The sequence below is a fragment of the Chelon labrosus genome (assembly GCF_963514085.1).
Source record: "Chelon labrosus genome assembly, chromosome: 18".
In the NCBI taxonomy this organism is placed as follows: Eukaryota; Metazoa; Chordata; class Actinopteri; order Mugiliformes; family Mugilidae; genus Chelon; species Chelon labrosus.
The window spans coordinates 9,207,100-9,351,278 of record NC_140351.1 but is presented as its reverse complement, the minus strand read 5'-3'; the positions used below and the strand labels follow the sequence as shown (position 1 = coordinate 9,351,278).

Below are 144,179 nucleotides of genomic sequence, written 5' to 3'. Positions count from 1 at the left end.
CGAGCTGGGGAGCACACACAGTCACAGACACAGACACAGCATAAAACACACTCAACGCATGTTCACACACACATGCACACTGACACATGTAAAAAGGCGACTGTAAAGGGTGATTATGAGTTCTGCTTGTTTTCTGTAAGACTGCAGGTGTAACTCTAAATATGAAACAAGTCACTTATTTATTTTGGGATATTCTTATAGATAACACTCACACACATGACTTACAGAGAGCATATACTAATCGAATCACAACATTAAAACCACTGACAGGAGAAGTAAATAGCATTGACCATCTTGTGACAATACAATGTCCAGCAGGGAAACTTTTGGACCTGGCATTAGGTCACCAAGACCAGACCTGGGCACCCCCACCCCATAGCAATGACACTCCTTGATGGCAGCAGTCATCCCCAGCAGGATGCAGCCTGACACAGGCACAACCGTTTTGGAGGCACAAGGGAGACCTGCACAATATTAGGAAGGTTATCATAATGTTATGCCTGATCGGTGTATGTAGGAAATTATGCGTATAATGTCTTTCTTATGATAAAATCATAACGCTGCATTTTGCTTCTTACTACTAACTCTACAATACACATGTAGTTTGTCCCATTTGCTAGTCCCCATTAAGATTAAGCTGTTGGACATATTGCCCTCATTTGCCCTTTAGCCAAACTGCTAACAGCCTTTTTGGGTTTTTTTTGTGAAATGTGACACTGAATGTGATGTTTGCATGGCACATTCTAATAATCAGTTGGTAGTGTGCTTAAGTAACACACGCCCCCCGACGAATTTACATAAACAAGATTGTATTTTTCAAGTTGCCGGTTTGGAAGCGTCCTGCTCGCTCTCACTTTTGTGGGTAGCAGGAGGTAGTTCAGCGGCCGTCTGGCTGATTGACAAGTCTTCTCGGGACTACCGGAGAGAATGTGATGTGTTCTGTTCCAGCACAGTTGAGCGGCTGTTCCTATTGAGGCGGGAGCGTGTGTGTGTGTGTGTGTGTGTGTGTGTGTGTGTGTGCCTCTGTATTGACGCAGGGCCTGGGAAAATCTGCATCTGTTACTTGAGCGGGATTGAACGAAGATCTGAGCTGTCAAAGTGACAGGCTAGTGTCTCGCTTTTCTGTGTGTGGTGCCATCTATCTATCTATCTATCTATCTATCTATCTATCTATCTATCTATCTATCTGTCTGTCTGTCTGTCTGTCTGTCTGTCTATCTATCTATCTATCTATCTATCTAGCTAATCTTAGTGTGTAGCCAGAATAATTAGATAGGCAAAAAGTTGTGATGCAGACAGATACATAAACATGACTTCATAAATGACATTTGTTTGTTCTAAAGGACTTGGCCTAAAGCCGCTACTTTCATCACTGGTGACAGAAGAGTTACTCACACAAGAAAGTTACCAGGAGGCACAAATCCCCCAACTTCAGAGGCATTTTGTTTTAGTCATCATATATCAGCGCGTGCAGCGTCCTCCATAACTCAACCTCGGGGATTAAACAATGTCAGAGCAACTTTAACAGAAAATCTCTACGCCTTCTGACGCGCCGTGATTATTGCTGTCATGAATATTGATTACGACATAAACCGATGCGTTAGACAAACACTTAATTTGCAGGCGCAGGAATAAGAGCATGAAATTAATGCATACGTGGCACTGAGAGTATTAAACATACCGGATTAATAATCAGTCCTAATTACTTAATGAGATGCCCTATTTTTTTATTTTTTTATTTTTTATTGGGGAATCAATGAGGAGGACATAACATTTAGTTTGTGAAATTCACAACTGTATTATGCAGAGCAGTGTGAAGAAATCTCCTTTGCCTTAATAGTATAACTTTGACAGTGTGAGTTATTTAATTTAAATGCATTTGTATGCTAACAGAAGAAGAAATGAGCTTTTTTTGTTTTTTCATTAACACTATTGTAATGTAATGCTTGGGGCCAAACACTTGATCATTAGCTTTAGGGTGGCAATACCCTTTGATTTTAATGAGCAATGCCGGCCTTAGCAACAACATCGGGCTGACAAAGAACCTTTTTTCCCCTTTAATTTGTGTACGCTTAGATGAAAAATGTAATGGCAAGACAAATGGATTCAAGTCTAGTGGATACAGCGCGCGCAAATGATCGGATGTCTCGTGTGTTGAAAATGATCACAACTGTGCAGTCCCACCAGTAGAGATGGCACGCTACAAAGCAACATGTCGGATACCACTGCTCCTTCATCGACATATGTAAATGGACAAATGTTCTGAAATAGAAGATTAAAGTGTAAAATAAAGCGTTCAACTTGCAGAAAGGGATTCCTGAGACTCAACTCAAGCTCAAGCAGACACATTGAGAAAAAATAATCTATTCAACCTAGTCACTAAGCCATATTCTTGTGGGTGGATGGACGCCCATATCCCCAGACCATTTCCACCTTCACTCCCAGCTTTCTCAAGTTCATGTTTATTCGACTGTCATGGCCACCAAACATGACCCTCAACAGCTGAGTTGCGCCTTTCTGCCCCCTCTTACAGTACATCTTGTAGTTAAAATAAGTCTATCCGCTCTGTGTGCTGCTCTATCCACCCACACACACAGCCTAAGGTCTTGACCAGCTGCTTTGTCTTCCGGAGATGCTAGAGCACTGCACTGGGACACCTGTCACTCTCCCACGACTGAGAGAGGAAAAGAGAAAGTCTTTGTGTCTTGTGGTTTCCGGTGGCGACAAAAATGGTTGTATTTCCAGCCGATATAGATCTAAACAGTTACTGCAAAGTGTACATTCATGCACATGTGCAGTTAAAATATACACATATTATTTATAGAGATGTTTCTTTTGGGCTGTGCGATAGACTGGCGACCTGTGCAGGGTGTACTCCGCCTCTCGCCCGATGACAGCTGGGATAGCCTCCAGCCCCCCCGCGACACTTCACAGGAACAAGCGGTTACGGAAGATGAATGAATGAATGAATGAATGTTTTGGTTGTGCTCATAAAGAAACACAATGAAGAATGCTCCTCAAATGTAAATCTCCTGTTGCACAGATAACCAAAGCAAGCCAAGAGAACCAGACCATTTTCCTTAAAGTATTTGCCTTGGTGTGCTCAGCTAAACGCATGACAACAAATAACAACACATAAATAAGTACTACACCATATACCATTACATGCATCTGTCAATAACTGATCTAAGATTTAAATTTCTGGTGGTTTAAAACCACTTTTATGCAAGATGTTACAGAATGGGGGAGATATTGAGCAATGAGAAGCGAGCAACACTATCAATTCAGTTCAATTCAATTTTATTTATCAGTTAGTAACGATACAAATTGTCAAGATGCTTTACAACATCCGGTGAGAAACCCGGCCTCAAACCCCCAGAGCAAGCATGAGGGCGACGGTGGCAAGGAAAAGCTCCCCTTTAACAAGTAGAAACCTTGAGCAGAACCCAGCTCATATGGAGGGACCCATCTGCCTAAGGCCAATGCCTTAGGCAAAAATGAAGCTTAATTTTAAAAACAAAAGCCAACATGATTACAAAAGTCACATTATGAAATGTAGAATTTATAAGAAGCTGTGTCTGCTTCCATTCTCTATAACAAAAGTGTGTAGTTTTTTGCAGGAACCTCAAAGCTTCTTTAACGGGTATAATAGATCTGCAATTTAGTTATTCTACTATGTTAAGTTAGGCCGTTTCCATGATGTATTGGACATCATTTTCAACAGTGTATCAGACCTTTTAGTAAGATAAACAAGCAAAACAGGACTATTTGCAGCATCAAAGTGTCTATGCTGCAGCTACTATGACAAGCAGGCTGCCCACACGTCTCTTGGAACAAATACGTCTTTTGTTTTCTGTTTCATCAAATGCAACAGTGCGATGTAGACACTCTCTAGAAAACTCTGTCTATCCTGTCATAATCATCAAATATCTGTGCATCATTTGGTTTACTCATAGAAATACAGAAGCATCGAGAAACGGCCGCCCTAAGTTTGCCCCAGAAACTTTTAACTGCTCCTAAAGATCAATTGCAGTGCTGATGATATACATTCTCAGTCCGTACCGGTCTGTATTGATCTGACTGTAACGCTTTTGGCTCTCAGGATGGGAGACAGAGCCAGTAGAACTTCAGGAAAAAAAAAAGAAAGGAAAAGAACAAAAGATTAATGTCGTAGGTCTGCTCATCTGTAGTTTTGATAAAGAATTCCTTCAAACAAACATACATGGCTGCAGAAAATATGAGCTTCAAATGTGTCTGACGCTTTCTACCGAAGGAAACGATCGTTTGTTTGTGAGCTCAGTACATTTATTACATTAGCTGTTTGATTTGTGGAGAGCCTTTATTGTTTCAGATTTGCAAACCCATTACAAAACATTGCCGTCAAAACTTTACTACAACACCTACGAAACAGTTTGTCATGTGTTTTAGCTGCAAGTGTCTGCAGGTACAGCATATATTCACACCTACGGTCAATTTAGAATCACCAATTACCCCAGCGATCGTGTCTTTGGACGGTGGGAGTACCCGTAAAGATGCAGACACACGGAGACCATGAAAAAAAAGAAAGGCCCCAGTGTTTTGATTAGCATGCACTTAGACTATGGGTTCCTCTTGCGATGGGGAAGTAACGCTAAACTTACAGGACCTAAAAAAATTTATAACTCACTGCATTCATGCAGATTTAAAGTTTGGGTAAAAATAGACTGCAATAGACTGCTTTTGGTATTTTCAGATACTGTGCTCAGAGGCATCAAAATGTGTGCAGGGGTCATTGTATCCCTGGTGGTGTGTAGATGTGTACGGCCCATCAATTTGACAGTCACAAATTCTTCTCTGTCCTTCTCCACCACCTGGACTTTTCCTAGCATGTCTTTCCTCCAGCCAGTCTCCACTCGACGCTCAGGCAGACAAAGGGTTAGGAGTGATAATGCAAGACAGAGGACAGGGCGTTATAGCTAGAAGGAGTTTTGGCCCCGTCATATCTCAAAAGGCCAAACACACAGGGAACAGAAAACAGAACTGGACCATTATCCCCTAGTCCCTTTACAAATTAGCACTCTATTAAACATTCTGCAGTTGAGCCACAAAGCCCCAGTGCAAACACACTTACACACATACAAGAACTGTAACAGTTCTTCTCGGCCCCCACCCCATGTGTCAATATTGGTACACTTGCACTTTTGAATTAGCTGGAAAAAGGGACCTATCACCTCTTAAAATGGTGCACTATAGCAATGTCTAATTATGACTCCTTGGCAGAACACGGGGGCTTTTATCTGCAATCTGATAAGTAAATTGGCGGCAATTACCCAACCGTTTACACACAATGTAGGTGCAGAAACTGTAGAAGAGGGCTTGCACCTGGATACACTCAAGACTGAAGGATGTCAGGGTCCCATCATGCTCACGCACACACCTGAAAACACACCTGAACATTCTACGCTGAGGTAATCATCACCGTCACTAACCCCCGTCTCCACTTCTCTTGTCTTGTGTTCGACTTCTAAAACTCATCCCGTCATTATCGAGCATCTGATATTCACTCTCTTTTATTCGATGTAACAGGTTGAGTTTCCCATAATTGGGGCTGGATAATACCAATGCGATTTATGAGTGCTTTTTTTTTCTCCTACGTCGTCGTACCTGCAGCACAGATTCTGGTTTCATCCCGCCAGTGGTTTTTTGAAGGTATCATTTCTCTTGACTGGAAAAGGCCCCTGTTGAGTTGTCAGGCTCATTGCTCAAGGTGCGCGCTGGGTTTCAGGAGGGCCCGTGCTGACACATTCATAAATATGACACCTTGTTTTGTCCTTCTGGCGTCTTTTTGGTTGGCGATGGCCTTTGAATTGGAAACAGGTAAGCTAATAGGGCTGGGTCTGATGCATGGGAACCGTGGGCTTTGGGAGAAGGCAGGGTGGCCCTCGGGCGACACATGACAGGCAGATAATGACTGTATAGCTGTCAAGTCAAGGATACCTGTCTGCCGGTAAATACAGATTTGCCTTTTTGACATCATTTTTCCACCTCCTGGAAGATCAACTGAATGCAGTTTTCAGACTAGCTATCAGACACTTTTACACGCACACACACACACAGACTCAAATGTACATGCATGATCTTGCACATACACACCAGCATATGCACATATATATATATATATTTATATATATATGCCGGGCAAATGCATGCACTCGCACAGAACAGGAACAAAGGCACTATAAATGTATGCGCTTATAATTGTGATTTTCTGCACCGTCCAACGTTCTCACATAAAGCTGTATGTTTGGGAATGCATGGAGCGAGTTAATATGATTCTATTGTAGTCAGGCATGAAAGATAGAGAGAATGTGTGTGTGTGTGTGTGTGTTTTCTACGTATATAGGTTTGTGTGTCCATGCATGGGTGCGTGCGAGTGTGTGTGCGACTAGCAGGCCGGCTGAGGCCTGTGTTTTGCGCGTCGCCCCAGGGAATGCAGGTGAAAGCAATCTTGGTCCATGAAAGCCGACGAGATGCGCCTTTCTGCACCCAGAGAGCCGGTGAGCTGATTTCTTTTTGATAGACTCAAGCCTTGACACCAGCCCCCCCACCTCCACCCCCACCTCCAACCCAACCTAGCCATCGCCGCCAAGCGAGGCCGCAGCGCCGGCTCACATCTCAGCCATCTATTTGTCAATTACATTTATAGTCTAGGTGCAAACTATTATACACGCATCCATGTATATAATCGCCAGCTTCACATTTTTCTCATAATACACTAGTTTTCCTTGACACTTTGCTGTACGCTATTCACACAGATAATCTCCTTCTCCCCTGCTGTCTCTCCACACGGCTGCCCAGAATCCAAAACAGCCAACCCGTTCGTTGCATGGCTGATATGACGAAACACAGCCTAAATATGCCTCAATTATTTACCATGCATGCAGAATGATTAGCGACGTATCATGTTGGGTTCCAATCGAGAGATATATATATAGATTGATGTGTGCGCTGGGATGAAGCCTGCATTACATCTAATCTCATAATAGAGCAATTGTATTAATTCTGCCTGGGGATTCCAGCACTGGCTGCAACACAAAACAAGGGTCACTCATGTACGTCCATGAGGCTAGGTTTGTTCTGGAGGGATTCATAATTGTAAGTCAATGCAAATCTGTTGAACATGGGGGCCCTTTAAGTGCAGCTTTGGGTAAATTGTTATTGTTGTAATCAAGCAAATCTGAATGCAGAGTCTGTGGACATTTAAATCCAGACATAATCTGCACTTAATTCAGGCTGACATTTTTTATATTGAGAATCCAGTCCAGTCTCTATATAGCCTGTATCGGTGACATTGTGCTGTTAATTAAATAAAGCTCAGCTATAACTACCAAGTCACTCCCTAGCACACAAAGACAGGCATGCGTGCATACGGGATCCCACACAGACGGAAAGGCCTCAGAATAGACAGGAAGGCACACTTATGCACGCACACACACACATCCCTAGGGGTGAAACATTGACACTTATGACAGTTTATTATACATTGACATGGCCAGTGAGCGAGGCTAAACAGATTACAATCGGTCTCAGTGCTGCCAGTATTCACATGGCCGCTAACGGACCCCTCTGCGATCCAAAAGTGAATAAAGAATTTGTCCGCCACCGAAAACTCGATGGAAGCTTCTTAATTCAATAGCTTTTTTTAAATTATTCGTACAATACTCAAGCTATATCATGTAGTAAACAGTGTTCAACAGTGTGGAAATGCTGAAGCCTTAAATAAGTTTTTAAATGTTCTGGCCTAAGAGTAATGTTTGAAAAATCTGATGTTTAAATCTCACTGAATTAGAGTTTACTTGTGTCACTCAATAATATAATTTGCAAGGAAAATTTGATTGTAAACCAAGTACAAGTGCTATAGTATATATTCTAAAACTTCTAATAGATGCTTGAGTACGGTTTATAAAGACACACATCCCTGCACTCGTCTAGCCGTGGCAGTCAGTCACTCATGCAGCCGTCCAGCCAGTCATACGATATCAGCCTTTCTTGCTGGCCCGCTAGCTAAAATGGAAATGTGTGTTAGTGCCAGCAGTTGGAGACTGTTGGGGGACTTAGCCTTCACACTGTTGAGATAAAGTAGCAGGTCTAAGCCTCGCCTGGTGAAATGACACATCCCCCCACCTTCCTTTTGCTGTACAATCGCCATAATATTGTGTTTCTATGCTGGGCCTGTAACCTTTGATTAAATTAGTCCAGCATTGCCTGGGTCCTTTTCTAAACTGTAGGCACTGGAGAGCTACTTAACGGACCCTGTCCCTTGGAGGGAAGAAACAGCTTGAGCTTACAAGTGTACGGCCACAGAAATATCAAACCCCTCTCACTCAGTTCTCTCTTTCCATCCCTCCCTCTCTCCTTCTCCTTTCTTCCTCTTTCCCTCCCCCTTTTACACCATTTTGCCCTCTCTCCTTGTCTCTCTCCCTGAAGTTGTTCTCCGCCTGTGTGCGCACGTATGTATGTGTGCACGCCTGTAAGTCGTCCATCACAGTCTGTCACTCTCCAGGTGAGGCACGTATTATAGGATCTCGGAGAAGTAAAGCAGTAAAATGACATTTCATCGGTGTTATATTTCAAATCTATGAACTATTGGTGTTGCACGCTGAATGACAGCGTAAATGAACAGATCAGAATGGCATTTTGTTCAAGGAAGGGGGATTAATGTGGGGACAAGGCGAAAGAACCATGGCATTGGTCAAACGTCAGTCAGATCGAGGCCTTGGTTAAATGAAAGGGCACTCCTCGTCCACACTCAGCATGTTATTTACTATACAGCAGTGGCATGCTTTTCTCCAGGGCGTCTATATTTTCTTTCCTGACGTGTCTGAGTTAATGCATTCTTAAGCCTTTCATAAGCCATCCCATTATTTAATAACTTGAAAACTTTTTCCCTTATTATAAATTGAACAATGCTGCAGCATCTTAAAAATCTAATGTTGAGGGTTATGAGGCGTTCACATTACAGTTTCTCTATAGAGCAACAAGCTGCAATTCATTTTGAAGCATCAAACTGATGCCTAACACTTGTCAATACATGATAAGCATGGCGAGCTACCTATCAGAGCTGAGCTAGCATCCGCTTTTTTCAAGGCTTCACTAATGCGGTGATGCGTAAACCAATCAAATGTGTTTTTGTTTTTTTTCACAACAGTTAACTTTTAAACAGAAGACCTAACCTTAACCTAAGACAACAAGCAGAAGTGGCTCAACCTAGCTAGTAAAACTCACCTTACAGGCTTGAATTACAGGCTACCTTACAAATACAATTAGTGTTTTCAGTATAGTCTTAAGGACCTGTCCAGGGTGTACCCCGCCTCTCCCCCGATGACAGCTGGGATAGGCTCCAGCTCCCCCGTGACCCCTCCAGAGGACTAGCGGGTACAGAAAATGAATTAATTAATGAATACAGTCTTACCTGTTTGATTACTTAATGTAACTACAGGTATGTTAGCCACATTTCTGCCCAAAGTCCATGTACTAAAGTACTTTAGGTCCCAATAACCCTGGGACATTGGTTCCACTGTGTGTCTAAAGACCCTTGGAGATCTAGTTTATTTGGGTGTTACGTGGAAAAGCGATGGCTGTTATAACATATCGTTTTCGTGTGCAACAATAAACCAGCCAGCTCCACTCCAGTTGGAGTGATTGTGATGCAGAAGAATACACTAAAGAATGAAAATATAAGCAGGGGTACACCTGTAAAAATAAATGAGACTAGCAGAGAGCCTCAACATGGCTACTATGTGCTATATTTTACAATGACAACCCTACAGTGCATCAACAGTAGGGCTACAGATCTCTAGTTTGAATCTGGGTGATAGGACATGTACGTCTTTGCCAAGGGCGCCCCAGATCGCCCATGAGTATAAAATTGCAATTACAGTAAGCATGGATTACATTCAAGTTTTGATGCTTCTGATTTGAAAATAGACCCACTGACCTAATGCTGGAAAAGAGTTGTGCAGCATTAGCAAATCAGAGTAGAGCATGCAGTTCTGAGGTCATGGGACTGCTCACTGCTGAGAGTTTTAACAGTTTGTTCATTTGCCCCATGAAAGGAAAACAACTTACCATTCAGACCCACTTTTTTTTTTGTATAATTGTAAATCTTTCTTTAATTACTAACTGTACATAGCCAGCGTGGCTATGTGGGTCCGTTTAAAAAGGTAGGACAAGTCTTGTAACAAAGTTTATTGGCTTTCCGGGGCTATGATGGGCTGCAGTCAGTGGCACACCACATAAACAGCGTGTCTCCCAGCAACACTGGCACTCGGATGTCAGTCAACCGCTGCTGTGGGAAACGTGTCAAACCTCCGTTTTCACAAATACGGCGAGAGAAAATATGCATATGGCGGTACCGTTGTAGTGTTTCTTTACTTGCGCAGCTTCATTAACTGGGAAGGAAACATTCGCATTCCAGCAGATTCCCAAAATTCACAAGTGGCCCGCTTTCATGCGCTCTCTGAAATGCTGTTGTGGTTTTGTGATACTCAGTGTAGAGTTTCTGTCAAAATGTTCCTCATGTGGATGTTTCACCGAGTTGTCAGTCTGAGAAACGCCCCATTCATAAAATGAAAGCCAAGACTAGCAGAAAATCAAATATCCCGAATGAGCCTGCATTATAGCTTGAGGTTATCCTCTCCTGAATGAATGCCTTTTCTGACCGGCAATTAAAGCTTCCTCATATCTGTCATTGTGGTTACCTTGCCAGGGTTATCTTGCTGATTATCCCTATCCGGAGGCCAGTTGATACAGGAAGCAATCACTTGTCAAAACCTTCAGAATGACAGTCTGTGGAAAGGGTGTGCGTATCAAAAAAATATATTTGTGCATCTCTAATTAAGATGGTGTGTGAAATCTAAAACTCAAACAGGACGTGCGAATGAACGGCCCGCAGTCAGCGGTGTTGTCTCCGAGTGAAATGAATCATCCTGTCAAACTGCGGAGGCACATGGCTAATAATGACACACGGCTCTGAGTGCTGGGAGGATTCACTCATTTAAAGCGTGAGAAAAAGGGAACGACGCACAGAGGTGAATTACAAGTCAATCAGATAAGAAGCTGCAACGCACCCCAGTGTCTTGGGGAGCGGTACGTTGCACGGTAAAAATCTTCACCGTCTGAAAAGCGTGACATCCACTCTTGCAAAGTGATTGATAGCACAAACGTCTTTGGGTGACATTTTGAAATATAATAATTTTAAGCCAGTACATCTTAGATTTACTGTGAAATTATATACTTCAAGAAACAGTCGGTTGCAACCAACTGAAAACCTCACCAACCGAAAGTTTTAAGATGATTCCCATGAAACACAGACCCTCCACTGTCATCCTGACACAACTCCAGCTACTGCTAGTGCCACGCAGGTGTGTGCATGTGCGTGCACAGACACTAGGGACCTGGAATGGTGAGATAGAGCACCACCCGCCTACAGATCCCTAATGGGGAGGTCTGTGCACCTGGGTCCGCACATACACACACGAGCTCCTCTCGCGTCATATTTCATGTCAGTGGGCATCTGACTGCAGACATGGGATACCACAACATGACAGGGTGGAGCAGGCTTCTCCTACAAGGTGACATCACGCCACATGAGGAGCTCTGACGTGCTTGCGCTCGCGAGCGTGTCTCTCCGTCCCTGTGCATCTGTGTCTGTTTCCGTGCCCACACTTTTCACACATGTCAACACACAAAAGCCACATGGGAGGCCATTGAGAGCTGCAGCAGCTGTGGAATATGTTATTCAAATGGTGTGTGACTGTTTGTGTGTGTGTGTGTGTGTGTGTGTGTGTGTGTGTGTGTGTGTGTGCGTCACGGCATTAATATGTGTGTGTGCCCGTGTTATCATCGCTGCTTGTAAGAATAAACGGCACTGATGTGTCTCTGCGGGGAGCTTATAGAGAATCACTTACCTCTCTGCATTTACTGTAGCATAGCAATGAATGACTCAGTTTCTTTTATGTACATACAAGACAGGACAGGAAACATTAAAGGGATTCACGGAGCTCTTTATAATTACAATAATGACGGTCGGACAGTAAACACAATAAAGATATGTGGAAAGAGGCCAGGGCCTGTTCTCAGATATACTTCTGCTGGCACACCCTTTGACTCTGAATATACAGTATAGCACTCTGAACCTTCCCTCCTGTTCCTTCCACCTGATAATAGTGGAAACCTGATTTTATGCACGCATGCCAATATAATCTGATGAAATGCAATCTTGAATCAGAGTATACACAAGTTTTTGTAGCATCGAGCTCTTGAATAATATCTTAGTTTAGCGTTTTAGCATGTGTATTGCAAACATTAGCGTGCACCAGCCTTGCTTGCTTCTGTCTGCAGTGGGTAAGTGTGTATGCATGGTCCCACCTCACAGTGTATGTGTGTGTGTGGATGCTTGGCTCCCTAGCCTGTGTCTAGCCTTTGCAGCACGGTCCAGGGCTCTGCGGCTGCCCCGGGGCCACCATTGTCCCCGGTCTCCACAGCCCAGTGGCCACAGATGTTCCCCGTTTGATACCGTGCTCCTCACACATACACCCCACTCCCCTAGATGTGTGGGTGGCCAAGCGGGGCGCCCTGTTGCGTGCCGCACTCGCATGCCATTGGCCGCCCGGTGCCTGCACGTGACACTGGCAGGGGGAAGCCACCGCGTCTACAGTTTTAATCCCGGCACCATGCATAATGGAACAGAAGTAGCCCCAAGTGGAGAAGAAAGCTTTGCATGAGGAGGTGTTCATAAAAGGATCATGGAAGAACGGCGTGCGAGAGGATGGGAGGGGAGCACACTGAGATGTTGTTCACAGCACCTCGAGGAAAAGGAAGACTTTGGAAGAGAACTGACATCTCTTCACAGTTATGATTCCGTGTTGTATCTGTGTACACATGTGCACATTGCATGTAATGCATGAGGAGCGGCTCATACTGCTACAAACAGGATGTTCAAATTAACTAGATATGCAGCGATGAACGTCAGGAGAGGCTGACATCACAGCTGTACACAAAGTTTCCATAAGGGTTCAAGGGGAAGCATTCTGACTCTTTCTTTCTAAACACAAATACAATTGTGCAGGGTGCACGCAGAGGCTGTGCAAAAATCCAAGTAAGATTTTCCAACAGGGTTGTTGTAACAAAACTGAAATCAAAATATGAACCTGTCACATAAATGCTGTCATAACCAGCATTTATGTGGCATATTGCTTGGGTTTTCACCATCTTTCTAAACAAAGGACAGACATGACATCCATTCTCAATTCACCAGTTCCTCCCATTGCCCACATGTTGTTTTACCTTATCTCTAAAGTAATGTTTCACAAAGCCGCGTGCTTGGAAACTGTGCAAACAAAAGTGTTTGACTTATCTTCCCGTTTTCGGTTTTCCAGTTAAACAACTGACATGCTCTGCATTGCTGCTTTATCACAGGGTCTTAAAAACATCGCAGCCTCTTTGAAGTCACAAACTTCACAGCAGGCCCTTGAAAACACTGCAGAGTGACAGGTGACTGTAGTTCTGCAGTCCTGGCACGCAATAAACCCATGACTGGACACTTCTTTGTATGAATGTGACAGACATGAATCATGCAACACCAGTTCAGTTACATCATGGCATCAATTAACCTGTCACTTCAAAACGCATACCATAAAAGAAGGAGGGAAAAAAATAAGCCAGTTTATTGGATGCACAGTGCATACATCTGACAAGATAAACAGTTGTTCCTTACAGTATATATTTTATGTAGTCAGTGTGATGTATTTTCACAGCACTGGAAGGACAGTGAGTGGAGAAGACCGAGAGAAATGGCAGCTCGACATGTTCATGAACAGAAATGAGCGCAGACAGAAAAGCAGAATGTAGAAGCTAAATAGAGAGGATGGAGCCGCCATTTTCTTCTGCTCAAAGACACAGCCCAGTCTTAATCAAAATCCCACACAGGAAGAACACTTGAGTAGCTTAATCAAAGATCAGCCTGCTCGGTATTAATAATAGAGCAGAGTACTGAAATGGAGTTTTACTTATTCAAGACTGCACTTATTCGCCTCATATACCTTTAGAGTATATTAGGCTCTGGGTGTGGCAGGAGAGGGAAGTGAAGCTAATAAACCCGGTCGAGCCTCGTCCTTGTGTATACAGCATGTACAGTAGGTTGCTCTATGCATGGTGTACATGTAACACGGAACAAAAAGTTGATGTTTTTCTGCTACTGATGAGATTCTGGGATTATGTCACATTAAATGGAAATCAGAAATGGCAAATTTGTTTTGCAAGGAATTTTAAAAATAATGCAAATCCTGTATGTCCTGAGTCTGAGCCTTAAGCTTCACATGTCCACCGTCCGTCCCCACCCCCAGTACTGTACAACTTGTGGTGTGTGTGTGGTACAAAAAGGCCAAATCCTACTCGAGTTTCCTCATACTTTAGAAACGAGTAAACAAATTAGTACTGTATAAACATAATTTCTACGAGACAGAACTGGATTGGGGGGAAGGTCATACGGAAGACAAGCCCAAATAAACATTTCACATCAATCCTCCAGCTGTATAGATATATAAAAAATCCAAATCTGACATGCTTACTCTATAAGCGACAACAACGGCTCAAAAATATTTAAATGAATATAAATGATAACTATCCATATCATTCCCACGGCATGATATCATCCTCTATGAATCCTCTGTATTTTATTTAAAATGTTAAGTAAAGTCGAGTCTAAACCCCTTAATCATATATCTCCATATGGATATGTAGAATCTGTGGGCAATGGCCAGGCGTTTGCTGCCAAATGGTTTTTGGTCTGCATTTGCAGTCTGACCGGTATTAACCAATCATATTTGGGCAGGCTGTGGTTACAGGCAGGCAAACAGTCCGATTGTACAGCAAAACAGGTGGAATACTCTTGTCATACCTTGTTGGCAAGCAAGCTAACATGTCGCATTTGTCAAGCAAATACGTTCAACTAATCCCCTGTAGGAAAGCTTTGTGTCAACTATCTTGACATGTATGTTGTCAGAGTCCATTCTGACGTCTCAAGTTTCTAATTAAACTGTAAATGATGTCTTTTTACACCACGGAAAAGGGAGTCTTGGCCCAGATATCCATCACCGGCTATCCGTTCTCTGAAAAACTCTCGTCATTGCCAATGGAAGTGAAATCATAAGAATGGGATAGCTGTGGGTCAGTGGGTTGTGATACCTGATACATGGGCGACATGCCGAGGTCTTCTCAAGCATCTGTAATTGTGACTGCAAAGAGCTTTAAGGCAGAAAACATATAAATGCAAGACCATTTACTATAAGTTGATAGCTGAAGGTTCCCAGATTGCTGCTTGGCTAATGTCACCGGAAAAAGGGCTAGGGCTCCTGAGCAACACCATTCAAAGCAGCCTCAACGCTACTCGTAGGCCCCTGTTTTCCATAGCAAAAAGAATTCCTCCCAATAAAATTACAGGTTGCAATTAGCCGTCACAGTGATTGACAGGGTTTGTCTGCCACCTGTTTTTGGTACTGCGGCTGGCTAAAAGCAGCTGCTTTCACACACTCTCAAATGCATAACTCAAGTTGTCGGATTATCTGTGTATCTCACCCCAACACGCCCTTATTCCATCTCAAAATCCCTTCACCCCAGACTCAACTGCTCCCAGAGAGAACAGAGGACACCTCGCACATCACACCTGCCTTCCCCAAGGGCAATACAGCTTGGGAAAATAACTGAGGGAGGCTTCACTTTCCCAGTCTCAACTATATCTCCGTGCAGCTTGCCACACTGGAGGTAGTATGTGTTTTTGGAATGTGACTCGGGAGGTCAACCCCGTGTTGGAAAGTACTGTGTTTTAAGAATCTCAAGACTAACTTTCCCAGCCAACAGTCTGACACAAAGTACTGGATGTTCAAAATAACAGACTTGCCCTTCAAATTGTTACTATTTTTAATGCGCTGACCTACATCTTGTCTGGGTCAAATAGAAACACTGTGTATATTCTGTACGGCTCCGTTTCAAATCAAACAAGGGGTTTCGAGTATGTTTTTTAAGATAATCTCTCCGACGTGGCTTTAAGATATGCGGCAGGCTTATTTAAATCGTAAATCTGCATTTTCTTGAAGGTTATTTTCAATAACTCGAGTTGTGAACACGAGGCCTCGTCTCTTAAGGCCTATAATTCCTTTGAGACAAAAGGCAAAACGGAGGAATTTAGATGAAATAAAATATCGCCTGCAAAGCCATGTCTGGTCATGTCACTTCAGGACTCGGATCCAGCAACCTAAAGACAAAACATGCAGGCGTTACATAGGATTATTGAAGAGAACCTGTGCAAACAATGGCGTGTGCCAATACAGTGAGACAGAGATTCGTGCAGTGACAGCAACAATGGACATGTGTGGTGTGGAGATAGGCAGGCGTCGGCTAATTAGCTCAGTGGGAACACCCTATTGTTTGGGGTTCGGGACAACTACACTTCAATGGCACCTCACTTGTAGATCGGTGCGCTGCAGACCGGTTTCGATGTGGCTGGGCCATTGTTGAGCTAAATGCTATTAACTTTTAAGCCGAGCGACACATAAAAGTGAAGCTGGTGTAAATTACAATTCCCCTGCACATAATCCACTTGCTGATGGAAGACATTACAGCGGCCTTGTGTCTTGACAACAGATTACGGCGGCGGCTTTACCCTACCCCGCTCCCAAACAGGAGAAACCACGGGATTTCTGTTTTTTATCCGCCCCATCCCTTCTTCATCTTCTGTCTCTCCCTCCCTCCCTAACTCCCTCCTTTTCTGTCCTCCCGTTCTCCCATTGATCTCACAGTGGTATTCAGTATGTGCCAATGGTTCATGCCTGCAGGGGGGCCACCAAATCCATTATCAGGTAGGACAACAGTTTCCACACTGTTTCACTCACACTGTATACTATATGGAGGGGAGAAAGGGAAGGGAGAAAGGGAAGGGAGGAGAGATGGGGGGGTGAGGCATGCAATAGCTTTTCAAATCAGATTATGAGCCAATGGAAACATAAATTAAACACTGCAAACGACAGTTAAAACAGATGAGAGTATTTTACACCATATACAGTAAATATAGAGATAGAGATGCACTGTATATATAATATAGTGTGATCCTGCATAAAGGGAACACAGAGTACATGAGGGATTTACATACCTCCCATACACCTGAATGTATTTTCAGGTTGAATTTAACCACTAGTGTGGTAGCTGATACAGCGACATGTTATCAAGACATGTCTGTACAAAAGGTTTAATAAGCTCAAACTTCTTCAAGGGTGTGTAATTCTTTCTGACACCTGTGCAACTCAACATGTTACCTGCATGACTGCAGAGATAAAATTAAACGAAGCACAAGGCGTGTTAAGTGAGCGGCCTCTTCTGCATTCCAGATACTAGATGATATAGCAAACGTTTTGAGGGGCCCTGACAACTCACCGTACGAGAACGAAACACGTTGAGTCACACAAACATTTCAGTTCGGGTCCAGGTGTACGCGTGTGTCAGGGAGATGTTTGCTAATCTCAGTAAACATCTACACCCAGAGCGGCGCATCATAACCCGATGCTGTGGTTTTGGTGCCGCAGCGGGCTTTGCCTGTTGAGACTGGCCAGATACTGGGAGATGCTGAAACACCACTGGCAAACTGGCAGCATTTACTTGTTCTCACACACGCACACACACAAAGAGTCACAGACACACTGTGGGCTAACCGAAGGCCCGTGTAGCAGTAGTGATGGCCAGTGTGCCAGTCTGAGCGTGAGTGTGTCTAATTCCCGACTAATGCTGTCTACCCTCCAGGTCCACTGTCCTTGGCTGCCTGCCACTCTCTCAGTACTCACCATGCTCCTTTAAAAGCCTTTCAAGGAAAAGGGCAGGGGCATAAAGAGAGATAAAATAAAACAGACAGAAAGACATAAGGCAGTCTTTATTTTTAACATAGATAAGAGACAGGTATATTATCGGAGCACTGTTTGAGGGAATGAGCAGTGTTGCTGTTGAAAGCGAGTCAAGAAAAACTATTTACATTTAGTTCACTTGTTGTAACATTAGCTATTTAATTGAAAATACGTAGTTGATGTTCAGATTAGAAACCAGTATGCTGTCAGCTGATGCTCATTAAATTTTACAGATTCACTGCAGGTATTGGAAGCAGTCTAAGCAGGTAAATCAAGTGCTCAAAATCTTCCTTACAATGCAAGACAGGTTTTTGTCTTGGGAACAGTATGAACTGTTGTATCTGCCAAGCAAGAGGTTTAACCTGAATTTTGCCTCCTCTGACCCCTAACCTCTGACCTCTTCACCCACTCCTACTCCTCCAGCTGCTCGCCTTGCCTCAAACCTCAACACCCCACATCAAATCATTAAAGAAGAGCCAAGAATTCTGTCCCCCTTGTTTTGCACCTATCTATCCCTCGCTTCGAGATACACGTAGGTTTTTAGCTTGCGAGCGCCCGTATTCACACATTAAAATTAAATGTGTGTTGTAGATGTGTACACCGCTCAACGGCCTCAGGGCCTGTGGCTTAGTGACATTGTGCTGGAGGCTCTCCCTTATGAAACCTGACGCCTGGAGCCAGGCTTACAGATAATCGGGTTGGGTCGGCCGGGGGCGTATTGTAAGTTACGGCGGAGTAAACCAACCAGTCAGGCCTGTGCGGCTTGCTGTTATGTTGAGTTTTTTTTTTTTTTTTTTTCCCTGTGTGAGAGTGACTCCTAATTCTCACTCTCATATGCCCACCTCCCCGTCCTGCACGAACGTGGCCGCACAGGCTACACCTGCAGACGTATACAGAGACGGCACGCAAACACATAATGCAGGTGATATATTATTTTGCTCGCATCTGGCCCGGTGTTAACAAGGTGTGTCCAGGAGCACACCTACCGTATCGAAGTGTGTCATCTACGGCACCTAAGGCCCTTTCGAATTCTCCGCTCTCCTCCCTTTTCTCTGGTTTTGCTCTCTCGAGGAACCCAAAATAAATATGCCCTCCGCACTGTTTGAAACATATTGTCATCACATTCACCCCCCAGATATGCATTTCAAGCAAAGAACCAGTGGCATTTTTTTTAAGGAGATGCCAAAACATAAATGCTGCGCTTCAGGTAATGGAATAAGGCGGATATATTTAGAGCAGAGAGATCCTCGGTGGAATTTCATCTCTTGACTCATTCATTTTTATTTATTTATTTATTTTTTTCATCTTATTTGAATGTGTGTTATGTAGTTCTAGGTTGTTGCCTGAAAACACAGGACTTCGACAAAGACGACAGAAGTGTTTTGAGTGTCACATTTTAACCACGATAAACACTGTTGGGGGGGAAAGTGGAGCAAAGAAAGTGTATTCATCTTTAAAGTGACATTTAGATGTTCTAATGATCCCATATTACCAGGGTACACGCTGTAATTGGTCGTTGTTAAATGACTTAGCAGGGAAACATTTCCCACTTTCTTTAATTAAATAATTCCTGTCATAGCAAGAAGATAGCAGTTCTGACAGGGAGGGGTGACAGACCAACAAATGATCCAGCTGCACGTAATGACGCATGCCGTCCGTGACAGAGAAGAAATCGGGATGAATCTTGAAAAAGAATTATATCAAAATTCATTCACAATTATTAAACTTACATCCCTGGGCATAAGTCATGTCTCGAAGATAAAATACAGGAGCGGTATATTTAAAGGTTAATGGCCGTGGGTGTCCGTGTGCACGCGAATGCGCATGCACCCGTGTGTGTTTTCACATGAACTTATGTGAATATGCGCAAATGTCTGCTCACATGTGCCCACATCAGGGAAGACAGATGAGGATGACAGATGCGAGTGTATTCGTGCATGGGAGTGTGTTGGGGGGGGCCGAGAAGGAGGGGGGAGGGGAGGGTGCTCTCGCGTGTGCATGATGGAAAAATGTCGAATAGACATGGGAGCACAATGACGGCTCTTTGAGTTTCATCCGTCTCCCCATCACTGCCTTCACCCCCCTCCCCCCCCCAACCCCCACGCCACCCACTTTCCTAAAGGCACAAACTCTGCCAGTTGTCACCTTAGAGTATTGCAGGCCTGCTGAAGCACTCCACTCCTCGGGAGGAGAATGTCAGCCCAGGCTCGGGGCAGTTTTGACAAACAGAGTATATATTGATACATGATAAAGTATGCTAGAAATCACCCGACTGCTGAGGGCTACTATAGTTTTAATATCATCATTTGAATTAACAAGCATTCTGTGGAGAAATAATGAGCTTTCATTATTCAGAACATCATCCTTACCCCGGCGGAGACTCGCAGGGCTATTAGTGCTTGAGAACTTAATGAAAAGAAGATAAAGAAGGTTTGAGATAAAAGTTTGAATGGCCACACTCGGTAACCAGAGTTAAAATTTAATGCGGCCCCAGTGGATGACGGATGAGCTTCTTATCTGGGGCCTGGGGAACGGGTAGACAGGGGATCCGCTTTGGAACTTGCCATTCTGGGTGAGGTGAAGAATGTGCACCCCTCCCGCTTCGTCTGACAGGCTCAGTGTGGTGTGCCAACCCGGGTGGACCCCCCACCCCACTTGCTCGGTGATTCATGGCAACCCATAGATAGCTGCATGTGTCACGGCGAGAGCGCGTTCAGATGCCGAACGGAAAAACATTGTTGCTTTGCCAAAATGATATCCCGTTAAATTAACTCGGATTTGATTGCAAAATATGTCTGACTATCACTGCGCCCCAAAGTTAAGTCTGCCTCCCTTTCCTTCTATAAGCTATGGCCACAGTGTATTACATAATTAATGATTAGTTATCAACAAGAAGAGATAATTGATGCCCACAGGAGCTGGTAGTTTAAGTGAAGACAGATCAGCAAAGGCTAGAAAAAGTAAAATATATAAAAGAAAGTAAAAAAAAATAAAAAATCTCCTCATCTGTTCTATTCCATCAATTTTTCACAACTATAATCACATTCATACATGCAAGACTGCCTCAGGATAGATTCTCTTCATTTAGCCAACCCTGTGGTGATGCCTTTTCCCAGAAACTGGTAGTGTGCGCCACTCCTTCAATGTGCTTTAGATGCAGGGTATTACGTAACTGACGTGCACCGAGTTGTCAAGAGATGGGAAACAAATGAACCAAAAACTATTTTCTATTTTCCCAAAGCTGATTAGATTCCCAAAGTGCGTTAATGCCAATCTGACGTCCATGCGGAGGACCATCTGTTGATAGGAATAAAAACTACAGGTACGACGGCACAGGAACACACTAGTAAAAAAATACAAAAAAAAAACACACACATACTCAGAAATACACACAAAAGAGGGGTAAGTAGAAAAAAAGGCAGCAACAACCACTCATGGAGTCCCTCTGCTTGATGCTGTGTTTGTCCCAAGGGCCTTAAGGGAAGTATGTTTGCTTGCTGAACCATTGTGAAGTCTCCAACAGACATGTCTAGTTTGCTGCTGCGCTAGGCTGTGCCGTTCTCTGCTGGAGGAGATCTCTGTGAATGGGAGGGGAATGCATTGATTTGATGAATGAGTGCATATTTGTGGGAGTACTGGTGGCCAATGTGCAGTCTGGTGTGAGAAGTTATTTTTGTGGCTCGAACTTGACAACAAAGCCCTCAGCTCTGAGGCTGCACAGATCGCAGCTCGGGCGAAACGCGATCGCAGATGTTATTTTGTCACGTCACTTTTATCTCGGGGATAAGAGTTCCGCCGTTATGTGTGTTTTCACGCGTTTTTTTTTTTTTCATAAATATATTAACACGACTGTTCGTTTTATGGGGGAACTGTCATAATCAGATTTAAATAAATGACAGATGGGATTATGTGACTGAAATTGATATTTTATTTAAATTTCTTCTGCATTTTTTTTTTTTTTACTTTTGCATGATTTTTTAAATTTATTTTTTTATTTTTCCTTTTGCATTTCCACTTGTGTTTATTTCTGTTTTTTTTTCAAATTTTATTCAATTTTATTTGTGTCATTTGTCATTTTTTTTCTAATGGATTCAGGATTAGAAAAGTAGTGTTATTATCTCTGGATTAGTCACATTCATTTGATCAATTACACAATGCCAGCTCTGTAATCGTGGAGCTCACAGCTGACACGGGCCTCCGAAAAGAATAAAGCCACCGACTGATCCAGACAAAGAGTTTTACGGCGTCTTCCCTCAAGCTCAGGTGACTAAACCTAAAGTATTCCAGGCTGTGTTTCCATTTAGCGGTGTGCTGCACCTTGTCCCATTCCCATACATCAAGACGCGTACACATGCGGCCAATGTGCTCTTTAGTTTATAAAACTCCTAAGTTGACCAATATAATCTTTGTAAAATAACCAATTAATACTTCTACTAGGACAATAAAGTTTGACATCAAACCCAGGTGTTTTATGGCAAAAAGTAAATATCATTTGAATGCATTTTACTCCGCGGCTTTTACTGTTCGGAGCCGAAATGTGGTTCACACTTCAAAGAAACGTCTTAATTTTTTAAGCTCCCATAAAGGTTCTTTATCTATAATGGCAACTCCATTTATAGTGGCCATATAACTTTAATTAAACACACCCATGTGTTGGCTGGTACAACAGCTTGACACGGAACAGCAACAATACGACCTGGTAAAAGACACGTGAGGAGGGGTGGAGTGGGAGGCTTGTACCTCGCTAGGGTTTCACGGGTTGCCTGGAATTCTGGGTTTCCCAAAAAAAACTGAAGCTGTGAAGATGTTAATGCCGGTCAAATTTCAAATCCAATGGGTGTTTTTTTGGGTTGGGTTTGCAGTTTCCCTAAACCCCAGAGCGAGACAAGATGTAAAACCTTGTTATTTCAACTTGCAACTAGTATTAGTGACAAAAACAAACGGTTTTCCACTAACTATGGCAAAACATGTAGTTCAGCCAATGTTCAGTTATACTTGGCTGAGCATGTGTTTCACATCTCAAATTGCACAATCATTTGCAACCTTTGTGATTCACAGTGGATTTTCTCGTAACTGCTGGGATTTACTTCCAAACAAAATCACAATCATAAAATAAAAATGTCTTCATTTTATCAATAACTTTGCTCAGTCTTGGTTTTCATTAGCTCTGCAGTCCATTTCAGTGTCGGAGGATGATACAACCTCTTGCTAGGAAAACACCCACAGAGGGGTTAAATGTGACACGAAACAGCAGATCTATATTAAACCTTTCTTCTTTTTTTTTTTGCAATTTAAAGGAATTTATAGGGGCCACAATGCTGCTACATTTGCAGATTATCTCAGCCCTTTTTAATTCAGTTCTATTGCATCATTTTTATGGGACGAGGCAGGGATAGCCGCAGGGTAAGGCTGGGGGATGGAGAGGAGTGCGGTCTACTAAGTCCCGTACAAGTATTCACAAGCCCAGAAAGCAGGCAAGCATCATAAAAAATGGCTCACTAATCATTTCAATGCAGCACCAAGGCAGGCAGGAGAAACATGGCTTCGTGTGCACAAGCGCACACACGCACGGCAACAGGTGATAGTCACGAAACCGTGAAGGGACGGTGCTGTGGCGTACGGTGAGATAAAAAGCAGGGGAGGCAAAAGAGGAAGGTAGCAAAAGCAAGAATAAGCCGGGCGGTTTGTGTTGTGATTCACCGGAGAGAAGAGACAAAGCAGAGTCTGGGAGATGAAGTGATGTAATGGCGTCACACATCAGCGGCTACGGAGAGCGGCTCGGTGTGTTTTTGCAAGGTGAGCGCGTCTGAGATGTGGAGACACCTCATTTAGATAACTGGAGTAGTGAGCCACCGTCATCTCAAGGGGAATCTTGCTCTTAATTTCCCCTGGAATCACAAACAGCTGTTGTTTAAACTAGATCACATCACTGTCACATGGCTGCGGGGGCTCAGAGTAGTAGCTGCGCCGCTACTCCTGACTGTCACCGCCCGATAGCCATTTTTAACGCTGATCCCTTTCAGGTACTTTAATGTTCCTGCCGTCTCGTGAGACAGTTGGGTTTGGAGAAAAAAAAAAAATACTGCAAAGAGAAATCTGAGAATAAGAAAAATGTATTTCTTTAATAAGTGATGACTTAAGCCCAAAAGAACACATAAGCCCGCCATCCACATCCGGCTAATAAAGAGACGATCTGTTATGTCGTCTCGGTCCCTTTTTTCTTCCTTTTCCTTTGCAGCCCAGGATGCATGAGCCCTGTCCCTCTCCTTTCTTTCCCAGGATCCCATGCTCATGCCATGTGTTGTTGCTGATCACAAACATATGGTTTAAATACTGCAGACAATGAGCAGACATAACAACAACTGCAGACAGTGAGATTACTCTCCGTAAACCATTTCCTTTAAACTTATTTCAGAACATGTAACGCATCCAATATACAGTACTGCGAGCAGATTTGAACACATGCTTATGAAATACATTCTCCACAAACTACCATATTAATTCCCCGATTCTTGCGCGCTTACGCGGCATCTCACCTAAGAACTACAATAAAAAGTCTGACTTCAAGTCATGACTCAAGGTTTTCGGCATTCTTACTCCCCACAAAGGAATTTTATATGAATGACATTACACTCACGATAGACGCTGCCTGAGCTGAGTCCATGAGGTTGTGTAATTACAGTCAACACCTATAACCCCACAGTCAACCCTGGTCCCTGCTCAGATGTTCACTCACAAGCAACAAGCTTTGAAAGTGTCATATTTAGTTCAGAGCACAAGTGCCAAATTTGTTATTGGCAATACTTGACCGTACAGATAAAGTTACCTTGAGTTGATATTACTGCCCGCTGAAATACACTCTTTTTTACCTCATATATGTTTTCAAATTAGGTGTTTTTCTTGAAAATCTAAAGATAATTTAATAGCATTTTGTTACATATATTGATTTAATTAATTCTAACTTTATTGAGTTCATTCATTCTATATTAAAAAGCTAATTTTAGCTTTGAATGTGGTTTAAATGTGTCCTTACACTGTAAGTTTTTCTGAGATTAGTCCCTGTGGAGATCGGTCTACCTTACCTCAGCCAAGAAAACAGCAGGCCCAACCATTCAAACAACTGCATCCTCTAAATCATATTTCACATAATTAGGGTGTACTCTAGCTCGCCTAGAGGCTTTACTGGAAGCTTGTATTTACACATCATACAGTGTAAAAAAAAAATAAAAAATAGTAGTAGTGATAGCGAGAGAGGGAGAAAGATGGCAGCACGCTGGAGCGATCCTCGACAGACCACGCTCCGGGAGACAGACGTGAGTGTAAAGAAGCAGAAATGTAAATGAGTGCGTCCATCCATCCAAGGCCGCCGCGCTCAAAGCCTTTACACATGTGAACTTTAAATACCACCCACCCAGCTCTTTCCCACTGCCTGTCTGTCAGTGTCTGTCTTAAGAAAGGGCAACGGACTGAACTTTTGAGTCATTGATTATGTGATTACATTGCCTTAGTGTGTATCTAAGGCCACGCTGCGGCGTGTCTCAAGAGATGTCCTTTTTTAATACTGCGAGGGCTAAGTGTGAGTGGGTGTGTTGCCTCACATGTTCGTATGTTAGATTAGCCACCGTTCATTTCACAATTGCAGTAACTCATCAATGTCCCGCGACAGGATCGTTGACTTTTATCCACTGCTGTATGCCATGTTGAGTTTTCTGGCAACACGCGGGCGAAAAATCTCAGTCCCCGAACTGATAAACACTGCCGTTGTTGTGTGTTGCTCATCGCCCTTCCATTGTGTGGGATCTGTACCCGCTGTGCTGATCACAAAGTAAGAGACAAATCATCAGGTGAGTCAGAGGGAGCAGCATTCTTTCATCAACAGTTCCACTGTGAGCCTGAGAGTTGCCACACAGTTAGACCCACACACACACGAACACACACACACATGCACACACACTCTGCAGGTGTGCCATAAATTAAGTGCATGAGTAACTGTCTGGAAGAAGGAAAGAAAAAGAAAGAAAAAAAGCTCCTAAGAGACATAAAATGCCAGCACACTCTCATAAACAGATGCATGCAGGTCTCCCTCACACAGGCACACACAAGAACAGAAGTCCATAGCTATGCAGCAGTGTTTTGTTTACGTATACTGTATATCGCTGCGTGTGCGCCTCTTCGATTACTTTTTAACATGACATGACACAATTTAGGGTTAAAATCTTGCAACAAAAAAAAAGATTTGGGTACGTGCAGCGAGTCCAGATGCCTTTGGTTTAGCCTTGTTTTCGACACCGCAACATTTACGTCACCCGTTCTTTTGTCTCGTCTGTTGCTCGTCATTTGCATATAAAGATGCATGTGCATGTTTCTGACTTTCAGAGAGTTGGTGCACGCTCCAGACCGCAACTTTGTTCTGAGAGGGCCTGCCTATGCCGGTGACACAGATATAATTTTCCAAAAAAATGGCTTCCCGGTTGCAGTCGCCGCGGAATGTGTCAGAAGGCTGTGGCAACTTGACAATCCGGTTCTGCGCCGGCGTGTGACGAGCCAGAGCAAAAGGTCAGAGACTTCAAAGCCTCGAAGCCGCTTCAAAACAGAGCTCTGCACCTCTGACAGCTACATAATATTTGTGGACGCATACACCTGAGTGTGTGTGTGTGAGTGTGTCTCTGGGAGTTATGAACAGGGGGAATTTTGAAATTGTTTGTTTTAATGAAAGCCTGCCAAGAGAAGCTGTTACTTTATGTTGATGGGTCAACAGTAAAAACACTTTGATAGTAATGTATTACAGGTAGGGGGTGGTAGAAGTAGAAGAAAACGGGGTCAGGATATTATGGTATGACTAATATTCAGCTGTTTTCCCGTATCTCAGCAGTCACTTTGTCAAAGCTGGTGGCCCAGTTTTTGCATGCACACATAAAATTTTGGAAGGAAATTAAGAACAGGGAACAGTAAGAGTTGCCGTGCACTTGACATCCCCTGACCTGTTGCCGGTTTGGCATGCACTTGCTCTTGAGAAACTCAATTGAAAGACTCAAAGGAATGTGATTGTGCGCGGGTTTTGGTGCGTAAAATACTCAAGTAAGCACTGCACTCCAAAGTAATCAATACACAGACATCAGCACTGACTGGCTTTGTCTCCAAACTCTGCAAAGTCACATCAAACTTGGGCCTCGCACTTTATTTTTTGGAGGACTCTGAAAAATTAATTTGTAAGCCTGACACAAATAAACAGCTCATGCATAAATATGCCCGTAACTTAAAGACAAAAGGAGAACAGCTCTATCTTCGTTGCAAGGAAGGGATTTCTCTCCTTATCAAAGCAACACAGGGCAAGATTAAAGAGTCAAAATCCTCCCCACGTGTGTGTAGTGCGCGTGCTCGCGTGTGTGTGTGTGTGTGTGTGTATTTGCTCCTGCGTGCCTGCCCCCGGATGTTCTCGCTCCTTCTCCTCCCTCCCTCTCGTCACTCTCCCTGTAGCATTAGGCGCTAGCTGCCAGGCTCTCCTCTTTAGCATCCATCCATCCCTCCATCCTTACCCCTGGAGGAGTCTGCATTAATCAGTCCCTTTCGAAGGAGGTCCTGCTATACTGTAGCTGCTGTGTTTTCTCTCATTTTTTTAATTTTTTTTTTACCATGCAGATGTGGCCTACAGTGAAGTTACACCAATCCTCGCACCACGGAATTACACGGCCGATCAATAACATTCAATAACAACAGACCATTTGCCCATTGGTGCGTCGACTCTTTCATCCCACCCACTGACAGCGGCCTGTAGTTTGTGTGCATGCACTACATTATGTGGATTGCATGGAGGAATAAACAAGAAAACACAACCGTTAGGAGAAAGTGTGAGCTCAAGCAAGTTGTTAATAAAATAAAAAAGCCTTTTGAAGACGACAAAGTCATGGTTAGAGTTGTGACGTTCGCGGACGAACCGAATCTATCGACCAGCTCTTTAAAAAAACGTCAGGAACTGAGTTGCAGTTGCGAGGCGTTCTTTTTTTCTTTTCTTTTCTTCGATTTGATATCCGGTGAGCACAAAGGTGTTTACCAAATTTCTCACACATTAAATAATGCATCCGTCTATCTAGAATATACACAGACATACACATACACATCTAATACACATCTACACATACAGATCTAATCTAACCCTATCAGAGTGCTTATGTCGAAGACAAAATAAGTTACCCCCAGACTGGCTCCTTAAAAATAAATAAATATCAAAACAAGCCAGTCGTTTTAATGGCTCTTTGAAAGGAACGGATCCACAAGATACAGCTCCCCTCAAAGAGCCATGAAATCCCATCTCTAGTTAAGGTAGTATGGGATTGTAACAGATGTAACATTTTGGGTCATTATCTTAATTCTCTGCTATTTTATGTTGCTTCCATTAGTGGCAGATACAAGCCAGATACAAGCACACCCGCCTACTACTATTTTTTCATGTATGGGCCCATGAAACACAGAAGAACAGAAAAACAGAAAGGGAAGCTAAGTTGGAAAATAAAAAAAGGAGATATTTTATTTGTTTCATGATCACGATTCAACTCGCTAGCTGTAAGTGGCATTTGTTTGACACGTCTTTGTCGTAAAATTAGCTCTTATTTTATATTTAGGTTAAATTAGGCAAGTTGAAACTCAAAAATAAAGACGTAAATAATATAAATTAAACATAAAAATCCTCTTAATATTGCCCTGATTTGTAAAGTTAGACTCTCAAATGCTAGTCTCTGCCACACTGGGTCCAAATCAAGCTGTCAGCGAGCGTGCCAACATGTCCAGAGGGCGTCACCACACATACTGTACTGCGCTACAAACAGACACCACTTCATGCAGTGGGTTTACAGCGGCTGCCAAAGGCCAGAGAGGAACGGAGCAGGGAGGGTAACGGCGAGAGAAAATGTGGGACAAAAAAAAAAAAAAAAAAAAGATGCAAAGAGAAGGTGAGGGAAAATGAATGAGGGAAAGTGGGAGCGGGGATGGATGTGGAGAAGAGAGGGAGGAAGAGAGAGAGGATGAGAGAGGAGGTGGAAGATGGCAGGAGGGCAGCGTGCAGATTGCCCAGGACCTGACTGGCATATTCTTGGATGGCTAACAGACGGAGAGACAGAGAGAGGAGGGAGGGGTTGTGGAGCTGGGGAAAGTTTGGACCCTCAGGATGTTCTGTCCCAATGCCAGCCCCAGAAGTGTGGCTAGAAGATAGCAGGCCCACGTGCAGCGGTGCACCATGCACACAAACACACACACATGCACTGACAGTGAAAATAAAGAGATGGAGCGATGTATGGATCAAACCGGTTAAGAGACTGTTTATCTATACCTCTTGCGTGTTCCCAAACACTGCAAAAGGAAATAAAAGAGAAAGAAAGATAAATAATATTTGACTCTTGGGAGAGTTTTTAATGTCAGATTGACTCTGAATAAACATCATTCGAGTAAAGAGAGCCGCTTCATTTCGGGCTATTACTCAGAATTTGGAAACTCAAATTCAAAACCTTTTCACAGAGACCAGCGTGCAGCGCATCTTCAGTCAGGTCAGCTCCCTTTTTCTGCTTTACTTTCTCCATCTGTATCCTCCACTCTCTCATTGGCAATGTAGAGTGGATGAGCTTGAGGCCATGTGTGCAGGTTTGGGCCAATTATAGGGATTCTCATCAGTGCTGGGCTGCCTTTTGCTGCAGGCGCAGAGCACACAGACCAGCCGAGGGTCCACACGGGTCAACCCCGTACCCCTCACATCTCTACACAATGAGCGTACCTGGGAGATGCAGTATGCACTTTTAGTTTGGTAGACTTGATATATAAAAGAAAAAAATATATATAGAGGAAAAACATGCTCTTTCGGCTTAGACGTAAATAAAATTGCAACATAACAAATAAGACTGACAGAGACCGTGCAAACAAATGAAGAATATCCTCGGCTGAGGCTGCTACAGCTTATTCACTTCAGAGGCTCTGAGAAAACATATTTTGATGTTAAACAAAACATCTGAATATAATATGAATAATACAGCTTGCAGGGATTTCTCAATATGATGAATTTAAAATCAAAAACACAACATGCGACTGTTGAAACCCAAGGAAAATTCCAGAGAAAGCAACATAGACAAGGAGCAGTCATTTTAGAATTGTGATTCTGAAGGTGATGCCTAAGTTGACACATACCAGCAAAACAGATAAAGCTATGATGTAACCACACAGTATAATATTTAATATTAATATTTTAACATTTGTGCAGACATAGCACTAATAGCTAATGCAGCCACACTGACAGAGAAGCATTTCAAATTTGCAACTTACTGCATTACAATGCTGCAGAAAAGTTGCACGAACTTGAATACAGTGCATGATATGGTGGAAGGATTTCTGGAAATTAAGCTTGCAAAAGTAAATAATGGGCACCAGGTGAGTGAGGCATAACATCTGACAAAATGGTTAAACACAAACTCCGTTAAGGTGGTCCTTACTGCACTAATTTAAGGAATTTCTACTGTCCCACATCTACAGGTCAGATGCATCCAAGCAAATCAAATTATAACTTGGAGTAATCTGCATTCTGCTCACATTACTTTGAGTAATAGAACTGCCCTCGTCCACATTTACTGTGAATTACTTTGCTCAGGTTAGTTGCTCACATCCCCAATTTACCTCCAGGTTAACAAGCGGATACTACACGACAGCAGCAACAGCAATACTCCAAGTATACACTTTATTCAGCCGTAATTGCCAGCTTGGAGGGAAATTTGACTGAGAAACTGGATTAAGCATGACCGAATCTTCTTAAACGTGTAGAAAATCAAGGCGCACTGAATGTTTGCCCCATGCACATTGGCTTCGGGATGAAAGGCTTGGCCGGGGTTCGCGAACTAGCACCGACACCGGGAAGGTTGTGTTTTTTTTTGTCAAATTATCTGCTTTTATCCGACTAGAACTTTGAACAGTGCTGGTCTGTGTGCGTTTGCTGCTGAAACCGAATCTCAAACATGGCCTGGAACTGTACGTCTTGGAGAAGGAACCAAACTTGTGGCCTGTTTGGCGCGGCTGCAGCAGCGCAGCCCTTAAAGTGGATTGTGCTGGTGCGCAGGATTAGCAGAGAGCAGAAGCGGTGTGTGTTTGTGCGCATGAAGAAGGAAAAAAAAAAAAAGTATGTGTGCATGTCTGTGTGTTGGCGCTGGAGGCTAGCGTGTGGTGAGGAGGAAAAGATTCGCACCTCCATGCATGCTGCTGAAAACCTGCTAACCGTTGCATTTACAACTCTCAGTATGGTGAGGTAAACACATTTTTTAGTGAAACAGCCCCCCCTCCTCTAGAAGGTTTTTAAAGGAAAAGCAGCAAAGCATATCCAAAATAGCAACGCTACAGAGGAGGGATTCTCTTTGCCCCCAAAACAAACATTTTGGATTGCCAAATGATGCTTGTCATCCAAATGCAAACATTCCCCAATACCATCATAGGGACTTAAGCCTGTTGACAAAATGGAAAGCAAATTATGTGAGGTCACCATCCTTTTACAGAAACTAGCACTGACATAGCCAAAACAAAAAATTTAACCACTGAGATCATGCTAATCCTTTAAAGACTAATTTAAGTGTTCTTGATTTCATTAATACCGTAATATAAATAATCATGGGTATTTTTTCTTTCCTAAGAGAATAAAAATGAATGTCAGACCCAGATTTCTATCCCACAATGCATTTGGGGTTGTAACTTGAAGAAGAAGGAAAGGCAAGGCAGAGCGAGCTTTAAATCTTCGTCAAAAAAGAAAGACATTAGGCCTCGGCGAGATGTTCATTTAGGAAACCTGGTGTGAAGGTAGGTACGTCGGCGGCCCATTAATTACAATAATCACATCGTAGGTGTTAGAATAATTCATTAACTCAGATTTAGTTAAGGCTTCATTTAATAAGTCCTTGTTGGTCAGGAGAATAGGAGACAGGAGAGAGGGAGGCGGGAGGGAGACAGAGACAGAAGGAAAGAAAGGGAGGGGAAGCTTGAGTGAGAGATACAGGGTGCCTATTAAACCACAAGGCCCGGATTGTCAATTTGTGTTTGAGCGTTCCACTGGGGGAACTGTTCCATCCTTTTTAAGAGATATATCATTTTATAAAAGACCAAAGGGAGGGAAATGGAGACAAAACTGGGGGGATGGAAGGGTGGCGGCGCTACAAGGGAGGGATGGAAGGAGGGAGTTACGGAGGAGGTGCGGTTGGTTAGGGAATCAGTTTTGCCTACTATATTTAACTGACCCATAAATCTGTTTTTAAATTCCCCTCCATTTAAAAACGCCCAGGCGAATGGGAGAGAGGAGAAGGCAAGGGAAGGGAAGAAGGGAGGGTTTTGCTGTTTCGCGCCGGCTGTTAAGTACCACAATCCATGCATAGCCAGCGCTACATTTATCCTAACAATGTAATTGGTCCAGCTCCCTTGGCTGGTGGCTCAGTTACTGGCCCTCCCTCAGGCCCCCCAATGAGTCTGTGTGCAAGTGTGTGTGTGTGTGTGTGTGTGTCTGTATGCATGCACAACCGAGGCCCTCCCTTCAGCCCTCAAATGAAGAGAAATCCCTGCCTTCTATTGAGACAGAGACTCACTTGGGGGCACTGTGGCTAGGCTAACTCGGCTAATGCTAACATTAGCTATAGACACCTGCTAACAACATCACTGTAGGGCTATGGGTGTCCGCGTATGTGTGTATTTGAGTGTGTGGGTACGAGGGGGACGGTTGGGAGTACGATTCTGAATTGCACCGTAGGCAACAGATGAAAAGCGGAGGAGGCGGACTCACACATGTGCACACACACGCATAGTCAAACAAACCGGCACCACACCAGCCAACCATGTCCTTTTTTTTGTTAATTCTTTCTCACACCTGCGTGCACAGTACAAACACATTTATGGGACAGCCTTGCAAAATTACCAAGAAGAGGACAAAAACAACATAAGGGTTGGCTCACTGTTTCACCTGGAGCTAAATATCTGAAGCAGGGGGGTGGGAGACGGATGTATCGGGGGGAGGAGGAAGGGATAGTGGCGAAAGAGGTGAGAGCAGGTGATTAACTGAGTTTTGTGATCAATGTCTCGTGACCATTTTTGTTTATTTTTTTTTTAGATCTGAATTAGAACTTGGACGGGTGATTACAGATGAAATGATGGGTGCTGGATGAAGACGAACAGTGAGGAAACGGGGATTCAGGGGCAGCAAGGAGAGTAACGATTGACGCTGGGCAGGGGTGAGAAAAATACAGAGAGGTGAGAATGTGAGAGAAGAAGGGAGAGTCGGGGCTGAGGGAAGAGGAGGAGACAGGAGCCGAATAATGAAATGCTGGGCTAATTTGGAGAACTCCAGCTGGCTGAAGCCAGAGGGCCTGAGCTTCCAGAACATCTGAAGCACCTTAATGCTGCGCACAAACACACACATGCACGCGACCACACACAAGCACAAGTGTGCTATCAGTGCAAACACACACATTTTATACTCTGAACATATCACACGCTCGTTTTGACCCAAACTCAGCCGCAAATACACACTCACCAAGCATAAACTACAAACGGCAAAAACATCAATACCTTTGTGCTGTGTGTCTATCTGTGCGTGTACGCCCGTGGTGGTGTTTGACTTGGGAATTAGCAAAGGTTCAAGAGTTGGACGAGGGTCTGTGCGTGTTAACGTATGTGTGTGCATGCGTACGATGGGATTGTTATCGTTATTATTTACATACAGTATCTGCCGCTGCCCAGTTCGGAATGCGTGTGTTCCGTGCAGCCTGTATATCATGCAGATTTAGAAAACAGAAGCATATAACACAATGCTAAATTTCCCATTCAAAACAGCACTTCTGCATGTCACTGTCAGATGAATAGCAAGGGCTTTGTCTAAATGCAGTGGCCCAGATGTTATGAAATCATTTGCACAGAAAGACTGAGAGGATATTCAAATTTGCTGTGATCCATCTTTCCACACAAACAGATTTAAGAGATAGTATTGTACTAAATTAACCTTTTGTTTTACAATGCGTGCATGGATCACGGCGCCGCGTGCTAAAGTATGGCCGGTGATGCCAAAATGACTTAATGTCATCTATTCTTCTTAAAAAAGTAGTCACATCTGTTTAGTTATGGTTTACTTAGAGATATTAAAACTGATTTAATCAATGTGGAATGAAAAAAATGGTCATTGTTAACCACATGGCTGCTATGAATATAACTAGTACGACTGTTGTCATTGCGTTGCTGTCTTTCTGCTGCTGTTACCATATAATAATAAGCAATCCTGCTATTAGGTTACTTATTCTGCTTTTGTGGTATTGCGATCACCACCTTCTGATCCTGAACTTGACGTAAGTGTTAGAGTTGAGGCACGGGAAGGTCAAATGATTATGCTGTGTAAACATTACAACTCCAGGATCGTTGTGTGTGAAATGAAAAAAACGAGTTTCCTTTGGCAAGAGGTTACGTCTTTGAACGGTCCGTTTTCCAGTCGGTTGGCAGGTCCGTTTGAGCATATTCTCACGGGGGCGCTCCACAGATATGCCAGATAAGATCTGACTGTCACGCTCATCCTCGCTGTTTCCTGATGCGTTCCCAACTGCTATTGTCTTCCACATAATATCATGTATGAAGCACTGAGCAGAGCACGACTGGCTGAAATGTAAGAGTGAAATTCCTTTCCTCTTAGGCTACATCGTGGTAATGGCTTGAAAAACAGCTGGATTAGAGCCTCTCTGGTTTACAACCAATAAGGCTCCCCATCTGCAAACAATGCCCGACTATATTTTGTTGCCCTCCTCCATTTGGTTAACCTCAAGCCTTTATGGTTACCTAGGGGTGGCTTGAGGTGATGGCATTTGACTTAAGACTAAAGCCAAAGCGAAATGCTGACTAATCTGTAACATCTGGCAACTTTTATGAGAGAGAGAATGAGAAATTGATGCCAGGCTGGCAGGTGGAGGAATGAGGAGCAGTTAACATTAAATTTATATAACCACACACACACACACACATGCATGCACAACAAGTGACGAGACTTCCCACTGCCGGGGTGGGACGGCTACTGATGCCAAGCAGCTTGTCTCCCATTAATGCCCTTTTCTGCATTACTACATGCAAACAAACCAACAAACACATTCGTCATACTGGGCAAAGTATGCGTCCCATCTGCATTCACACACACATGTACCCATATACACAAATTTGTGAGGCGTCTTATAGTGGGAGCACGGCCCAGCCCATTTTTCAATCATCACCCAGCCCTTCACCTCCAAGGGCCCATGAGCCCCAGACCTGGGAGCTGTCAGCAACTCAAATACTCCAATAAATAATGTTTAGGCTTTAGGTGTAAGTGTGTGCGTGCACCTCAGAGGAGGCCTACAGCACACGTCTGTTTGGTTGAAACTCAGACAAAGTACAAAGCAACAGGCCCAGATGAATACAGAAGAGTAATTACCAGTAAAATCAACGCACAATGAATAATTTAATTCAGTTCAAAACCTTTATTTGAGTCCTATTATAAAGGCATTGAGGCTTGCAATGATATTGAAACACAAATAAATACATAAAAAAATAGGTCAGTTCTCAGTGTAAACAATTGCTCTCTGATGTGAAATGGTTAGAGAACTTTCCCTCGCAGATTATTTTGTGTGCACAAAAACTAAAGACGTTTTTTTTTTTTTGTTTGTTTTTTCCCAAGTTAAAACCACAGGAGTTAAAAGATGCCACAGTTAGCAGGGCAAGTGTGGTCCTGATCCTGACACTGAGACGTCATCATCGGTTAGCATCTGTCAGCGAATGTTAAAGGTTTGACACACAAGTTGCATGTTACCAACAGCCAGCAAAACAATAAAGAATTATGCCAGCCTCATAAAAAGTTAGTTAGTCATTAACAAAACCTGTTACTAGTAAACTTGATACACTGAACATGTAAACTGTCAAACAGTTGAATCAAACCCAATATTCCCCAGAGGAATATTATACAATGATTACACAGGCTCACAGTTGAGAAGTGACATGTGTATCTCAGTATGATTTGGAGATGCTCAAGGTGTTCACACACTTCGCTGGACTTTCCCTTCTGACTATATTGGTATTTAATTAGCATTCTGCTAGCCAAATATTTATTAACTGTCAGTTTGTCTCAGGCAATAAATTACTACAAACAACCTTTATTTGTACTACTGCTATTACCTCGGAAATCTGATAACGGTCTGTGTGTACATGTGAATATGTTTAAGCACATACAAAATACGCACATATTTCTTCAGCAGAGATCCTCCCCCTTTCCTCTCGCACACGCTGATTTACTTTAATCGCCAGAAATATTAAACCGCTATGACACACACCTCAACATAATAGTGAAAAAAACCAAAAACAAACACACACACACGAGCACAGAGTTTACTCCACGTTCTAAGCTGTGCCGCGCAGCAATCACACGTGCGGTGCGCACCAAGGCGAGAGGAACAGCGATAAATTGGATTTCCCAAGGATGATGGTGTGATGAAAGATTGTGTGTTTTTCTCATCTACCGCCAGTGCTGTTAGAGCAAGGCATGATTAAATAAAACCTTGCCCAAGTTTCAATAAATGCATTATAACAATTGCATTTCCTTGACAAAGATTTAGGGACTGGTGTGATGCGATTGGATTACTGGGGAACATTGAGCTTTTTTAATGCTGTTTTTGCCCAGCCCTAAGTTGAACGTGCACCTCCACTTGAGCAAGTTTAAAGGATTTTTCTCTTCTCAACATGTGGTTAGGGACTTTGATGAAGATGACGGAGGCGGCTTTTGCTCGTTCCCCTCTTTTTTTCCCAGCCCCTTTGCATCGTGGAGAATAAATGGCCGAGCTTCTGCCTTTTGCCGCAGTTTGAGACGTCTCCGTTCTCTGACAGTGATGAACGCCGCATGATTTTCTCACACAACAGCAGCGGAGAGTATCTGAAGCGAATAATCTCTCATTTGAACACTTTCATCTTGATTATTTGTTCCATTAGTTTGCGTCGTATTGTGTTGAGCAAGTACCAAATGTGTCTGCACCATTGTGTTTTGCAGGATGTTTCTAGATCCGTTTAACCAATACTGAACTACATTGAATTTTAGCTTAGCTTAGTATATTTCATAATTTGAGAACTTTTATTTCAGATGACATACAATCATATCTAGACTAAAGATAAGTAATGGTGGCTCTAGATTATTTTAGAATACACATACTGAACCACTGCAACAAATGTGACTACACGGCCAACTTCATGTGTCAAACTTGAATCATTTATCTGGATAGCAAAGACAAGTATGAATAATAGTGCACCCAATAACACAAGAGGAAGTCTGATGACTAATAGGTAAAGGTGACGGCATAAATACTCTGGAAATAGAGTGTGTGTGTGTATGCTCATGCGTGTTATCTACCACTGTGGGAGATGCAGTTAGACCTGCGGTCAACTGTCGCTCTTTTTATTGATTTAACCCCACATATTGGAAGGCACGCATATACAGATGTAGGTATGACCCAGCTACCCATCTGTGATTCTCGCAGGTGGCCACATGCTGGTAAATAACACCACACCTTCCTACTTTCCTTCTTTATCTCACACGGCACATCTGTACACAAACAGAAACGACACAGAGGGTTCCTTGGAACAGCGTATAAAATCCAGTGCTCACCGTTATTCACATCAGTTATTGAATCCCACATTCATTACTGCAGTGTTTGTATAGATCTATCATGTTTTATTTCAACTAACCATGGATGGATGGTTGGGTATCGGTTTTAACTGGTGACTCTTTTAGACGACAGCTCAGACCAGCTTAGCAAAACTAAATGAAAAGCCAATCCAGAGATCTAACTTAACTGGGGTTCATCTGGGCTACTGTGGTTTGCAAATTAAATCTAAAAATAACTTGTTGATGCAAGATGTTTGGATGGGACTGATCAGTGTTTCTACTCTGGCACTGACCTGTGCACAAATGGATGTAGAGCAATTAGACAGATCAGGCATAACATTATGACCACCTTCCTAATAATGTGCAGGTCTCTCTTGTGCCTCCAAAACAGTTGTGACTCATCAGAGAATGGACATGGCCTTCTGAGGGTGTCCTGTGGTGTCTGGGGACCTTTGGGTCCAATGGGTTGGGGATGGGGCCTCTGTGGATCATCCCAGATACTTGATCAGTTTGAGATCTAGTGAATTTGGAGGCCAGGTCAACACCTTGTGCTGTTTTTCGGGGTTCCTGGTCTGATCTAAGTGGGTGGAACATGTCTAAGTAATATCCACATGAATGGCAGGTCCAAAAGTTTCCCAGTTTCTCCTGTCAGTGGTTTTAATGTTGTGGCTGATTAGTGTAAATACTGTATATAGGCATATCCAGGCATAGCTATCCAAGCAAATACTGACAAATGTAAACCAAATATAAGATTAAAATTTTGAAAGAAGTGCTTTGCTGTTACCTATCCCCAAGGAGGTTTTTCACTATCAGTGTAGGAGATATACACGGCACAGTTAATAATCTGGGGGTAAAAATACAAATCTGTGTAGTCTTAAGTCTGGAAGTGACAATATGCAAGTGTTATTATGATTATTTCAACAGGCAAATATGTGACATTATGGAATGTCATAAAAAAGTGACATTGAGTAATGACAAAAACACGCAACAATGTGCCACCGTGGCAAAGGCTGCTTCGTCAAATCATTCCCAACTTAAGTGACATGCAGGTTCCTCAATGCAAAATAAAAATAGAAAGCTGAACAGTATTATAATGAGAAGAAATTGTTTTATTAATGTTTTCCCCCTCTTTTCCTTTTCTCTCCGTTGGAGGCATCTTGCATTCAGCTCAGCATAGCTCACAGTTCCTCCCCGGTTGCTCTCTCTCCTTGGAGGGAAAGTCAAAAGGTTTTTCATTTATCTCAGACCGAAGACGAAGCACAAAACATGACTCCCCCGAGAGACCCACGAGGAAACTGCGAACACCTTGCCCCAAATATCTGATCTTGGAGGAGCAGAAAATAGCATGCACACATTTGTTTGCCGGGACGAAGACTTCCCTCATTCCCCAGACGCTGTGTTGTCATTGAACATTTTGCCGCTGTGTGTTAGGCATATAAAAATACATTTCGATTTTTATTGGGGGGGAAAGAAAACACATCCCGAGAACAAAAGGTAATTGTATTGATTTGCCGAGCATGTGGAGCAGTTCAAAAAGTGTCTGTTGGTAATGTTTTCAGCTCTGAGATTTTGAATGTGTATTATGCGTGCATGCATTTGTTGCTTGTGTATTTGGATTGCATCAGTTTGCGTATGTTGTATTGACCAGATTTTAAAAAATGCCTGCTTTCAGATATAAAATAGATCTCCGCACTGTTAGACTTGAGTTTGAGAAGAGGCTTTAAGCTATAAAAACTAAGATGAAAGGTAAAGAGATGCCAGGGAAAAGTTTTAAACTCCTTCAGTAGGTGTATCTGTACATCCGTACTAGCAAAGTGTAACTGCGTAAAATTGCACATATTGATCAGCGTGACAGTAAGCACCAATTTAAAGCATAACAATAATGGTTTAATGTCTGCCATGCTCACAGGACAGCATCCATGTTGCGCGCTACATTTAAAGTCAATTAGCCTTGTTAATGCAGCGGCATCGTTCTGCTTTTTTTCATGCAACCCGGTGAACAAGTGCAGAGCGGGAACGCGCACTGTGGTTGCATTTGGTCTCTTAATGTGATGTAAAATGGCATTTCATGGTTGCTTTCACTGCAGCATTCCATGGCTGCATTTGAACAAAGTCACCGGCAACAGTTAATCAGAGTCACTGAGAGGAACCGGTAATGTCAGTTATGGCTGATGGGTCAAAGACATATTTCCTCATTTAGAGGCAAGTTACTCCCTCACTCCTCACACACACCCTCTTTTGCTGCGAGCTACGCTAGATCTGATTTGCATATGGATAACAACTGAAGTGGAACTGTCTGAATGTCTGCAGAAGAAAACATAGAAAAAATGATCATGATCTTTACTTTTAACATATGTTCTGTCAATTCTCTCATACACACCTGCACAAATTTATTGTGCTTGTTTCTTTTTTCTTTCATATAAAATGTGAAATAAACAAAGAAAACTGCCCTCCGCTGCAGCCGAAATGGCAGTCTTCTGTTGTAGTGCTTGTGTAAAGTCAACACAATGTATCTGGACGGCTGAGTGCAGTGCAACAAGTGATATATTTTCAATATGCAGTATACACCAAACAGCCACGACATTAAAACTACTCACAGGAGAAGTGAGTAGCATTGATCATCTTGTGACAATTCAGTTTTCTGCTGGGAAACTTTTGGACCTGGCATTTGTGTAGATGTTATTTAGACAAGTAGCACACACATAGACCAGACCAGGCTCCCCCACCCCATAGCAATGACACTCCTTGATGGTAGCAGCCATCCCCACGGTTCAGGAACTCAAAAAAATAAAACAACATGTAGAACAGCACAAGGTGTTGACCTCCAAATTCACTAGATCCCAAACTGATCAAGTATCTGTGGGATGATCCATAGAGGCCCCTCGCCTCAACCTGTAGGACCCAAAGGTGCCCACTAACAACTTTCTGTTGCCAGACACCACAGGTCACCCTCAGAAGGCCCATGTCCATTCCCTGATGAGTCACAACTGTTTTGGAGGGAGACCTGCACAATATTAGGAAGGTGGTCTTAATGTTATGCCTGATCTGTGTATATAAGCATCATTTCCCTATAGGTAGTGATGCTACGATACTTCAATGGCAGGAGAACAAAATCTTTAAATGGTTTTGGTGGGGACCTCCGGGGAGGCCAGACTTTGGGGCCAGACATGCCACCTCTACAAGGAGTGTGACCTGTAGAGGGCAAGGGAAGCAGTAAGACCTTCAAAGACAAACTAGTGGGAGGGAATCAGGACCAACTCACACCTATAGTACCTTAATGCCACACACACATGATTAGAAAAACAAGTAGCTTTGGAGGAGGCATATATTTAGTACAGATTCGCGTATGGAAAACACACAAATCAGAGGTAAGAAAACAACTCATCATGCTGGGAGAAAGTGTCACACCTATATTCACATTCTGATTCAGATAGCATACAAAAAGAAACCCTCCTCGCTTTCTCTTTCACCTCCAGACACACACGCAGAAACACAGAAAGTTTCAATCTGGTTATCAGCCTTGGTCTCTTGGCTACAGGGCTTGTGGGATACCCCTGCTTCTTGGCAGTCATTTCTAACACAAGCTGTAACAACAGGCTTTCGGTTCGTGTGTGCGCGTGCGCCTGTCTATGCCTCTGAGTCACTCTGTGTTTTGTTTTTATACGAGTGAGTATATTTTAGCGAGCACCTCTGTATCTGTATCTCAGGCATGTGCATGCGGGTTTTTTTGTGTCAGTGCGATAACTTGTGTCTGCACGCCTGCACGTGCATGCACATTTGCATATGTAGGGGGCAAAAATAGATCTATAATTAGAGACACTGGAAAAAAACATGAACGGCGATATGTATGTAAGGAAGCAGCAATCAGCTCGAGGAAAAGCAAAGACAGAAAAGACGGAAAACAACTTGATATTCATGGTCTCTCAAAAGAGAATCAACCCTCCCTTGACTTTTTGTGCATGCAACAAAAGGATTTCAAAATGTTCTCATGCAGGACTTTTTTTTTTCCGCCGCCGCTCCATTTTTAATCAAAGTGAAAAATACATTTTAGATTTATATGTGAAAGTATAAAGTGACAGAATGGGAAAATCTAAATTTTAAAAGTGTTCATTCCTTTCATTTTATTTGGATGAAACCGCCTTGGGGGCCAGAGAGGGAAAAAAATGTTTTAACATTTCACGTCGCGTTACTCAGACACCGTCTTAGGACTGAACTGCAAGTTTCCGTGATTTAATTATTTAAATTTTATCTTTCAATATTAGTAGCTTCTAGGTCTATATCAAAACACGATAGAAGAGCATGACTGAATTTATGTCATCAGTAATGTGACTTAAATTATCAGGGCGATGATATCATTTTTGAGTCAAGGTTTACAATGCACATTAAAGAAAGATATCCATTTACATCTCACTTGCATGTTTTCCTAAGAACTCACACATGCACTTCTAACTGCTGTTTTTACTGCCTCCTGTCTGGGCTTTCAGGTCACCCTTTACCTTTAATTACATCCATCCGTCTGTCCCTGCCACACTTCCCTCCATTTATCCGTTCTTCCTATTTTACCATTCGGGCCTTAAGTTGGAACGTCTCGACCAAGGCAAGAAATACAAGAGGTTTCTTATCGATTGATCCAGTCACCTAAAGGTTCACTGAAGTGTCTACATTTGATCTTTTAAGTTCAAAATGCTAACTTAATGTCGGCGCGGTACGTATTAGGACTGCTTACCAGGATTTCCCACACACCTTATTACGCAGGAATTCAAATGAAGAACGCATCCTCGGGTACATAAAGCAGAGGCCTGCCCCGTGACACGTTTATAGCTTTTAGGCATCGTCATAAATAACACGGTTAGAGTAGGGAAAGAATGTTATGAAGTGTGGGTGAATTATCATAGCAGGCCCAGGCAGGCTAACAAATCAAGGATCTTGACTCCGATAAAGCGAGTTAGTGATCTGTCACAATATATCTCACCAAATGTTGTTTACACTTTCTGTCTTCTAGTTCACGCCATGTTTCTCTTTCTCGCAATCGGCGCTGTCATCAGCCAAATCAGATTTAAGATTCCATTTAATTACAGAGGCTACTGGAGTTAAAACACTGAGTGCTTGAGTCCTTGTTTGCACACACACACGCGCGCGCGCACACACCTCCACCCATTCTTATTCACATATTTCAAGACATTTCCTGTTCCTCCTTAATTCTCAGGAAACCAGATGACTTGTTAGGTTGGTTGATGTATCAAGAGAATAGATGGATAAAAATGACATTTTTGGAGTTGCAGAGATAAAAAGAAAACCTATGTAGCCAGAAGGGTCACCACATACTCTGCAGCATTTGATACTCTCAAATTTATAATGTTCAACCTCCTCTACAGTTCAGTAGCCTACAATAAAATGAGATCACTCCTTTTTTCCTGTTATGAGAAACAATGAACACAGAACCAACTGTATGACAACTGAGCAAGCTTCAATGAAGCAGATTAAGATTTTGCCCCAAAAAGTGCCGAACAAAGCCAGTGAGTGGACCTTGAATCAAGTTTTTCTGTGCAATGTCAATGCTTGCTAGAAAGCTGGAGTTTGTATTAACATCTTGTCTTCACTGACCCCCTTTGTCTATCCTGCTGAAGCTGTGCCGTCCTTGGCATCCTGCATTACAGATACCATCAAATACAGCGAAAACACATGGATGCGTGCCAATATCGCTTTTCTGAATTCCGACTTCAATCATTTGCCACTGTTCAAAGCATTCACTCGAGGTTCAGGTGTAAAACGTGATGGCAAAATTATAGCAAACAATCCCGCACTGCTGCCCTCCTCCTCCCTTTAATAGACCAGGTTAGTCTGAAAATCTCCTTGACTCAAGTTGTTTAATGACCATAGCTAATGCCGCTGTGCTCTCCCCTCTCTTTGTCTTGTCTGTGTAGCCAGCCTAATCGCTGCTGACAGTCAGCTTTGCTCTTTTATTAGCTCTGCGTCGCTTGCAATCAGTGACAGTGAAGTCAGGCAGCAGGAAGGGCTTGTGTGAACTCAACACCCACTCTGGCCCGACGTTCGGGCTTGCACACGAACGCAGGCTAATGCGCGTATGTGCATTTTTCGCAGTCTCGCATGTACACACGCAAATGTACATTGTATGTGCATGTGGATCCCCATAAATTCACAAATGCATACATCGGCACGTATGCACAGATTTCTCCATCCACACACACACATACAGTTGCTCTCGAAATAATGAAACGGCCTCAACTGGTCAGCCACTGGCCTCCCCGTATGTGGGTCAGGTCCATGCAAAGCTGTATTGATTTTTTTTTGGCTGTGTGTCCGACTGCGTGCTCCCATGTTCAAAAAGGCTGACTGCTAATACGACGGCCAGCAAGCATCTGAACACACACACACACACACTCATTCACGAGCGAGAGGTTCCACAGTTTGCTAGCCTCTTCTTGTCAGCGCCCCACGGATTGGCAGACAATGGACTTGTTTGATAAAGAGGAGGGCTGACATTCGAACGGGCAATTTGTGAGCGACAGGGCGGGAGAGCGGGGTGGGGGTGGGAATGGGGGGGGGGGGCAGGAATTTGCTTCACTCTCTTTAAAGAATGTAGCGTCACCCATATGTCCGTCTGCCCTGGTGCATACTCGATGGAGTGGAAGAGGAGGGATGCGAGAGTGCTCTCTCTCTCCCGCTCTCTCTTTTTCTTTCTCTCTCTATTTCTAGCCTATTTTGCAGGGATGACAAGCCTTTCTCCCTACTCTGGTGCAAAAGCTTAATGCTGTTTTGTCTGTTGCATTAAACCATGCAGTGGCCATTTAGGCCACTATGTAGGCCACAGCAGAGACAGAGATGGCATCAAAACCTGTGTCATGCACAGTTGAGGTCAGAGCACTGCACAGTCCAGTCACAGTGAAATAATCCCAGCATTTTAAATACTGAAATGCCACTCGTCCTAAATAGCCAGCACCCGTCCTTTCTTTAAAACGCGCTACATGCTCCATTTAAGTGCTTTTGAAGGAGCCCTTATTAATCCCCTTAACTGCAGGTTTGCACCTCATATTTACCACAGCTGACCTTTTGACCCTAGCCACTGGCTAACATATAATATTGAAAATTGGCTAATTTGTGAAATGGCTGAATTTGGGGGTAAAGACCACTTAGCGCTAATGGCTGGCTCATCTGAATATAAGCGCCATGCTTAGGGGAGGGCAAGCACAGGGCAGCAGTGCTACCAGTGTTCGTGAGGTGTATTTGCAAGATTTGCCCGTCTCAAAGAAGCCAGATATCTCTCCCTCTCACATCAATCTGAACAGCCACGACTTTCACTGCTTCCATTATCTCGCCATTCGTTATCCTTGTATGCTGTAGGCTTTTTCTCAATTACAGCCATTTATGGTTTCTGGAGTAATTACATCAAACCTGAGTCAGTTACCTGTAAGGTGTGTTCTACTGTAAATTAATTTGGAAGTTTCTGTCTTACTTCCCTTTCATTTGGTAGTAATGGGCTGCGCTTGTACTTATGCAAGACAACCAGGGGGCTGAATGAATTCTGAAGCAGGAAACTGACCTCACGATGGGCGGCGGAGTTTTAAGAGATCAGAGCAATTTCCATTAAAGCCGAGAGACAGAACATGATATGTGAAAAATGATGCCGTGCAACCGTATTGCGTCAAGATGGTACATGGGCAAAAAAAAAAAGAAAAAAAGAAAAAATGAAATTAGATTAGTGTGCATCAGTTCTCTGTCATGTACAAGATAATTTAACACATCATTAATGTAGTACTTTCCTCATACACTGGTGAATATTTGAATTCATAGACTTGCGATGTGACTACATATGCTGATGTCTATTAAGGATCAATTAAAACTGGAAGAAATTTCAACATTAAAAAGGGCTGATTATATTATTTTAGGCATTTCTAAAGTTATAGTGTCCAGATGTGCATTGATGATTACGAATAATTAAACTTCATAATTTGATTTGGCAGAGACAGAAACTTATATAGTGGTTTTAATTTACCAAGAAGCAAACCAAAAATACCGTCAGACATAACATTATGACCACCTTCCTAATATTGTGCAGGTCTCCCTTGTGCCTCCAAAACAGTAGTGACTAATCAGAGAATGGACATGGGCCTTCTGGGAGCATCCTGTGGTGTCCGGCAAGAGAATGTGGCTGCTGCCATCAAGGAGTGTCATTGCTATCGGGCTGGGGTGCCTGGTCTGGTCTAGGTGGTACATGTGTAAGTAACATTCACACCAATGCCACGTCCAAAAGTTTCCAGCAGAACACTGAATTGTCACGTGATGGTCAATGTTCTTTACTTCTCCTGTCAGTGGTCATAATGTTGTGGCTGATAGGTGTCGTTCAAACTCTTTTGAAAGTGATACAGGACATTTTCTGACGTTACACAAGAAAATGTGCACGATTACAGGCAACACCCGAGAAAGGTAATTTATTCCCAGCTCCGTCCCTCTCTATTCAACTGTAATTTGTGTATTGGATGTTTCACTATCTCTGGTACTTTCAGCATATTTAGCCAGCCCTTCATTTGCACTCGTCGTTTAGGCTAACAGCTTATTCAGCCTGTTTATGGATGGCCCCTCAGAGCTAAATTAATAGAAGAGGCTTTGGGGACCAGAGAGGAAAGTCATAAGCAAGACTGTAATACTCATTTGCAACGTAGAGGCTAATTACCAATTTGCCACTCTCCAATCTTGTTTCATAATACGTTCACGACTCAACTTCTTTTGTGTTTTGGTGCCTGCGAGCGATGTATGACTTTTATACAACAGAGGATGCTTTGCTTCTGTCTTCTTTATAACTTCATGTGCTGGAGATACCGAGCTCTCAGATTCGCCCCACACAGGCCCACATCTAACAGGCGCTCATGTGAGAATAGTGCCATGATTGCCTTCAGCTTTGACAGCGCTCTCTCTGCTTGCAGTTTTTTGTCTCGTGGAGAAAAAGAGGGATGGAGATGACAAAAAGCATCTGAGGGAAAGAACTCACTTGGACATCAGTCACCGCTCTAAGTTACTCGGTGATTAAGCCGCAAAAGGAGCTCCATGATTTCCATTGCAAGGGTTTTAGGATTCAGAAAGTACTTCAACTTAAAAACAAACGAACTTATTAATAACAGCCTTGACAATCAGACTATATTGTCCAATAAACAGGTAATACGGGGTCATCAGTTTGTAAATCTTGTACACGTTTTTAAGCATCAGAGACGTGTTGAAATTTCAACTGACAAACTAGCACAAGGGCCTCAAAGACAATTACATAACCGGCTTTTAAAAACGCTCTCCCAGAGTATAATGACAGACAGACACCAAATGGTGCCATATGCAGACTTTACACTACACGAAGTAATTGTTTATGTGCCAATCTAATTCACGAGGCATCCAAATAATAGAGAGAAGTCTGATCTCTGAGGGAGCTGAAATGTAGAACAACATGCAAGCAATTAAAGAATTAGCAAGTCTGAGCTCCACTGCCTCAACTGCATCAATATGGACTTCTGCCTTTTATGTACTTTTCAACTCCGGTTAAACAACTTCCACACAGTAACTATTAATGCCGCTCATCTCGCAGCAAAACCAACAAAAGTCCGCGGATTACGGAGATTTAAGAGGCCGCATTCTTAAAAATCCAACAACTATGAGCTTTAGGGTGTGAGCCTTTCGTAACCTGAAACTACCAGACAATCAAACGACGTGTCAGGATTTCTGTCAAGGTAGATTACAAAACAAAGTTTACACGCCACACGGATTTTTGAAAAAAGCCCGCTGTTGTGTACATTCGTTTTCATGTGACAGCGGGCAATCCCTATCAGAGCTTCTTTTTTCCCTAAAATGAATGAGTGGCTTAGCTCGTTTAGAAAACGGTGAATAGCACGATTAAAGTTGATCTGAAGAGGACCTGCTGAAAAATATGTATTACAATGGTCACTCTTTATATCACTGTGAAAGGGGCAAGATGTCCTCAACCGCATTAATAGCTTGCCCATTATGAAACAGCTTAACGGTGTGAACCTTAATCTTCCATTAAAATAAATAACTAAACAAATAAAAAACAGGAAAATATACAGTTTTCACTGGAATTACCAAATGTATTTAGAAAAAGGGGTATATATATATATATTTTTTTTTGCGTTACATGGCAAGTCATTTTGCTATTCTCAGCTAGCTCGCTAGGCCGGTTAATATTTTAGCTATTTAATGCTAGGACATCCCAAACCAAATACAGCAATCTTCCCAGTAATTTCAAGAACACATATATGTTATTTTACAGCTATCTATGTGATCCTGTGGTGAACTGATGATCAGTTGATCTCTTTTATTGCCTTGGTTTTGGCTCACACAAATATAGCTCTGGGTCTTCTTTTGCATGTTCTCCCTGTGTCTGTGTGTTCTCTTTGGGTACTCTGGCTTCCTCCCACTGTCCAAAGACATGCTTGTTAGGTTAACTGGTGATTCTACATTGGCCGTAGATGTGCATGTGAGTGAGAATGGGTTGGCTGTCTCTCTGTGTTAGCCCTGCAATAGACCGGCGACCTGTTCATATGATTTAATATTAAATGTCTCTGGCACTTGTCAGTTGTTTGCTCCCCAATACAAGGTGGACATTGCAAGGAAGCCAAAGTTGGGCTCACAGTTTTGTAGTTTTTTTTTTTTCACTATTTTTGCTTTATATGGAATACATGTACGTTATTCCACTGCTCTGTAATTTATACCGAAGCCCCTGAAAGCGGCACTTTGAAGTTCCTGTAAGGGTCACTACATGTTAACAGGACACAGTGGTGCTGACACGGGGATGCGATGTTGTAGCGGAAAATAAAATTATCCTAGAATTTGTAGAAGGGACTGTATTAACCGGGTAGAAGCTGTGTGAACGATGAGTAGAGGCTGCATGATTTCTGTTTCAGATGATTTGAGATGGTATTTACAAGAGGTTGAGCTAATGCTAAAGGCAATTTTCCACCAGTTTTTAAGTTTTAAAGACCATAGAAAATGCCCTACTGTTTAACATATAAAAATAATCAAGGCAGAAATCTCAATAGGGTTTGTTGACAGTGTGTAATTTCTAGATTAGCATTATGACAATTCTACAGTAGTTGCTTCTGCTTTCATTGATGCCGGGCGTCGTCGTCTGCTGACATAAATTGAAAAGAGAATTAGATTACATGGAAATCAATGTTTAAATATACAACCGCCTTCAAGTTAAAGAAGGAGAGAAATACAGCTTTACCTCAGTGAACTTCTTCATCTACATGTGTCCTTGCTCCGCTTGTGCGTTAATATGTCAGTGCGCACACACACAGTAGTAAACCGAGTGTTGAATCATTAACTGTAGGAAATAGATCATTAAAAGTTCAAAAGAGATCTGGGTTAAGCTCACAGAGTGAACATTATACCCTTTAAAAAACTTAAAAGGCAAGAGGCAGAGGACACGTAGTCTATGAATAGTCCAGTGGGCTTGCCACCGTCTGAAAAGGTCAGCGTTCCGTGGCCGCTGAAGACAAACTGAGCGGGAGCTGGTCAGCGGACATTTACATTTCAAACACTTCCCTAGACATGTTGACAGATGTGTGGGTTAGCGAGCGACCCCGGAGATCACGGTTGAACTCATTTCGGGCGATCAGCTGCTGTTACAGCAGGAGCTTAACCTGGAAAAACTATTTCCTGGTATGGTCATTCAAACAGGAGTCATTCTGGTGAACCGACAATAAATTAGCATTTTGAGCCATAAACAAACTTATAAACGCTCTATACTGTAGTGTTTCCTGGAATCACAGTTTGCTACGAGGTAAAAGGCTAAGGAAATATTATCGAAGCTGTGAGAAAACTCACAATGCAGTCTGTGAATTCTATTACTTGAGTTTAGGATTCTGCAAAGGAAAAGTGGATTAAATGCTTTGAAACTAGCGGCTTTAGTTTATCACATGATAAAAATGTACTTGGCATTTCAAGTTGTTGACTATTCATCATCAAGTTTATAGTTAGTGGTCACAAAAAATGACTGAATATCTCAAGGGAATTCAAACTGTTAAGTAGTTGCCCTGCTTCTCTGGAAATGAAGTGCATAGTTACGCGGCAGTTACCAGCTACCTTTGTCTGAAGTAGAGGAAAAGCAGATTCAACTTTGGATGCATCATTAAAGCATTGTCTGGTCTAGGTGGGTAAGTATCCACATGAATGCCAGGTCCAAAAGTTTCCCAGCAGAACATTTTCTTGTCACAAGATGGTCAATGTTTTTTTTACTTCTCCTGTCCAAAATGTAAAGATTAACTTCAGTGTCAGTGCTTGTCTTAACATCTGAACTCTAAAAATATCTCAGCCACTGGTCACTGCTGGCTTTGATAACAGTTCAAATAAGATGATAAGTTGTGTTTAAATATAAGAATGACTATCAGTAGAAATTACATATAGACTTAATTTAAAAAAAAAGATGATCAAAGCATCAGTAGCCCCATTATAGTCCCAGATTTGCATACTTCCAAAATGAGTCATCAAACTGTGGTTTCTGCAATAGATAAAGCTCATCTGCTAATGTCTCATATCATATCGTATACGTACCAACCCTCTGAGCCACTGACACACACCACCGCCTGTGGCCTCTTGATCTTTTAAAGAGATCATAAGACCTTCGCTGTGCCATGACATCACCGCATCTCCCAATGAATGGCAAAGGAAGAAAATGTATTTATAGCGCAAAGTTTCATTCCGACGATTGTCTAATTTCCTCAAGCGCTTTGTGCGTGAGCTTGCAGTCAGCGCGCTCATCAAAGGGGCAGATTCAGTGCCTGTCAAAAAGCGCATAATAAACCCCAGTCATACGGAGTGAGTTGCATGCGAGACGCCGCTGTTGGTCAGTGAGACGTTTCTCAAACACTTCCCCCTTGCTCGCAGATTCTCTGAGATCATGTCCTAATGATGACCCTAGGCCCGCTTTTAATCACTATTTGCGTTGCCCTTTTAACAATTATTCCACTCCTCTGCACAGTTTTAACAGCAGAAGCATTAGAAGGATTCCTGTGATTATACACACAGTCTTTTGAGGGCACGTCGGTTTTCTCGTCAACAGAAAGCGACGGAAAATTTGAAGCCGGCTGACAAAAGATTGAGTGAGCTGCAGTCAGAGAGCTGCGTCCGGGTCGCAACGTTTCCTCTAAAGCATTTCCAATCAGTCAAGTCGCAAGACCTAAACTTTTTTCAAGTCCTTACGAGCCATAATGGGCGCCAATTTCGATACAGTTACGAACAATAAATCATCTGATGGAGAGAAGAATCAGAAGATGAAACTATAATGTCAAAAAGGTAAAAATGACCTCCATATTAACCAACTACAATCTTGCATAAACATGAATTAATAAGTAATAATAACTTGAAATTATATAATATATAATAGCAGATAGTACAGATCTGAATACTTCCTTCACCCTACATGAATTACAGATGAAACCACTTTGCATTATAGAGCTTATCTATTAGTACTCAAAGCTTTAAACACATTCATATACCGGTACAAAGCACTGGGAGCAATTTGAAGTTCAGTGCATTGCTAGGGACACCTCAATATGTGGCCAATGTGCCGGGGATTGGACCGTTTACCCTCTGCTTTGTGGGCAACAGGATGTACCTACTGATCCACGGCTTGTATCATCCCCGATGTCTGAGTTTGAGTCAAGCCTGAGTCTGAAGTCCTCAGATTTTTTTGACCTGAGTCTGATTCAAGTCCATATACTTGACTGTTCAGTATCGGCTGAGTGCGGTTCTGTGTGAGAAAGCATGGGTAATTGAAAGCATAACGACACATACATATATTAGCGAGACGACTTTTCGTCCACTTACACTGCAGCATGCAAAACGAACTCTGCCTCCACAGCATTTACTCCCAAGTTGGATGGAAGCAAAGCCGAGGCATTGTATATAAGCCATTTTTAACAATGTCACTCACTCCCACTCTTATGAGGCCGCGTGAACTCTGTGGTCAGAGAGAAAGCAAAGCAAACACAGTCCAGGAACAACAACAACGCCTGACAAGTAGATGCAGAAGTTTTCTGACAGAATTACACTAACAACTCAAAGTGGCATACAAAAATATACTCATAAATGTCTTGCCCTGACTCATTAAGTTCCCTGCACATGTGACGCCGTTATCAGCGATAGTCCTAATGACGTGCAAGTAGCAAAGCGCCGCACGTAACGCTGATGGATTTTGCTACGCAGCCGCGCTGATAAAGAGAACGTGTATGAGACAGATGACTGTTTGACCTTTGCCCTTTTGAAATTGAATTCTAAAATTTAGCATAAACTAACAGCACGGATGCGGTGATGTGAGATTTCTTACGCTCGGACCCAAGAAATAGGTTTCTGGTGCTGCAGAGCCACATTCACGTTTGAGTAATCTACATGTGAATAATAAAGTAGCCTTCAAGGTTTATGTATTTTCCCTTCACCGGGCGGCGTTATTAATAGCTCCATCTTTCTTCCCGCCTTAAATACAGGATGAAATATTTTGACAAGTCCATAGCAGTGGGAGAGAGGTTCAGGCCAAATAAACATTTGATTTAATTAATCATTCGATTGTGAATTAAAGGTAGCCTTACACCCCACTGGCCTTTCTCTGCTGCTCTGACATTACCTTGAGTTAGAAAGTCTCCTCCTGTAAGTCACATCTGTGTCTATTTAGGGAAAATCTTTACGGAGATGCATTATTTTTGAGCAACGAAGGATGAATCTCCTGTGTGTTCCTTGACCTTGTGAGCAAACTACAAAAAGTGGAGCAATCGATCGTTATCCTCTGAAGATACCACAGTATTGTATTTTGGAATGAACACTGTGGAAAAAAAAAGAAAGGAGGAAAAAAAAAAAACAGATGAACAGCTGTATTGAGATAAACCGTCACCCCATATGCTGAGGGAAAACAATCACTGCACATTATGGAGACTGAAGATGAAAAAAAAAAAAATATGCTTAATCAACTAACATTGATATTACTTCTGGCAATTAGGAGCATGCTGGTAATGATATGAGTTTTCAGCTGTAAATAATTATGCTGCCTGCAGGCCATGCTTTAATTCTCGGCAGTATCTATAAACAATAATCAAACCAACAGCAGCAGGCTAAAAGTTGGAGATTTGTGGTTTGCAGAGCAGCGGTTGAGGAGCAGCTTATTGGAGCCCCGTGGTGATGCCAGTAGTCAGGGTCACCTTCAGGTGCTCTCTCATCTGTACGCCAGAGTGCTAATGCGCAGCTCTATTGATCAGCCCTTGATGTGTCAACACAACACGTACGCGGGTGCGCGCACAGCACATACAGTAAGCGCGAGCTCACATGCTGTATATACGCAAAAATGGCGTTGCGTGAGCGCATGCTACATATGCGCACGTGTACTGTGTCCACATACTTTCTGTGCACACATCAGTTGAGTAGAGTTGCTTGAAACAAACACAACAAATGAGTGATTGCAGGAAGAGGCTTTTTTGCCAATGCAGCCAATACAGAGTGGACAGTGTGTTTGACAGTAGTTGACAGTAGTTTGTATAAAATATGGAAATACAAAGAGTGTTTACTGACTGTTTACAGTTTTATTGTCTATGCATATCGGGTACTGCAATTAAAGGAAAATGAAAGTGTTCAAGGAAGCATAGAAAAAATGAGTTGTCCACTTTACATGATATACATGCGGCGCAATTGCTTATGATAGCAATATTTAGCAAAATAAAGGCTTTTAAAGATATGAAAAAAGTTAAAAAATTGGACTCAAACACTTTAATATGCGGCTTTTTGGAACTGCCGTGCAATATTGCTGCACTTTAACAGTTAAGCCGCATTTGAACGTGCTTAACACGCTTGCTCGCTTCACTGCCGCCACAACCTATAACAGTTTTAAAAGAACAAAGAAAGGAAGAAAAAAACTTCTACCACAATAGTGAGACTTGACAGGCAACTTTTACTCAATGTCAAACAGGAAGCGGCAACCTGCTGATGTGTAAGGACTAAGATGAAGTGCATAATTAAAGAAACATATGAAAGCCAGCACTGGGCCTGAGATTAATTAGGTGCGTGTCAATACCCCCATCAATATCCGATTAACTAATGACACATGGCCCAATGAGGGCTATTGATCGTCTCCAAGTATGCAGTGTTAATAGGTTGAAGCCGCCGCTCAATTGGAAAGCTGACAGAGAACTGTGAGGAGAGTTTCCCTGCGTGAAAGGGACGTGGGGCCCCAAACCGAGCGAATTCAGAGATGTCCCCCTCAGTCGTGCTCAGTCAGATCACATCTGTGTAACGTGGGCACGTGGGATTCCAGCGATTGCTGTGACCACAACTCAACTTATTCAGCTAGAATTCCCTCCCTTTTAGTGATAATTAAAAATGACCCCAAAGGATACCCCTCCCCAAAAAGAAGCGGGGGGGAAAAAAAAGACTCAATCTAGATTAATGACGGAGGAATGGCCAACATCATAAGTTAGCCCTTTTATGATAATGATTGTAATGATAATAATGAACACTTGGATGAAGGATGAACAATCCCCTGTCCTGGAGTTGAATCCCTATACAGGTTAATTAGGTAAGATAACATCATTAGCCACTCTCATGCCTGCACGGAGAATTAATTGGATAAGATGGAGATTTAGGTCTGTATTTAATCGCATAAACGATCAACGACAGCTTAGCCAGAGAGCGGGAGGTCCAAATCGGTGGTGCATCTTATTTAGATCACATTTAACCAGCTTAATGAGCAAAAAAATAAAAAATAAAAAAATCCAAGTGGTTTGTAAGTTAGGTAAAGACCTCTTTTGCATGCACGGTATTGATTAAAATGTGCATTAATGACGTGTTGTCGTGCCTTGTTGACTTCTGATTGTTTCCAGCTTTGTTTGATAATGAAGAGAAACTGCAACACGGGTCAATAAACCAAGAGTGTGGACAGCAGCTATCATAAAGTTTGGATGAAACCAAACACCGACTATCCCTGTAGTCAGGGAACAAATTAGCGCTATTCATTGCTGATACTGTACATACGTATGAGCAATCTCTCTTCCTCATTTGAAAAGGCCACCAATGGCCTGATGGCTTCGCGGTCATAAATAAAAGCACCGTGTGCCTGTTTGTTCCAAGTGAAGCATTACCTGCAGTTCATGATCTGTTTTAAGGGGACGTTAGTGTTAATATACCTCATGCCAAACATGAACGGGCCAATCCGCTGGGCATTCTGCGCCTATTCTTCATGGCAGCTGTAAAGCTTTGCTCCGGTTGTCTTTGGCTGAGAAATACGTTTGTCTGCAGTTCCCTCTCAATAATGCATGAGGGGAACTTTTGTGTGAATTGTCACATACTGCATAATGGATGTTTACAAAGCAGCGTGAGTACTTTAACTTCAGTTCGGGGGGAGTTCATTGTAATCGACACGGAGATGACAAAAGGGGCCTGTTTTGCTGGTAATATCTCTGTTCTGGTGAAGCAGTGAAGTGAACCTCTCTTTGAAGAAGCGCCCGTGCCACCCTCCCCACCGTTAATAATTCAGCACTGCTGAATCGTAGAAAACACAAACAGTGATGCCATCTGGCAGACGAAACTGTCACACAGATGAAACTTTATCTTGGCAACTTAACGGTAACAATTTTGGTGATAGGCTGCCACAAACCATCAAAAAGACATGTCCTTCCTTAAAGTGGAGAACTAAATATACCGCGGCTTCTACTTTTATCGTCCGTCATCTGTATTTTACACATGCGAGCCGTGTAGAATGAACACTTTCCCATGTGGTACTGTTTCATTCAGTGAAAGTGAACGCGAGGAGGCCATCCGACACCATGCGTCCATGTGTGTTGTTGGGAACTACGTCACTGTCACCTTGACGACTGAGGTGCAGCCGACCATGAAGAGGGAGAATTCGGGCTAAACAAGGTAACACAACTCTTAATCCTAAGAAATAACTATATGTTTGTATTCAGAAAAAGAAGTAACCTGCTAGTTATTTGCAAAAGATTATGTTGGAATCAAATTACCCTACATATTTCAGTAAAACACATACTTAGAAGGACATTACCTGCTTGAAATGTACCTGAGCAAGAGCAATTTGAACAAACTTCACCCATAATTCAAATAAATACATTAGACTTGCATATATTCACTAAACTATACTTCACTGTAATTCACTTTAGTGTGCGCGACTGAAACATATCTTTGCAAGTGAACTTTAAAGCACAATTTAGAGTAAATACAAAATGGTTCCATTGCCCAGCAAAGAAGAAAGGCCATGCCCTTTTTCTACTGTTATTATCAGCTGTGTTAACTCTGTGTCTTAAGGGAGCCAGGCTGTTGTCAAATACAGAGAAAAGGCCTCTGTCCACTAGCAAACCAAATATTCTTTGGTGCACAACGTCCCCGTCCCTCTGTGACTATTGAGTTACATTCGGGATCGGCGCTCGTGTAAAAGAGAAAGAATGCCGAGCGAAGGCTTCAGGTTTGCGCCGTGCTGCGGGAAAAAAAGGGGAGGCGGCCCCGTCTTGTGCAACGCGCAAGATCCCGCTGTCATTCTGGATTAGGGGTTGATTGAGCTCGGCTGACGAGATGACAGAGGCGATGGTCATTCCCAGGGCAGGAGACGGGGATTGTGGGTCAAATGAAGTATCATGTCATTTTTGAAGGGCAATGTACGTGCCTGCTTTGTGTTTGATAAAAGTATTTAAGCAGAGTGTCAGTTTTGGGTCTTTCTACTGTCATTGTTTGAAGACTTCTATGACAAGATAAAGCAGATTTTTTTATATTTCTATTGTTTCATTTAGGCTATACACCCTATGTGAAGTTTAACACTAAATAGGAATTGGAGGGTAACCCCCTTGAAGCTCTAGAATAAATCATGAGTCATAATAAGTGACATCCATAACTGACAGCAGTGCTGGCTTTTGTAACTCTAAACTAAAGTGTCTCATTCCAGACATGTTGCTTTAAATTGAACAATAGAAACTGTTTTGTGGTTAACAGGTTAAAAACAAATATATCTGCAGGAAACCCTGTATTTAGATTTAGCTACATGCTGGCTAGTGTTGGCATTAAACACAACAGTGAACTCATGCATGGTTGTCTCTGTGGATTGATACCAACTCAAGTCCAGCTCCACGGTTCTTTTTTGCATTGTATTGTAATATATTCGCATATGGCTTTTGACAGAAAGCATGAACCCCTAGCAAGAAAGTGAGTCAGTCATTTATATGGTTCGCAATTGTGTTGGCAATCTCATTGGCTGGGGAGTCAGTATTTGGCAGGAGGCGTGCAGTTTTAACAACTAATGGACTTATTTTTCTCACAGCATCACAACTTTACAGCCTGTGTAAAACATGCACGCACGCAAACACACACGTCCCGTTTAGTAACCCGGCAAAACAGCACAGCAAATTAAAAGCAGGACCGTGAGCGTGTCTTTATGCCAATAAAATACACATGTAAAGGAAATGTTGCAAAGTACCTCTTTATCTAAAAGTATTATCCTTCGTCTAGTGATAAGCGCCATTGGACCCAAATAGACACAGCTGGAATTATAGAGTTTTACTCTGCACAGTTGTTTATGCAATCAAGTTTTTTTGTGGGCCGTGATAAGGTGCATGGATATCCTGTGGTCTCTGCCTGGTTAATGTGTACGGACCGCACAGCGGCTCTGCTTTCACTGAGTTATTACGTCGAGTGTAATTTGAAACAATTACAAAAACACTGGCCCACTTGTTACAACACTCATTTTCCCTCACATATACAAACCACGGATTCAATAGCTTTACATGTTTTTCAATCACACCCAGTGGAGCAGTGTTCAGTGTGAAAAAGTATAGCATTTCATCCTAGCTCGCATGGTATGGGATAATCTTTCACATTTTGCCTGGGGTTTGTTTTGCTATTTCAGCAGAAACTTGTGCAAGCCATGTGAATTACCATAGGAAAAGACGATAAAAATACCAAATGATATTGTATCAGATGTAAATGAATAAACTATTTGAATAATCACGGCAACTAATATGTTATCTGTGATAATAAATGGGGTTTATTGTCCTGTATTCTTTTGAGATGCATTGCAGAGATAACAGTTTTAAACACACAAGCAGGGGAGAGATGGTGGAAGATTTCGTGCTGCACAATAAACTATTAAAAGCATTGCTTTTGCAGTTTTTAGCTTAAATAGTATCAGCAAACGTTGAATTAATAAAACGTATTCATTTTTGTATTAGGTCAATAGCAGATTCTGGGGAAACTACATTCATCTTATTTGTTTTGACACATTTCTCGCCATTTTTTTTTCACACATTTGGTTTTGCAGGCCTTGCCATTGTTCAGAGATCAGGGTCAGCCAGCGATGATCTTTGGCAGTTTGCGGAGATGGACACCTTTGGCAGTGTGAGTACAGTTTCACTTCTGGCCCTGATAACAGCATAGCTGAACACCCAGAGGTCAGGCCTTGTACCTCCATCTTTCTCTCCCTCTGAAGGTGCTGGCGCAGTCTGACCATTGACATTTAGCATTCCTCCGCGCTGCCTCTGGGTTCTCAATAGGGGATTGAGGGGTGCAGAGGCCAGTGCCTGGTTCTCAAGGGTAAAAACAAAAAGGCTCTTGAAAATCCCATGGAGTTCCCATGATCCTAGGAAAGACCTTGATCCGACCTGCGTTAGATTTCCATTCCATGGATTAGGACACACAAAAAGTACATATTTGGCTGATTTAGTTTGCCTCCTGCCCTGGATTGTGGACAGTGAATTGCAATGTTTTACTGGCTGGCACCAAAATATTTGGCGTGGGGATTTTGGCAATAGGAAGAATGTGCAGATGCTTGGCAAGTGTATGTTTTCGTAACCATTCAGCATTCACGGCCTTCCCTGACATTTCTAAGCGAGTGCAAAAGCTTGTAGTGACATTTTATGGTGGAAAGTTTTCAAAGTCATTTTTCAAGGTTTTTTTTTTTTTTTTTTTTTCCCAAGCAACATACATAATCTGTTAGCATCAAAGGAGCACACATGCATAAATAATTGACTAATTCACTTAAAGGGGGCCAGCGTAGATTAATTAAGCTTGAATACTAATTATGTTTTCTGTCTGCACCAACTGACGCGGCTGTTGTTTAGAAGAGACTGTTTGGTGGGTCACAATTACCGTGCACATATAAGGCTGCTCTATAAATTAAAGACGGTTTCACATTTTAAGGGTGGAATCGGCTTTGCGGGCCTTTGAAACTAAATGCTAACCTTATCTTTGGTGATTTAAATAGCGGCGCTTTGTAGATGTTTTCATTATTCTTATGACATTTGATTGATTTAGCCGTTTGTATTATGTTGCTAGATAAAGAGAGACTTTCTAAACATGAAAACAACTTTTATGTACTTTACTGATTTGGCAAGGCGTTCAGTCTCATCTCTCTCATGCCTTTGTGTCATTTTATCGCATCTCATTAATGATGTATATTAAAACATATACATTCATATTAATGCAGGGCAATTTTGAGGAATACTTCTAGAGTGTGTGCTGGTGGAATAACCTGAAACCAAACTCGGATTTTAAGGACAAATCACGCGCAGATTTCTCTTGTGTAAAACTGCTGTCACTTCCAGAGACACTCTCGTCCCTGACTCTTACGTATGCTCGCCGCACAGGGTGCCCGTCTGGAAATGGTAGCTTTAAGTAGCTCAGCGAAGACGAGGCTTTTGCCGTCTACTCTCCCCTGGCAAGCAGCGCGCACAGGGACAGAGGGAGACAGCTCGAAGCCGGGGCCTTGTTTACAGCTGTGCGGGGAAGAAAACAGGCAGACGTAAATGAGGGTTGACGGTTTCATGAAGCACAATTGGTTGATGGCAGATTCAATGTGACTGGGCTGAACTGGGCGATGATCCGTACAGTATGCAAAATTCACTTTCTAGCTGGTCTGCGCCCACCAGCCCCTAGCAGCGAGCGGTCTTCCCCAAGCCCTTCTAGCTATCCCTTTGAATGCAACAAGAACTGAACAAGGCATTGTTGTGCTCAATTCCTTTTGACAAACAATCACATTTAAAAAGAAAGAAAGGGAAAAAAGTCATGAACGTTTTTTGTCACCAGTTATAAATGATTTTTATTTTATTTTTTTTTTACCCCATGTCGACTGCGAAGTAAGCAGTCTGCGTGCTTCACAGTGAAATGAGGAGGAGTGGGTGGATGTAAGGGGGCATGTGCAGACGCCTTGAGATGTCAACCGAATGAACTAGAGGGTTATTGCAGCGTGCGACTGCAGATGATATGTATGGCTGTAATAGACCCAAATTTCCTACACGTTTTTTACGTAATTTCAGTGCAGCACCATAGGTTTAGCATATTTATGTGCAACGTTATGGGCAGATCACGAGAAGATTTAGCCAAGTTCACACAGCTGCTGTCACAGTTCTCGTGTACCGAGCATCCAGTCTATTCTATGCCACGTTTTTTTCCCCTCAGGATTAAACTGTTGTTGTCATTTTAGAAGTGCAACATCTGCATGTTCCATCCAGTTATGGCACATTAAATTTAAAAAAGAAGAAAAAAAAAAAAAAGGTCTTTCTATGGATTGAGGATGCTGTCAATGTCAGTGGGGTCTGGGGAGCGAGACGAGAGCCATGCATTTCTCTCAGCTCTCCAGACACAGCGGCTCACACTGAGGCCTGTGCGTTCGATTTTTAGTGACAGTGACCCAAAGCATTAGGCCTGGGGTGCGTGCACTGTAGTCCTTCTGTCTTCTATCCCTCGTGTGTGTTTGCTGGGGTTATTTCTTTATAGCAATCAGAGGACATTTGCAGGACATGGAGCTAATTCACTTGTGAGAAAGATGGGCGCTTTTAGAAATAAGACCACAAAAAATGTGTATGTATTGAAATCTAGATGATAATTGCCATACCCACGATAAAGTAAACCAAATAGGTTTGTTTGGCTTAAGATAAAAGTTAATGGGATTTCTCCTTTGATTTTCATGCATCTTTCCAAAGCGCCTTTAGCCCTAAGGCCAAATACACAGATTAGGCTAATAAAAGAGTATTGTCCTCCTATATTGTCCTAATTATAGGAAAAAATATAAATTCCAACATTTATTTTTCTCAGCATTTGCTGTTAAATGGAATGCTCTTGCTATAATATAATAATATATAAAGGAAACCGAATTTACTGAAGAGGAAAAATTTAAACGTAATGCTTAAGGTTTACAGAATTGGCTATGAGGTTCCAATAACCATTGTAAGCAGATTTTAATACAGTCTAATGAATGTATATGTCATGTAGCTTAGTTAAACTACCGTTTGCTAGAAGATATTGTTTAAGGGGTCCGGCGTAACACAAAGCAAACGGCGAGTGTGTGCACATATTTATTAGCAAAATTGCTTGACTGATTTTCCCATAACGATATTATGCGGGTGCAACCCGAACGAAACACGTGGTCTAGTTGCAGGAAGTTGTGCAAAGGGTTTGATGCAATTAAAAAAAAAAAAAAAAAAAAAAAAAATGAGATGAAAAGAAAAGAAAAGAAAACACAGGGAGATGATCACCGCTGATCCCGAATTTGTCTCCCGTCCTCGGTGCTAACGCAGTATGTACAACTCAGAGAAAATGATTGGTACCCAGTCGAAAAGAAAATGGTTTTTAAATAAGTTACAATTAGATAAGCATTAATCTCAGTGGTATAAATGAATGTCTTGCTGTAGGGCTTGTTGAATGTAAAAACAGATTTACAAAAACTCCTCTTACCAGATTGGTCTGGAAGTAGTCCTCAGCTATTTTAATTGCTCTGTCATTTAGAGTTGAAATAAGCCCCCCCACCCCTCAACCTCCACCCCCACCCACCACACCACACCCCACCCCTACCCCTACCCTACCCTTCCATCCATTCTGCCCCTTGATTTTGCCTTTGAAATTAAATATTGTATACAAATACATGCTGTTCACGGGGCATGAGAGCCGTTCATCACCGGAATCTGCATAAAATGATGCTTCAAACGCTCCATACGCTTTGAGCAACCGAGCCCTTTTTTATATGGCGCATCCTTAAGTAAACATATCAATAACCAAAACAACTACTTATGCCTTTTACCTCCGACTTCCCATTGTTCGGCTCGTCCGCAGAAATGAGAGAAATGTGGGAGTGCAAGAGTTTGTTCCATGCACTCGTGATTTCAAAGAAACCCATACTCGCTCCCTTTCATCCCTACATCTTTTTTTTTTTTTTTCCATTTCATGCCAGTGAAGACCACCTACAACACACAATGGCATGTCTCTGTCTATATACATGCAGATGGATAAAAATACACTATATTCCATTAATAATACATATGCATTAGTAAGATAAATCCTGCATCATAAACAGCTAACTTTACCAAATTCAAGTGTTCAACCATGGTGCTATTTAAATACTCTTCTCCTTTGAGACTTTTTAGGTTGAGTTCATGTGAATGGAAGTAATGGGAAGTGTGCCTGGATGCTCATTTGCACACCAAGCCTGTGTGCGCTTGTGTAAAAAAAAAAAGCACAATTTTCCAGGACAACGTGCGGCTGCCCGTTCACCGTCGAAAAACAAGGAGGAAGTATTTTAATGTGACCTTCATTACACATTCATGTCAACTTTTCTTATCTATTTATGATTAAATTCTTTTCCACTCCTGTTGTTCAATTAGTGCTTGACCCCTTTAGCGGCGATGTAAATTAAATGACATTTCAGTGTCGTCCCATATTTAAAATACTGCGTTAGTTGCGGATCATAAATGATGATCTTCATTCTGCAGCTAATTTATTCATTTAACAATTTCCCTCCAGAAGTTACAGCAGAAGGCTCTGCAGCAACCTAAGCAGAAGAAATCCAAGTCGGCTGAATTTCTGATGGGTGAGTCCTGCTTGATGAGTTATTGCTCATAATTTGTGTAAGGATTAATTAACTAATTACAGACAAATGGCTTTGGGCTAAATTTTGCTCTTGCTTGTCAGGGCGCAATTTGTAATTATTTTAATCATTTCTTCTTCTCTTTTTTTTTTCTCTCCTCCTCCTGCAAGATTCTGATTTAATTTTAACCTAATTGTGTTTTAGTATCATTCGAGGAGGATGCGCTTGAACATTTTGGGGCAGAGAAATCACCAATAGAATTTGGCTGTTAATAAATATGCTTTGTTTTTTTTGTTTTTTTGTAATGAGCCACTTTAAACTAACTGTTGTATTGGCCCTTCATGTCACCGTTTTTTTTTTTTCCCCCTTTCATTTATGTTTCTACTTATTTTCTTAGCCAGGGAAGACAGAGCCACTGTGGTGGGCATAGAAAACCCAGCCTTCGATGCAGGAAGCGCTGAGCTTTCCACTCCTCCGGTTTGGCTGGGGAGAGAAATTCGAGGTGACAGGCCAGATAGCACCCTTGCAGCTCACCAAAAAAAAATGGAGCTGCAAGCCCCTGCCAAAGAAAGAGGTGAAGCTTCATTCTTCATTAGCCTCAAATTTGTTGACAGTAGATGTGTTCCTGATCTAACCTTTCTCTCACTCTCTTTCTCTTTTTCTCTCTCTTTCCGTTTGGGGGGCCCTCGGTCCCTGCATTCCAAAGCAAGCGTGTCCTAACAAGCAACCCTCGTATAACTTCTTCCTCTGCTGGAGAACGCTGCGGTAGTGGGTGTTCTATCTCTATCTAGAAGTACCCTCGACACAATCAGCCTTGACTCCCACTCTCGGCTACATGCCTTGTGGTGGGCTGGAGTCATAGGAGAGTGCATTTACATACGCTACTACGCTACCGAGCCGATCCGCTGTCTGTGTGGTGTACTCACAACGCCCCCGAAACACGGCTTAAGGCCAATCAGGCATACGAATATGCCCCCTTATAATTCAGTATGTCAGGGAGAACTCTTGAGGAATGGGATGGTAAATTAGGATGCGTTCAAGGTTGCGAGCGTGCCAGTTTTCTCAGGGATGAGTCACATGTTAGATTCTTGATTTAACGTGGTCTGTTTTGCTTTTGCTGTGTATGGCTACTAATTATTTCCAATGCTGTCATGCCTTTTTTCCGTGCACAACAGACGGAATTACACTTGTGCAAAAAAAACAAAAAAAACAACAATCATTCTAAACTTGCTTGGGAAGAATCAATCGTCTTCATCTTTTTTTTTTCACCCACGTGTTTTGGTTTGAATTAAACACACTCAATGCTCATGAGGAGCTTATACAATGTAGGTCAAACTGGAGATATCTCTGCAGTCTCTTTATTTAAGTTGCTGTGTTGTATGCCTTTAATTTCTGATAGGTGGTGGTGGAGGGGGGTAGAGAGGGGACGAAAACGCAGCAGAGGGTGCAGGCTGGAATCAAACTTGAGCCATTGGAATGAGAACTATTGTATAATCTCAGTTCTTGGGGCATGCCCTGTAATCGGTGAGCGATTGGGGGGGGCAGCCCACTCTCTCATTTCTTCTTGATCAAATCTAAGATCCAAAACTCAGGTCGGCCCCTTCCACATTAGGAGTAAGTCTACCTGACTGCCAGCTACTGACAATTATATATAACTGGATTAGGGCACATTTATTGTTGTTGTTTATAAAGTCGTCTTTCTATTTTAGAAACGTTGAGACGAACTGCATCAACCCCGCTTCTGCATTCATTCTGTATAAAAACAGTTAAACAGAACAAAAAAAAACAAAGCTTAGACAATTATGCAATGCAAAACTATTATGTGACTCAGCCCCCCCAACCACTAAAATGACCAAATTGATCCTGGCCATGAAACCTACACACATTATTTCATCATTTATTAGATGTTATTTATTAGATTAGTAGCCAGTAGACATTTTATGCAACATATGGATATAAACATATCCATATTCCAAATCTTTTTTTTTTTACTATATGTTATACAAAAATTAGGATAATAAATTGAGATTTTGCTGGTATTGCAAGGTGCACTCTGGCTTATTGTACTCATATGAACACCCTTTTAAACATCTGTCTTTGTGCTAATGAATTTAGATGAATACACTGCAAATTTTTCTTAGTTGGAAGTTGTACACACCCTTAAAGCATGTTAAAGTATGACATGCATGTACTGCATGTCACACATATACACAGTCATTAGATGAGTAGCCTTTGATACGAAGGGGGCTCTATTACTGGCGCGTGCATCTGTCAAAAGGCAGTATACTGCATATGCATGTCACTCTATGTATTTTACTGGTTTATGAGTTAATATCGCAATGTTGTTCTGAATTATTGTACTCGAGATAGGGCTCACATCCAATGCCGATCGCTACTTTAGCACCAAATAAGCACTTTGTCACCGAGGAGTGTGAATATGCATAACAGTTCAGTTACGTGCCTTTATTGGACGATCCAAAAGCAGATTGTTCCATGTTTGCGACACCCTGGCCTTCATCGGAATCTTTTATTATGTCCCCCCCCCCCGTGCTAATAGTATCTCTGGCTGGCACGAAGTGCTAGTTACTGATATTGTGCATGTAAGAACAGATAATTGAAATTTTCATTAGAGAGATGGATTGGAGGGCAGCCAGACTATTTAGGTAAATCACAGCTATGATTCAAAAGGCGATTCACGCAGCTACTACCATTATGCAAATTTGTGTTTGAAAAAAGGGTTTCATAACCTCAAAGCTATTTGCGGAGAAATTTGTTCAAACTCTGTGTTAACAATGTGGAGGGATTTAACATGTGAATTTCACAGTCGATTTATGGCCCCATTGAAGACTCATACGGCTGCTCCTCGTTTAATAAGTATTTCAGTCTGAGTGTTTAACTTAGAGTATGGACAGAGTGTGAAAACCCAGTGCAGATATTTCACACGAGCAAATCCTAGTGAACTTTTTTTTTTTTTTGGGTGGTGGCCTAGTGGGCCAGTGGTGCTCCTGTGCAAACACACTTTTTTCCACATTTTTATGCATACGAGCGCCGATACCCTCCGACTTCTATAAAGGCAGTCCTTGTGTGGAATATATAACATGATTTAATGCACCGTGCATTTTTTGCCCCACAACCTGAGAAATACAAGTAAAGCAATTTAGATTGGAGTGAAATATTCAAGGCTTGTAATGAGAATGATTTGGGGTTAAGAAAGCTGCTTGGTGGGGTGTACCCTTAATAGAAGGAGCCCTGGAGCCATTCGATTCCCATAAACTCTGTGGAGCAGACTTGATACCCATAGGTCAGTGATTGCTAATAAGAAGTCAATGAGACATGGGCTCAGGTTATTTTCCTTTGGATCTGCTCCTCCAAACTTGCCAGGTCCTCCAGGCCGCTGACCTCGGAGTATTTAGAAGGTATTGTCTTTGAAATTCCAGGTACTTTTGGGCTTGTAGACTTTCTCATTAGTTCCTTTTGAACACGGCAAACATATGGCAGTCGTATTTAAGAGATTGCCTGCCGTGACCTTTTGCGGCATGCTAATTAGGCCCCAGAGCACCGCAGGCCGTGGTGAGGTGCACTGAGAAGCCCAGCAGTCTCTTTCCCAGCTCTCGCTCTCTTTCTCTCTCTCCGCCTCTGAACTCCCGTCTCATCTTGGCTCTGCCTTATCTGGTAGCAGCCGCTGCCACTGCCCTTCGACAGTGTGGGTTTCAAAATTAACATTTCGCTTCATGTGCTTCTAATAACCACTAACCTGAACCTGTACAACTCCCTTCTTCGCTTCCCCCGACCACCCCCCCCCCCCCCCCACTCCCAACCCCTCTTTCTCTCATTCACTCTCCCCTCGCACTTTCCACAGGAAATGAACGTGCCCAAAATTACTTTGACCCGTCGTCGGCAGAGCAGACAGACCCAAGGCATCGCAGGACGGCTGGGGTCAGCGCTGAAGATGAGCTGGAATTAAGTATGCCATTCTCTGTCATAATGGTTCTCCTCGGTTCATTAAAGAGGGGTGAGAGAGATCACTGGTAGCAGGCTGCCGTTTGTAATAGCAGCACAGTCTATGTAAATACACCAAGCGATGGCACCACTAGATTGGCTACCCAACTCGTTGTCATTGATGAAGGTCACGTAGCGTTTGGTCAGTTTTCATTTCACCGTGGCGATTCTCTCTCCCCTGCCAAATGACACACGCAGAGCCATATCAATAGTTTGCAGCCCCCCTCTTCAAGTAGGCCTATTAAAAGCGAGCTCTTGGGAGCCAAGTAATATGCATGTTATAATGAAACCTGGCTATTAATGGAGAAGCCATTTCACCTGTATCTTTTGGATATCACTGCCGTGTAATATCAAAGGATTCACCAAATCAAATCTCATCACATGATGACAGGCCGGCTAACAGGCATGTTAATGCTCCTATTTCATTACCCCTCCGCATATACTTGATTTCCACCCCTACCCGGCCACGGCTAATGTCTCCAGTTTGCATGCTAGGATGTGGTTTAGATTGACTTGTCTGATAAAAGCAGGAGGTAATTCTGAAGCACACAAACGCATGTAATTTTACGGCAGCGTCGAAGGTGTATTCATTTTATAATCGTTTTGATTTATAGGAATATTCGGCGATGATGAAAACAGGCTGTATGAAAGGATGGCTGCGCTGCTCGACGAGAACGATGCCTTCATAGATTTGCCTGGTATGTGTCCCCGTATTTTTGGTTATGGCAGATGCTCAGTTGCAGACACTCACATCTACAGTTTTAATTTCGATTATTTACTTACATTATATATCACGAATTGTTCGTTTAATCCCTTGCTATCATTATTAAAGGAAAAATCCTGATTTTCCTGTCAAGGCTATTCTGTATCTTTGGGATATTGTTTTAACTAATACTGTTTTCAGTATTAGTGTCTTTTCTTCTGTGCAATGATATATTGATAAACACTTTAACATTTAACGTTGCAAAGCCAAAGTACCAAAGTAAAGCTCAAACTACTGATATCAAACACAAGCCAGACAAAAATATCATGCTGCATTTCCCCACAAACACGAAAAAGGCCCACTGCCGCGGAACAAAGAATAAACTCGAAACCGACTCTCACTAGTAGTCGCTGCTTTCCAAGCACAGCCATTGTCTCACGGTAGGCGTGCCTTTTCTCATTAGCTCAGTTTCATTTAAACATGTAGCCATCCAGGCCAACACTGAGATGGTTTAAGCTTAGCATTGTTCTGGGTGAAGACAGTCGTACCAGATCCTGTTGACATGACGCACATCTCCCTTGTAATTCCAGCGCACAAGTGATGGGTTTAGGCCCGCTTCAACACGGTAGAATTTAGCCGGCTCGTATTATTTGCCATTGTTCGGGATTTAGCTGTACCACCGAGATTAGCAGCCCCTTCCATTGTCTTGGAATGTTCATGAAATCCCACAGAGAAAGTAAAGAGGATCTTGGATTAACAGTTGCTCCATGCAATAGGCTGAGAGACAGGGTAGGAAAGAGAGACGGGGAAAGGGAGAGAGAGCTTGTGCTTCTGTGCTGGAGTCGAACAGCGGTGACTGCCAGTTAGCACTTCACTGAGGTACAATAGACTTGGGAGACAATCACCTTACGTTGTTGTATGGATGCCTCCCACCGGTGTAGGCTGCAAGTCTTCTTTGCAGCTGCTGCAGAACCGGCTCAGAGTACGTCAGCACTGATCCTGACACTTTGCGACTGCTTCTCGGGCTTTTGTTTCTGCTTTTACAGCCTGACACAAAGCACCACGCACGTATAACAAGAACGAGCGCGAATGAGACAAAGTATTAATGAAATGGACAGTGGCCAGTGCTGTAGACAGTTTTCCTGGAAGAAAAAGAAATCCTGGCGGAAGCCATTCTGCCTGTCTCAGATCTTCATTTTTATCTCGACAAATTCCTTCGCTTTGGCTTAGCGATGAAAGACCACAAAACTGGCATTCTATTCGGTCTAGTTTTCTGTAAGGCGTTAAGCACTGATATCAGCTTCTCTATGAAAAGCATTAGGCAGCGATAATAGCTTTGGCTGTTGCATATATCGGACTGCACACGTTGAATACGGAGATTCTCAAAGAATACCTCGCGCTTTCTACCAGGACTCACACCAAGCAGGTTAGCTCCGGTAGAAAATGTTTCTCTGCATCCACTGAATTGATGGTTACTAATTCGAAACTAAATACAAAGGCAGATGGAAAGTTTCTGTCAGTGTATGGGATTGTTTAAAATTCACAGTATGCAGACAGCAACATGCAAAAATATACAACGTCTCTTCTTATGATTTCTTCCCTTGAAACAGATTAGATACTTGTATGCAGTTCTCCGGCATCAGTTCAGCCTTGTGTTGTAATTTGTTGTATGTTTAAAAACTCCTAAATGTTTATGTCATTATAAAATTCCAGAGATTCATTTAGTCGCATTTTCAGAGAAGTTTATGTTTAGGAGATGTTTCCAGTTAAAAACCACAAGCTTTACATGAGTAAACAACTGTGGTCCATCCTAACGTCTTTCTTCTTTCAGGCCCAGATAGAACAACAGTTCTGTTTCAGTTTAGAATATGTTAAATCCAAGAGTGTGCTTGTTTGACGACTACGTTTTTTGTAAACGCTCTCGTTGTGCGCTTGCCTGAGTTGCCGTTTCAGTGCGTCATCGTCCACGTCCATAATGTCTGTGAAAACATCTTCGCGAGTGTGTGTCTGTTTCAGGATGGGCTAAGTATGGTCATCCATCAGTATGTGAATGCATGCGCCGATGTTTATGAGTGCAGATTCATCTGTGTGTGTGTGTGTGTGTGTGTGTGTGTGTGTGTGTGTGTGTGTGTGTGTGTGTGTGTGTGTGTGTGTCTGTGCATGCCCACTGATGCGTATCTCTCCAGGTACGCTGCTAGCCTCCAGGGATGAGGAGGTGTTGGAGGTGAAAGCGGGTGATCTGGTGCTTCAGCGGCGACTGCTGCTCCACAGTGGTGGCGACGCCTCGGGCTCCGGGCCCTCCCAGACCCACGCCATTGCCAAAACCCGGGCTGAAGGTAGTGCTGGGCTGGGAGGAGAGGCTGGACTCGAAGCAGGGAGGATGGTAATGGGCAGAGAAAGCGCTGTAAAAAGTAACGCCATCATTTTATCTGTTTTAATATTTGATTTGGTAGAATAGTATTTCAAAATAAAACCATATTATTCATATAATATGATAGTTTAAAATAGATGTAGAGACTAGAAAGTGTATTTTCTTTGTGAATATGTAATATAAAATCATTATTTTTTAGGAAGTTATAAACATTTCTGGATAGTATTTTTAATGTTTAATATTATATTGGTGAAATGACATATTAGGAGGCATTACATCATATTCAGAGGATTATCCATGAGCTACCAGTAATATTGCTTTTTGTTTTTTTGTCAAGGTTTTTAACGCCACCGTGTTATTTCTTGCAGCGAGGGCAGCCGAGGAAGTGATCCCCCACTACGCCCAGCAGCTGAGGGAGCGTGTGCGGCCTGACATGATCACGCTTGGCAGCCTTTCACTGCAGCAGGTCAGCGCTACAAAGAGGAATATCTGTGTCATCATCCCATATTCACCAGCACATCAGCCATGTCCATTATGCCGCGTATCAGTGGTTCGGCTAATGGACACAGAGCGTGTGCATGTGTGCACGTTCATTCGTCTGTTTTTGTCCGTTCATGTGCCTGTCTGAAAACTGTACGTGCAACTCAGCTTACTAATTTTCCATCACTTTCCATATGTGCTTCTTTTCTTTTTCCTCCTACTACACTCTCTTTATAAAAAGTTACATCTCGTTTTTTAAGGAAGAGCCTTAGCTAAATGCGCTTACATAAAATTTCTTGCATTCAAAGTATTTCAGAGGTTGCACTTCCCATTCATCCCCTAAAAATGAATGCAGGGATTTCAGCTCCATATTCTACGCCGCATATGATACGCTCGCACAATTAATTTATTTATGGAGGCTCTCCTATTCTGTCTTACAACTTTGCTGTGCATTATTATGCATATTTGTTTCTGACAGAAGCTGAATTTCCTGGGTTTTCTCCCCGTCTTATGGTCTTTTGAGAAAACAAAATAGAGCATGACTGCATTTTATTTCGCATCTGGGGAGTGGGGATTTTTTATTTTTTTTGTGAACGAGCATTAAGATCCGGAGCTTCTTTCGAAAACACAAAAGTGTTCCGTCTGTCTGAAGAGAAACGAGAGTGGATGCACGAACATCGGGTTTCCATTGTGTTGGCAGTAAACTCAAACATTAGCGCGTAATGTAAATAGAATGCACAACTTCTATCCACTGTATTTTTAGCCCTAATCTCATCTGAAAAGCTGAGCAGGAGTATCCAATTACGTGAATAGGAGGTAAATGTAATTGTGGAAGAATTGTTCAACAATGTCTCACTGTCGCTTGGAAGTCACAGCACCAGTTGACTCATCTCCCCTCACTGGATAATCAGTGGCATCTACTCTTTACTGTATCAGTATTGGGATCAGTGTTATCTTATTCTGCCATAATATGTATGCGCTCTCCTACTGTTTCCACACCCACCTCCCATTGAAAGCACATTATCCACCAGAGATTTCACATCTATTTTAAAAATAATAGCGGTTTTCTTCTGTCTCTGTGCTGCCGTACAAAGCCTCTACAGGGCGAGACGCTGTCACTTAGCAGTGTCAATGTGTCTGAATGGGGAGTGTGAATGTGCTGACTGAATGTAAAACCGGCAGAAATACTCATCAAACGCTACATGTCTTTAGGGTCTGGCTCGGTATCGATTGCCTGCAGATTGCATTACAGTTGCTCCTTGTGCTTAATTCTGCCATTATGGTGCACCGTGCTGTTTCATAAAGCTGCATCCAAAGAAAGTGTGTGTGTATTTACGCATATTTTTAGCAAGTGGCTCAGAAGGGACCCTTGAAGAGGAGTGAGTGGGCAAAGAGAAAGGAGAGACTGATGGCCTTCATCACTGGCAATGTTAAGGTAAAGCATGCACAGTGTTTATATACTGTATTTTTTGGTTTTTAGTTACAGCTATAACCGCCCTATACTGTTTTGATAGCTGAACATATTCATCCAATCATATTCCTTAATATTTTTTGGGAATTATGTGGTTTAATTTAACATAAATTGTAAATTAGCTAAATTCACTTCACTGTTTCAAAGGAGCCCAGTTCACAAAGAGACTGTGTCGAGCCAGTTAGACCGCAGCCCAGGCTGAACACGCTGCTCCAGTGGTAAGTCCAGCCCATTTCATATTTCTTCCCGTATGTAAAATTGATGTCACATGACTGTAATCATTAATTGTGCGAAAAGCATTTGTATTCCCACTGACACTCGGGAAGGCGTGTAATTCATATGTCCTCTGCGTGGCTTCTCCTGTCGGCGGGCGTTGCATTGTGGGTAGCGTGCCTCCGGGGCACGGGAATCTGTCCATGTCATTGGGCTCGGAGGTGCATCAATTTTTGGTCCATCCACTTTAGTCAGCGATCACACATCACATCTCGTAGCGGGGGCCCCGCGGGCAATCAGCTTAGCATGTTTAAGTTTTTAGTAATTACGGACTACCACGCCGGCTGACGTGATAAAATCAAGAAGCTACTGTACACATCAGTATCTCGTCTTGGGCTGCGTTGTGGGTGGGTGGGTGGTAGTCGGACACCAGCCCTGTCAGATGAATGTGGTTTGGAGTTTAGCGAGATGACCTCCTCTCGACAGCCTTGAACCCTGTAAATTCCTTCTGATATCAATGGTGGGTGGCTATTAGACATGGGAGACTTTCTATTCATCACCTAAGGCTACATCTGCCTGAAATTGAATGAGAAATTATTTCACTTTTTCTCTCCCCGCGCCCGTGAAAGAAAAAATATATAAAGAGCGGAGACGCCGAGCTGACTTGTGGTTTTTGTAACAAATGTGTAATTCATTTGTTTCCACTGTTTCTGATTTAATGGAGGTTGAGTAATTGCATTAGGAGGCCACATTGTGCCTTGTTGTGAACTGATGAAAGCACATGTAATACTTCTGATAGGGAAACAGAGAGGAAGGAGAGAGAGGAGAGAAAGATCCAGTGGCTGCCTTTGATGCAGAGCATTTATTTGCTGAATTATCCTTCCTTTTACAAGCATCTTATCCCCAGTCACAGGCAGGCCAGGGCCTCTGTGATATTGCTTTATTTTGAGGAATTAAGAGAGGTGGCGAGGAGACAGAGAAAAGCAACCGCTTATTACATTACCACTGATAAGATTGAAAGGCAGAGAAAGGCAGGGAGAGAGAGAGAGGAGAAAGAAAAACAGAGAGAGAGAGGGAGAGAGAGAGGGAGAGAGAAGGGGGGGGGACCCAGTGGAAAGTGTTTTGTTGTGCTGTTATTAGATTGAGCTGCTGTTGGCTACAGAGTGGAACAACAGAGGGTCCAAAATGCAGGTGGTTGTTAACAGGGTTAGCCTCTTGTGTTTGTGCGGGTTACGTACGCGTGTGTGTGTGTTTGTGCACACGTAGCAGCAGAAACACCGAAAGCCCGTCACTCAGAGCGCTGGGGGAAGGCCAAGAAGAAGCGACGGCCAAATACAGCCAGATGACAGAGCTCCCAGAATCCTCCTCTTCGGCATCACGGCCCCCGTGGCAGGTAAGGAGGCCTGCGACTGTGCACCGAGAAACATGCAAGAAGCAGAGAGCACATAAGCAGGAAGTGAGATACACTCCTTCATGTCTGAGAGGGTGGTGTCGAAGGAGAAAGGTATTGATCCCGGGGTGTTTACAAATCATCAGAAAAGGCAGCGTTGTTTGTTAAAAACAGTGAAATGATGTAATTATGTGAAATCCTGTAATGAATGGGACCTGTTTGAGAATGGGAAAAATGATATCCCTTATTTTCTAGTTTTCCAAATTCACTCCTACTGCATGTGCACATGCCTGCACAGACGCACAATGCAGGCGCCATACAAGCAAAAAAGCGCCGCTGCACAGCGTGCATACCATCCAGACACGTTATTTTTTTTACATAGCGAATAAAGAATTTCAAATTCCTGCTTTGTGTGGATGGCGTCTTCGGTTTTAGGAATATAAGTAGGAGGAAAAAGGAGTCCTTGGAGATGAAAAGGGGGTAACAGAGTGGGGGGGAAGAAAAGGGGACTGCAGCTTTAGCGGTAGCATCACCAGCTGTGGGAGGAGTGCGCTGTTGTGTTGCATCTGGGGATGAGGCTGCCATGCCACCGTGCTGGCTTAAAGATGTAATGAATCTTCAGTCGGGGGCTTTCCTTCCAGGGTGACAACTGGCTTTGAGGAAGGTTGTAAATGCAGGGGAGATTGTGGTATAATTCCTCAGACTGGCGTTTGTGCCCCCCAGTCACCATTCGATTATCTCCCAAATTGCTGTGTTTCACTGAGATAAAGATTTTTTATGGCTTGCTGACTTGAAACAACTAGCACAGGCAGAATAGGGGGCAAAGGAGGGAGAGGGAGAGAGAGAAAGAGAGAAAGCAATGGCCAAACCTGCCACGCATAGTAATTTCCTTTGGTAAATGACAAAATCTTTGTTTATATGACATTTCCCTAAAATTACTGCAGCGAGATGAATCTGAAATATAAAATGTCACATTTGGCATGCAAAACTATGAAAATATATTTCTGTGCAAAATTCATGGAGGCATTTAATTTAGAACGTGTTTAATAACTAAGGCAGCCTGCATCAGTAATCCTGCCCGGAGGTCCCAAAAAGATTGTCATATTTATTCTCTCCTTTCTTCACCCCCCTCCTTCATTCCGAAGCCAAAAAATTTTAAGGGTAAATGTTCATTGTTAATTAAGATTTACTAATTAAAATGAAAATAATTAACGAGAAAGCTTAATCTCTGAATATTAGCCCATACTTAGAAAGAAAGGAAGTTTTTGTATGTGGCATTTCCTGTCTCTATTAAGAGTGCATTCTGTGTGATCAGTCAATGTGTGGAAAGCCCTGAAAAGATATTTCAGCGAAAGGACGGCCGCTTGCCAGAAAAACCACGGAGGATCCCTCACTAGAGCCTTTGATCTCATCTGTAGGAGTGCTGTAATGTTATGGCACTTTAGGCACAACTCAGGCTCGGGGCAAACAAACCACCTCTGATATGGAAAATTGGCTCACTTCACCTTTTACCTTCGCCTTGCTGTCTTGACTGTCTCTCATGGCGCCTGTGCGAGCATGTGGGCCAGATAATAACAATGCTTCTTAAAGACATACATCGTACAAGAGTGTGACGTTATTATTCTTTTTTTTTTCTTTGCTTCTTTATGCACCTTTCTCCTCCCCCTCCTCCTCTTCCTTTTCTAGGCTGCATGCACGCATACATCGCTTTCCAGTGTGGGGGTTTGGAGGCCTTCATCACCTCCTCCCAAATGAGAGATGTGTGGGCTAAACCGCTTTGCCACCAATTATACTAATTTCACTTCTGCCTAAATTGTTTTGGTTGTTTTGCTATGCAAAGATGCTCACAGAGGGGAGATTGAGGGGCATTACTGCAGGGCTCAAAACACACCTTCCCCCCTCCTCATCGCAGCCTGGCAGAGCCATGGGCATCGCCAGCGTTTGCTAGGCGAATGTTTACGTCTGTGAAAAGGACAGGAGCAGTCTGAGGTTCAGACAACTGTACCTGCACTGTACAAGACACACTAGAGTACAGTGTGTGTGTAACAGAGAGAGACAAAGCTGGAGAGAGAGTACACACAGTAGCCCCTGAGTGCTACAATATCATTGATTGGAACTGAGGGCTTTAATTGCCAGACACTCAAAATTTGCCCCCAGGGACTGGTTAACATGGTGTAAATTTGAGCACATAAAATAAATAGGAATTAGGAGATGCAACTAAGATAATCATAAAGACCTACACTTAGGATAGCATATGACAGGACAGGACAGGATAGGAGTGCATATCTTAGGATAGCACAGAGAGGAAGTGTATTATTATCACTATGTTTCTGAAGAATTGTAATTTTGCTATAAGCAAGTGAGCATTTCCAATCGATGAGACTGTACGAACACATCAGAGAATTATAGTGTACTATCAATATTAGATTGCACTCATATGACACCTTTATCTGTACCTAACTGTTGGACAAAGTGGTTGTCAAACACTGGACCAACTTTGCTACTGAAGTTTGAAGACACACAAGCGGTGACAAAGACCAAGCGGCTCTCTTTAAAGCAGATTGACTTTTCTTTCAGTGCCGTTCAACGGGTGCCACGGGGGACAAAAGGCTGAATATGTATTTATATTGTTCTCTGATTATGTTTCATGAACTAAACTGTCTAGCCAGCTTAGTCTATTACTCATCCTAAGCCCTAAAACAAGGCACATGTCACCAAAGCAAACGAGCAAATAAACAACAAGTGGGCTGATGTAGCCTGGAGGTTAGTGGGATAATCTCACTACCAGAAGGCCCGCATTTATTTATCTATTTTTTATTTATTTTTTTTAAAAACTCCATCTGAATGGGCAATCTAACTTTGATATAGCAAGGAATGCTGATGTGGCCTTGAGCAAGGCCTGAAGGCCTTAACCCCTACGTACATACGTAGACGGAAGCCTGTAACTCTACTGGGCTGGATGTAGATGTATTTTTTTCAATTCATAACATTGCATTTGTATATATACAAATGTATATCTATATTTATTAGAAATAGTTCACAAATGTTATTGTGTTATTAAAAAACTTTTGCACCAGGATCATTTTCCTCCAAATCTACTAAACTTAGAGGTTGCTGAACTGAACAGCAGATGGACCATCACAAAGTGGAATCCTGAAAGCATCATTGCGAATGGAGCTGGCGCAGTGAACGTGCTAAGCTAGTAGCATAACAAAAGCCAACGTTGTAATGCTGCCATGCTAGTAACACTGTTGCTACGGCACTTTCGCAGATGCCTGTCCAACAGTCTCCAACACTATCCTATCCATGTTTGACCCAAAGCTTTAGCGTAATCTACGTACATGCGTAGACGAAATTGTTGGTACCCTTAGGTTAAAGAAAGAAAAACCCACGGTTTAGACGGATGGATAAAAATTTACTGAAAATTAACTAATGAAATCAGACGTTGCTTTTGAATTGTGTTCAAGGGAATCATTTAAAAAAAAAATGATGGTACCCATGAAAATAGGTTGACTATATGGACATGTTAGACTAAGGTGTGTTCTGTAATTAACATCCCTAGTGTCTTCAAACTTGTTTCTGCCTATTTAAAGGGTGAATAGTCACCATCCTGTTTGGTATCAAGGTGTGCACCACAATGAGCAAAATTATTGAGAAGCTTGTCAAAGGTAAAGGCTTCAGGACCATCTCCTGTTCCTGTGACTACAATTGCACATAATATTCAGAAGTTTAAGGTCCACGGGACTGTAGGCAACCTCCCTGGACATGGGTGCAAGATAAAAATTGATGACGACTCGAAGAGACGGATAATACATATGGTAACCAAAGAGCCAAGAACAACTTCTGAAGAGATTAGAAGTGAACTCCCATGTCAAGGTACATCACCGTCAGATCGCACCGTCCGTTGCTGTATGAGCCAAACTAATATTAAAGGATACCGAATTTCCCATTGGATAGTAAGTATATATAGTAAAAGTATGGTACAGCTATGTATTGATAGAATAAAAAATGGCAGTAGTGATCAAAGTAACTAAGTAAGCTTCAAACAGAAGTCGTCAGTATTTACAGTCGAACAGTATTTACAAAGCACTCTACAGAAGTCGCGGCACAGTGGTGGGGGTTGAGGTTGGATGAGCAGTGTGTAAATGAGATAACTTGACTGTTGAAACCATTTACAAGCCATGTCAATACATAAGACCAAACTGTCAACACACTGTGTGTCTCAGAGCCAGAAGAACTATTGACAAGTTAAACGCAGTAATTGATGTCTTATTCGTAAATTGCAACATCCAAACAACAGACATTAGCAAACATTAGCTTAGCACGAGTGATAAGGATTAGCGCACTGGCTACTTTTACTGGTGAACAAATACTGACAGTGTGGTTTTATGCTAATTCTAGCGGTTTCTAGTGTTTAGGCTCTGACACATACAAAAACTGTTTGCATCTTGCTATTTGCCTTGTAACAGTAAATCCTCTTGTTTCTGTAGAATTGTTTTGTGAGACATTATTAACCTGTGCAATTCCTGGAAGAAGAAGAAAAATAAATAACTGATCAAATCTTACAAGCACTGAACTTTGTTGTTTTACAGGGCGACCGGAGCAGCGTTCCCCAGCCTGTGGAGGTGTGTGTTTGTTGCCTAAGAGCCACCAGAGACAAACTTCCCAGGGGTCTCTACACCGTCAGTGTGGCGCTTCACAGCCGTCTAGGGGGTCCAGCTTTGGCCTGCTGCAGCAAGAAGGAGCAGCAAACCTGGGCCGTGTCCACCGAGCCGAATGAGCACAGAGGCCGCTTCTATGACAACGACCTGCACGTTAACCAGAGCCTGTTCATGGTAGCCATGATTCCAGTTTGTTTAAAGTGTTGGGATGTGGCAAAAAATGGGATCATGATGTTATTTTGAATGAACATTTGGCTCATGTTTTCTAATAGATATTCACAGATCAGCCACAACATTATAAACATGTGAAGTAAATAACATTGACCATCTTGTGACAATACAGTGTTCTGCTGGGAAACTTTTGGACCTGGCATTCATTCATGTGGATGTTACTTAGACATGTAGCACCCACCTAGACCAGACCAGGCACCCCCACCCCATAGCAATGACACTCCTTGATGGCAGCAGCCATCCACAGCAGGATGCAGCCTGATGCAGGCACACACACGAAAACGGTTTAGGAACAACTCAAAAAAACAACGAAGAATAGCACAAGGTGTTGACCTGGCCTCCAAATTCACTAGATCCCAAACTGATCGATGTATCTGTGGGATGATCCACAGAGGCCCCTCCCCTCAACCCATAGGACCCAAAGGCCCCCACTAACAACAATCTGTTGCCAGACACAACAGGACACCCTCAGAAGGCCCATGTCCATTCTCTGATGAGTCACAACTGTTTTGGAGGCACAAGGGAGACCTACACAATATTAGGAAGGTGGTCATAATGTTATGCCTGATAAGAATTATTTAACAATTATTTCTTTCATAACTAACATTATTTTATGTTATTCTGTAGGAGGTCTGAATTTTTTTCAGTGAGAACTTCGAATTACTCGAATTAACACGTGCTCACATCCAATGACAGGGGCAAGGCCTTTTACATCAGATCAAATTAAACATTTTAGTCAAACACAACATGCTGCGATAATATGAGAGAGCATATCGCCGCATTTTACGGTATCTGATGTTATTTTATGTTACTTCAAAATTGCTCTTCCTGTTTCTGTTTCCTTCGTTTTCATCACTCCGAGTGAAGACGGAGCACTTTCTGGTCTGAAAGGGTTATGAGAAGTTATATTACTGTAAAAGGCAGGATATGAAAATATGCCACACGCAGCCTCTAGGTTTGTCTCCGGGGATCTCCGTATGAATAAAACAACAACTCCTCAAACATGACATTTAATCCATGCATGTAAATCAAACCCAAGATCAATTATTCATCCATCTAAGGAAGTAATGTTTTATTGGACTGAAAATGAAGTACAAATGCAGTGAAACATTTAGTTTCTTTTTTTTTTTTACATGTATCTGTAATATAGCTGAGGTGCATCAAGGAGGATACAAGGAAAAATAGAAAAGCAGAAATTACTGAAATATAATGTTTTTGAAGAGTATTTTAAATATATATGTATAACCTCCATTTCCATTGCACAATAGACGACTAAAAATGTTTTCCCGTGTGGTTCTTTTGACGAACCAACGCAGCAGATTACATTAGATGAAATCTATGCACATTTTACAACCACTTCCCTAAACCTCTTGATAAGAAGGGAGGCATCGTCTATACAAGCTGCACTAATCTTAAAAAACCCACATACTGGATGGTCGATATTGACCAGTGGATTAGGACTCTTTGGTTGTGTTTATTCATGGACGGCGTGAGCAGAGTACAAAGCAAAACCTTAAAACAGAAGCCGCTAAATTCAGTGTCCCTCCTGATCGCGTACGTTCTCGTGCCGGCTCAGAAAAGGGTTTCTTCTGTGTTCTGAAGGCAACTCTAAAGGCCTAGCTGGAGCATTTAGCACATGTGGACACTGTCAATGTGCTGGTGGGCGTATTCACTGAACCAGAGCGTCCTGATAATATTGTCTCCAGCTCCCATCAAACATAAAGGACGGGGTAAGAGCTGGCACAAACTGAATGCAGACCTGGGATCTGATTCAGAGGTAAAAAAGGTTTAAGTACGGCATAGTAAATGCCTCGTGTCACTCTGCCTTCCCTCCTCTCCTCCCCAAACACTCAACTGTGCTTTTATAGACAAACCAGTTGTTGTTGTTGTTGTGCTCATTGATAGCGGTGGAAACGCTGATCAGATTTGTCTGAGACTACCAGGGCTTGGCTCAGATGTTTTCTCTCTCCTCTTGCCCACACTATAGTGTGAGATTTCAGGAGTGCTTGCAGTGCCTTCTAAGAGGAAATGAGGAATTAGTGATGGTAGGAGGAAGCCAGGAGCTTATTTTCCTTTCCTCCGTCTCTCTATCTCTCTCCCACTTTTTTTCTTTCACCCTGTGCTTTGTGTGTCTGGGTTCGGATTTAAAAGGAGACGGAGCAGTTCTGTCGGAGATGTCTTGGATATGCAGGGGAGTGGGAATGCTTGAAAAGAGTTCAGAAGGGCCCACGTGCCCTCTTTGTGCAGGTTACGCAACAAATGAGAAAATATATAACGTTTCACACGCTCGCGTAAAAGAAAACAAAACGATGGAAGGTCCTCATATGTAGATCCAAGACTTTAGTCTTGTATTTTAATATTTCAGTCTTCTCTCCTGTCTGTTTGTTTTTGGGGAAAAGAATTTTGCACTACAGTAGTCACATTTTTTTCCCTCCTAACTTTTCAACCAAACAGGATGTTTCCGATGTTTTAAGAGGCTTCCTGAATTAACAGAGGAGCGCTGGAAAGCACGCAATCCAGCCGCATAAACCTCACAATAACACAAGACGTCCCATATATGCACATATGCAAACCTGCACATGTCTGCACGCCTGCACGCAAATGACTATTTATGCAGGTCATATTTCTTACAGTAAATGAATAATACGAATATCCTCAATATCTATAATCCGTGATATTATGCCATAAATTTATGTCCTGATTCAGACACTGCTACCCATCATCTCACAGGTGCACACCAACAGCAGATTTGCACGGGGGGGTGGGGGGGGGGGAGTGGCGGCAGTGAAAGGGATACACATGATTTATGTGTTAAAACAAGTCCTCCGCATTTTCCATTACAACTAATAAAGGGATAAAATATTTCCACCCAGTGATGGATGAAGTGGCGCGCACCTCACTGTCAGTTCATTTTTTAAGCAAACCCACCGTTCTCTGGGTAAATAAGAATGCATGTGTTTCCCATCGACTGCTAACCACTAACACTTTTTGCTCCGTGCAAGACACCCTTAATATTATCAGTTTGATTGATGGTGGTCTCTGTGAATTCACTAACTGTCAGCTCGTGCACTACAACGGCAGTCTCGAGCTCTCATCCACGCTGTGTTTGATGCCGCTAGTCTTTATCACGCAAACATCTCCTTTTAGGCAATTTGCTGAGTCGGACGGGTAAGAATGGCAGTTAAGAGGGCTCTAAAAAGGACACGGAAATAAGTTAAGGGAGGATTCAAGTCTAGGATGTAGATTAAATGGCTCCCCCGAGGGCTCTTCTGATATTTGTTACCCTCTGTGAGTCTGTTTGTCATTGCCTTTGTGGCTGAGCGCAAGTCTGTGCACGTTCAGCCTGGTTTACGTTGTGTCGACGTATCTCCGTGCTGCGTGCGGGCCTCCAGGCATGTGTGTTCACCTGAGCCTAATTGTGAGCGACTTTTTACCTGTTTGTGCTTCTGCAGATGTTACCTGCTGCCTGTGAGATCTCTGCCTCCATGGTCTTGGTCTTCCAACTGATCGCGCTGCCAGGAGACAGCAGCCACACCAGCTCTGTTCTGGCCTGGGGGGCGTTTCCCGCGTGCGGGCCGAACCTCGGCCTGGTCCAGGGCAGGTGCGTCAATTGCAGATCAAAGTTAAAATGAACACAAGGAGAGACATGAGATGGGGATTCATTTTCAGAGCAAATGCCTTCAAAATGTTCACAAGCATTTCGGTGACTACGACCATGTCATTAACTCAGGTTCAAAACTCCGCTGCTCAGAGGGGAGCCCAGCACACAACTGGACCAGTTTAAAAAAATTGAAGCCCTCATCTCCTCTGATCTAGATCACTGGCTCTGCAACCTGTATTTTCAGGTGTGTGCTCGTGTGTCTGCGATTAGGAAACAGCCGCGTGCATGTTTTGTTTTGTCTTTTTGCCATTTTGAAGATCCTTATCTCGCGTTTATTGCACTGAAATTCATAATTGTGTGCAGGTATGTGCAAGTTTAACAGTGATGCGTTAAACCATGTGTGTGCGTATGTGTGTGCATCTTATTTTTTTTTTTTTTTTTCCTGATCCTCTCCTATTATTTGGGATGCTCAGGAGGCATGGAACGGTGGATCTGAACACACGGAGCTAGGATTTTGGGATTTTCTACGATAAAAAGCTTTTAGAAAGAAATTGAAAATTGGCCCCAGAGAGCAAACAAGAACCACATCTTTACCCAGCAATACCGGATGCATTCGAGCTGATGCATTGATTAGATTAGTAAACATCTTAATTAAATTAAAAACCAGAACAAAGCTCTTTGTCTTGGGTTCGCTCCTTCATTTGTCCCTTTGACTGTGACATGCTGCTTGTATTAGCGCAGTTATCATTACCGTTGACTACAGTTGATTCCTGGGGGATATTTTGGGGGATCTTTGTATGTGCACAGCACAATGGGATGCACAATATTCTTGTCACATTTATGGGTTTAATTGAATTATTACTAATAGTTATACAGTTTAATCACTAACACCTGTGACGTAATTGCGTACACATGTTGTTTTCCCTCAACAACGGTGATGCAATGGAATAATGTGAACATAACTACTGATGACATTAACATGAGGAGGTTATATTAATGTTCACTGAACACATATGGAGACCTCTAACGCACGCCGCCACAACTGCTTCCCTCTGGTTTGTTGTGTTTCAGGTAAAAAGGCTTCCGCCCGGGACATCTGGGAGGCCAGAGCACTGCATCGACATATCAATACCCCCTTCTAACCCCGCTGTCATGTCCCAATCTGAGGTCCATCATGATCAACCCCAGAACCAGCTGCCGCTCCAGCCCGAGGGCCCATCATCTCAATCCCAGCTCAGTCCTCAGCCCATTCATCCACAGTCCCAACAGCAGCCTCGTGCCGGCCCCAGCTGCAGAGCAGGAGAGCCCAGTGTGGTACATTCTCACCGGGGGTCCCCTCTCCACCTGTCAGCTGACTCGGCGTGCTCTTCCTCATCTTTGCCAGGTAGGGGTCCAATGTTAAAACCCCCGACTACGCCACAGTGGGGAGAAAATGTCACCCTAATGTCAAGAGTGTGGGGAAACGAAGAATGGCAGGCCTCACTTGCAACAACTCACCACTCAGGTGGATGTGCTTCAGGGCAGGGCTGGGTAGTGACAGTGGGCCAAGGTTGACAGACATAAGTTACATCAAACAAGGGATATTATCCCAGATAGATTATATGCAAAAACAGATAAACTGTAGCATTACAGTAAGTTAAAGGCAAATATTGAAAGAGCAACGCCAGCACTGATGCTGCAGACACACTGACTTGTAACACATTCAGACAAATACCTCCCTCCACTTCAATGCACAAACAAACCCCCTCAGTGCAAAGCGCTGGATAAACAAGTCCAGTTTGCAGCCACACATGAATATGGTTATAAAACCGTGTTCAAGCTGTCCAACCACTTTTTGGGTAAATAGTCAGCGGTTAGTCTGGCCGGTATGTTCAACAGTTTTTTTTTTTTTAACAACAGGAAAAACGTCTTTGAGCTTTAGAATTAAAACCGTTTCTCCAGTTTAACAGCAATCTTTATTTTTAATGAATCGTTGGATGATATTTAAACACAGTCCACATGGACAGCTACATGGAAATGTCTGTTTAATCAATTCTACATGTTAAACATCTATGTTAAACTAAACATTTGACTCTGCAGACACACATTTAATGTGATAACGCAGTAATATAATATCTTTTTCACCTTATAACATAAAGCTACACATAGAGAGAAATTCAAAACCCTTCCCTGCCGTCCACTGTAACACTTTTCGTGTCTGTCTCTTCTTCCACTTGAATTTTAAACTTTCTGTCTGACACAAAACAGATGATGAAATCATTCTGTACTGCGAATGCTGCGTGGTTAGTGTTGCTTCATGTTTGTGTGGTTTTCCTCTGGGCTCTCTGCTTTCCTCATTCAGCCCGGAGATGTGCAGGTCAGTTTGACATCCCCAGGTGTCAGTATGTCATGTGTCCATGGTTTAGCTCTGTGTTGGACACAGGCTCCTTTGCTTTTCAGGTTCCTGAAGTGTGAGTGTGTTGGTTAAACGCATGGATGAACTGTTCCAGTTGTGACTGCTTATGTGGTGGTCCGGGCAAGGTCACCCTACAATTGTAACCACATCCTAAGGGGGCTAATGGTTATGTTAATAGTAATGAGGATACACTTCCTTATTGTAAAAACATACTATTCTTGTTTCCTACCTAGGTCATCCAACATCCTGACCATTGCCAGAAATCAAATACAGGCTCATTTGGTATTGATCTACTACAAAGACGACTGGCTAGCTGCTTTGTTATTAATACACTGGCCTTTTTTCATTTTCTTTCTCTCTTTCTTCTCTTGTCTGTCTTTCTTTTCTTCTTTTTTTTGCACGCACAGCTCATCTTTATTTAACAGTCCTCAAAAGTTTCTGGGGTGCTCTGCTTTAAACATCACACAGGCTTTTTAATTACAAATGAGTTGTGACAGGTCTGCTGGGTAGCACCCTGGCCCATTTTAAACGTGATGCCGGCTGACAGCTTGGCAGTGTTCTCCCAGCACTGAAACATGTGGAAGAAATTGGTCTTTTACATTTCACAGCTTGTCGCTTCCTCCGCTGGCTGACCTGTGACCCCCCACAGAGATCCTAACGCCCACAAGGGAAGTGTCCCCAACGAACTGACTGCCTTTCCAGAGAGGGAGAGGGAGAAAGAGAGAGAGAGAGGGAGGGAGAGAAACGCTCACTATGGGAGATTTATGTTCCGCCACACAAGGTAAAAGGTACCAGGACTCCTCACCGCACACGGCTGCGAGCTTCGGCTAGCGCACAGGCGTGGATGTCAACGCACACACATGTTCTCACGGGCCAGGTGAGGAGGTTGCTTGGGAAGTGAACCCGATCCGCAAGTGAAACAACGGATCAAAAGGTGTCCTGCACAACACCTCACCCGCGCCATTCCCTAAGCTGACCCGACGTCTGTGCCTCATTTGCATACAGATCCGTTCATGTTGCATTACCTCTGGAGCGAATTACGGCATTCAGATGGGGCGATACGTCAAGGTTGAGGAGAGTGATTGGACGGACAACTTTAACCTAGCCAAAAATGGAAATCCAATTCAGCGAGGAGGAGAAGAACGAATTACCCGCCCCCCACCCTCCCCCCTTCCTCACTTCTCAGTCAAGTCTAAGGATTTTGAGACGTTTCCTTCCTATTTCATGCCTCCCTGTTTCTGATGTGTGCTGTGCGGGGATCGCTTTCTCCGTGCATGCAACGCCTGGATTTTCCTCATTACCCATTTGTCTCAGAGTCGGGACAAGTATATGGAGACCTCTTGTCATTGCGATAACGTACACAGAGAAGAGCTTGACAGTGAGACTGGAAGTTTGCATTCCTGGGGCCTTAAGTTAATTAATCCCCACAGAAAAATCACAGTGCTTGTGAGGTGTGTGGCACAGAACGAAACCTGACATCCCAATCCGAGATAATAACTCTGACAAGTTTTGATCACAAAAACTGAAGATTACTGTAAGTAACGCTGTGTGGGCATTAACGCTTCCGCGTCTCAGATTAACTTGCTATTGGTTGATAATAATCCGATTTACCTCAGTTGACTTGTCCAAGCATAATGAAGTGTATTTGGCTTTCTAAAGTAGTGATTAGCTTGAGGCGCACTGGGTTAAGTGACCTTTCACATTAACTGAATGATCCAGTTACGTTGGGGTTTGTTTGAACCCAAATGACTAATTAGATTAGCGTCTCGTTTCATGATCGCCTTTAGTGGATCACTATGTGCACTTTGGCGAGACCGCCGTAACCGTATAAGGGCTTAATTTCTCTTTATATTATTTTATTTTCTTATCTATGTAGCATCTATCCCCTTGAGCATGGACGTTGATTTCCAGGATTCCTCATCTAATGTCTTCTTCGGAGCGCTGTTTTGCACTTTAAGGATGTTCTCCCCTCCAGGCCACTCCCAGTCACCCGGGTTTCAAACCGCAATGTTACATCACAGCGTCGCACATCAAGTCGGCAATGTCCGGATTCCAAATGGATGGACTCTTTGCAGAGATACACATGTGAACCTTCAGACTAGGCGTGCTAAACAAGCCCAAGGAACCACATGTGGGATACAAATGTATTGTAGAGTGTATGGGACGAGGTAAAAGCATCTTGCCACAAAGTTTTGGGTCAGCAAACATAATAGAGACAAGTTTGACTTTCAAGATCGACAGACTTCGGCGGTGACACGGACAGAGCAGAATACAGATATGCACGGATTAGTATGCACTCAGCGTCTGTTACTGTCATTAAAATGCAGTGGATCACAACAAAACAAACTCCGGCGTGGACCGACACCAAATCCTCACAGTATCATAGCAACCTCCACGCAAGATCCTGACATGGACTCGGGGGGTAATCCGTGAGTCGCTAACCTTTGATTCCACTGTAACTTTGGACCAGTCATCAGGCAATTAGGGGCCTAGGTGAGCGAGAACCGCCATCTCGGCCTGGTTCCATCTCGCTGGTAACACAGTGATAGGGTCTCAACAGTGTTACGGCCCTCAGGCTTTTCGCTTTGCTCGGCCTGTTATTTTGCGTGTGTGAGTGAGTGTGAGCGAGCGGGAGAGGAAAAAGAGGTGCGCTGAGTTACGCATTTGCGAGGCTCGCTCTCCTTATGATTCCACTCTGGCAAATATTTGTGCATACATGCAAGTGTCTGCGCGTTAATACCGTGTGTGGGTGCATCGGCGCAGCGTGCGTCCGTCGGATGAGTGTGCGCGCCGGTCTTGACGCAGCTCGGAGCACAGGGGGATAACAAGGAGTTTGTTGTTGGCCTTGGGTGCCCGGAGAGGCTGGAGTTGTGGCAGCTCCAGCGCTCGGAGTTCACGGACGTAGCCCTCAGCTGTCAGAGCTGTCGATGCTGCCTCCGCACAACTTCTGGTTGCATGGCGTCTGTTAGCAAGCGGAGCCTGGTTAGCAAGTGTGTGTGTGTATAGGTGACGGTGTGTGTGTCTGAAAAAGAAGACGAGCGCGTTGTCTGAGCAGGAGAGTTTTATGGAAAAAGCCGTAGTATTTACTAAGGAGGAGTTTGTAAAAAGTTAAATAAAAATAGTGGATTTGGGATGTTTTAAAAGTTATATAAAGTTAATAAAGTAGAGAATTCTGTGTTTTCTTAAATACAGTCTAAAAAAATAAAGTGATTCCTTTTTCAGATTCACATTTTGGGCAATTTGCAAAAAGGATCTTTTACATTTTAACACAATAAATCCAAATTCTAGGCCGGTGGCATTTTATTTTTTAAATCCATTTACAAAGTGCATAAAAAGGCAATATTAATATATGTTTTGCACTGTGCACAGAAAACACGTGACTGATTTAGCTGACACGTGATTGAGTTTACAATTATGCAAAGTCCTGAATATGTAGAAATATAAATTTTGAGAACAGAACAAATCTAACCTTATGACCTTTGGACTGTAGGCAGTCCACATGTTTACCGGCAATTAAAAACTACATCTGCGTGACTTAAAAATAGCAGTGAGCGGGCTCTTCCTGCCGTTCGCATTTAGTACAATTTAGCTGTCAGAAAGATCTCTGATGTGTGGCCTATATTTAAGTTATTATTACTGATATATTTAATCCTGCAGCAAGAGGGAAAATTATATCATTGCTGAGTTTTCCATATGTATTATATAGATGTGATTGGTTCCACGGGGGGAAAAAGTTTCACATAGTGAGATTTTTACATGTATCAAGCTAAGGTTTACTTAATTACAACCTCCAGGCAAAGCAGGATCCCTTTTTTAAATTCTGTGAATGTTAATATGCTAAATAATGCAGATCTTCGACTCTTCAAGCATGAGACACACATCTGGCGGCTTACCATTTAAATTACAGCAAAAAAAAAAAGAAAAAGTGAGACAGATAGAGGAAGAGGGGAAAAAAATGGAGGATGAAGAACACTTCAAAAGTAATTTTACAAAGAAGAGAAGAATGGAGGGAGGAGGGGGAATGTATCACAAGCAGATGTAATTTCTTTTTTGATTTTTCATCATTTCTAATTGCATACATTAGACCGGCGAGGCTGGGAAGGTTCAGCTCTGACTGGAGGAGACGGGGACGGGCCGTGTAGTGGGAGCTCCATAAGTTAACACGCTTTCTTCTCTCGCGCAGTAGTTATATGTATAAAGAAAGAAAGAAAAAAAAATATATATATATATCACCCTTTGTTGCTTTCACAAGTCTCCAGATAGAACACCAAAAAACATCTTCGCTCTCTGCCTCAGAGAAGGAAAACAAGACCAAAGAGAGACTTGTAGTGTGTTTAGAAATGCAAAGAGCTTCTTATTTGATTTCTTGGTGCGCTACGTTTGTGTGTATAAAAGTGTCTTTATTAATTATTATTATTTTTTATTATTTTTTTTATTTATGACATTATTTATTATTCATTAAAGTTGCATCTTTCGCACATTTTTAATTAATTTTGCAGAATTAAATGTAACTATTTTTAGGTGTCGAATGAATATTGCTTCATAAATTAGAATTTATTTTTTTGTTCTGTATATTTTTTTCTCTATATTATTTTGTGTTTAACAAGACATTTTCTTTTGTAATACAAATCTATTGTAATATAACTTTTTCTTGACAATTATCAGGTCTGGGATGTGCAAAGGAAAACAAACTACTTCTTATTTATTTTTTTCTTCCATTTGAAACTTACTGCATGTCACTTCTCTGTTTTTGGGGATTCAGGGAAGAATTTCTCCTCGGGAGCCTTTTCTGGAAACACCGGGGAGAAGAGTGATCCATGCAGGGAGAAAGCAGAGGGAGGGATTCACTACAAGGTAACGCTGTGATTTAAGGGGAAGTCTCCCCACCCTTAAAATGAGCACCCTCTCCGCTTTCCCCTTCCCTTCCCGCCCCTCTCTGCACCCCTGCACATACACACACACACACACAAACGCACACCTCCCCGGCTTATTATCTGAGATTTGTCAAAATACATTTCACACTAACAGGTATTTTTCAGCCTTCAAAGCCATTTTTGATCTGCTTGACAAGCCAAAGCAGCTCAAATTCTGTGAAATCAGCAACGCCAGCCAGGCCTCCCTATTTTTTTTTTTTTTCTTCTTTCCCCATTCTCCAAACCCTTCTGAACACGCCTCTTCCTGTGCTACAGAAGACTTAAGCTAAATTAATCAAAGCCTGCATGTTACCTGCCATACTTTGAAGTGGTAATTGCAAAATTACTCTGTGTGCTGATCTGGCATTGCTGCCTGCCCGGTCCGCCCCTGCCATTGTGCCTGCGCTGCGGCCTTTTGTTGTTGTGATGTTATTGTTGAGGTAGTTAGGAGCCTATGAACAACATCAAGCCTCCCTCTCTCTCTCTCTCTCACACACACACATATCTTACCCTCCTTCCTGTCTCCTCCTTCCCTTCAAGTCTTTATTCTCTCTAACCTCCTTCTGCTGATGTACAAGAAGCTCTTCAGACCGCCATTAATCAGCGATGACCTGTTAAATAAATGAGTTTGTTGATATGAGGTTTTATTTCTCTGCAGCCCCTGTAGACCATGTTTTTTTCTTCCCTCCCCTCTTTGCCCTATCTTTAAAACCTGGCTAACTCTGTCAAATGTCGTGGTGTGGAACCCAGTTGTCTAATGATTAAGTGGAGTGATCTCCAACCTGCCCCAGCCTGGGAGCGCTAGGGATCAGATTTCAGCCCTTCAACCTGCAGTGCAGGCCTAATTAAAATGAATTTTCTCCAGGCGACCACTTCGCCCACAGGGCAGGAATCCAGCTATATACGGATTCCACTCTTAAGGTATTGCATTAAATTTATTGTGGGGAGACACTGGAGAACATTGTGGTTTATATATCTCCTGCATTTTTTTTTTTTCCCTTCCTCCCCTCCTTGGTTTCTTTCTCGCTCCTTTCCACCTTTTTATTGTGATCATCACTCTGGAATCCAAGCTTGCTTTGGCAAAGATTGCCCTATGAAAACGGATGGAGCTTTTATGGGACTCTGCCCATTTACTACTTCCTGGGCCTAGTTTATCTCAGAGGGAGAGAGAGAGAGAGAGAGAGAGAGAGAGAGAGAGAGAGAGAGAGAGCAGAGAAACAGAGGAGAGGAAAAGATGAAATGGAGAGAGGTAGAATGAGAAAGGGGTGGAAGCAAGCGAGAGGTTGCTTATTCCAACTGTGGATCTCATTAACATACATCAGTGTGTATTTCACAACTTCAAGCAGAAAGGCACTAAGCCCACCCAAGGGCAACACAGGCAGGGCTGACAGGGCCAGGGAAAGCAAGCCGTTAACATGTTGGCGGCTTAACAAATAATATCTGCTCCCAAGTACCTTGGTGAAAAATTTAAAACCCCACTTCCTAACTCCATTTGACTGTGTTTATGACGATGACAGTAAACGACTTGTGTGGAAAAAAACAGTGCCAGCTGCTCAAATATCACATATTTAACACCACCGTCACTATACGCGTGTTTCCCAAATGAACTCAACTTGAAGGATGGCGTGCCGTATGCGATTTTGCCGTCACTCTCGTCTTGTGTCAATTGAGGCGCGGGGTGAGATATAGGAGAGGCTCCAAAGTGCCGCGCACACTGTCACTGTCACTGTCACCGTGTGCATCCCCCAAGATAAATTCAGAGGCCTGTTTCCTGCTTTGATTACAAATGACATCCGCATGTGTTCTCCCCCGATTTCTGCTCCTCACAGAAGAAGCCAATCAAGAAGACAAATAGCTGTGGCCCCAGCATGAGCGGCAGAAGCGCGCCGCCTCGGCAGGCAGACAAACAGAAGATGCAGCCTTCAACGCAGAACCTCTCCACGGAGGAGATGGAGGAGTATACGTTCTCCCTACAGTAAGTCTCACCACTCATTATCCTGACTGAGCCCGTGCAAAATTCAAATGTGGTTTAAAAATAAATAAAATAAAAAAGGGGGGGGGAAACCTGGGTGACAAGTGGTTTCTGTGACTCGCAGACACTCATGTGTGCGGCGTCAACCACACAGACACGTGTGCACCGAGCACCTCCTGCACAGATACAGATACAGCAGCCACACATCTTTCAGTGGGAACCCTAACGTTTAGTGTAGCTTTAATCCTATGTAACTCAGTTTTAATTTCTTTGCATAAACGAGCCACTTGCAAAGTAATTTCCGGAACCTCGTAGCTTTTATCTGTGATGACGGAAAGAAGAAATTTGCAAGAAAGGGTGCGGAAATTCAGCTCAGTCATTTTTTCATACTTCAAAGTCTGTGTCCAATTTTGACCCTTGACCAGATCTCAACTTTTGGGCATTTGATTTAACAGGGGCACAAATTTGTGCATAAGAAGCCAAAACCAAACGCCGCTTATCCTGCCTTATTGCAGTTGCATATGGCAAAATGCAGTTTGACACCCAGAAGTCGAAATAACACGAAATGCAAAATAAATCCACTAAATAGGGAAAAAGCTACGGCTATTGCACATGCTGTGACTATTGTTTTAAATGAGTAAGTATTATACAATAATAGTACACATAAAAACATATAATACTAATATATAGATCAGTTTTTGCAGAATGTAGTTAGTGCGCGATCCTATAATGTCACTTTGTGTTTTGGTTTGTTACAATAAGATGCAACAAAGGGGCTTTGGAAAAAAAAAAGAAATTATTCCTCATTGTGGCTCACAGCACTTGATTTTAATGAGAAACCCAGAATTCATGAAACATAAACAAAGCACAGCATTTCAAACACCTTGGACAAATTTGTAAGAAAGCAACAAGGTGCAGCACCGTATGCCCATGGAGCATCCAAACAGGCTGAGAGCAAAATTGCTTATTTCAACAGAAAGGAATAAAAAAAAAAAAAAAAAGAAGTCGCAGGTATTTGTTTTTATTTGAACGTCGACTAAATTAAGGGGAGGAGATTACCAGACACACTGGTGGCGCATGAGAGAGGGGGGGAGAGAGTCACTGAGAGGGAGAACTATGTATGTGCAAGAGAGACATAAAGCGAGTTCTCCCAGGAGATTTAAAAGTACCCATGTTTCCTCATTTCTGGGAGTTGGTAATTTATAGCTGCTGGTCACATATTAAACAAGATCAGAGACTACTCCCTGACATCTTCTGAACATACTGGGGGAATTCAAATGATTACCAGCGTATCCTGCCAACAAATGACGACACAGGGACTATCTGGAGGGAGAGCGAATACAAAACGAACGCGGGGACCCGGGCAGGCTGCACACAAAGGGACACAATTAAATGGTTTTCGCGATTATTCATAGCGCCCGCTTTTTACCTCTGAGCAGTCGCCGGGCTCCGTAAGACGAGACATTTCTGTCAGTTATGGGTACGGATTGTATTGAGTTGGAGCCTCGGCTGTTCCCTGATGCCCCGTGAAGGTGCTGCTTGCTATTGATTTCATCTTCACAAGCACACACATTACGGTATCTCTGAGCTAAAGGCTGAGCTTTTGCACTCGCCTAATCAGACTATTAGAAAGATGCAGCGTGAGTGTTGGCTTTCACAGTGGAGACGTGGCAGTCTCAAAGTCATCTCTCCCACTGCGCCGTCGTCTGACTGAGTCTAGGCTTTCCCTGTATCACCTGAGGTCTGACAGAGATGCAGACAAAAGGCATTGTTGACATATTGAGTGTGTGTTTTTTTTTTAATTTACTCACAGTAAAGATGGCATCTCTGTGTCTTCTGGCACTTTGAGAGCTCTTTTTTTTATATATATATATCTGTGCATATGTGAAAGAGTGTGTGTTCACGTGTGCAGAATTTCCTGAGTGTTTACAGAGGGCGCGCACACGCTCACATATGTCTGCATGCTCATGCATTTTAAGCGAGGAGAGGATTCATACGGCACTGTAGTGATTGAGGGATATTACTGCCATCTATTGAGCCACGAGAGACTGAGCTCATTGAGATTTTTCACAGGGCGCCCTGACACAAAATGTGCAAATCGGATGCTCGTGCATTATTGAGCAAACACTTAGAATCAGTCAGATTCAGCTCAGATAGTCTGAGAATCGCGCGGGTGCTTTAATAACGCCACGCATTAATTTGTGTGTCACGGTGGTCGGGAGCAAAACACATGTTCAGGCATGAATAGGAATAAAGTGGTGAGGCATATTTACTAGTGCTTGGACTGTATGTACATTTACGGGGTGTGGCTGCAGGTGTAACTTTAAAGCAAACTTCTTTAACGAATGAATTCAATGAAGAAGTTTTTTTTTTTTTTTAAATGATATTTGTTGCATCTGTTCAGACGAAGTGAGAGAAGTACCACATATTCTGGTAGCTCCAGCTGGTAGGTCTCCATTGCATGATTTTACACAAACTACAATATTTCAATTGATTACATTACGTTCAGTGATTGTACTTAAAGTTACAGGTTGATCGTCTCAAAATCACAAGAAGCAGGGCAGCGTGATTTGTGGGACCACGATAAACACGACCCTTGAATTACGGTTTCAAAGAGAGCATAGTACACTGCAGGTATCGACGGTCGCAGCTCGAATGAAAGGGAATGAAAGTCGGGAAGGATCTTTTCTTTTCAGTCGTGAGTTGCTGTGCTCGCTCGTAAGCCGTTTGAACACGCATGAAAGACTCTCGCCGACCATCCAGCTCATTTGATGTCTCCGAGTGTAACATTAACCGCCTTCACAGAATGGTGGAGAAAAATCAAAGCACCTGATCCAGCACGGTTGTTGTAATTTGATCGGGGCAAATATGATGCGTTTTGATGAAGATAGACGTAGTAGTTTTACACTTTTTAGGGGGGCTTTGGTAGTACTTTACAGTAAGAGTACGACTACGGTGCAAACGTCATGCATGCTCATCCTGGTCCGTAGGCATCACCTGGCCGAGTGTCCACGCATCAACGATTGTTGTGATTTTCAGCTTTAGCATTGTGTCTCATCAATGTCACCCAACTATTATTTTTTTTTTTTTCCACCTTCATTTTGAGGAGCGAAACCTGCTTTAATCAAAGTCATTCTCACATAGCAATTAGATCTAATTAGTCCAATTATCACGATTCTAATTACATCGAAATATACCCCCTAAATCTCATATCAATTATGGTATGTGCGGCTTGTCCTGATCGGGAGACACGGAAGGAGAAGAGACAGAATGAAGACAAAGCTGGGTGGAAGGTAGCAAAAGCAGAGCATCCTCATCCTCTGGAGGACAAATGCCTGCAGAACCGTCTCCGTCTGTCCCCAAAGCTTTTATTGTAAAAGGCTGTGGCGGCCGTTTGGGGATAAATGTCTCTTAACCTTTACTCATTTGTTTTATATTCCAAACCGCTGCGTTACTGATTATGATGCTATGATTAGTTACCTCATTGTTTTCTGTCTCAATTAGTTTAGTCGCAGTAAATACATATTTAGCATTTAGGGTTACAGCATGTTATTAAACACTACTGCATAGTCTGGATTGATGCCACGGAGGTAATTGAGGGGGAAATAACTTGCATTAAGTCAAATTTTAGTAGCCAATACGGGGCACGCGGGGTAACAGACGTACACAAACAGGCACTGACTTGCGCAGGATGTTGCTATAGCGCTGCTGTATGACACTGTAGGTGCACCGGCAAAACACACACACACACACACACACACAAATGCACAGCCTGTTCTTGCTGTGGAGTCAGAGGGAACACACTGACCTAATTTCCCCCAGTTAGCTCGCCTCGTTGGGGACCAGCGTTCCTCTCCACCCGTTTCCCCCAACCGAGCCTATCAGAGCACTCCCTCAGTGTGTGTCTCCGTGTCTCTGTCATTCTGTGCCCTCCATCTGTTTGCATCCAGTATCAGATTAGCAGTAATGTGTACAGTAATTCGGTTCAGAGCTGCTCGTCTTTTTCCGTCACGTGTGTGTAAAAGCAGCGTCAGTTCTTCGTTAGAGACGAGCAAATAAGTGTTGCCGAATGAGTCGGCCTCCGGTTGGAGAAAGAGAGTAAAAACCACCTGAAATAACAACTCGTTCCAGACTGTCAATCCCTTGCACACTGCAGCTCTGAATCACAACTCAGTGCAAGGGTCAATCAATTCTGATGTAATGCTGGTAGGAGAGGTGGGTGGAGATGGCAGCGCTGGTCACCCCTGAGCCTCCAGTGCTTTCCCGGGCTCTTTCCTGTGCTCATGGGGCTGGAATGTGTCTGCGTGTGTGCATGCACGAGTACATGCGTGCATGTGTGAAAGGGAGGCCCCTGGCTACCTCGGCCCGAGTGCACATGTTGGTTGTTTTTTTTCTCTTTTTTTGCGGCCAGACGTGCCCTGGGTCACTTCGGATCTCGCAGACGCACAAAATCAACGCGCCGCTTCCTTTATGGAAATCAGAGCTGTCAGCTCCCTGACAGGCTAACACTGCAATACGATTGGTTAATCCGCGGTGATGTGGGTGTCAGTGAGAGCTGACTGTGGTCCCATTGGTGGTCTGGGTCAAATGAATGTGTTTCCCACTGACACGCAAGAAAGAGGGGGAGGTGTCAGAGAGGGGAAAGTGACAGGAACTATATGTAAGAGCGTGTGAGTGATTGCGTGTGATTTGCGCACGAGAAACCGGGTGTGTTTGAGGGAAAGACAGCAAGGCCAGAGGTGACGCTTCCCTCGCGCTCTTCTTTTTTTATCTGTAATCACTTGTTCCCCAGTCTGATATAAACATCTAAAAAAAAATAAAAGATAAGAGGGCAAGAGCCAACAAGGGACTGGATTTTCACATGCTGCCATACACTAGCTAATGCAACGTAGCACAAACGTGCGCTAATGCTCAGCGCCCTGTGCAAATAAATACGAACTTTAAGGAAAACATCGCTGACAGGCAGCTCTAATAATACAGCTGACAAGTTCTAGATGTTGATATAATCAGAACTTGATGCGCGGTGTCAGACTGACGTATATACACACTGTATATGAGAATGATGTCATCAGTTGCTATTTTAGCCATTTTAGCTAGTTTAAAGGCGCAGCATGCCTGGTTGGTAATTGCTCTGACACCTGCAGACTTAAACATTGGCCTTTGTCTTACACCATGTTTGGAGACATGTATAAAGCTGACGCAGTATATATACACACACACACATATATATATATATCAGTATCAAGTGTGTTTCAGGAGTTACAGAGGCCTGGTCTAGTCTGAATGGAATTTCGGGTCATGCATTGTCACAGATTTTTTTTTTTTTTTCCTGCATTCTTTTTGTTTTCCTCCATCCCTCTCTTAATTGCCTTCTGCAAACACACACATATGCCACGCAGTTAGTCTCCGTGGCTCATAATTATTTCCTTTCTCCCGCTCACTCCCTCCTCTTAATTCCGTCTTTATCTCACTTTCTCTCCCTCTAATTTTCTCCATCTTTCTCTCCTCCATCCTGTCTCTATCTCTCTGGTGACAATGTCCTGCAGATATGAGGCAAGGTCAGAGAAGTGAAATCCATTTAAATACTGATGCAGCTCTCTGGAGGCCTGTACTCCTCCTCCTCCTCCTCCTCCTCCTCCTCTGCAGCAGCAGCAGCAGCAGCAGAAGCAGCACCCCTCCCTGCACGCCTCACCCAAACTGATGAATGAATAGATCTCTGTAGAGCATTTATTATTTGTCTTTGCATTAATCGCTCGGTGTATTACACATACGCTGGCATCGCCAAAAAAAAAAAAAAGAAAAAAGTTTATAGAGAGAACAACAACCTGTTCTTCATTGTTGAGGTGGTAGATGTAGTAGCGTGTAACGAGTGCTCGGGAAGTTCCAGCGTGTTTGTTGATCCCAGGTGCATCTGCATTTGAAATGTTTCCACCCCGTTTTATGGCGCACCGAGGGACCTGCCATTTCCATGTCTTAATTCCCTCTCGCGCTGAGTCGGGGGCTCCATAAAAGCGCCACATGTTGCTCGGCAGTGAAACAGCTACCCCGTGTATGCGCCGAAAACAATTCCAAGGTGTGCGGGGAGGTGGCCAAAACACTTTGTTTGGACAACAAACGGAGTCACAAGACGAAGAACTATCACTCGTCACCTTAAACTATTTCATTCAGACGTGGGGCATTGGGGGAATGAGCCAGTTGTGGAGCACATGTGGCCTCTTTGGTTGCCCTCATATGTTTGTCTGCAAGTCAAACATGGATCCTAACAATCCATGTTTCAGTTGCGGATACTGTATCAGGTAAGACTGTTGTATAGTTTTAATTACACGTTGACGGAGTCCAGCTCTGAGTCATCATTCCATAATTCCTTTTTAACTACACTCTAAATACCCGCCACTCTGCTCCCATTTTGTCAATCAAACTCATTTACGTGCACACGTTGCCACATTCGTGAAATATCGGAGCTTATAAAGCCTACAAATTGTAAGCTAATTATACATGGAACAAATAAAATGAAAGAAATAAATAAGAGAGGGAGGGTTGGAGAGAAAGAGGGAACACTAGGCTAAATGTGAGGCATTTTTTTTTCCCTCTCCTGTATGTTCTGGTGATTTGTTTTCAGCGTAAATAAAACTTCTCACAAGTTGATATAAAATGGCTCAATTATCTGAAAAGCCTCGCAGGCACACAGTGCTGCTCTGTTCAAGTTGTTTTTTTAGTTTTTTTTGTTTTTTATGCACAAACAAGCACACACACGCACACACACACACAATCAAGGTGGTTTGGAAAGCGATACCAGCTTAGTAACTGTGATTATCAGTTAATGCATCTAGTGGGAGCAGGTTTCTTTGTGATTTCCACCTCCATAGAGTTTTCATAGCTTCCTGCGTTATATTTGCAACACCTGTCCAGCTTACACGCCAGCCATTAGGTAATGGACCTCTGCACTTTTGTATAACTGCAAGAAACAGGGAGATTCAAGTTTCTGCAGCGGTGATGACTGATGCCATCACATCAGTGCATGCTGTATTCTTAAACTGGTACACCTACTTTACATACGTTTGTCATCATGTATGCACCACACACCCGTAACTGTCCTCTTATGGAAACTGGATCACCCACAACATTAAAACCACTGACGGGTGAAGTAAATAACATTGACCATCTTGTAACATTTCAATGGTCTGGACTTGGCATTCATTTGTGTGGATTTTACTTAGACATGCAGCACCCGCCTAGACCAGACCAGGCCCCCCAACCCCATAGCAATGACACTCCTTGATGGCAGCAGTAATCCCCAGCAGGATGCAGCCTGACACAGGCACACACAAAAAAATGGTTTAGGAACAACCCATAAAATATGAAGAACAGCACAAGGTGTTGACCTGGCCTCCAAATTCACTAGATCCTAAACTGATCAAGTATCTGTGGGATGATCCACAGAGGCCTCTCCCCTCAAAGGCCCCCCACTAACAACATTCTGTTGCCAGACACCACAGGACACCCTCAGAAGGCCCATGTCCATTCTCTGATGAGTCACAACTGTTTTGGAGTCACAAGGGAGACCTACACAATATTAGGAAGGTGGTCATAATGTTCTTCTCGTCACTGTGCCGCCAAGGCTGCCTTTAGTTAAACACATTAGATTTCCCTATGACCTGCGTCTCTGCACCTAGACATCAGCTGAGCATGTCTTGCGAATGCAAGTGGTGACAGGTGACAGGGCCGAGCAACACAATGAAAGGAGGGGCTGTGGTTTACACTCATCCAGCGCTTCATTCCCTTTGCACAGATTGGTTCCCAAGCACCAGGATTTAGCACAAAAAAGGCAAAATGCCAGATGTCTTGATCAATTCAAATTACCTGGAAATACAATTAAACTGCTTTCTCTGGTAGTCAGTTTGGTCACAAGTTTCAAACTAAATTTCACTGAAATGTTGTTATTAACCACATTCAAAGGCTTGGTAACACCTCAAAAGAAACTGGTTGTGTAACCGACAGAGGACAGATGACAGATGACAGATCCTCTCTCCCTACTCAGAACAAATGCATTATCAACATTCTTCAAAAGCAGAATGTAAACAAAGATGCTGTATCTTCAGTCCTATCTGTCGACACCTAAGATAATCGCACTTCCATAATCACCACAACACTTATGCATCTGGGCCACTGAGAAAACAATCACATTATCTGTCAATCTCTTAAGTCTATTTTCACACCGCATTTTGTGGTTTTCTCTGTTTTCCCCAACAGCGAGCCGTTCTCCGACTGTGTGGGGAAAAAAAAGACGTGTGATTTTAGTGCGCTTCTAAACAATGCCGGTGGCCCAAATAAGAAAGTGACAGAAAAATATCTTAATCCTCAAAATAAAAAGGGATAAGTCCGCCGCTTTGAGTGGTCTGATACTGGAGGGTTTAAGCCATCAGGGCTGCGCAGAGGGAATCTGTGGGTTACCTTCACTCTCCGCAGCCCCGGAGCCATCTCACCATAAATGTGCTATTTAAAATGTAACACCACACTGTACTCCTCTGCTCCCTCCGCCCCTCCATCTCTCATTACCCATGCTGTCTTAGAGGTTTAATACTTGCCTGTACTTGCTATTCAGTTTGTGCTATTTTTAAGAGCGCGGCTCCTGTTTGTTGTCATGCCGTACAACGTTAAGGGACACAGCCTGGGAAAACCGGTCCAGGAGATGGTTCTTACTCTCTTGGCTGACAGATATACGCTAGTTAAATCAGATTTACAGGCCTTGGCTCACTCTGGGAAGGTTTAGAGAGGATGATGAGTCCTTTTGCAATGTGCTTTGATGACATGGGAATGAACAACAAACATATCAGAACTAAGATAATGAGGGGAAAGCTTCTGGCCCAGATTTCAAGGCAGCATAAAAAACTACAATTAAAATACAGTATTATGTGCCAGTGCATGCCTGTTGAAATGGTTAGTTTCATCACTGGGTCGCTACGCCACATGCTATCAGTCGTTCAGGGGACAAGCTGTGATATTGGAATGAAACATCCTTCTTTCCTGCAAGATAAAAATCCCACACCTCCGCCCCCTGCCTTTCCCTCTCTCTCTCTGTCTCTCTCTGTCTCTCTCTTTTTTTCCCCCTGCTTTGTACTTTTGTAATTGGAGGTGCCGTAATGAAATCAATTCAGTGGAGATAACAGATTTCACTTCACGTTACCGGTTTCCTCTGGAAGAGGCCGCCTCGCGAAGACGTCTAAAAATATTCCTCTTTCACGCATCATCAATATCTTCATTATATGAAGGATGGACGTCAGGTTGTGTTTGCCGTTTCCGCTCAATGCCTGTTGACAGGGTAGCATCTTGCCTGTGTCTGTGACACGCTGTTTTTTTTTTTTTTTTTTGTCTACGCCGTAATTCCACTTTTGCAGACATGCGGAAAGCAGTTTTGCGCCACACAGTCAAAATCCTAATAGAGAAGCACGTTTGCTTGTACATTATCGTCTTTCTGTTTTGAGTAGGCCTAAAAATCCTGCATGGACACACACGTTTGGTGCTGGAATTGCATACATCTCATTATAATGCAGCCACTTTCGTTTTTTTCCACTGTAATCCAAGCTTCGTGTGGCCTCTTATTAAAAATTTCAGTGTAATGATCAAATAAAATGACTAAAACTTGACACACACTGCTGTTTTAACGTAACGAAAAGGCAATAGTTGCATGTACAAGATCTGATCTCACCAGATTGTAGTATATCAAGCAAAGAGCTACTGAACTGACTGTTAAGACGCATGTTTATCCTCACCACTCCAGTTTATTTCAACCAGGCTATGAATATTTAACGGCGCAAACTGTTGACTGAGCATTTTCTGAATGAATCCCGAGTTTTCCCACATGGGCCGCACACCATACCGCTGCTCTCTTGAGCGCGCACAAAGGAACTTGATTCAACTTCACATAATTTAACACTTCAGAAGGTACACCGGCCTGACAGGAGCCGCGGCGATAATGTCTTTTTGTTTTAAAGCGCCGACCGCGCGAGGGCTCCCATTTCAGCGTCCGTACAAGCGGGGAATAAGACGCGGTGCTTCATTTTGATGTAAGTCTAGCCTAATTATTTGGCGACGGCGGTGGGAGGGGATGGGGAGGAGGGGGTACAATTGATTCTGTTTTTCGTCTTTAGGCGCTGTACCGTTTTCCCAAGATACACACTACAAAGTGAATTCCAACTGTGCTCTGGGACACAGTGGGGAGACACAGGGATGTCCACAGGCGTAGGCCTTAAGTCACATTCTGTGATGCTAACCGTAGCTGTACTGTAAACACCTACTTCTAGCCTTGTTCTTCTAATTACTATGAGCCAGACGATAAGGGTCATCAATCTGGATCTTTAGACGAACTACAATAAAGGCAGGTCTGTGAACGCTGGAACTGTACACACCAATTTACTTTACAAACACAGTGCAGTGTTGTGATTTGCACGTTTTTTAATGGCAGGCGCGAGAACATCTTTCCTTTCCTCTCCTTTCTCCTTTTCTTTCCCTTTCCTTTCCTCATCTTGCCTCCACTGCTCCATCTGTGCCCTCTGTATGAAAGGGAATAGCTGAGCAGGCCTGACAAAGGGCGGCACAGAGGAGGCAGAGGTGCTGAGGGAGGCTGAGCACCGCTGGAAGGGATTCCTATCTGTTTGTGTGTCGGCCTGTCTGTGTGTGTGTGTGCGTATGCGCGTGCATGCGATCGAGCGAGGGCGAAAAGAGAACACTTGTGTACACGTGTGAATGTGTCAATTTGAATACTACATTTCCCTACCTTTAATGTTTACAGCGTGCATCTGATGGTGCAAGAAAGAAGAAAGAAAACATTTGAATACTATATGTAATGCAACAACAAGGAAGTATTTGCATTGTAATGCTATTCCTTGTATCCAATGAAGTAACTTACTGCAATATATGCAACGTCTAAAGTCAAAGCATACACATTCCTACTTAAAAACCATTGCCCTTTGTCATCCTATGTTGCAAACCGTGTGTCTTGTGTGTATGACCCCGAAACCAGATCGCCGCCGACTGGACCCGTTCCCCGCGCGGCGGCGCCGAGCCTGTCCGACCGAGCCCGCCTGGCCCTCTGCATGCTGCCGTCCGAGCTGGGCCTGCCGTTGCCGCGGCAACAACAACAAAAACTACTGCTGCCGCCGCCGCACAGAGGCTGGCGCGGCTCCGTTCGGCAGCTCGGCCTCATTATGCTGCTGCTGGCTTTGATGTGGTTTGTGAGGCTCTACCTGCATTACTGCAGCCAGTGGCTCTACCTCCAGGCCATAGCAGTTCCTGTCAACAAGTGAGTTTGCTTCCTTTGATATTGCCCTACACACACACACACACACACTCATAGCGTATGGGTGCAGACACACAGAATTACATAGATACTTTCTGAGCATTGCCGCTGACATAAATCTATTAACAAAAAAAATAAATAAATGGAGGACAGATACATATAGTAGATTAATATAGGCAAAATGCAATTTCACATTAACACACTGCGCTCAGAGACACACAACTGTTGTTAAGTAGATGTGGAGGGGGATAACAAGCAGGGGGAGAGAATGAGGATGTGTTGTGCGTCTTGGTGTGTGTGCGCGCGCTGGCGAACACACAGGCGTGATACACCCAAATCATCTGTTTGGAATCCCCCCATTAACATTTTAACAAGGCTCTCTCAATATTAACAAACCATTGCTGGGGGAGTTTGCTCACCACACAGCTTTAAGTCCCAAAAGGCTACATTATTTGGAAGGAATTTATTGTTATTATTTGGTACACAGCATTGATAATAAACAGCAATAAGATACCAGAGAGCTGTTAAATCACATTGCAATAGCATATGGTGCTGATTTAATTCATCACAATAAAAAAAAGAAAAAAAAAAAAAGGAAAAAAAAAGGGGGCCGGCTGCAAACACGCAAAACACAAGGAGGTTTTTATTACAATAACACGAGGGGTGCAAACATCACGCGTTTTAATCGTGGATAGAGGAAGGGAAAGGGAGAAAAAGGAAATGTGGCCGAATGAAAAAAAAAAAAGAGAAGAGAATGGACTGAGGGGGCGGATGGGAGGTGGAAAAAAAAAAAAAAAAAAAGCTAAAATGTGAAAACAGAGGGGGTCAATGTTGGATGACAAGTTCCACATGTCCGAATCTGCTGCTCTCCCTCCGAGCACTTCTCTCTCCATGCAATGGTCAGAGCTGGTGGTGCCCATTGAGAGAGAGAGAGAGAGAGAGAGAGAGAGAGAGAGAGAGGGAGAGAGTAAGACGATGATGACAGCCATCCCTCCCATCTCGCTTCTGTCTCACACTCTTTTTTATTTATTTTTATTTTTTTTAACTCTGTCTGTCTTTGCTTCCTCATTCCCCCCTGTAATCCACCTCTGGACATCAGCAGACAGCAAAGCATGCCCGGGAGCAACTGAGCCTCTGACCCCGATGTTGCCTCAGCCTCTTTCTTCCTCTCTATCTTTCGCACGCCGACAACTAAAAGTAACAACACAACAGAACTAAACACCGTTAGTTCGAACTGCTATTATAAGCAGATATACAAGCACTCGTTACGCAAATTGCCCCGGTCAGTTGCGATGGGTCAGCCAGGGCCGACGCTAACGCTCAGCAGTTAAGTGCGTTTTATAACAATGCATAATATTTTATGTGCACAATAAAAGATTTTTAACGTCTAATCTGCTAAGTAGCCAGTAACTATAACTGTCAAATAAATACACTGCTGTAAAAGAAGTAGTGGAGTACGAGTATAGACTGAAATGAAAATGCTCAAGGTAGGAATATGTGTATTTAAGTCGTACTTATCTAAAAGTACCGTTCGCCCAGTTGCACTTGCAGAAAATCATGAAAACGTATCACACTCCAGTTTGAAATGGTGCTGCCGCTGTCAAAATTCAATCCAGACGCTATCCTGTATTAAGCTGCATGATTTCATATTATATCAGACTTTTCTCTATGAAATATTCCCATTTTAGTCTTGTGATGAGATCCAATGGTGCAATCTATCTAAATCAATGTGAAATAATAATAATAATAAAAGTGTTGCAGTTTTACGTCTGCTCTGGTCAAAGTCTGGTCCGGACAGACTTTTTAAGACTCGAATCTACAACAAGATTTGCTTCAGATGAAACACCAATGGACCTCTGCTGTCAGATTAATGGACAGAATCTGAGAGATGCTCGACTCTCGGAGCAAATCAGATGGAAATTAATGAGAAAAAACTGGACCTCTCCTCTCCCGGCACAGGCTCTACCTCCTCCCGACTGATGGGAAGATTAAGAAACTCATGAGGCTTGCTGTAAACGGGGAGTCTCGGAAAGCTCTGTCATGTGTCGGGAAAGGTGTTAATGCTCTTACTTTCCTGTTAAATATACAAAGAAGATCGCGTTTTATTTTTATTTTCTTTACAACGTATCACCAGCAGCCATTAAGGGAAACAACAGCCAATTATAATGGTAATTGTCATCAAACTAATTCAGTGTGATCGAGTTAACCGCAAATATTACAACACAGAGTGTGAATTGCCGGAGCCGGCTGCCCTTGAGCCGTGAAGCATCACAAACACAAATATGGCACACGCGTATTGACACTCTCCTCTCTCGCCAGATTCCGCTTCCACGCACACACGGTGGACCTCGTGTACCAGAGTTCCCTGCTCCACACCCGCGAGGAGCTGGCAATGGTGGTGGTGGGTCCCCTGACCTTGAACGCAGTAACGTTCCTGCTGGTTCTGATCAGATGGGGCTGTCAACAGATATTTGGCTCACTCCCTTCCTTCACGTCAAAGTTTATCATGGCTCAGGGAGTGTGGACAGTCCTCGACCCCCTGGCAGTCTTTGCAGTGGACGCCGTCCTCGGGGTAAGTCACTTAAAAATAACTTGGACACTTGTGCACTTTAAATAGGAGTTCACTTTATCTTGGCAAAGTGACTTTAGATTACAAAAAAAAAAAAAAGAGGGGGGAGAGGGTGAGAAGCAAAATGTGCAAGGTTAGATGGGTGCCTTTTTGGCAGAGGGTTGGATTTTGCTGAACTGAAAGGATTTGAACTGTTCCCGTCATCATTTGAAAGGAGGGGTAAGAAATCTGACTTACAATTGCATTTTACACGACAACAGCTATGCCTGACCAAATAACACTTCATATTTTGAACTACTTACTCCAGAGGAATCCAAACCTTTGATATATTTGAAATCTGGCAATATATACCTATCAGCCAACATTAAAACCAGTGACAGGAGAAGTGAACAAAGCGCTAACCAGAAGACCCGTGGCCTACTGGTTAGCGCTTTGGGCTTGTGACCGGAGGGTTGTCGGTTCGAACCCCCGACCGGTAGAAAGCGGCTGAAGTGCCCTTGAGCAAGGCACCTAACCCCTCACTGCTCCCCGAGTGCCGCTGTAGCATGGCAGCTCACTGCTCCGGGTTAGTGTGTGCTTCACCTCACTGTGTGCTTTGTGTGTTCACTAATTCACGGATGGGATAAATGACCAAATTCCTTGTATACACAAGTATACTTGGCTGAGAGATCTTAATCTTAATGTCTATTCTATGATGAGTCACAACTGTTTTGGAGGCACAAGGGAGACCTACACAATATTAGGAAAGGTGGTCATAATGTTATGCCTGATCGTTGTATGTCGTATAGTATGTGAAACAAAATCCCGGTCCCTAAATGCCTAATAAGTCATGTATTACAGATTTGTCCGTCTTTCCTTTCAATTTCCAGCGTCTCGCCTACAGCCCAGACACACCAGTGGGAGACGCAGCCAAGCTTTACTGGCACTTCTATCGAGCTGACCAATCAGGTGCAGCGGGGGTGATCATCACTCTCTTCCTCTATGCAGTCCTCTTCCTGCTTTCCATCACCATCCTCTCCATTTACCTGCTCAGGTGAGACACGCAGACAAATAACGCCCTGGATCAATTCCTAAAGTGTGGTGAACTGGGTGCATGTATTGGTTGTTTTAACTTAGATCTGTCTCTAAAACTACAGGTTTGAGAGCAAACAACTATCCTGTCAGTGCATTCAGTTTTGGAGTTTGCAAGTGGATCCCTTTCCATCTTCATGCCTTATTGCTCTTTCACCCCTGACTATGAGCTCTGACCTTCACCTTCGTGGTGACTTGACTGGCGTGGCGAATTGATGCTGGCTGTCCCTACAGGCTATATGAAGAGGGAGACCCTTTACTGAAACACTCTGGCCTGCACCAGCCCACTGTTCTCAAGCGCCACTTCAGAAATATCTCTCAACCTGCCACCCTCTGCAGCAGTCCACCGATTTCACGCAAAAATGCACAGAGAGCAAACAGCAGAAAATGAAAACAAATCAGATCCATTATGATTTGTACAGTCACATTAAATCAGTTTTAATTTTGTGTAGTCATACATAGAGACGCACACAATATGATTAAACGTAAAGGCTTTTCGGAACATACCATGTGCAGCAGTTGGTTGGAAAACGGAAAAACGTTTCTAACTCAAAACTTAGATGTGTTTTGATGTGGCTTGACCACATAACCCCCTTACATTACACGATTAGGCTGAATGTTTTGCATGGTTGGGATCACTGCAGGTTTCATGCATATTGAAATGGACTGCATATATACGGTACGTTAGGACCAACACACATACTCTACCTTAATGCACTGTTTTCCACTCTTGCAGATTAAGGTCAGCCATGCTGAAGCATTTGCTTGCTAGATCCGAAGAATTAAGTCTCTGTGTCGTGCATATAAATGTGTAACGCTTCCCCTGATTTGTACAGTTGAACAGGAAAAACAAAATGCAAGTGGAAATCTTTTTGCTTTCATTTCAAATTCCATTTTATTTTTCTCAATTTTCACCTTAAGAGTTCACGCAAAATGTGGCTAAAGCACCTATCCCAGGCGTACGCAAAGTTAATTGATAGCGGTTCTTGGCCCATTTGGAGTAAAGACATGGTTTAGGTCTCTTGTGAATTCTACTGTTACTGAGTAATGGCAGTTTGAACAGATTGAAACTGAAGGTTTTAGCGGATTTAACAGACGACTGTTGCATTGTAGCATGGTCTCATTGTTGAAACACCAAAGCATGAAGACTTACCTAGCCTCGATTCAAATTTGATAGCAATACCACTAATAATGAACTTAGGGTTAGGGTTAGGGTTACACATATTTACACATATTTTCTAAAGGTACAGGCCATTTGGGGACTCCAGAAGAAGCCTTGGTCACCAGATGACTGCTGAATTAGAAGGACGTCATTTTTTGCGGCGTGGAACTAACAAAGTACAAGGGCAGGTGATAAGTTACTGAATAATGTAACACAGTGCATGTCCAAGGTGTGCTCTCCCGCACTTATAAGACCAAATTCCATTAACAGCGCAAAATGTAAGAAAAGCCTTATTGAATTAATCAGTTTGAGATTGGCGGCCGAGGAGAGGGTGCCATCTAATTTCAGTAAGCGGGACCGCTTATCGGGATCCAGCTAAATGGACAATATTAAAACAGCAGCCAGGAATAATGACTTCTGCCACTCAACCGCCACGCGGGTTTGTGTTGAATGTAGGCCACGAGGCTGAAGCAAGGCTGATAATTTTATGGGTTACAGTTTCCCATTGGCTGCAAGGAAGGGGCTCTGACACAGACCGTGACCTATTTCTAAAAAAAATGCCCCGGGCTATATGTATAGATAGAATGGACTGTTATCCCTTTTTTAATTACATTTTAGGCAGGCTTTATTCAATGGCTGAAAAAAAAAAATAGAGATGTTACACCTCTATTCTCTTTGAGACTTCATAAACACACACACACACATAAAAGGATGATGACGTCCAGAGACTAAAAAAACACAACTTAGTTTGCAGTCCCTTTAACGGCTACTCTGTGTGTTTGTATGTGTGCAGGTTTCTGAACATGCATATATGTAATAATATAGGATCTGGAGGTAGATGACTTGAATTGACAAGTGCATTAGTGTGCATGCGGTATAAACACATGACATTATATAGTCATGGTTTAAGTGTTTAATGTGGGGTTAACACACAAAAATGTACCGTTTCCCTTCCTTTCCACCATTGTCATGTTGTCTATAATGCTTTGTTAAAACGTGTGCCATATGTATACATATGTATGTCCTTATTCTGACCCCTACCCTGAAGAAGATGTGACATGAGCCTCATCATCTAGGTCATACCCCGCATACGAGGATTACGTACTCAACGTCGCGGTTCTTTCAACGCGGAGGAAATTAGCCTGTTTTGAAGCACAAAGATTCAAAGACAGTGAATTCCTCCAAGAGAGAAAGAGAGACTGCATAAATGAATGAGAAGCACAGTTTAAGTGTAGGATGAAAATGAATGCATGCTATTCCTGTGTCTTAGGTCAAGATTCTACAAACACTGCTCTCCCAAGAGCGATGGGGAATGATGCTGAGTTCAAAGCTCTGTACCAGCTTCTTGTGTAAATCCTTGTCTCCTTGATGTCGGGTTTATTTGAGAGTTGATTACCCTCTGACAGGCTAGAATCTCTATGGAAGGGCACAAGGTCTTGCGGTTTTGATGGTCAGCCAAGGCATTTGTTTACAGACATGGTGTTTCTTTTTAGGGGTTGGCTGCGTGCACCCTTGCGTGGCAAAAGAGATATAGCGCTGTGGTGTTGTGCGCTCATCTGGAGGTATGAATCAATACGCCTTCTGCTGCTGCTGAACACTTTCTTGTGACTCAAGCCGGGCTCTCCAGACACATCTGCAACCGGCACGTCCGTTGCATCTGCCACCTTTGAAGCTCGGCATTAGCGCTGAAGAACATCCCAGGATCGGACTCCCACACGTTAACAGATGTACAACCACGCAGACACCCAGCCAAACACAGACATCGCTGCTGTCGGCTTGTGTTAACAAAGTACTACCCACTCATAGGCCAATTTGTTTGATTCCTTTTGCTGTCTCAATTGATCTATTAGACTTTTATAGAGCATCACACTGCAGATATTCTCTGTGTGATCAATAAAAGTTTCATCTGCCTTTCCAGCATGTTGGCATCATTGTGATCTGATCTGTTTCAGTCTGCTCGGCAAAGAGGTTGCCACAGAGCTAGTTATGCACAGTTATTCTCTTTGACTCAGGGCAACGATGCGTATTTTCCTTGCTTTGACATTTGACCCCATGTGACCTTTACTAGGCAGAGAAAGTTATTTTGTATAGCTCCTGCTTACATTTTACCCCTTCTCACACCTTTTGCAGATTCCACAACGATGGCCGCATGCTGGATGTCTTTCAGCGCCTCACAGCCAAGGAGGGGACGTACTTCCTGCCTCAGGACCTCGAGCTGTCCAATCAGGAGCTGAGCTACATTGTCAAGAAGGCAGAGCAGTGGAGAGGCTTCAACGGAGAGAGACGCAAGGTAAACACATCACTTGACTTGTCTCTTTATATACTGCTCCTCTACTCAAACTCTTGGGCACGAAGACTTCCTGAGGCAGGAAGTACATCCCCTCCTAATTGGGGTTGCGCTCTAAAAAGGTCATTGATATTAGTACGATTGATTAGTCTGTGTAACGGGGAGCGATCACCATTTGTTGCCCGTAACTTGAGGAGGTTTCTTCTGTGGTGCAGTTGCTGAACGAAAGGGGTGTTTGGAGTGGGACACTGAGTGGAACATTTAGCACAACATTCACTGGTCACTTGGAAGGAGATATTACGTCTGAGGGGATGTATAGAATGGGCTCATTTTATATCATTAAATTTTCTTTACTTACATTTGAGAAAGCTGAGAATTCATCTCAGAGGTCTTTAGCTTCATTCTAATTAGTACAAGATAATTACCAAAACAGAAACTCGGCTAGCGGGCTGCCTGATTAGTCTGTGAAAACCAATTTCCAAAGATATTTCATTAAAGAGAGACCGCTCAATCAACACGCAATACAGCACCGGGATGCACGTGCGCGCTATAGTGGGCATTCTCTCAGGGTGGACATCTTTATGTGAGTTAAGGCAGTTCGAATAAATGCACGCGCACATGAAATTACCATCGAGGAGAGAGAGGGAGAGAGGGAGAAAGAGAGAGAGAGAGGCTGTCACGTGTCTGACAGCCCAGCGTAGGTCGATGGTGATGACATAGGGAAGGGCAGTGCATTAGCACCGAGCCCACACCCGACATAAAATCTTTGCATAGTGATTGAAAATGTGACTTGTTGAGATAAGGGAAATAGAATGCAGCGATCAAACCGCAGCCACCTTTAATTTATTCTGTACGATTTGTTAGTGGCACACATCGCTCGGCGTGCTCCGTGTTCATTAACTCCCTTGCTCTTTGCCTGCAAAAGTTCATAAGACTACATATGCATGAAGAAACTACGGTAGTTTCCAAAGCTTTCGGTGAACGATGAAGAGTCTGTCAGGGAACGATGCGTCAGTTTGTGTTAAAACGGGCCAGACAAAGTCAAAAGATCCTTTTTGAGGGTAATTGTAGCTAATATTGAGTTAATGAATCACCGGCATATCAATTAAACCCAGCGTTTAAAAAAGTCTGCTACCAAACTCTTTCCGAACACAATTAATGGGAGACTGTTTGAAAAGTTCTAAAATATTTGTCAAGAATAAGGCGATAAATACATGACTACATATATATAAAAAAAAACAGGATTGCATCCATTGGAATTTGTATTTTAAAGAAAAAATCAAATTGTTCCTCGGTTGTTCAGTTGAGTTGGTTGTGACTTGTTGCAAAAATGGGAATTAGTCTTAAGTTGCCGATTGTACTGAAGTTTGCTGAAGTTTCTTTTTGTATTATGTCGATAAGCTGCTGCTCCATGTGCTCTTTATAGAGTTTTACAAAAACTGAGCACATTTATTGTATTTAAAACTCACAAGAGTTAATAATTAGTTGCTTTATTCTTATTTCCTCTATTTTACGCCTACCTCGTAAGCCTCAACAAACTCCAGCCCTGGGTCTGAGAGGTGACTACACCGCCGCTAATGCGATGGTGATGGACCTGTTTATTGGAGCAAATTGTTTGGAGACTTCGAGAGAAATTACATCCCCAAAGTTTGTGATTAAGAAAAGGCTTCATTTAGCAGCTGATGGCCTCTTGCTGCGGTGGCGCCGCTAAATCATCCCTGCATTACTGCACATCTCCCTCCACGGCAGCAACAATCACAGCATACTTCATAATGTACCTAATTTGGTGTTATTAAACTGATAAAAGGCTAACACGTTACCACATTCTCTGGCATGATGAAAATTGAGGGTTATTGCATTTTAACATTTTCACATTATTCAAGCCGACCATTTTTCATCAAAATAAGATGGGCCTTGCCATTATTTCATAATTATTGTAACAATTTCTACTATGAAAAGGGTCACTTTCCTAACTCAGCAAAGACATATTCCTATTAGACTAATTTGCCTACATGCAAATTTTTGTCATTTTTCCCTCATTAACTATTTATCATAGACAGGGGAGAAAAAAAAAATATTCATGAAGGCGAGCAAAGGAGAAGCCCGACAGAGCTGAAACTAATATTTTGCAACTCTAATGATTTTTTGCATCCTTAATTAGATAGAATAAGGTTGATATGATTAGGTCAGGATGTAGTGTTTTTCATTAAAAATACATTTCAGAAACTGTATTCCAAATGTGCCCTTGCAATTAAATAATGAATCCGACGCATTCCTTATTATGGACCCAATTAATATCGGAGGCAAGGGCGTAATTTTAATAACAGTGGGCTACGAGGCCTTCATTAGCGGAGCGGGAGAACGGAGGGACGAGGAGGAGGAAAACAAGGTGCTCGCAGGAACTGCAGCAGACTGGAGCCAATTTTTAAGAAGTTATTGAAAATTACACACTTAAATGAATGGAGTATGACATGCGGGCGATTCGGATCTAAACCAAACAGGAACTGTAAATGCCACAGTATTGGCAGAAGCTATATGTCAGCTGCCACATAGGACAGATGTAAATATTAAATAATTGGGAGAATCATACCTGGAAGGTTAATCTTGTATTATTCAATTACCTCTTCTGTAGCAACCTATTGACATTCATGAGTTGAAAACCCTCAACAGACGTGGAGTCTCTGGTCCTCTCACCTTAACGACAATAAGGAACTAATTGGACAAGCAGAATGTGGCCTGTACTTTAAAGGAACACCAGCAGTCTGCAGCCAAAAAGTTAACGTATATTACTGTTCAATAGCGGAAGTAACAGGTGTAGAGGACTGTGCAATGGTTTTAGGCGATTCACCAGTGTGCATTACATGGTCAAACCCACACACTGCATAAAACCCAGCAAGAATCTGAGCCGTCCACAACAATCCTGACCAAAAAAACACCGGAGACAAAAAGAATTTTCTGAATTTTCCAAAATTCTTTTTATGGCATAACAACAACAAGGAGTCCTGCACCAGATGTGACAGTCCTACACAGCCTTGGTCTGAACATGACAGAGTATGGGACTACATGGAGAAACAGAAGGGTACAACAGAACAGAACTTATTCATCCCAAAGGAAATTTTTGAACTGTAACATCTTGAACTTTTCTCAGATGTTTGGAAAAGCCGTGAGTGTACTTGGAGAATTGGTGCCGCTTTGAAGGCAACATAGCCTGGCAGAGCTAGACTGTGATTCTGGCGAAACTCCATTTAGATTTTATTATGGGGTTTGTTTCAACTGATACAGAGACAAAAAAATAATAATAATAACCCTGAATGCAACTGGATAGTTCTACAACCAACCGGAGCCAATTTGTGGTAAACAAATTCAACTCCATGGTGCTCAGATGAGGTGTATAACTACGCCGTTGTTTTTGCAAGGCAATTAAAGCGAATAAAACAAAATGAGAGGTGGCAGTAATCAGTTATGATAAAACTAGTTTCCTGGACGCGATACAACGTAGAACTCAGCAAAATCTCCACAATGCTGTATCTCCCTCTAGCACTGAACCAATAAAAAATAAAAAAAAGAAGAATCCCCATTCAATAACCAACCTGCAAATGGCCTATTATTATCAAACTTGTAATTTTCACAAGGCGCCCATAAAACATAATCTAATTTTTACTTTCTCGCCAATTAACTTTATATCATAAGATTCCTCCATGCCGTATGATGATTTGACTTGCTTCCAGGTTTAAATATGGCTCTCAGGTTGAGATGTCAGCGGTGGAGCTCACTGAATCAGCAAAGAGAGGGGGTGGATATTAGCCGAGGACCTACCTACCTGTGCGCTTTATAATTGATCTCGTGTAGGGAGAATGACGACGGTTTCTGTCAAAGACCATTAGCCTGAAGTGCGGCGGATAATGGTAGAAAAAGAGGGGGGGCATTAGCTCACGCACCAATTATGGCTGTTTTTTCATAATTGAGAATCTTTATGAATTACCTCAACTTTTGAAAAATACATCAAACCTTTAACATGGTCACTGGTTCACATTCTTTCCCTCAAGAGAAATAATATGTGACATCTCTGTAATTAATAGTCGGCATTTCTTTATGTTTCTATGACGATTTAGTTGTCAGATTGCTCCTGCCGTACAATCCACCTGACATAAGTTGCCACATTGTGCTTCCGTTTAGTTTCAAGCACGACGTGTCACATTGCTCTTACGTAGGTTCGCTTTAAAAACCTGCAGAACGAGGTAATAAAAAGTTTACAGATTTCAATTAGGCGATTACGCTGCAGGTTAGTCAACTAGAGGCAAATTTGTGCAAATGGAAATAAATAAACACTTTCTTTGTGCGTTTAGTCCTGCACTGCTCAGAGCTAGCAAGTGGTCTAGCGTGCTCCACATCATACTAGCGGTTCAGTAATGAGCCCCATTAATTATGTAAAGGCAGTGATGCAGATGGACCTAATTAATTGTCTCCCGTCACCCCCTTGATTACTGTACCTGGAAGGGAGGTGTTAATTTCTGTAATACTTAAGCAGGTATGCAAACTGTTTTGTCGGAGCCACCGCTATGACAGTGACAGAGTGGAGCAGCAGCCTTCCCGCTGCAAAGCCCCTTTTGCCGTTAATTCGCCGAAAAAGGAAAGTTTCCCAGTGGTGGCGGTGGTGACATTGTGATAATTGAAGGAGAGAGATTAAAAGAAGACGGGAGAAGGAGGGAGGGAGAGAGAGTGGAGGGGGGGGGGGGGGGGGGGGACATGGGGTTTGTGTGGTGGCCCTGGAGATGTTTTCTCAACCTGATTGCATCAACATTTGCGTACCTTTGTGCCGTTTGTCTCTGTATGTCTAGGTAATGGGTTACCAGCAGGCGAGTTTGGGAACACCTAAGGTGCTTTGCAACAGCAGCGTGGCTGGTGGAGAGTAAACCTGTTGAGAGTCAAACTGCACAGATTGGAGCCGTAATGATAGTCTGGGAGGCTGGCTGTTAATCATATGAGATGTGTTCTCCATTTTAATCCGGTACATGCGGTTACAGCCTGACCAAAGAGAGAAATCAGGGTCATCCTTTTTTTTTTTTAGGAATCTTTAGAAACTCGTTCAATTAAGACAAAAATAATACGATGTAAATACGGTTGCAGGTACAGCAAGAAAACTTTAGATGAGACGCAACAACTATATTACAATAAACCGTACAATAATGCATTGTAGTGCGAACTCACCACCACCCAGCACTTTGCCTAGTTTAATCATCAGTCTTGTCCCGTGCAAAGGGTACAGTAAAATGAGCAATCTGAGATGCAAATCGAAACTTAAGTAAAGGAAGAAGAGAGGAAGGTGGACAGAGGGAGCGGCGGAGCGCAACAGGATACACAGGAACCGCTGTCACGTAACAATAGAACCCTCAGCTCCTGGACAGGAACCCATAACAAGCAACACAGGAACACCAGGAGAGGAGAGGAAGAGCTGAGTGCTTCAGTGGCACAGGAGGGGTTGTGTGGAGTCAGAGGGCAACTATTGGTCTATAGTGTGTGATGGTGTGTGTGTGTGATGGTGTGTGTGTGAAAGCATGCGGTCAACAGAGTCCTCCCAACCCCCAATAACCTCTACCAAAGAGTAATGTGGTCAGTGTGTGGGCAAGTGTGTGTGTGTGTGTGCATTTATGCGCTTGGCTGCACGTCCGTGAACCTGCTCACGCACACATCTGCGCCGTGCACGTGCGCGCGCCGCCGTGCACACTCGTAAGTGTAAGAGCGTGCGCATGCGAACCTTTTCTGCTTGCCTGCATGTGCATGTCACATTAGAGTGGCTTCTTCAATTACAGTGGATGTTTTTTTTTTTTCTTCTTTTCCAGCGGACAGTGCTGTGGGCCCCAATGGCCCGGGGGGCGATAGCAAGCGGGCAGGCAAGGACAGGGGCGACACAGCGGCAAGCGCAGCATCCACAGTCAGAGCATTAGGGAGCTCAATATGAGATACGACTGCAAAGGCTACATGCCTGTGTTCCTGAAAAGGTCATGGACTTTGCTGGGCAGTAATGTGTGAAAGTGGCGCACAGTGGTTAAAAAAGAGAAGGGAAAAAAAAAAAAAAAAAAAAAAAACAGATAAAGATGAAACACATTCGTCTCCTTTCCAAGGATTCCAAGATTTTATGGACGCGAATGCAACACTTCTCCGTGCAAAGTGACCCGGTCCGCTCAGTGAGGAGCTAGAATTAAAACAATAAATGTTATCTCTGAGGAGACACCAGCAAAGTGATATTTACACGTAATACCATCTTAGTATTACGTTTAATCATAATTAAAAATGTTCACACAGGCGTCACCCTGTAATTGGGTTAACTTCTTGGACTGAAAATTTATATGTTGCATGCTCAGGCAACGCTCCACGTAGCAGTACTTTCAACACCTTCAGCGTGATCTTTATAGTCCTATGAACATACACCTCTTATTTTTGTTTAAATTTAATAAGGAGACGTACTCCCTTTCCAGCATTAGACAGAGAGACAAAAGGACAGCGTGTTCCAGTATGAACTCATTGGTGTGAACAGTTTAATTACAGGGAGTGTCAGCCCCATTGCTTAATATGTCCCTTACAATTAATCCAGGGAGAGGATGTCATTATCTACGAATGCCTGGGCCTGGCCAGGTTTTCCTGTCGGAGGGGAGGGAATGGAAAAGAGAACGAGTCAAAACAAGGAAGCGCCTTTGGTCCGCAGCCCGCAATGCGTTCGACCTCTTTGTCACACAAAAAGGATCAAGCAGGGATGCTTGGGTATCGTTTTGAAACACTGAATATCTTAGACGCTTCAGTCTCATGAATCCATCAGTGAGGAAGAGCTTTTTCCCTCTAATGTCTTCATAATACGAAGCTTCGCCCGTCAGCTGTCAAAACACGCCACGCTGAAAGACGTTAAATTGACACCAGGTTTTCACAACTTCTAGCCGCTTTTCCTTCCTTTCCCTCGCCTCCTTCCTCCGCCGTCGGGCCAAATCCTGAGGAGTCTTTGCGTGTCCTCTTGCCGTTCCGTAATGTGAACCAGAAGGCAACAAATTGGACTTTTGAAGGGTGAGAAAAGATTTTAGCCGGCGCGTTACAAACACAGAACCAAAATTAGGAGAACTCACTTTACATCAGCTCCGGAGGTTTTTGCAACCAGGCCACCTGGATCATATCTGACGTAGATCACTGCAGAATGTGGTTTAAGCAAATATTTCAACTGATTAATGACAGTGAGATGTCATTACTGGGAGAGAGGAGGTTATTATATCAGCTGAAGATGCTTTGCATATGCACTGGGGCTATGGTGTATGTAACATACAGTACCACGCATATACAGCCCCTGCCTCCACAGATGCTTTATAGCTTGAACTTGACAGATCTGATTCTTTGTGACTGTCCGTCGTTAGTCACTTCTTTTCCCTTCACTCCCTTCCTTTCCTTTAAAGAGTTTGACCTTGGCCGCTTCCTGTGGCCCGGAGGGGATGAAGAAGTCCTGGTGATTGTGACAGGTGTCGCGTCTTAACAGCCCCACATGACATCCCGAGGAGAGATAGACGTTAGGAGGATTTTTTTTTTTCTCTTTCATAAGGGTTTTACTCATAACCTTAAAGAGACAACATAGCACGAGTGTGTATGTGCCAGAGAGAACGGCGTGTGACGCCTTACCAATGAGATCCCGCTCTCATTTTGGTTATTGGCTTGGATACTTATCGCATCCAGCCTCCGAGGCTTGATTAGGTTGAAGCTACTCCAAAGTCAGATTCTGGATATCAAAGGCAACACTCAACTTTGGCACCTGTCTGCAGCATCTTAATACGAAGCTCGCTCCTCGGATTTTGAGAACTGAACGCGACATCTTGAAATGTGCAGTTAGGGTGAGAGAAATATGTTTTCCCACCACAAAGGGATTACCTGAAGGAGGCATGTAAAAAGTGTGGAATTAGTTTGGTGGAAAATTGATGATTTAATTGGTTTGATCATATAGAGGCATGTCACCTAAAATGAATGCATGCTTCAATATATGTAACCTTTAACCGACACTGATCAGCCACAACATTAAAAACACTCACAGGAGAAGTGAATAACATTGACCATCTTATGACAATACAATGTTCTGCAGGGAAACTTTTGGACCTGGCATTCCTGTGGATGTTAAAAAAAAGAACAGCACAAGGTGTTGACCTGGCCTCCAAATTTACTAGATCCCGAACCGATCCACAGAGGCCCCTCCCCTCAACCCATAGGACCCAAAGGCCCCCGCTAACAATATTGTGTTGCCAGACACCACAGGACACCCTTAGAAGGCCCATGTCCATTCTCTGATAAGTCAGAACTGTTTTGGAGGCATAACCTACACAATATTGGGCATAATGGTCATAATGTTATGCCTGATCAGTGTATACTTCGTTTGAATCTGGTCTGTGTGTATGCTGAGTTTGAAGTTACACGCTCGTCGGCCATTTGTGAATATTAGAAGCTTTGAAATGTGCCACGGACGCGTTTTCCTTTGTTTATTAAAGTTGCAAGTAAACTTAAATATGCTCCAGAACAAACCTGGAAGAGTGATCTTCCCGTAGCCCAGGGAGATTTAGAAGAAAAAGATTTCTGAGTTGTTTACCGTAGGTTGGCAGTAGGCTTTCTGCAAAGGAGATTAGTAACAGCAAATTATGCATATCTTATTTTCTGGATTATCTCGGGGACTCAGAGATACTATCTTGGTGTATAATCTCTTTTAAAGTTGTTCGGTTTATCCTGACTGTAAATACAGTCATCTCTGCTTGTTTATCGTTTCTCGAAGTCCAGCTTGGCCTGCTCTACTTTTGGATGGGGTCTGTTATGGCACATTATCCATAATTATTCAAGTTGAAATATTTATAGACAGTGATCACTGCTTTATAAGCACAGTAATGCGAGGAGGGAGGGACGGAGGGTGAAAGCTACTGTAGCATACTGGCCATTTTGTCACCGCGTGTGCATGTGTGCATGCATACATGTGGCTCCCTCCATGCAAATATGAATGGGTGGCCCTGTCTTGTCCAGTGGTGCGTTTAACCAGACACAGACCTTTGCTTCAGCCAAATCAGGCCCAACGCAGACAGTGTGCATCCATGCCATTTTCAAGCTGCTCCAATTATATCTGCCGACTGTCCACATATTGGCCAAATTTACAATAATAGCATATCTATTTCCGTTCTAATGGCTGACATTGCTTGGCCTATCCATGCATGCATGTCAGTGGTCTTTTATGCTTCGTGGTTTGGTCTGTTTGCAGCCGTGTGCAATGTGCTCTAGCCTGTCTTGGCTTTGCACGTGTGTGTGTGTGTGTGAACCCAATTTAAGGCTCTGTGCAGTGGGCTGCAGTGCATTACTTGGTAACACATTACACTAATTTTTTGTAGTGTAAAGACTTGCAATATGAAATTTGGTCATCATATTGAAGCTATTAATCTAATTATCTGCCATAATCTGTCAGTTTATCTGCTGTTTTAAGGCCAGCTTGGTAACACTAGCTACATTAGCAAACTTCTGCGTAACCTTCGTCCACCCAGTGCCAGAACTGGAGAGTGCGTGTACAGTGCACTTTTATTGGAGAGTTGTGGCCCATTCACTGGGACTAAGGTAGCTGCTGGATGCTCAGTAAACCCCTGCAAATAGTAGGACTCCCTGTCAGCTCTGATATTGCCAGATCTGAGCTGAGTAATGTGAGTAGGATTGCATAGTTTTGCTAATTAATAATGTATTTTTTTCCCACGCGTGTATCTGTATGTTTACGTGCATATATTAACATGTTATGTGAGTGACCTTGTGCGTTTGTGCAGTTTGACCCTTGACGTACAGAATAGTGTTTGTGCATCTCTACCACACTACACTATATGTGCTTACTAATTCAAAATGCTGCGCGCCTGATCCCAGTGCGTGTGTGTCCGTGAGCCCATGTCGGCGTGTGTGTGTTTGGGTGCCTGCATACACGTCCGTATCAGTGGCATGAACTCAGTGTTCAGCAACCAGGCCTTGAACCCGGGCCAGCTCTGACAGAAATGGTGGCGGCGGAGTGGAGGAATTGACCCTCTATAGCTTAAAGAGCCTCGGTACACAGTGCACCCATCCACACACACACACACACACACACACACACACACAAAAAAAACACCATCCTCCTCCTCCTCCTCCTCCTCTTCCCCATCACCCCTCAACTCCCTCCCTCCCTCCCCCCACTCCCTGCTGCATAGCCCCAAGCGCCCGCAGGCGCTGGAGATGCACGCATGCGTTGCCTCGCCGTGTGGGGCTTTGTCTGTTTGTGAGCGCGGCTGTATGTGTGTGTTAGTATGTAGATGAGTGTTACTGTTTCTCCCCGCGTGTGCGTGTGGACAAAAGAAGCGACCATGTCTACTTCTTCTCTCACTTGGCAATAACCACTGATGCTCCTTTCGGCTCCGTCTGTGCCTGGCGTGTCTGCATCTGCATCTCCACGTCGCTGCTGCCTTTTGTTTTGTAAATGTGCGGAGAAATCTGTGTCAAACAATAATATCCATTAACACCGTTGATGTGCAGTGACAGTGTGGCTTTAAAATGAATGCAAAAAAGGATATTGTGGGCCAAGTGAATGCTAGTGGCGATACTTTAAGATACCGTAGTATCCATTTAGTGATTGATAAAGTTATCATGAGTTAATAATCTATTTCTATTAGGCACAGAATTAAAAATACTTCTATAATACTATATATTATGAACGCACGCTTGGCTAAACAATCTAGTGGCTGCGTATGACAGCATCCCTAAGCAGTTTTTCATTATTAATTGCTATTATATTTTGTTGATACAAAGTAATTTCCCATTAATGAGAATGAATCATTGGAACCATTAGACCTCCTCTATTGCATGACTAGTTGATTAAGGCATTCAGGGTAGGTGGAAATAAAACCTGTGAAAGACATTTTTGACATTTTAAATACAGTAAGAGAAACGACATGTATTTTACATAATTTTACTGTGACACAGAGCAGGCTTCCGAGCTCTTCTTGAACGTTCAGGCATATTTAATATCACTGACAAATATTACGGGCAGAATATCTGAAAATGGCATGTGCTTTAAGGATATTTCTGGCACTCCACTTCGTAAATATGGACATCCGTGCAGGTACCCTACCGGCAGCAACTGGAGCTGCTCGAATACTTAAAAAAATATTTCCCGGTGAACTTCTTGGTGCTGTTGTGCAGCATTTCCAGCCAGCACGACTAAGATTTGGTCCACAAAATGTATTTACACATATTTGGCTAAAAACTGGGTTGGCCTGGCACCTCATGAAACATTCAAATGATCTGTGTGTTCAAAATATTCCTTTTACCAAAAAAAAAAAAAGCTTTGCCCAAGATTCAGAATTAGTGTGACTTCCTGGTGCCAACCATTAAAGCCTACCCCATGCACGGATTTAATTTGTTCTCAAACCTAGAACGAATTCAAGCACCATCCATAAGCAGCCTGCCATGCCCAGCCCCAGCCATAACTCAATCCCCTTAAGAGCGGCCTATTCCACGTATCAGTCTTAGTGCCCTTTCCATCCCCAGGTCTCTCCTCACTGCATATGTAAATCTCTTTTTCTCTGCCACAGCACAAACTCCACATCCAGCTCCGTTCCTTGCCCCCTCTCGAGGCACCGGCAGCCGAGGCCCAATCCTGAGCACCAGCGCCAGAACCATCAACCTCTTCAGCGTCCCGCCCCCCCAAATACGAACCCGCATTCCCCACTCCACGGAGCCTCAGTCTCTCCCCTAGCCTCAGTCCCAGCTACAGCCACAGCCGGGGCTTCCATGTGCGACTGACACATAAATAACCAAGCCTGTCCGCCACCCAGGCAAATTCAAATGCACCTGTCAAAGTGATGAAGCACCCGCCCGCAGGGAAGCATTGTTTACATTTTCACTCCACTCTTTGCAAAAGTGAGATTCTAATTATTTTCCCACTGTAAATTAAAGCCAAGTGGGACAGAACTACAAACCAAAAGGATCATGGCGGCGGAGACACACCCAGCCCTCCCACACTGAATTTGTCGAGGGGTGGGAAATAGCTGAAGAAAAGGTGTAGGTGGTAGACGGAGGGGAGGTCAGCAGCGTTTGTCTTAAAGAGGAGAGACATAGGGGAGAAGCTAAAAGTATAGCGCCGACGATGGCGCGTGGCAAAACTAGTTCAGCTGTGCTCATTATAGACAGCGTCTGGAGAACTCCAACCAACTGAAATGCATTATGCCTTCACATTTCATACATAATAATGTGCCAGAGACGTGTTGCATTAGTTTTCCTATCAATTCAGAGAGACAGAAAGATGGATAAAGTGAGGTAGAGAGGGAGAGGAAGAGAGAGAGAGAGGAGGGAAATGTTTAATTAGTCCATGGGAACATGCGAAGGGGAGGTACAATTAGACAAAGGAAGGGAGATCTGGGGAAGAGAGAGCGCATGAATGGTAATGCTGGCTATCTAGTTTGGATCAATCATTAAGGGATCAGGGGGACTGACAAGCCTGCTTGTGCCCACGCCTTAGGCTCCTGTTCTGGACAGTAGCCAGCCTGGCTCAGCCTGCCTGCTCATGGAGACTTCTCCTCCTCTCCTCCCTTCACTCAGAAACACACTTGCACATATACATTATACATACAGTATGTGCGTCATGCGGCGTGAGCTCAAACAAGTGCGTCCAAGATGGGCACGCTTGCTTTTCACAATAAAATCCTATTATTTAATATTTATAATTACCTCCCTCTAGGCTGTATTAGTGTGTGTTTATTAATCAGTGATGCGTCCACCCTTATGGCACTGTTTCAAAATAGTTGATTTACAATCGCACTGCTTGACTGTGGGCGATTTCTAATGCGCTCGTGGGGCCTGCGAACGTTTTTTTTTTTGTTTTGACACTGTTTTGATCGGTGGAAAACGGCAGAGTTTACCGCAAGGTCACGGGGTCAGGTTTGGGAACCGTTTCGGTTGTCAGGGGGGACGTGGCAGACGGAGTCGCGCAGGAAATGGCCTTTTCCTTAATAATAGCCAGCTCTTGACACTTTGTTTATATCTGCCGTGTCATAAAACGAAGAAACAAGTCAGGCGCTGATGTGTGTGGCAGTCAAGGACATGTGAGACAAATATACAAAGTGCACTGTACCTTTCCCAGACTAGACCAGTCTTATTACTAGACCAGTGTGTCACCCAGTGGAAAATTACTATTTAAAATGACTACTTAATTCCCTGCCCTCTTTTTTAAGCTGTTAGTTGCAAGTTCAGATCCTAATTTATCTATAAATATGGGTCACACTTCAAATATAAGACAAAAGATTATCCTTTTTTTAGAATCGCGCATTTATCCTTTTATCTCCGTGGCAGCGATGCCCCTTTTTTTTTTTTTTGGCGACGAACTAACAAAACAGCAAAGCGTTGTGATACCAGTGACAGGAATTCCAAATCCATCTCTTGACAGACTTTATGTTTCCACAACACTTGAATAAAAATGACAGGTCAGTCAAATTTCATCACAAGTCACAGCCGATTTTTTTTGTAAAAAGGAAACCTTTCCACAGGCGCCTGTATTTAGAGACTGACTGCTTTTATTATTGCATTCATATGTGCTATGGTGTGATTTGGTAGGTGTGAAATCGCATCTTCTCCCAAAAAGACAGACAGACTATATTTGTGAGCAATGGAGCCATGTCTGCAGCTGTGCCATCCCCTACTTCCTGTGTCTCTGCTGTCCCTCCCTCCCATTCCCGATGTGCATTTGCGGTAATGTCTACAAATCCTGAAATTTATGTCCCTGCTGGAAAACATGGTTTGCCGTTTATAGTCCTGCGCTAAAAGAAATAAGGCCCGTCTCTCCTGATACAAGTCAAGGGACTGATGCAGACTCTATCAGATTTCTAAATACAGACCCCAACGATAAATCCTGGCTTGATTGGGTTTGAATTGGGTTAGCTCACTTGAATGCTATCTGCTTAACCCACAGCTGGCCTGTCTGCTCCATGCAGGCATTGAACCTAAATCAGTCACTTAGTGCTATCAAATGGAACAATGGTGGAGTGGAGAGAGCACTCAAGCTGGGGCTAGAAGCCAGGCTAGCACCATAACGCAACACAACAGACCAGAACAGACTAGTGTGGAGCAGACAGGCCCTCTAATGCTCTTTCCTCCCCGTGTCTCGGCGGTGATGCTTCCTGAGAGCCATGGTGCATTGCATGAAATGGCATCACCCAAACCCAACACACAAACACCTTTTCAAGCCTTTGTCTGGTCTTGTCAAGTGGATTTCACGTGCTAATTGGCGTAGGATGGTGGCATGGCTAACGTGAAAAAAAAAAATCTATTTTCATGCAAGCCAAAGTACATACACATGCACACCACACAGGGGAATTTAAGCAGGTGCGTTTAACCAAAGTGACTTCGAGTACACAGGCAGAATCCACGGTGTTTCTATCGCCACTGTACAGCTTGGGTTATGAAATCCTGGAGCGGAGCCATAATTGGGTCATAGGCACACTTCCTGTGGCCAGTAGAAGAGGAAAGGATGTTTTCTTACTTAGTTTATTCCACCATCGTGACTTCAAATGTTTGGGATTTTTGACCAACCTGGGAGCTAGGACACAGGAAGAGCTCTATGATTTCTGCTTACTCCTAATTTCCTCAAAAGAAAAACAACAAATCAACATACACATGCTATCCAAACAGACTGATTGCTGCCTTGCAGAGGTGCTGATTACTTAAGAAATTCAGGTAATCAGTTTCCCCCAGTGTGGGCCGAGGCCAAGCTAGAGGCGAATCGCAGTTTAGGCGCTTTCACTAATGAGCGTCTGAATTAGCATTGAAGAGATGCATCCCGGCATCACCACCTACCCCTCTCTCTCTCTCTCTCTCTCGCACACACACACACACTTTCTTTGAGCGTTCTTGGCGAGTCTTCTTTTTCTCTGCACCCGTGACTCTTTGACATTTTGACAATGAGGTCCTTTCTACTCACGGGCCTGTCTGGTTCGCAGTTTATGCTACGTCTCTAATTACCAGTGGGGTAATGGCTCCTTCTGTTTTCGCAGCGAAGTGCCTAGAGTTGTGTTTGGCTAGCCATTTATAAGTGTGGGGGTGACATCGATACGCCACCAAATTAAACCTCTCCTTCAGCTTGACCCTGCCACTCACGGCCCGCTGAATGAGTTTGCCTTCTTCCCTTTTTCTGTATTTTTTAGGCGAATCATAATTACGCAGCCAATTAGGGGGTCACCTTGAAAAACTTCCGCCTCTGTGTGAGTCTGGCTGTGTTTGTGTGTGGGAGAGAGACTTAGTGTGTGTGTGTGTGCTTTGGGTAAAGGTTAAATTACGGCTCTGTACATGTCTACCGCCTTAATTAGAAGCATGTACACAATGCAAACACCAAAAAAAATAAAGGCTTTTCATATTTAGCATTGTACTTCCATCCATGTGTGAATGCCGCTTTGCATGGTTCTCTGATGCCGTTTAAAAATAAATCTGTTGTTTGCGGATCGACTCCATTGTCTTTTTGTTAACGGGATGCGTGGTATCTATTATCATTAGTCTCTCAAGCCTTTACCAGCACACGCTCAGAGAGGGAGAGAGCTTCCATGATCTTCACACATGGATGAGTTTGAGTTACATGACCTATATATAACACGTTACACGCCCCGCTTGCTCCCCGTGTCTCACCCTAATAGGGAAGGGCAGCGCATTACAGGTGTGTGTGAGCCCCCGAGTGCATGCACATGTGCACACGGGGGAAGAGTCATAAACAAGCCTGCCACCCAGATTACGCGGCGTAATCACAAACACAACCTGTCTCTTTACCTGCCACGGATCAGCCGCTATAGGGCTCGCGCACTGCTAGCGTACGGATGCACTGTAAGCCACTGGGGCTTATCTCTCTATTCAAAGCATAACTTGTGAATGGAAACACTGTTCAGGGGCGTACTTTCAAGCACCGCACATCAGAAGCTTCATATGAGTTTCGCCAACCAGGAAGAGCATTACAGTTCCTGCTAACGACTATATATTATTATCTCCCTTCACGTCTGTGGTCGATTAGGTGGCTGTTAGTGACTATATATGGACGGCGGAGGAAACCCAGCCAGCCTCGACCGATGAGCCCCAGAGGGAAGGTGCACCCCTACCGGAGGGTGAGACCAGCACCCATGTGACAGTCTACACACTGTACCTGAGCGGGCTGAAACAACGATACAGGCACTTCCTACGGCAACCGGACGGGTCCATCATTGAGGTGGGATATCGAGTATCGAAAAAAATGTTGAGTTCCTATTCTTGTTTTCTCTGATCTGTAAATATATCCATTACACGTTCATCCTGGAAGAGGGAGTTCTCTTTCTGAAGGTTCTTTCCGAGTTAAATGTGTTTTTTAGACATTCAAATTGATGGTCTAAGGACAGGGGGTGTACAAGTAGTTGAAAACACAATAAATGAGTTTTGTAATACTGGGCAGTAGAAATAAGGCTCACGAAACTGCACGGTCAGTCTATGAGGTGCAGTTTTTAAAATGGAAGAGATTCTTGGAAATCACCTACAAAATACTGACTTGGGTTTTATATTCTACAAAAAGTGGTGCACAAAGGAGGCATCGAAGTTTGAATTATAGCTAGAAAACAACGTGGACTGTGACAAAACAAATACATTTCTGTTGGATCCACATATGCCATGTACCAAATAAGGAGAATTTCAGCTGATTAGTTAAAGATAACTTGTAATGCATCGGTAGGTTTGAGAAAAGTTTGCTCTATTTTCTTATCTCAGCTTTCTCTCACTCTTTTTAGAGGGTTAAGACAAAGAGAAATTAAAAGAAGAGGGCAAAAGGAAGAAGGCTGATCTTGGAGATTCACAAAACACCCCCCATTTCTGTCACTCCTCTGCCACGCCACTAGAATAGGAAGAGAGAGAGGACAGCAACTGATGCAGTAACCAGTTCTCTAGCCTGCAAGGGTGAATAACCGGTGACTGTCTTTCATTTTCTCCTTGGGCAAAACCAGATTTGAAATTATTTCTTCTTTTCAAACAAAAAAAAGAAAGAACAAATCATGGCTTCGTTCGGCACGTGAGTGTACCTACTCCCTGAAGTTCAGTCAACATTTCTCTGCCTATAAAACTGAATCGCATTTTTCATGGTACGGGACTTCTGATGACATTTGAAAAACACACAATTCTGCCTCACATTGACACCCGACGGAAAGTGCCGAAGCCCGTCCTCCGAGCACCTGCGTGAGACGGCCGGTCAGAACAACTGACGGATTCGCGGACGGATTAAAAGCAGCAGTTTGTGACAAATGCTGGAGCGAGAACGCGCCCCTTTCCTCAATCATTCTGTCACTCCCGGAGCGACCTGTATCATCCCAACGAAATTAATATTTTGAAGTTTGAATGTCATCGCGGTGAGGAACGAGGGTGTTGCGCGCACCAACAATTAGCTCTGAGGCTGTGTCGCGTTCTAATGGTCCTCAATCATAATTTGAGTGATGGTGAGCTCATGTGAGTAAACACACGGCGTGGTATATCTATTACTGGTGTCACACCGTCTATTGGTGTGTGTGTGTGTGTATATAGCCTCTAGACCTGTGCATAGCAGATGAGACATCTGGGGGGATTGTTCATAGCCAAACAGAGCTAGCACACACTGATTTATGGTATTCTCGAAAAACTTCAACCCTTTTCCATAAACGCCAACAACAACCTTGACGCACACAACAACTTTATGGAGAAAAACAGAAATCATTCCTGACATTTCTCCTGTGAGGACTCATCCCTCCCCTATTCTTTAAACTGTGAGGGAAGTTTCATCGAAGCCACCTTAAGTGAAAGATAGGTGTCACTGGCCTTGGAAAACACACACACATACACACACATACGTGCACTTCGTAATCTTTCTATTGCTCTCCTTTCTCATATACACCGTGTCTCTTGGGTGTTGCTGTCTCTTCCTCGCAACTTCACAGGCAAGGGGCCTTCCACCAGCAAGACACGCCGACGGCATCCTCTTTCACCCGCTGGTAGCGGGGAGCGATAACACCGGCGCCGTCGTCAGAGCACTTCGCCGCTCCCGTTCGCCTCGCAGCAGAGACCCCCACTTTACATATTCAAAACTAATCCTCCCCTGAATATATAGATGGGTTTTATGTATAGACCAAGATGTGGGAATCACCAAAGGGCATCCCCGACACTTGGAACGGCACTTGAGCTTATTTTATTAGTGGCTTTATATAACTCTGGCAGCGATATACCCACCGCAACGGGGTGCTGTGTACAAACTGGCCTTCAGATGTAAGGTGACAGCTCCGCGGAGAGAGGTACAGCAAACTGGCACTTATATAAAATTAAACTGATGAAATATAGAATGAAACAGGAAAGGGCTGTTCTCTACGATGCAGTGGCCAGAGTGACATGAAAATGTTACTGTAGTCTAAGATTTATGACATTTTAAAGCAATATTCTTGCACAGGTCTATTATTTTATTCACTTAACTGAGTAACGTCATGTTTTATGGTGATGTGGTTGCAGGACGAGTTTATACCGTTTATTATTTACTCGAAATCTTGGTGCAGATGAAACTTTAAACAGGTGGGTGAAAGTGACAGAACTGTTCGCTAATTAGACTGTGTACTGATATGACTCCATTCTCCGTCACTGTTGGTTAACGACTAATCCCGCTTCTTAAGAAGTCTGTTTCCATTTACTGAGGAAATATTGACGGATGGCTTATTTCCCTTAAAAGAGCTCTGTTTTCGCAGGCAGCGTCCTGGACACCGATGCCCCGGAGGACTTGTTCCACCCTTAGACTAACATGACCACAGCTCCGGGGGCCGGCAGCTTTGCATAATACCGACACATTTACACTCAAAATTTGTCTAAATGAACACTATAAAAAGCAAATCCTGGAAGAAACGCCTTGAGCTATAGACACTGTTAGACACTGTTTGGAGTGAACAAAACAGCTAGGTGTGTCCTGTTTGATTTGCTGAAGAAGGAGAAACCGAGCAAGAGTCATGAGAAACTAAATATTTCTCTTGTTTGCTCAGCCATTATCGAACCAGCAGTGTTGACTGAAAGTTTTTTTTTTTTGTGTTGCATCCTCAGTAGCAAGCGGGAACGCAGCGAAAACGAGTAAAGTTGTGGGTTTGTAGTAAAACCTATAACGGTAATAGGGTCTTTATTGACTTGCATATTGAATTCTGTTTAAAGAAAGTTAATATTAATGATCCGTCATATGCTCTCAGTCTGTTGCCCAGGGCAGGTGTCTGTAATATTGACCATGTTGAAGGAATCTTCTCGCTGAATCACAACAATACAAGAAAAAAAAAAAAAAGTTAAAGCTGCGCTCCCATCCGTGTGCTCCAATAAAAGACATTAAAGGTAAAGTGAGGTGTAGCTTTTCAAACACTCATTACCTATAAACAGATGTTCCACAGCTGCCAGCTCACAAAATGCACTGCTGACAACAACTGTTAGGGCCAGAATTATGCAGGGAATCGCATCTATATAACCTAGGACCTTCAGAGAAGGACTCATAACCACTCTGTCTGTAGAAACAAGATGGCTGATGAAGAAATTAATGCAGGCAAAGTCATTATCTTCCCTCCTAAAACCACAGTGGGTTTATGTCCCCCTGTGTCGTTTTTTTCTCCGGGGCTAGCATTTAAGTGTCGATGGACTTATAAAAAGATAGGACAAGCCAACTGTGCTCCTTTTGTCTCCTTTCCTCCATATGGGAGGCAGCAGCATATGCAAGAACTGGCTCGGCTTCTGTAAAACTTCCATTAAAGATGCACAACTAAGGCTCTGCCAGCTTGAATATTACCTCTCTCCGCAAATTATTTATGGCTCGGAAAAAGCGCTGATGATGAGCATCTCCAGCGTGTTGTATAAATAAAAACACTTTCCCCTGCAACTTCAGCTGTGCTCCTTTTTTCCCCTCTCTTTCTTTTTTTTTTTGGGGGGGGGGGCTGCACTTTACTATCTGCAGGAACAAAAGAAGTTTATTCACGGGTTTAACTGTACGGCATTTAATTGAGCAGCGGCGGGGCCCGTGTTGTGGTTTAATTAGCGGAGGATATTTGACTGTTGCGAACACACGGTGACAAATGTGATGATAATAATGCGACAACGATGATGAATCCAGAGACTTAGAAACGGAAGACAGAGCGGAATCATTTTCATGAGGGACGAATCATCATGATCTGCCATCAAATCCCTCATTAGCGAGAGCCTTTGTTTCTCCCCGCCGCTGCGTGACTCAGCCGTCTGCACATGACGACGACTCTTCCCCGGACCAATATTGACCTAATTTGGCATGCAGAGAATATGAAGAAGTTAACCTTTCGGAAGAAAAAGAAAAAAAAAAAAAACACCTTGCAGCAACATTAATTGACAAACCGCATCAATTCTCCCTCCTACCCCTCTTTTGTAATTACTCTGCCGCGTGTTTGATTGCCGCTGCGGAGCTGAGGACCTACGCTTCATTTGCCGTGAGGTCATCGGCAGCCCTCAGAAATATGAATTTGATTTATACAGGAAGTGAGTGTGCTCTGTGTGCTACGCACAGAAAAAAAGAGGGATGAGAATGTCCTTGACTACGTACTATATGTTGCAGGAGGAGATTAATGCCTCCCTGGCAGCCATATCTGCTTAGCAGGAGGACTTCTCTAAAGTACACCGCATGTAATTATCTGGCAAGTTTATACTAGTTTTAGATAAAGAAGCACTCAGTGGAACATTTTTCATCTTTTTTTTTTTTTTTTTTCCAATTGCTCTTCAGTGTGTGTAATTTGCATCTCAAGTTCCAGCCTGAATCTTTGACATGACTACTTGATGCTGCATTTGTATTAAGGGTTTAATTACCATTTATGTAACACAATTTAAAAGATGTTATTTTCTTCTTTTTCTCTAAAAAAACGTATGGTCTGTCGTTCTGTAATGGCGTATACCAGTGAGATTTAAGTTGTATTTCCTATCACTGTACATAAGTAGGCCAACCCGGAGTTGTGAGAGCTGTTTCCCCTCTGGGACGAGAGGTAGTGTGTCATACAAAGTCTCCATTTCTGCTTCTCTTCCAACTTCACTCTAAGCACCGGGACAGAGGAAGAGACTATGCATGACAACACTATGCTCGCAGGCCTCAAGGAAAATAGCAGTTCTCCTGCCAATCTCAGTCACTGTCATCCAAGTTCAACCTGTATTTTGTGATGCTTGATACACATGGCCCTGGGGACTCCTGAAACAGTTGGGTTTATCATTGTCGCGCTGTTCATTTTTTTGTGGTACCTTTTCCTTTTATGTTGCTTGGCTGATTAAAGCGTGCATTGGGTTTTTCTGTTTTTTTTTTTCTTTTCTGAAGGTGATTGGTGACATGGAGGGAGTTGACATTGCTACCAGGATCTGCCCAGGTCAGAGCTTGGCCAATCAGCGAGAGGACAAGGGAGGCGCAAACTCCTCGCTCCAGCTCCGGAAACGGAAGAAACTATTTGGGCGTGAGTCTTAACTGTTTTTTTTTTTATTATTATTATCACATAAATATGTTTTTTTTTGCAGCCAGCTCACTATACTGGCGCTCCCAGTCTCCTCATCAAACACACACTTGACTCTTTTATGTGTGCAAACCTCCTTGCTTTTTATTTACACACTTTCATCAGGTGTTTCATTGCCCCTAGGGTCCAATCGCGTGGAGCCAGTAGGAGGTAGCGGGTGTGGCTCCAGCTTTGCACTGCAAGACCTCCACCAATGATATCGAAGAGAATACAGAGATATACCAAAAACAAAGTTCAAACAAAGGTAACTGAACTTGTAGAGTTGTTTGCAGACGTTTCATCCAAGTCGCTTCTTCGGTTCTAAAGGACTAATGGGGAGTTGTGGTTTAAATAGAGAACATGTTGAGTGTTGCCCATCAGAAACTCACATGGCTACGGTCTATTATTGACCAGGTACTTGGGTGGAGGCCTTGATCCGGTTTGCTTCTCGCCATGAATGGTACTCCAGTTTTAACGTGTGAACAGGTCACATCACCCGTCCTTTAGAACTTAAGAACCTACTTGGATGAGTAGCGAGATGTCTTCAAGCAACCTCACAAGTCCTGTTGCTCTTGTTTCAGCTTATTTTTTAGGATATACAAAGGGCCTGTTCGGACCTTGCATCAAGATCCGATCTGGGCGACTCGATCATGTGAAAGACAGGTGTGAACACCCCCCAGGACGCATGGAGATCCAAGCTCAGACCATGTGTCCGCATGTGTCCATATTCCTTTGGTAGTGCAAACGCAATGTGTCCTGATTCGCATTAAAGACCGCCTATAATCAGAAAAAAACACACACCGCTTTTTATAAATGATCCTCCGTAAAGGAAAAAGAACCATAAGTGGTGTCAGTTCATTAGTAGTGAGAGCCTTTTAAAACGTATGACATGAATGACTGAGAAGCTTCACAGACAAAGACAGAGATAGTTGAACCTTACTCTGTATGTAAGTCTCATGAACTGTTTGACTAAAAAGTAACTCCAATACAGTGTAGAACATGTGAATTATCTAGTGGCTGAAAATGAGCCAACAGATAACTAATCACAATAATAGTGACAAAAAATGGATGTGCACATTATATTTTTTTGAAAAACTCTGCTAGTAAACATGAAGAGTGCACTGACAGGCTCCCTTTGACCTAATAAACACTTCAGCAACACTTCTAATGGATCCGGGTTGTTAGGTGTTCGGCACTGCCTCAACACAGTGAAATATGAAGATTCCTAAAGTCACTAATCAGAACACGAGTGATAAAATATCAATATTGGCCTCACATTAAGCAGGATAATATTCAGGCCAGCTTGATTTGTATTGAATATGTGTCTGCTAGCCGGTGCTTAGCGTAATGAAGTGGCTCACAAATCAGGCTGTAATGGCCGCCTACTTACACATATTGCTTAATTAAAGGTTGTGAGCTTATTAGCATGTGTCTCTGGCGCAGGGCTCAGGGAGATGGGGATCGGGACTGATGTCGTTCAGGTCCTGGCCTTAAAGGTTTTATAGATAGCCAACCTATCACACTAAAGCCGCGTCTCGCCCGCCTAAAATCGGATCTTAATAACCTGTCATTTTCACTGATGACGATTCTCCTTTATGGGCGGCCATTACAGATCAAGTCCCGGGTCTTGTTGAGCGGCGACGGCGGGCCATTGGCGCTCGCCATTATCCGGAGCGCGCCTCACTTTGGCCTTGAAGTTGCTCCTCGCCGTCGTGTTTAAACCATCGCGGTCATGGCCCTTGGGCACGGTGTATGGGCACGCACACAAGAACTAGAGACCTCTAATCGGGGGATAGGCCTTTCGAGCCTAAAAGTGCCCATTAAATGAGAGAAAGGAGGGAAATTAAAAGAGGCTAGAATGACGTTTTCAGATTTATATCCGTGGTGTGGAATGGAGAAAAGTGTGCCTTTACTGGAATGATCATACAGAGAGTTTCTCTTGAACGTATGCAAATCCTCAATGAGATTTAGTTTATTTTGGTATTTTCTTTGGCATTGGCAGGATGCGTTAAGCTGGTGTTGCTTCCTGCCTTTCTGTCTGCTTTTGACACTAGCCAGAGCCTATAGAGCTAACGCGCTCCAATTAGAGAACACTCCATTAACAGTGACAGTGCTACACCCTCCAATTCAATCAGCCCCCCTAATGAACATTAAGCAGAGATGCTGCCTCTCAGAGATGACAGGAAGCTTCTTCCCTTTCCCCTTTTTCCTGCTACCTTGCTGCACATTTATTCGACCCAACTCTCAAGTTTTGTTCAGTCACGCTCTGCCATGCTTTATTTAAGAGCGTGCAGCATGATGTCGGTCTGAAGAGCAACTTCAACACAACTGAATAACCTCCTGTTTGTTTTGACATGTCTTTCTTTCCTATAAATCTAAAACATTTGATGAATGCCTCTTGTTTCCCCTCCCTCTGTCTGTGTTTTCTGACAGAATCATCACCTTTTCCATTCATGATCATCAAAACAATGCCCTCCGCGGCAAATATTTAAACTGGCGGGCAAAGGGTGCAGATACAAAAGGGTGCAAAGGTATTTCGACGGTTTCAAATATTTGATTGCTAATGACAAACACCATTTCACCACAATTTAAATTTCAAATTGGTCCCTGGGAGCAATTATTTCTGAGGGAGAGAAAACACGCCGCCAGGTCTCCGCTCCGCACATTTTGCTGATTTAAGTTAAAAGAAAAGCTTTTTTTTGTTTTTTTGCAGCGCTATCATAAGGGAGCTGCAACTTTTTGAAGTAGAGAGCCCGCATCTGCTCAGAGCCAAAGCCAACCTGGGGACGTTGCTGGAGAGTGAGAGCGAGAGGAAGGGGGGGTGAAAAAAAATAATACATAAAAAGAAAAAAATAACACTTTGTCTAATTCTATATTTATGTAGCCTTCAGCTTGAGGTATTCACATAAAACAGTTTGTATTCAAAAGTGCTGCCGTGATCGTTATGCTGCGCGGTGAGATCGGCAACTCTTCGGGCACCGTTGGTGGGGCGGGGGGGGCTGTGGGGGTGCAGCTCAGCCTGATTCATTTGAATTAAAGTTGCTCAACTAAATAAAAGGGATTCAAATCCCCACTTTTGCTCCTGCTATTTTGCTCTCCTTCTTCTGTTCGAACCTTCTCTGATCGTTTTTCTATTATTATTATTTTTTAAGGCGACCACTGAAGCATTTCTTTTGAAGAAGAATTTGGTACATTTACTGCCTTTGCATGCATGTCTGTATTTTCTATTTGCACGGCTTCATTTCCGGCACCTCTTTTTGTTTGATGTTGAAATAAGAGTGGAAGGCCTTGGTGTGGAGGGTATATGAATTGTTCTCACATGAAAAGTTAAGTGCAAAAAAAAATGTCATCTTAAAAAATTAAATCCAAATTAATCCTCTTTGTCCGGCTTCTTATTTCCTCCCAAATCAAATCATCGCTTTTACACTGTGCACCCATTTATTTATAATAAATGCATCTTCCAAGGCTGTTTTTTTCTTCTAAAGCAATTATTCTGAATATTTTTTTTAACACTTGTTTTGAGAAAACTGAAAAATCCGATAGCCAGTTACATAAAAGGGCAGATTTGCTCACTTCAGCAACACGTCTAAAGATCGTCTGCATTTTCAGTTGGTCTTAACTACGTGGAACCTGCAGCACCAGCATTACGCCGGCATTCATGTCACTGTAGCAGAACAATAATATGCAAAACAGATATACATTCCAGACCTCTTGTCAGGTTTCTATGCGCGAGCTGTATTCTTCTTCACTGACCCCGAACATGATTTCCTGGTGCTTAAGCCGTGGAAAACACACACGGTCGGGGTGTGTGACGATGTCAGCGTCGTGCCCATATTTCGGCGGCATCTGGATAGATCATTTGCTTCTCTACACACATATTTATTTATTTTCCCTCTTTCCCGAGCAATGTCAGGGAGGCAGATGTCCTGCTCACAGGAAAAAATAATTTGCGGTGGAGGAAGAAAAAAAAAAGCGGGGGGGAGGGAAGGGGAGGTGAAGGGAAAAAAAATATATGAATATGCAAATCTTGTCACAGTGTGGAACCTTGTAATGAGTGGGAAATGTTGTCGCCATCTTTCATTATGCAGAGGTCATTGCTTAATGCCAGGCAGCTGGGCCCAGCTTCTTCTCTCTGAGCCCCCTCCCTCCACCGACCCCCCTTCTTCTGTCATCTCACGGCAACTTGAACCAAACTACAGCCTGGCACGGAGTTCTCACACACACACACATACACACACACACACACACACACACAAATGCATGCACGCACATACATAAAGACCTGCATATTACAGATTTTTTTTAAAAAATCACTTTACTTGAATATTTAAGACACAATTAACTGGGCTAATAGAAATGTACACTGCTGTGTGGCTTCTAAGGTTAGCATACGGTACCTTTACACATGTCATAAAGTGATATTAAGTGACTCATCTTTGCACATTCACTGCAGTAAATTTTCAGATTGGATTTGGATTAGGAATTACATTTCACATGAGTACAGATGTATTTTTCTCCATTAATCTATAGTCAGTAACCCACAAGAGCAAAGTGAAAATACGTTTTTGGATTTTTAAAAATGTACTTATTAAAAACCCCAAAGAGTAAAATGTATAGAGCAAGTGAGTCTTCTGCAAAGAGAACCTGTCTGATGGACAACCATCTCAGCAGCTCTCCGTCAATCAGGCCTTTATGACAGCATGGCTGGATGCTCATCTGAGTAAAAGACATAAAACATCCTGCTCCGAGTTCATCGAACTGCATTTAAAATTCATTCATTTAAAAGGAGAACTATTTGAACAGAACTCCAAACACAGTCGAGACCTGTCGGAATTAAAGGGAGCGCGAATGCAACCGAATACAGAGAAGGGCTTGGAGAAGCAGCCTCGAACTGACTGGGGCGACGCATCACCTATCCGGCATGACGGCCAACCAGCGGATTGGACTCAAATCAATCCACCGGGCAGATCATGTGGATTGTTGCGACTGTTTGCTTCCAGCTCTTTCTGAGTTAAAAGTTTAAAAGTGGGCACAAGCTCATAGCTGTTGTTGTTCATTGCCTTCCTTTTGATCAGCCCTTCCGCGTTCCACGGGACTGCTGAGACAGCTCGCCGCTCTCCCGTCTCCTCTCGCAACAGCTTTTCCCGAAATTTCCGCTGGCGTCTGCCCGACATTGAGCTATGGGGCTAATCATTAGGTAAACCCATCTCCCTCTCTCTCGCGCACTCTTCAAATAATCCCGGGTTTGAATGCTAAAAATGTAATGAACTTCACGGTTCATTGTGTCTGACATTGCTTAATTAATGGGTGCATTTAAAGTACATAGGGCCCCGGTAATTGATTTATATGCATGATTTGCACATACAGCTGTTGGTTCCTGTAGGAGACTCATCACTCAAAAAGTGGCTGTGCTGATGATAGTCTGGGAAGGTAATATCAGGATTGTCTTTATAGCCAATCCAGCAATGGGAAAATAAGACTAGTTCATATGTTAGCATATTTTTTTTGAGATTATGAAGAACTAACACTGTTAAAGGCTCAGTTTTGGCCCGGAAACAAATTCACTATGGAGACATTTTGATATTTTTTAACATATTTGGTTAAATCGATATGATATAGTTATGAGACATTCAACTATGGGGTTGCACAAGCTTTGTATCGCACGTGGCACCTGTAATATACTTTATGCTATTGGCAGAAAACACAAATTCTTCTTAATACGATGCTCCGTATTTGCTTTTTTCACAGAAAAAAAAAAAAGAATATTGTGCAGCTCCGTCTCTCATGCATTGACGTGGCACTGGGAAGCCGAATACTGGGCCTGTGCTACTGCATCAGTGCATGTATGTATGCCGCTATGCTTAATATAATTAATTATGCGACCAGACACGTGTCCAAATGAGGATATCATGATGCAGGTTGTTCTATTCTACCCTTAGCATTCTTATTCACGGGGAGGATATTCTGGATTATAGTTGTAGTATAGTTATAACTATTTAGAACTGATTTAAGAATGCACAGTGTTTAAACCTAAATTATTTTACTCACTAATTACAGAATACAATTATTTATGCTTCTTTCATATATATAATGTGGGTAAAAAATACCTTTTAAAACGCCGCTGTCAGTTACAGCATGAAAATAATTATTGCAGAAGTCTCTCTTTATGCTGAAACACCATGTTTGCAGCGTTACCATTTAGCCTTCATTGACTCCGGCCTTTATGCTGAGTTCAGGCATACACAGTGTTATAATTATTGTTTTCTGTGGAGATCTGGAGGTCGCTGGCCCCTAACCATTATTTGGTTTCGGACAGACCCTCTGTGGAGCTCAGATCAATCTCTCACCTAGAGAACATTCAAGCATATTTCTATCACCATCGTATTGATTTTTCCATGAGCGGGGCCCTTGTTGTGTGTGTGAAGTGTTTTCATGCACCTCACACAGGGGATGCAGCCTGCAGCCTGCAGCATGCACAAACACACACACACACACTTGCATGCACTGTACATGGGCTGACACAAACATACAGGTGCACACCCTCACACAAACACACACACACGTACTGTACTTGTTCATTTATTCATTTCTGTAGACACCCTTTGGCATTTGTGCGAGTAAAATGCATGCATCGGCATATTTAGTGGCTTTGGTTCTCAAACTAACACACACACACACAAACACACACATATACGCTCCTTGTTAAAGCAGACACCAAGTGAACCATGTCCTCTCTGGGGCCAGGTGTCTCGCTTTCTTTATTACACACACGAATCAATACAGACTGGCCTGGTCACGAGGCCTGCCATCGTTCCATCTTTCCATCTTTCCTCTGCGGCCTTCTCTCCCTGCTCCCTTCCTTCCCCCACGATCCATCATTCACCTATCCCTTTCCTTTCCACCTCTGCCTCTCCCCACCTGAATTCCATCCATCCATCCAGTCGCCCATGCATCCATCAAGCGCTATCCCTTCATCACTCCGTCCATAAGATTCTAATGGTCCTCGGCATCCCTTATATTCAGATGAAAAAGAGAGATAAATAGAGTCGGAAAGGGGGGAGCGAAGAGTGAAAGAGAGTCTGTGTAGGAGTGTGCGAGAGAGAGGTGGGTAGGGTCGGGTAGTGTGGAGTGGAGTGGCAGCGTTATTGCCATCTATAACACAGCCGGACAGGGGAGGGTGATTTGGATTTAAATAATGTATCAGTTTTTCAGAGCTACCATCCACAATGCTTCACAACGCCACGAAGCATAATAACTTAAAGGTGCGCACGTGTGTGGGTTCGTGTGTGAAGGTGAGAGGAATCGAGGGAGAGGCAAAGGATATGAAACGGCACGTCCTTTAGATGCAAATTGAGTTGCGTGTAAAATGGTTTGATGCAGACTGATCGGGTCAAATTGTATTCCCCGCTGTTGTTTAGCAATAAAGAAAACAGTCTTTTATCGCCCGAGTGCGCTACGAACACGCGGGAAAGTCGGGGGGCCGCGGAAGGGGAAATCAGAGCTGAGGGCTTCGGCGCCGGCGCTCCGAGACAAAAGAGGTGGCCGGGCAGAGCGGGGAGGAGGGAATAAAAGATTGTGCTGGAATTTGTCAAAAGCCAATAATCATTCTGGTGCAGGAGAGGAGTACTATATCAGAGTGCTGAATCAATATCACATTACTTTGAGTATGGAAGTATATACAAGACTCATCAAATTGATTATTTTTGATGCTACAATGGCAGTTTCATTTGCGGGGGCCCTCGACAACAACTACTGTTCAATTACTGGGTGTGTGTGTGTGAACTGGGAGTTAAAAACAAAAACAAAAACAAAGAAATACAGTAAGACAAATGGATATTTATTTGACTAAAATAAAGCAATGCCTGGAATGGAGATGAGGAATGGTATGTCACAGTCAAGCTCTGGTTAAAAGATGACTTGTTTCATCGGACATTGAAATTTCATGAATATATTTTCCAAGGGCCGGGGAAAAACAGAATTCATCATGAAGTTTGCACACAGGCCATAATGTCACAGCAAAGATTAGTCAATTTCCTAATGCGTTGTGGCACTGCTAAGCATATGCCTCCCCCGACTCGAGTGTGATGTTCTCAGGCGGCGAGCGATGTTTCACGTTGTTAAAGACAAAGTGCACTTTGGGTCTTTTTTTTTTTTTTTTTTTTTTTTTTAAACCAAAAACCTAAGTTGAAACTATATAACTACATATATAGTTAAAGCTACACAATGCATTCACGTTTATTTACGCCGTTTCATCTAAAACCCCAACAGTTACCGCTCAGTTTGGACTAATTCATCCCTGAAAAGTCCAACTGTTGCTCAGAACGACCAATGAAGTCCCTCTCCTAATGGCTCCAAGTCTTCAATATGGGGCCATCAGGAGAGACAAGGCGCAGCGGCTCCTTGGATGATTAAAAAGTCATTTCCTTAACTGTCCTCCCAGGATTTGTGTGCTTTTTTTTTTTTTTTCTAAGAAAACATTAAATTGCTCCAATCAAGCATAAACGTCTCCTGCTTGTGGTGTAATTTGTACTGCTGTTCGCGTGGTGGGCGCTTATTTGTCATCCTTTTCCTTTGGCGCTTTTCCCAACCGCCTTGATCAACAATTAATGGTTGAAATTGCTTCCCTGTTACTTATGGTTGTCGAGACAGATGCGGCAATGCAAAAAAAAAAAAAAGAAAAAGAAAAAAGAGAGAGCGAGTTTAAGTGAACAACAGGAATTAGTTGAAATTTATTCGACGTTATTCGCATGGTATTGAAATCACTTCTACTTGCTTGTACTTTTTCGTAACAGTTTTATTTTGTACAGCAGAGTAAGTCCTCTCTTTATTTCCTGTCCATTCTGTTTTATTCCTCTATTTCTCTGCTCTTCTGTCTCTCTCCCCCCCCAATCTGTTCTTTTACACAATGACCTTTAGTGCTCTTTTCTTCATTGCGGGGACAGGCCGGGGCCTGCCATCTGATAGAATCAATATTCTATTATGATAGTGCGTGGAGCGTGTGGGGCTTTACAACTCTGCTGTAATAGTCTCTCTATTTCATCCCGTGGCAGCCATGGCCTGAGGGATCATCCAGGCTTCTCCAGGCTCTATGCTCCCAGCATCGCCCCATTTCCATTAACGTCGCAGGCCTCTGCCTACCAGGGGACAATCAGTGTGACCGATGGATGGGGTTGAGAAAGAGTCCAACCCGGGTGCAATGCGTGTCAATAGACTGTGTAATAGCCAGGCCTGGGCGAAATGTTAGTTGAATGGCTTTCCAGTTTTAAAAGAAACAAGAGGGATATTTGGGCTATTTCTCTTATTTTATCTCTCTACTTTTTCAGCATTAAATCTCCCTGCAGGTGAAATCAAACTATATTGATATATATGTAATAAAATCTGAAAACCTTATATGACTGATAGATGGGCAATATCCCGACCTCATGATGATGTTACCAGAGTGCAAATTTTGAGATAAGTTGTCTAAACCAAACTAGATTTTTTTTGCTTTTGGCATCTGAGTACTGTATCTTCAATCCTGGGATTTTAAAGTCAGTAGCGCCCAGTGCCATGCTACCCCTAACATACTGCAGCACGTAAAACCGTTGTTGATTAAAACAGTCCTGAGCTGCAGTGCACTAGAGAGGAAGTGCTAAAAGGGAAATGTTAAGCTATTAGAGATCACGGCACCAGGCAGACCCCCATAAAAGATCCACGCCATTCGCAGAAGCCTTCTCAAATAATTAACTAATGTGAGTGTTCTAACTCAGCCACAAACGCAGTTATGGTTTTAAAATCCTTGCATTTGAATGTCATTTGGGCGTGGAGTTTTGATGTGAATTTTTAATCTCGGGCAATAAACATTATTATGAGGTTAACAGGGCACCGGGTGGGATCCTGAGAGACTCCCATCAAACCTGCGTTAGGATCCGTCTCGGTCCAAAATGTCAAGGTTCGTTGTAAAACCCGATACAGTTCCTTTCTGTGTGAAGCGGTTGAAACGCATAACATTTGTGAAGTCACACAAGTCAAGAGGAGACTTTAAAACTCACAGTCGGAGCAGAAGTGCTCTTTGCAGTCCTTTTAAATGTCCTCCCACTCTTTGGAAGGACACCTGTAGTTTTTAATTCTCCCATTCTTTCAGTCCTATTTACCCGTGATGTATGTCTTTGTTTCCTGGGGAAGAGTTGTCCCAGACAGAAACACACGTTCCTCTTTCCCCTAAACTCCGCCCCAGCCTCTCTAATTGATTGAGAGTTGGGCGACTGGAGGTACGTGATGAGGCCCCACTCGTCTCATATTCATCATGATGTAACCGTGAGCAACCCGGATCTAAATTACCTTCGTCTGGCATCATTCCAGCACATGCTATAAATGAGGTAATCGTCCTTGACTATAAAATTTGCATTTTCAAGACTTAATTGCTATCATTACATTTTTTGCGTAATTCTATTAATTTAACAGAATGGGAGATCAGAGGCTTTTTTATGGTTATAATTTGCAGTAAAACAATGCATTCGCAAAGTAGAAAAAGTCCTCTGTAGGAAAAAGGATGAGCGGAGCATCAGGACCACTCTGGCCCTCTCATCATGAATTTCCATTATCCATTTGGTCCTAAAAAGGAGATTTAAAAAAAAAAAGAAAAAAAAGGAACTTTGAGAGCATGAAAAGCTCTCCCGGGTTGAAAACAGGAAGCGCATCAATTATATTCCGTCATCACATTGTGTGGGCTAACTGAAGCTTGTGTCTTACTAACGTCGGGCCGGGCTCTATTCTCGCCACGCTTTTTCAACATCGCCCGCCTCCTTTGTGCACATACGTGCGGCGTGTCAGCTGCGCTCAGTAGCGCCGTCCCTAAATAGTGCGGCGGAGAGCACGGCGGATGACACGGAACAACGGAGCCATCAACTCCCATTTATGCTTCCCGCGGTGACCTTGCCGCGGACGTCTGCGAGGTTCAGAAGTGCGCCGAGCTAAGTGCCAGCAACATTCTGCAACCCGCTGCACTTCCTCGCACTCTGCTGACCTTAAAAGTGCGGCCTCAAATTGGGGGAAGGCTGAAAACACGTACAAGCATTCTGCTCCTCCTTTTCCTCTGCGCTTATGTTGCGGCGGTCACAATACTGATTTCCCGAACATGGTTTGTCTCCAGGAATCAAATTCTCTTTCTTCTAAAACACTACAGGTTGACACTTTACATACTCAACTGCATTTTGAGTCAGATGAAATCCATATTCACACTACGACTAAAACTATTATTATTATTATTCCTCAAGCCTACACAAAATGTAAGCATGTGGCACAGCTGCAGTGATCAATAAATAATGGGCTGACACAATGAATGAATTCTATGTATGTAACTCCTTAAAATGCAGTAGCTTAAAAAAATCCCCCGAAGGCATCCCATGGTTCTCGAGGCTCAATGTGCAACCATTTAACAAAACTGCAGCCAAAAAATAAGCAGTGGGTTGAGAGTCAGTGAAACTTTCCAGAGCTTTAAATGTAATGCGTCTCCCCAAAACCGGCGTGCTTTGAACGTACTCTGTATCTAAATGTAAAACCAGCGACGCCATTGAACTGCAAGTTGCTTGGGCTGCTCAAGACGCCACTCGCTCGTATTGCTAAACTATGTTTCCAACAGCAGAAATTGCATCTTTTAATATGAACATGAATATTTAATATGACGGCGTATTGGCTATAGACAGGCGTTGTATTGATTATTTTCAGAGGAGAGAAGCTGAAGCTGCAGCTGCATGAGCCTTGAAAGGGAATACAGCCAGCGGGGGCCGTCCAGAAAATGAGGTACCGAGAGCAAATAGCAACTGCCAGTGGACAAAGGTGTGCTAGAGATCTTCTTAAAGATTAAAAAGGTAATTTGGAAAACACAATCATAACCAGGAAGACAGAGAAGGCGGATGACCACTGAGTGAGCAACTTTGTTTTGGTCAATGTTATGTTTGGTGAGGGAGTAGCTACAGGCGATGGTGATGATTCACTCCAACATTGACAAGCAAGTAGTTTTCTCAATACGTTTGCACAATGTGGTTTCTTCTTATTACTGAATTCACGTTGTGTTTTTTAGTGTTGAACGGTGATGTTGCACCTGGTTTGAAATACATGTGCATCCTGGTTATTGTGCATGTAGGCATTACAGTAATGGCCGTACAAGAAGGGCAATGAATTGCTTCAACTGACTAAAATTACCATCAACTTTGATTGGATATGCCAATAATTTTCTTAATCTATACTGCAGTCCGATACGTTTTGGACAGTACCTTCCGAAGAGCATGGTGCTGCTCCAGAGCAAAATGATCCATATTAGTACAAATGGACAACAGTTACTTGAAGCAATACAGTAGGCGGATGTGGTGTTCCTTTATTCCAGTCTCCCTCCCCTCCCGTGTACCGCTCATACTGACTTCTGCTGACACTGACCAGGTGGCGTCGTCACTGTGGGTTTCCATGGAGCCCTTCGAACAGGAAGCAGGTAAGGCCTGACACGCCAGCCTTGATGCTTAACGTAGCGGTGAAGAAACACCGAGCTCTGTTTTGACCGTGTCAAGCAGCATCAGCTCAAGCTCCGGTGTGAGGCGCAGAAGGCTGTTTCCTTCTCCGGGTCTCTGTATCAGCATCTGGAGTGCGAGCGTGTGTTGTGTCTTCGCCGCGGACGTAATTGGGAGAAGCTGTCAGGTGCGTATGCACTGGTAGTCATCAGAGCACTACTGACAGGGACGCTTTAGTGTATGAAAGAGAGGAGGGCTGACTCACCTCTGGACAATGCTTCATGGCTGAGTTACAGAACAGTTAAAGGCCAAAAATGTTGGCTCATATGCGATACTATGAACCAAAAGCAGAAGCATGGGTATTACGTGGTTTTAGTTCGTTTTTTCAACCAAATATTGTCTACAATATTCAGGCATAACATTATGACCACCTTCCTAATATTGTGTAGGTCTCCCTTGTGCCTCCAAAACATTTGTGACTCATCAGAGAATGGACATGGGCCTTCTGAGGGTGTCCTGTAGTGTCTGGAAACACAATGTTGTTAGGGGGTTTTTGGGTACTATAGGTTGAGGGGAGGGTCCTCTGTGGATCATCCCACAGATACTTGATCAGTTTGGGATCTAGTGAATTTGGAGGCCAGGTCAACACCTTGTGCTGTTCTTCATGTTTTTTTGATTTGTTCCTAAACTGTTTGTGTGTGTGTGCCTTTACATCTCCATAATCGTCAGTCTGGCTCGCTCTGTAAAAACAGGCAGTGTGTCTTTTTTGCCAGACGTGTTAACTTTTGTTTCTACTTCCTGCTTCACTTTCGCAATGGCAACTGAAACTTCCGCCGAAATTTCGCCAAAGTCAGTTCAAACAAATCTTTATTGATCCAAAACAATCAATGCAGAGATTGATAAGCAGCCGGAAATACTAAAGCGGGAACACGCTACTACCAAGCAGAC

The 144,179-nt window shown here is 43.1% G+C and overlaps 1 protein-coding gene across 1 annotated transcript; it reads left to right on the top strand.

Annotated features, from left to right (window-relative positions):
* Positions 1 to 57,960: 57,960 nt before the first annotated feature.
* ofcc1 (orofacial cleft 1 candidate 1) lies at positions 57,961 to 125,577 on the top strand (the record flags this gene model as incomplete). The annotated part of the gene is made up of 19 exons (XM_084566627.1): positions 57,961 to 57,978; positions 62,374 to 62,440; positions 62,835 to 63,011; positions 66,297 to 66,401; positions 67,051 to 67,134; positions 69,326 to 69,550; positions 69,879 to 70,137; positions 72,941 to 73,067; positions 77,657 to 77,899; positions 81,409 to 81,557; positions 81,687 to 81,801; positions 82,629 to 82,941; positions 88,715 to 88,806; positions 90,695 to 90,840; positions 101,858 to 102,136; positions 104,453 to 104,705; positions 105,572 to 105,735; positions 109,066 to 109,225; positions 125,274 to 125,577. The coding sequence occupies 19 exons, from the start codon at positions 57,961 to 57,963 to the stop codon at positions 125,517 to 125,519; spliced, it is 3,222 nt and encodes a 1,073-aa protein (XP_084422753.1). The 3' UTR covers positions 125,520 to 125,577.
* Between the last annotated feature and the right edge of the window lie 18,602 nt (positions 125,578 to 144,179).